This window comes from Strix aluco, chromosome Z, assembly GCF_031877795.1.
Source record: "Strix aluco isolate bStrAlu1 chromosome Z, bStrAlu1.hap1, whole genome shotgun sequence".
In the NCBI taxonomy this organism is placed as follows: domain Eukaryota; kingdom Metazoa; phylum Chordata; class Aves; order Strigiformes; family Strigidae; genus Strix; species Strix aluco.
In genome coordinates this window covers 59,699,675-59,843,853 of record NC_133971.1, presented here as the reverse complement: position 1 = coordinate 59,843,853, position 144,179 = coordinate 59,699,675, and the positions used below count along the sequence as shown (strand labels likewise).

General features: G+C 45.2%; 1 protein-coding gene across 2 annotated transcripts; it reads left to right on the top strand.

Moving 5' to 3' along the window:
• Window positions 1–51,681: 51,681 nt before the first annotated feature.
• On the top strand, window positions 51,682–136,495 carry LOC141918316 (metalloprotease TIKI1-like). 2 transcript variants are annotated; one of them, XM_074812627.1, is made up of 7 exons: window positions 51,682–52,317; window positions 60,587–61,147; window positions 107,290–107,436; window positions 109,599–109,773; window positions 123,513–123,603; window positions 131,766–132,029; window positions 135,492–136,495. In XM_074812627.1, exons 1-7 carry the CDS (start codon window positions 52,213–52,215, stop codon window positions 135,670–135,672), a joined length of 1,524 nt encoding a protein of 507 aa, XP_074668728.1. In that variant the 5' UTR covers window positions 51,682–52,212; the 3' UTR covers window positions 135,673–136,495. The 2 variants fall into 2 exon arrangements, with proteins under 2 accessions (XP_074668728.1, XP_074668727.1); XM_074812626.1 differs by having other exon boundaries at window positions 131,763–132,029.
• The last annotated feature ends 7,684 nt before the right edge of the window (window positions 136,496–144,179 follow it).

The following is a 144,179-nucleotide window of genomic DNA, read 5'->3' as shown; positions in this document are numbered from 1 at the left end:
TTCCCCTGTTTGTGCCAGTCCTTCTCAGTACATGGTGATACTAACAGAAGCATAAACACAGAATTTGTATTTAGCCACTTTCCTGTATCAAATAAAAGTCTGCCATGTTCTTCCTTCCAGCTCTCCTTTTTGGACTCTTTCTCCTTGAAGAGGCCTCCATTTCCAAAGTGGTCCTCTCACATTGTTAGGGATGCCTTCGAATAGAAGGGTGAAGGGAGATTGTGCCCTATGTGTTGTGTTAGGAATGGCTGGCACGGAGTAACAGAAATCTGAAAACTTCAGAGAGTGAAGTGGGAACTGTTGCTTGTACAAAGACACAAGGGAGAGACATGTAGCATGCTGAAAGTAGAATGTCTCTCTGGGCCTAAATTGTTCATCTTTGCACCAATATGTCGTTTGTGGCCTTTCAGCTGTCCTGGAAAGATGGAGATTCCGTGATGAAGCCTGAGGTTTGTAGAAATATGATGGACACAGCATGAGGCAGCTTGGAAAGAGAAGAACCAGGGACCCTATGTGTCAGCCCCTGCAGGTGAATCATCAGTAAGACTAAACATCTCTGATCTCTTCCTAGAATGTGGTATTCCCTTTTCTACCATTTAACCTCCAGTTTGCCCTGTGACATAAAACTAGCAGCCCAGGGTAGCAGTTAGTGGTCTGAGGTGCAGCACATTTGAGTCTGTTGGGAAAGATTGTGGACCACGAGAGCAGGGATACTTGTAGGGGTTCTAGCTCTTGGGGGTAAGGGAGATGAGGAGCAAGTGGGTCTCTGAGGAATGAAGGACACCTGGATATGGGATGTATATCCTTACCCAAAGTCCAATCTCAGGATTCAAAGTTTCTTGTGTAGAACCTGAAGCAATCCTGCCAAGCTCTGAGACCTATTAAACTTACATTACTGTAAGTATCTACACAGAATAATCAGCTCTGAGTCTTGCAAGAACCACTGAAAAGCACAGTTCCCTGCATCTTCTCCCTGGAGATTGGACTCAGAGGTGTTCTGGACACCACTATGACAGCCAAACAATATCAGGACCATAGTTTGGCCATCCGGGGGTCTGGTAAGTTCAAAGTGTTCTCTTATTTGAAGAGGCCTCAGGCAGGCAGGACAGCCATCTGAAGTGTTTAGGTGTATGGTGCAACTCAACACTGGATCCAAAAAACCCAGTCAAGATACTAACAAGCACCAAAGAGTGTGCTGCTCTGTAGAAAGTCTGTGAGCCTTCATTTGTGCATTGAGACATGGTGGTTTCCCCAGTCTGGTGGACTTGGAAGCTCTCGCTAACAGCCTATCAGCTGCTGTCATCTGTCCTAACACATACCTGCCAGGGAACTGGGTCTGCAGTGTGCCTTAAAGGTAGATATTGCTATTGCAAGTGCCTGGTTTGCTTCATGTGTATATAGGAAATAACCATGTGCAACGTTACCACGTAGGACAAGCTGAGGGCCAATCAGATGGAAAGCAGATTTGCAGAAAAAAGCCTGGTGATCCTGGTGGACACCAGGTTGAACATGAGCCATCGATGTGCCCTTGCCACAAACAAGGCTAATGGTGTCCCAGACTGCATTGAGAGGAGTGCTGCCAGCAGGTAGAGGGAGGGAATCCTTCCCCGCTGCTCAGCACTGGTGAGGTCACACCTGGAGTTCTGAGTTCAGTTCTGGGATCCCCAGTACAAGGGATCTCCCTTGTACATATTGGAGACAGTCCAGCAAAAGGCCACTAAGATGATTAAGGGACTTGGGCATTTCTTCTGTGAGGAAAGGCTGAGACATCTGGGACTCTTCAGCCTGAAGAAGAGAAGGCTTAGGGGAGAGGATCTCATCAATCTACATAAATACCTGAAGGGAGGGTGCAAAGACAACAGAGCCAGGCTCTTTTCAGTGGTGCCGAGCGACAGGACCAGAAGAAGTGGGCACAAACTGAAACACAAGATATTCCCTCTGAATAACAGGAAACATTTTTTACTGTGAGGGTGATTGAGCACTGGCACAGGTTGCCCAGAAAGATGGTGGAGTCTCCCTCCTTGGAGATATTCAAAAACCATCTGGACATGGTCCTGGGCAACCGGCTCTTGGTGGCCCTGCTTGAGGAGGGGAGTTGGGACAGATGACCTCTACAGGTCCCTTCCAACCTCAGCCAAACTGTGATTCTGCATGATTTAGTGTCACTGAAACCAGTGTTTGTCTTCTGGAAATATTTATTTGTTGATAACTCATATAATTATGTTATGGAAATGTTTTGCCTGAAAGGTTCAGGCTGCTGTAATATGAGCACATCACACATGTAACATGTTTATATAGGTTTGAAGCACATGCTGAATGTCGTCCCAAGGAAAGGACAGCACAGAAACCACTCTTGATATATGATGCTGTAAATAATTAGTGAAGACAAACTACTGTCCTTAAAATAGATGGAAAAAAACCCCAGCCATTGCCAATGTCTCTCTAAAGATATCTTTAGAAAAAAGTTAAGGGTTTTCTAGCATTAAATATTTATAGGCATATGGGAACACCAGTACTGCCCTTCATCAAGGTGGCTTTGAAGGAATTTATTTGAGATGACAAATCTAAAAGTTGGTGTGTATGATATGACAGAACTCAGGAAAATGAAATAACAAAATGAGGTGAAGCACATTTAAAATTATTGAAAGGATTTACTGTGGCATGTAATGGAGCTGCCAGGCAGACTAAGTCTCTCACTTGGTTGTTACTGTTGCCTCACTGCACTTTCATATGACAAGTCTCTGGTTTCTCTAAGATGACTGCTGCATTCCAGCCACAACTGGATTCTGTAACAAACATCTTTCCCCAATCCAAGAAACAGCTGGGCAGTGGCAGGGAAAATCTGAGTTTCAGTTAACTTGAAAGACCTACCTGACATGGATGAGACAGTTCAAATGATCCTGGCAACATAAGTAAATCTACAGCAACAAGATGATGGAGAAGGCTTCTGGTATAAGTAGAAAGACAGGCCCTTACTTTCCAAAACAATGTTTTTTATGGCTTGCTGAGATAATGATCTTGTTTAGCTGGCTAAGGCTGTAGGAAATGTCCAGATCATACTGCACAGAACATGAGCTCTCAGTCACCAAGCACCATCCAAAACATCATTTCTCCTAGTAGACATCTGTGACTAACCTACAAATGCTTCAGGACCAGAGGGCATGGAAGAAACAGAGGCTCAGGCCAGATGTCAGCTGTTGCAAAGGTGATCGATCAGTAGACTGCAGGGCTAATAACTAAAGGAAAGCCTTACATCTGGTAAGCCATTCACAGCACACAGACTTTGCTGGTCCTGCAGGACCCAAGGACTGTGCTGCTATGCCTTCTGGAGCTCCACACATCAGGATTATTTAGGTACATGGAAACAATGAGTATTCTTTTAACAATACTGTTTTTCACTGGTCTAGCCACCGAGTGGACTTTCTTGTACTGTAAAGTCATTGGATACAATGGGGCTAAGCATAGTATAAATGCCAAGACAGATTACAACAAAACAGTTTGGAAAGGGCTGGACCACAGCCAGGCAATGTGTAGATGTGCTGGGGAGCAGTGGGGCAAGACCCACAGCTCTTGGCTCTTTCTACACCTGTTAGTGCCGCAGGGTAGGGTGCGAGTGAATCCCTCCCCAGTGGAATCGCTGTGCTTTGCCTTTGTAGTGGTCTTCCACACCAGTGTGCTGGTAGTTTTCCACTGGGACAACACTGCACATAACTCAGTTGAGCCTTTCCCTGCGATTCAGCACAGAGCCAAGCATTCAGCCTTGCATCTGCAGAAATCGCCTGGCAGTCAATGCTGGAAGCCAGGCAGCAGCGGAATTTTTCATTCCCATAAGTATTCACACTTTCTTCCCCTGTCTTACTGTTGTTGTTTCTAAACATGTCAGACAATAATCAGAAAACAAAAGCATTTATGTTTTCTCTACAGGGAAAGTAGCACATTCACAACATCAAAGGTGGGCTTTAGCGATCATTAGTGCAATACTGCTCTTCAAGATGATCAAAGCAATCAGTGCCCAGACACAATAAAGAAGATGGAGCTCTGATTCATCTCCTCCATAAAAGGCAACAATAAAGAGATCTGGGGAGAGGGTAAGTATATGAGGTCATGTGGCTGAGATATCCTTTTACATCAAAACCAATTCTCATTTCATATCCAATTATACCTCTGAGCTGTCCAGCCCAACATCACTGTCATCTCTGGTTTTCAGTTGACATTGCAAATTGTTGAATAGAAAAGCTACCATAAAGCACGCCTCAGTTGAAATTCCTCCTGAAGTTGGTCACTGCAGATGGGTAGCTATTTGAGAGCTGGGATACTTGCTCTGACTTTATTGATGTTGCCAGCCAGCCTCATTCACATTTGGGTGAGGGACTTTTTAGCTACTGCCTAGTCAATGAAAATAGCCTTTTTGATTACCGTCTGAGCCAGGATAGAGAGCTCTGAGTGTAGGGACAATGGACTTTGCGCTGTTGGGTGTCCATAGCCAGGGAAATGAATGCCATTGAAGTCAAGCGTAGAGACGTCATTCACCAAGCCACAGTAAGGGACTGATCCTTTTGTCTCTCAGACTTGTGCAGCTCAGGCTACAAAAGTGCACCTAGAAAATCCCATAGGAAGCCCTTGCCTTCTGCCTGAGTGGGAGCACCTCTGAAACACCCAGCTTTGTCTTAAAATCCTTGAGACATACAGGCTCTTCTATATGGCAGGGGCATTGTCCAGTGACTGATTACAGCTGTTATATATTTGTGTGCTGTTCTCTGAATTCAGGTTCAAGCTTATTGATTTGTGGAGTATGTGTGGGAGGCTGGGAGAGCTTATGGTTTGGTGTTTGTGTGTGGGAGGGTCTTTTTGGAAGAGGTTGGATTAACAAGACCTCAGATTCGGGAAGTCTGGTCCCAAAGTACGTAGCCTGCAACTGCAACGGAGTCACTGTCTTCTCTTGTATAAGCTAAATTGCAAGAGCTTCTTAAGCCTTTTTCTGGAAGATGGATTTTCTACACTCCAAATGGCTTCTAAAGAAGATGTTCTAAAAAGTTTGTCAGGGGGAGAACACAAACAGAAGATCAGACCCAGTAAGAAGAAAGACATTCAGTGATACTTATCAGGGCAGTACACTTGTTTGGAAGCAGCAAAGCATCAAGAAATATTGGCATGTTGTGTAGACAGCAAATTAAATATGGCTTTGTCAACTGCTAAGGGAGTAAGAAAGGGAAGAAACTGAGTCATGTGTCTTGAAGAAAAGGAGTCATGGCAAGTCACAGAGGACACAGGACAAACCAGTAACAGAACAGGGATGTTCCTCAGGGGGAGAAAATTATTTTGCTGTGGTGGTTTAGTCCCTGCTGGGATCTGAGACCACGCGGCCGCTGCCCCTCCCCCACAAAGGGAGTGGAATGCAAAGCCCCGGGGCTGAGATAAAGAGAGGTTTAATACAACAGTGCAACAGCAACACAACAAACAACAACAATAACAGTAACAGTAAAACAATGAACAGAGCAAAGTATATACTGATGCAGTAGTGAGAGGAACAGCTGCACAAACCCACGTGCTCACTGATTCTTCCCGCGCTATCGGCACTGTCCGCATGGTATGTGAATAACCCGGCTAGAGCTTCCCCCCACTGCTGGGGAAACTTAACCTTATCATAGCTAAACCAGGACATTTGCTTAAAAAGATGAGATGGGTAATAAAATTTGAGGCAGAGAGGTGCTCATCTGTGTTGGCAGTGAGTGTAAACATACGGTTTCACTAACTCCCACAAAGCTTCAGTATACACAAGCAAGCAATGCAGTTTTTCATCTCTATCATGAAATGGCTTCAGTTGGGTAGCATTCCCATTTTGCTTAATAAATCACACCCCCTCTCTTCTGGGTAACAGAAGCATAAGCTGTTCTACCTACTGGAACCTCTTTAACTTCACCTACCTTCTATGTCAGAAGTAAAATGAGTTTTCTTTCCAAAAATCTCCAAAGTCACACAATGAGGGAGCATAGTGGCCTGTGGCTCTTCAGCACTGAGCCAAACACTCATGTAATTCCTGGAGAGAGCAGGGTACGAAGGTACAGGATCCTTGGGGCCTGGCATGCAGACTGGAAGGTGCAAACCAGCAAGCAAAGAACACTGGATAGAATTACACTCTGACCTGAAAGGTACTTGGGCACTTTTTGCTACTCTAATTTTCTGCTGTGAGTCCCGTCCCCCCTGCCAGTACTCTAAGTCCTTCCCTTTGGAAACAGAAAAAAGCAAACAGAAAAAAGCCTGTTTGTGATCTCCAGCCTGATGGGCAAAGCATTCTCTTGAGTGGCCCTGACTTGCACAGAGGAGGAGATGACCATGCTGAACAAGGCACTGCCAGGGGTTTTGGCCTCATCTTCAAATAACAGAGGTGACAAGTTTGGAAAATCATCTCTATCCCTCTCAGGGCTATTGACACCTGTGCACACCAGCGCCTGGCCACCCTGTGCAGTGCTGAGTAACTCAGGTTTATAGCTGTAGCCACTGCCAAGGCCAGTGGGATCTGCATCTGTGTACTCTGGCACCAAAGGCTGGAGGTGAGCATGTGGATCCAGCATGTGTAGCTTTCTGGAACCTCAGCTTCAAGGACTTGGGTGCCCCTGTCATCTTCAAATTGGGATTTTAGCTTTCCAAGTTCCTTGCAAATTCTGAAGAACATAGCCCAGGGTCTCCACTGGAGCAAACTGACACGACTCCTCTCACCCAGTGGGATCCTGGCCAAATACTGTCTTTCTCCATTACTCACTGCTCATCCCCCTTCCTGCTCTGCCCATAGCCAGCTCATCTATTCAGTGTGCTGTTGGAGGAGGGTAGTGGAGCGTTCTGATTTATAAGTGTAAAACACAGAAGTGCAGTTTTAAGTTGTTCTAGCTCTGCATAAAAGACAGTGTCTCCTTTTCACACCTTCCTGTGGAAAAGTACCCATCCCTCAGGATTTCTGCCTGCCAGTATTGGGGAAGTGTGCTGCAGGTCAGGTGGTGTGACCCTCCAGAAAATATTCTGCTTGTATTATTCACTAGGAATTGTCTGCTCCACTCTGCTCTCCTCTGCAGGAGATATGCAGTTAATATTTTTATATGATCACCTCAGATGGCCCTTCTGCATTTACAGTATGGTGGGATTGTGCCTAGGACTTCTTTTCTGTGCAAAACAGTAATATGTCCCCACCTTGATCAGCACTGTTGCCTTTTCTGCTCAGATCCTGCATCCAGGCAAAGGCTATTGAGGGAATATTGTTGCCTCTTTGCTGTGAGTGGGGAGGAACAGGTGGAACACTGGCACAGAGAGTGGCTCCTCTTCCTTCACAGCCAGGGTAGCAGAGCCCAAGTGCAGTGATTTTTTGTTGGATAACAATGAAGCAATACAACTAGTGAGAAAAGACCAGCTGTAACCCATTTTCCAGGAGATGGCTGTTTACCTGCTACTGTCTGTTTAGGACTATACCTAAAGCTACCTTCAAATTCAGACTTTCTGTGTAGTCTGATCTGTGCCCAGAGGAAATGCAGGAAGTTTCCCTTTCTGCTTTTTTGTGAATTTAACCACCATATGAGAAAAGATGGAGTAGCTATGGGACAGCTCATCCTTGCGAGCACCCTCATGGGCAGAGCTGACACTGTGACTCAGCTCTAAGTGCAGAGCTATAAGGCAGAAAAGGGCAGGTCCCATGCCTTCTCATGCTTTTCCATGTGCCTTTCTTTTGTCCAGCAGCTAGAGAAACTCCAATGCCCAAGCACCAGAGAAGGTGTTTGTCTGAAACAGTAGCATGTGCTGTTCGATGACCAAAGAAAAGGTTTGCAGACCTGGGGAGCAGAGGCAACAAGAGAGGATCCACTGAGTGCAATAGTGATGGAGGGTCTGTAGAATGACTTTGTAATTAGGAGCTGGGGAGGTAGGAACGTGGCTGGTCCCACCAGAGAGCTCAACTCTCCTCTCCTCAGAAGAGCCCCACAGGACCGTGCCCTGCCCTCAGAAGCGCCCTGCTCACAGTAAAGGTGACTGTGCACACAGGCTCACAGCTGACACAGAAGTGGTTTGCTCCCCATTTCACAGCACTCTTGGCCTGTCCTCTGGCCACCCTGGCTGCAGACTCATGCACTGGCCCTGGCGGTATGTCTGCCTCTCCTCTGGTGAAGATCTGGAGGGATCTGTCTGACCTTTGTATACTGAGTTGGAGTATGCAATGTGGTCGTGTGTAATCTCTGGGCGAACAGTGGGGAGAACGTCACAGGGAAGTGCACGGGGGATGCAAAGTGTGCTGATGTGCCAGGCAGCCCCATTGCAAGGTAGAGATGTGCACAAGCAGCACTGGTTCTGCTGGAGAAGGAGAATGCTTTCCCCACAGAAGAAACAGGCCCCAGCTGGAAATTCCTGGGACGCAGATGCACTGCAATGGGAGGGTGACACCACCAACTGCAATTGTGCATTATCCTTCAGAGCACTGGTTTATTTGAAACCTGTTTCCAATTGACCTGACATTCATTTCCAAGGCAACAACAGATGGCAGCAGACAGATGGCTCAGTAATTTCAAAGCCTCTCCAGAGAAAGGAAGTGTCACTATAAGCTTGCACTATCTTGACATTAGGAAAGAAAGGGATCTTAGCATCTGCATTAGCTGAAAACAGTGTTAGGAAGACATGGATTTTTGTAGTTATTCTCATGGTCTCCACTGACATAGCTCCATGATTCTCAAACCTTCTCCTTATCTCAAAATGGTACTTTGAGCCAACGTTTAAATTACTTATTTCATGACTGTAGATGTTTTCTCTGCATTTTCTTGGTGAAACCACATTGTTGCTTGATGCTTCAGTGTCTTGTCCGCAAGACATAGACAAAAATCTTCCGCATGGCTGGAACCTTGCCCCATGCAAGAAACAATTGTTGGAGGGCTGTATTCCTTTGTTACCAACTGAAGAGTAAGGGAACTTCAACTTAGACTACTTTTTGTTATCTTTGCCTTGCTTTATTATTTTTTTTTATTTATGCTGGTAAGGGTTTGCTTTTCTTTGCTGCAGTTTTACTGCTGCTTGTCCCCTCCGCAGATTGAATTGACTCTTTTGATAGTTTTTTTTCCATTTCCTCCTTCTTCTGGATATTTTGTTGCTGTAGCTTTTTGAAAGAATTAAGTTTGTCTTCCCCTCTGCATCCTCATCGCATGATAGAAGGCCCATCAAATGCCAGAGACAATAAATAAAACATTTCTTCGCTATACTAGAAGTGACCTCTTCTTACTGAAGCCAGGTTGCATTCATTCTCAGCTCTGACCTGTCCTCCAGAGTACATGTAACTTTCTCCTCTTTCTGACAAGGTAATCAAACATGATCAAAAGGAATCAAAGGACTGGCTCTGTCTTGTCATCTGGTGCATACCCATTAAGCAGAGTCCTGAGAGGGGAAGCCTGGGACACAGCATAAATTCCGTTTGGGATGAAATGGAGGGGTGAAGTCATGGGCATGGATAAGCATCTTATTTCTCTCACCTGGGGTAAATCACAGCTCAACCCAGTGGAGCTATATGCTTATGAAGTTTGTGTAACTGAAAGTACCATCAGACTGGTCTTCCTTTTTCCAGGAAGCCCCGTCCCTCTGTACCATCATGGATGTACTTCAGGTGTTAGAAAGCAGTTGGCTAACCTGAACTTTCCCTTCTCTGTTACTGAGCGCAAGCTTGGCCACTCAGAGCTGCTGGATTTACAGAGAAGATATGACTTCATCTGGTGGTGATGGGGCTGGGCTGACCTCAGGCCCAGAACTTCATTAGGGTTTCAAAAGTAAGAAGGGTAGGGGGTGATAGTGTGTGGGTACTCTGCAATCAGAGGTAAAAGTATAAAGGTATAGACAAATGGAGGTGAGAATATCCTGATTGTCACTGAGCAGAAAATTACATTGGACACAGAAGGAGAGAGCAAACAGTGTGAGGTTTATTGCCCTGTGGGAAGATGCAAATGGGGTGAGGAAAGAATCAGTCCTCAGTATGAAGTCAGTGAACAGTGACATAACCTGAACAAAGCAAGGGATGAGCTGACAAGCAAAAAACGGCAGTGTCCATTGAAATTAGCATGCAGAAAATGACCATGCTGAACTACAGCAGTTTCCACAGGGCTGTTCACTGATTAGAAAACCCTTGAGTGGATATTGCAATGCAGGCTCCTTGACACAAAAGCTCCCTGGACCACCCTGAAAAGGAGCATGACTATTGTCTGTATGTAAAGATGGGTTTGGGACTGCTGTGACACAAAGGGGCAGAGGTGCACCTGGATGAAAATGACGGACGACTGCAGGCCTCCCATAGTGTGGCAGGGGGTTATATCTGCCTTTTGAGATACACAGGTCTGGAAAAAACTCTGGCTCTGCTTGCCGTTGCAGAAGGGATATACAAACTTAGAAGGCAGGAGATGCTGGAGGCAATGCCATTTTGTCCCCAGCTTTTACCGAAGTGTTGTTACTGTCATCCTACCTCTCATCTTTACCCATCTGGGCTCAGCAGTAAGAACTATCCTGTTTACAGAATGTACCCTAAGATCAAGCAGGATCTGGGGACTAATGAATGTCATTATGTTCTCCTAGCAGAGAGCTGGGCTCAGGATGACTTTTGTTCATCCAAGTGACAGTTTTGATCCTGGACTAGTAGCTGGATGAGGTGGGCAGGCTTCCACTGAGAGCACTGGTGTCTCCTGTACAATAGAGTCTGCCTTGCCAGTTGAAGGAGGGACCTATATAAAGGTGTATGAGTAACCATTGGAGTTGACACAAGCTACTGTAGATGGAAAAGACACCAGTCCCTGGGTGGAGTTAAATCCAAACCCAGAAGGACAGGGACTGAAAAGCACTGTTTATGGACTGGAAGAAGGGCAAGGAGAAAAAGTACAGCAGCCTGACCCTCTGGGAAACCAGCACTGCGTAAATTGCAGTCTCAGCGCCAGGAAACATTCAGCTGCCTCCATGCAAGCCATGCAATTAGAGAATTAACTGCTTGATCCATCAGAGAGATTCAAACAGAGACATTCTGCAAATATTCAATAAAACCAAACGCAAGCTGTCAATGCAAATACAGCTTCCATCATCAGAAATAAAGCTGAGGAGCCCAGTAACTGCTCCAAAGACACTGGCAAAAATGATGCAGCTGAAGCCAGGTGTCGCAGATGAGAGTATTAACATGGTGATGATTTAACAGGAAATCCAGATTTATTAATAACTAACAACACTTGATCATTACAAAATAATTCAGAAAACATTATAAAAATAGTGACTTATCTACAGATTCTAAGATGACAAGATTCACACTAACTTGCTTTATGGTATCTTAGATCTATACACACATCTGTACATGTGCATACACAAACACAAAACGTACAAACACACACAGAGACAAAAGTATTCAGATCCAGTAGAATAAAGCATGTATCCACACACACCACTAAGCAGAGAAAGAGCGGGTGAAAGAGAAGCTAGCTCAAAGTAAAATTTCCCTCCTCTCAAATTTAGAGTAAATACTCACGATGCCTTGGCATTCCTCAACCGGCGATAATTGAGACTCAAGTGGGTTGACTTCTCCCTGGCCTTTGGTCAGCTCTGGCAGCAGACGACACCTTAAGGGTTTGGGTACCTGAGAGATGTCCCAGCTCAGGGGAGATGCTGGTCACAGGCCTGCTACAATCCAGGAGAGCTCAAAGGGTCTCCCTTGTGGTCGCCATTTATAGGGTCCAAGACTTTTGTCAGATACCTTTTACTCACACCCAGCTCAAAGTATTCTGGTGCCTTCCAGCAGTTGCACAAGAACTTGATGAATGTGCAACTCTGTTATTGTTCCCATCTGACTGCATCCCAGGCACAGGTGTGCCAGGCCCTTAGGAGATGATGGGCTGTTATAACCCTTTCAGAACAATCGGGAGGGGAGGAGCCAGGCTTGCTAAAGGGGCACCTTAACGTTCTAATTCACTACCATTAGCAGTCCTTATCTCTACAGATTGGTGTATAGCTCGGGGGAGGTGGGTGGAATCACACCTAGCACCAAGCAGCCCAACAAGGAGGGGTGAGAATTGCACCACCACATCAGGTTATGTTTTCTAACAAATGTTATTGGCTTGTTGTCCCCTGGAAATGAAATCTTTTGCCAGAAGTCTACCTCCAGCCAGGAGCCTTCCATCAGTGTACAAGGGAACAGGTGCTGGTCTCAGAAGGCACCTGGCTGTGAGGGTATTTGAATAGTACAGCAGAACAAGTTTGGGACTCACCAGCACTCTAGGGCTTTAAAATGAGATTAGACAGTTCTTTGAAAAAAATCAGCTGTATTCTAGCCTCTAAGGAAAATTGTATTGCTGGATGAAATTTTTCTGGATGTTTAACAGGCAAGCAAATAGAGCAAACACGTAGTCTCTGCTGCCGAGTGTGGTATTGGTAAGTGTTGACCATGTGATTGGAGGCCTGGTGATCACCACAGGTAGGAAAGGGAATTAATTCATGTCATATGCCACTAATGTTCTCCTATTAAACCTTCCTTAGAGAAGGCTTTAAAATTTCCAGCAAAATTTTTCCAGAGAAAGTCAGACAAGAGCTGGACTTGATAAGATACTCCTCTGTACTCACAGAAGTTATCAATGGTCCTGCACACCATCATATAAGATGTGAGCTCTTCCCACTTGTGAAAAGGCAAGTAACTCTCTTCGTCCCTAGTTGATGAAGGTGACTCGTTGGTAGAATGTTTTGTGCATATGTCCAGAACTTGGCATCAGCCTCACAAGTTTGCGTTTTATTTCTGATAAGCCAGGATCAGATAACTCACTGGAAGAGGAATTATCATGGTAGATGTTGGGGAATTTTTATGGTACCCCTTGAGATGAATTAAACACATGTTTGTGCTTAAATATAAAAGAAAAATTTAATGAATGATGTATTGGGCAAAGTCCTATGGCAACTAGTGGTTCTACATGGAGTCTGCAAATATGCATCACAAGCAGATTCCTTACATTCCTTATATTCCTTATTCCATGCACCAGCACCAATCCTGAGAGAAGTTGCATGGGGAACCTCAGCCCAGCTGTGGGTCTATCCCCCAGCCCAGCTCTGATGCCCAAAGATGGGCTCTGATGCCCTGATGCTCCCATTCCAGGATGGCTACAAGACAATTCTGAGGCTGTTTCTTATCTCATCACGAAGGGAAACTTCGCTGGTTTGCAAGGAGTCCTTCTCTCTCTGGCACTTCTGCTTCCAGCCAGTTTAACCCCTTGATGCCTTCTTGCCCACAGTGCCACCTCATTCTTTGGTCACAAATTACCACTGCTGAGCAGTTAAAATTAGATTTTTCCCTTCATAGATCAAAATGGCTGATGAAGTCAGACTCTTAAAAAATATTCCTGAGCGGCATTTTAAATAGGAGGACAGAGACTCTGAACTGGGTTTTGTGTCAATACAAGAGAAAATATATGCTTGTTTTGACCAGTACTGTTAAGGAGATGGGCTGCAGCCATTCACAATTTCAGGCCTGCTTTGGAAAAGGGAAGCCGAGGCCAGACTATTGCAATTGTTTGGTTGGCACTAGACACAGCATGTGCAAATCAACACAGACACAGACCAGCTGTGACATGTCATGTACCCCTGCCTCTGACCCCTGTGGTGTAAAATTGCATTGACATAAGCCTCAGAGAGGTTGTGTGCATTTCCCAAAGTCACACAGGATGTATGTCTGAGCTGGAAACGATGCCCTAGTCCTACCTTGGAAAACCACATCTCAACAATACTAGGCTTTCTGCTATGCTTAGCCTGGCTTTTCTCTGCTTAAACACTAGCACATGTTCCCATTACCCATGTAATTAATTAACAATAAATAATGTATTCTCTGAGAGAAAAAACATTTTTCTCAGCCTGCTGTGTGTTTAGACAACTGTTAGTCTCCTGAATAAATTGATACAATGGCTATGTTGAATTTTTAAATCCTTATGGAAAAAAAAACATTACAGTTTTCTTTTGTGTATGTGTGTCTATTAACTCAACACCTCCCCAAGGAAGCCGGGAGCTGTTAGCCCTCAATAAGCACTGGACTTCCAGGTGGTGAGAGGAAGGGCTGCTGGTGCCTTGCTGGCATCAAGCATTTTTCTACTGCATTGCAGGGGAGAAAATTCTGCTATGGAGCATGCTGTCTTGCAATGCCCAGGGCCGTAATCTCATTTTCCCATGTGCAGGGGCAATGCAGCCCATGGTGCCCCCAGGCAAGGAACTGATCTGCAAAGAGTGGGTTTGAAGAGCACAGGAGAGAGCCCTGCCCATGCAGCCATCCCTGTGGTACACAGAGACAGCTGCCCTTACATGCCATTATCTTCTTTATGGCTATGCTGTTTTAAAAGCTGGTGCATCTTCATTCTTTCAAAGGTGTGGTATCCCTATGTTGATCCAGGTTTGCTGTGCTCTCATGACAGTCTCCAGTAAAGACCAATTCTAGGACCACTAAGTTCTTGCTCTGCAGGCACAGTTCCCTGTGAGCTGCTGTTGCACAACCTACAAAAAATTCAGTGAAACGGGTGGTGCCATCTACTGGTAATCGAGATTTTCGCTTCTGTTTGATTGACAGACAAGACCATGGAATCTAATTTAATGCCGTCAGACTTCCTTCAGGCTTTATCTGGCATCTTTGCAGTAAGATGTTTATGGACAGGAGGCAAAAACCATTCGCACTTGCACCATTACAAGTCAGGATCTGAATTCAGTCTGCCTGCATAGAAATTTCTGTGGGGCTCTGGTGTGGCATCTCCCCACTGCAAATTACTGATGGAAGAGCACATGAAAGGACCAGGAAGAACTGCTCTTGACTTTTTGGCCTGGGGGGAGAAAATATTCATCCTGCTCTGGCAGAGTGGAGATTAAACACCCTGCAGCTGTGACAGACAGATGCAGGGTGTTATGGAGAGCTGATAGCAGGGGAAAGCATTGAGCTTGCAACAGAGCTTTTGGAGAGATTCTTTATTGTGTTTTTATCCAAGGTGTTTTCCAAAAAAGCTTGATAGAACATCTTTATGAAACAGTATAATTTTGTCACTAACCTTTGCCTCAGTGCCTAAAGGATCTGAGGATCAGGAAGTGTCCTGGTTTCAATCAGGATGGAGTTTCCTGAATTTCCATTGGAGTATTTCATACCATGTGATGTCAGGCCCAGGTGGGCCGTCTCAGTCTGGGGCTCACTCTCTCGTACGCAGTCTGCTCATCTGGTGGTATTGTTGCAGTGGGGGGGTGGTTGCCATGCTCAGTAAGCCACTGTTGTGTTTTACCCATTTTCTTTTTAGACTCACTATTGTTACTGTTGTTCTCTTGCTATATTTAGTAAATTCTTTCTTTTTACTCAACCCACGAATTCTCTTCTTTTGTCCCTCCCCTATGTTACCAGAAGGGGGAGGGGGAGGTGAATGGCCGGCCACGTGGCGTCTGGCTGTTGGCTGAGTTCAAACCTCCACAGTTTTTGGCGCCCAACATGGAGCACAGAGACTTTTCTTTTTGTTTGAGTTAACAACAAAACGGGTAAAATGTGGATTGCTTGGCTCCTTAAGATCTTATCACCTCATTTGCAATACATGTTTCCCATGCTGTTGCTCACCTTCAGTGAGAGTTGGGTTAAGGTTTTGTTTCTGTTGTACTATGTGATGTTCATCTATGATAGGGTGCAGTCATCGGTCCTGGGGCTATTTACAGCTGTGTTTGAGAAATTTGGGGAGTTCAAATATCTTTGGAATGTTGACAAAAACCTGTTTGCTGTGATGTTCGGAGTTAGTGTTTTCCTACATGTGGTTCAGGTTTTGTTTATGGTTAAGCTACTATTTAAGAGTAACCAAGTAGCAGAGACTGCAGCCACTACAAGCCCGAGGACGGGAGCTGCAGCTGAACAAGAGAGCAACCCACGACAGTGTCAGTTGCTCCCTTACAGAAGAAGAAATACACAAAAAAATCCCCTCGCAGTGTACAGGGTGATGATGAACAGGCCAATCACAAGAACCGGAGGAGGAGGCAGAACCAGTGATAGTCACCCGGTCCTTATCCCTGAGTGAGTTGTGAAACATGCAAAAAGATTTCAGCTGCCATCCAGGTGAGCAACTCGTTACCTGGCTGCTCTGGTGCTGGGATAGTGGGGCCAGTGGCATGGAACTAGAGGGGGGGAAAGCCAGGCAGCTGGGATCCCTGTCTAGGGAAGTGGGTATTGACAAAGCCATTGGAACGGAGACACAAAATCTCAGTCTCTGGAGGTAACTTCTGTCAAGTGTGAGGGAGATGTATCCCTTCAAGGATGACTTGACATGTCGACCAAGTAAGTGGACCACTATAGAAAGACGCATTCAATACTTGAGGGAGCTAGCTGTGCAGGAGACAGTTTGCTATGACCCAGATAATGCACAGCTACCCACAGATCCAGATGAAGTCTGATGCACCCAGCCCATGTGGAGGACTTTTGTACGGAGCACACTCTCATCATATGCTAAGGCATTAGCACTAATGGACTGGACAGACGAAGAGACGCCGACTACAACAATATGAAGAAAGTGTCTCTTCCCCCATCATCGCAGCTGTGAAACAATTATCTCAAGATGTCCAGCAACTTAAGGAGAACATGTTCTTCTCTCCACCTGCACGGACCAGAATCTCAGCTATTAGGAGCATTCGTTTCTCTACTCGCAAGAGCCGGTACACACCACGGGGGAAGCTGTGGCATTGCCTGTGTGACCATGGAGAAGACATGAAGAAATGGGATGGAAAACCTACCTACCTCCTAGAAAAGCGGGTATGTGAGCTAGAAGGAAGAACAAGTACAGAACATCGTCCTTTCAGGAGAAATGCTGCTCCGGTTTCCAGTAATCAAGATGAGGCTGAAACCCGTGCACACCACACTAACCCATTTGTCGTTAACGAGTATTATGATCAACATTAGTGGGGCCCTGCCTCCAGCCAGGTGGAGGACAGGGGCAATCGAGTTTACTGGACCATGTGGATTCAATGGCCTGGCACATCTGACCCCCAGTAGTATAAGGCTCTAGTGGACACTGGTGCACAATGCACCCTAATGCCATCAAATTTTAAAGGAGCAGAACCCATTTGTATTTCAGGAGTGACAGGAGGGTCTCAACAGTTGACTGTATTGGAAGCCGAGGTGAGCCTAAGTGGAAAAGAGTGCGAAAAACATCCCATTGTGACTGGCCCAGACGCTCCATGTACTCTTCCTATAGATTATCTCAGAAGAGGGTATTTTAAGGACCCAAAAGGGTATCGGTGGGCTTTTGGTATAGCTGCCTTGGAAACAGAAGGAATTAAACAACTGTGTTACCTGGTCTATGAGAAGATCCTTCTTTTGTGGGATCTCTGAGTGTCGAAGAACAATGGGTGCCAATTGCCACTACAACAGTGCAGCGACGGCAATACTGCACCAGTCAAGACGCTGTAATCGCTATCCATAAACTGATTCATCAGCTAGAGAGACAAGGAGTCATCAGCAAGATGTGCTCCCCCTTCAACAGCCCCATATAGCCAGTGCAAAAGTCTAATGGAGAGTGGAGATTGACAGTAGACTATCGTGGCCTGAATGAAGTCACACCACCACTGAGTGCTGCTGTGCCAGACATGCTAGAACTTCCGTATGAACTAGGGTCAAAGGCGGCCAAGTGGTACCCCACGATTGATATTGCCAACGTATTTTTCTCCATCCCTCTAGCAGCAGAATGCAGACCACAGTTTGCTTTTACCTGGAGGGGTGTCCAAGACACCTGGAATTGACTGCCTCAGGGGTGGAAACACAACTCCACCATTTGCCATGGACTGATCCAGACTGCACTGGAACAAGGTGAAGCCCCAGAATACTTACAGTACATTGATGACATCATTATATGGGGTAATAGAGCAGAAGAAGTTTTTGAGAAAGGGGAGAAAATAATCCAAAACCTTCTGAGAGCTGGTTTTGCCATAAAGCATGGTAAAGTCAAGGGACCTGCACAAGAGATCCAGTTTTTAGGAGTAAAATGGCAAGATGGACGTCGTCAGATTCCAATGGAGGTGATTAATAAAATAACAGCTATGTTCTTGGTTGTTGTGGGTTTCTGGAGACTGCACATTCCAAATTACAGTCAGATTGTAAGCCCTCTCTCTCTAGCAAGTGACCCAGAAAAAGAATTATTTTATATGGGGCCCGGAGCAATGACAAGCTTTTGAACAAATTAAACAGGAAATAGCTCATGCAGTAGCCCTCGGGACAGTTCATACAGGACAAGATGTTAAAAATGTGCTCTACACTGCAGCTGGGAAGAATGGCCCTACCTGGAGTCTCTGGCAGAGAGCACCAGGGGAGACTCGGGGTTGACCCTGGGGTTTTGGAGTCGGGGATACAGAGGATCCGAGGACCACTATACTCCAACCAAAAAGGAGATACTGGCAGCATATGAAGGGGTCTGTGCTGCTTCAGAGGTGATCAGGACTGAAGCACTGCTCCTCCTGGCTCCCCAACTGCCAGTGCTGGGCTGGATGTTCAAAGGGAGTGTCCCCTCTACACACCATGCAACTGATGCCACGTGGAGTAAATGGGTCGCATTAATCACACAACGGGCTCGAATAGGGAGCCCCAGCTGTCCGGGAATATTGGAAGCGATCACAAATTGGCCAGAAGGCAAAGATTTTGGTATGGCGCCAGAGGAAGAGGTAGCACATGCTGAAGAGTCCCCACCATATGGTAAAACATTGGATAATGAGAAGCGATATGCCCTGTTTACCGACGGGTCCTGTTGCATTGTGGGAAAATATCGAAGGTGGAAAGCAGCTGTATGGAGCCTCATACGATGAGTTACTGAAGCTGCTGAAGGAGAAGGTGAGTCGAGTCAGTTCACAGAGGTGAAAGCCGTCCAGTTGGCCTTGGATATTGCTGAGCGAGAGAAGTGGCCAGTGCTCTACCTCTATACTGACTCCTGGATGGTGGCAGATGCTCTGTGGGGGTGGTTACAGCAGTGGAAATGGAGCAACTGGCAGCGCAGAGGCAAACCCATCTGGGCTGCTGAATTATGGCAAGGTATTGCTGCTCGAGTAGAGAATCTTGTTGTGAAAGTACACCATGTAGATGCTCAAGTACCCAAGAACCGGGCCACTGAAGAACATCAGAACAACCAACAGGCACATCAGGCTGACAAGATTAAGGTGTCTCAAGTAGATCTGGACTGGCCACATAAGGGTGAACAATTTATGGCTCGCTGGGCCCATGACTCCTCAGGCCATCAGGGAAGAGATGCAACATATAGATGGGCTCATGACCAAGGGGTGGACTTAACCATGGATGTTATTGCACAGGTAATCCATGAATGTGAGACGTGTGCTACGATCAATCAAGCCAAACAGTTAAAGCCCATTTGGGATGGAGGACGATGGTCAAAATAAATATGGGGAGGCCTGGCAGATTGATTATATCATGCTCCCACAAACTCAGCATGGCAAACACTATGTGCTTACAATGGTGGAAGCAGCCACTGGTTGGTTGGAAACTTATGCCGTGTCCCATGCCACTGCCCAGAACACCATTTTAGGCCTTGAGGAGAAAGTCTTATGGCGGCATGGCATGCCAGAAAGAATTGAGTCAGATAATGGGACACATTTCCGAAACAACCTCATAGATGCCTGGGCCAAAGAACATGGTATTGAGTGGATATATCACATTCTCTACCATGCACCAGCCTCTGGGAAAATTAAGCGATACAATGGATGGCTAAAAACTACACTGAGAGCAATGGGTGGTGGAACACTGGGACGCGCATTTAGCAAAGGCCACCTGGTTAGTCAATACCAGAGGATCTGCCAAGCAAGCTGGCCCTGCTCAATGAAACCTCCTACTTACCGTGGATGGAGATAAAGCCCCCGTAGTGCGCATTAGGAATATGCTGGGGAAGACCATCTGGGTTACTCCTGCATTGGGTAAAGGTAAACCCATGGGTGGGATTACTTTTGCCCAAGGACCTGGGTGCACTTGGTGGGTGATGCAGAAGGATGGAGAGGTCCGATGTGTCCCTCAGGTAGATTTGATTTTAGGTGAGAATAGCCAATGAACCAAACTGTCAAATAACCCTGTTATTGCATTTAGTGCCTTGCAACATCCCCGTGCCACATCCAAAGCCTCCTGCTCCACCGACTGAGCCAACTCCACCTCACTCCTCAGCCTTATAGACTGTCATAACAGATGGAACCCGAAGTTATGGACTAAATTAACTCAGCAAACATTGTGGAAGGATGGCCCATAGACTAAGGGAATGATATCTGTGAGACCTGGGAAAAAAGAAGTGGTGATTCCTTAAGATGTATTTGGAACCTGAGCATAACGTCAATGGTATGGAATAAGGGGTGGAGACTGTCCTGGTTTCGACCAGGATGAAGTTAATTTCCATTGGAGTATTTCATACCATGTGATGTCATGTCCAAGTAGGCGGGCTCTCTTGCTTTCTCTCACACGCGCCGTCTGCCGTTGGGCCGTGTTGTTGCAGTGGGGGGGCGGTTGCCATGCTCGGTAAGCCACTGCTGCATTTTACCCATTTTCTTTTTGAACTTACTATTGTTACTGTTGTTCTCTTGTTATATTTAGTAAATTCTTTCTTTTTATTCAACCCATGAATTCTGTTCTTTTGTCCCTCCCCTATCTTACCAGAGGGGAAGGGGGAGGTGCACGGCCGGCCACGTGGTGCCTGGCCGCCAGCTGAGTTCAAACCTCCACAGGGAGCTCTGGAGCCTGGGGAGAAACCTTTTGGAGTCCCCCCATCCAAACACCTGGGACACTGGATGTGCCCATAGTTTTGGTTATGAAAGAGATTGGTTCAGACTGCTCAGCAGCCCCTGTGTCCTTCTGAGCTGCGATTTCTCTTTGCTGTTCAATAAGATAAATGTTTTTTAGTCCATAATACACATAGCCAAACACTGAGTCAGGCTTTGCTGCAGCACACTGCCATTTTGTCTGATCCTTATGTAGACAGAAACTTTAACAAACCATTTGCTGGTTTTGGCCTCAGTCTGTTCCCATTTAATTCAGTCGGAGTTTCATCTCTGATTTCTGTGGGAGAATTATGATGAATGCCTTAGAAAAAATCCCTTCTGAACTGTAACTTTCTCTCTTAGTAACATTTGGAGCCTCCCTCCCTGCCTCCATGTGTTGTTAACAGCTTTTGTCTCACAAGCAAGAAAGCAACTAATTCCTAATATTTTAAATGCTGTCTCCAGAAGCTATTTTAGATGAGCTATTTGCTGTATTAGAGCTTCATCCCTTTGTTTTGCTCTCTATAAAAAGTTGCAAATAAATCAGGTTGGCCTAGACACAGGAATTCATCAGGGACATATAAATGCTTAAATTCCCTGCCATATAGACCTGGAACATTTTTAGAAACACAGATTAATACATGGTTTAGATCTTGACTGGATCTGCAAGGCAGATGCAGCATGGAGGTATGAAGGTGCACTTCAAACCCTAGTCTAGCAAACTTCTGTTTAAGTGAAATGCAGTCCTTTCATGGAGAGACTTTCCAACATGCTCTTCTGTGAGCTGGGATGTGTGGGCTTCTTGCCACATTCAGTGTCCCTTCACCAGAACAGGACCTTGAAGCTGGATTTCCTCATCGGTGGACTCTTGTTTAAAGACGGACCATTCACCCTTCTGCTCTCTGTTTTGTGGGGATTGTTAGGCTTTTTTTCTTTTTTTTTTAATCTAGCTGTCTATCCTTGCTGCTCTTACATGTGACAGAAGTAGGTCTCTGATGTCGAAGAGGGTGTTTTGTCTGTGGGTAGCAAAAAGAAAATTAAAAATAACATTAAATTTCTTTGATTCCAAGAGGATTTTTTATTTCTCTCTGAGACAAGCTGTGCACATTCAAGAGCCCAGATAACTGAGCAACCTCCTGGTCTGCAAATCTTTCAGTCTTGCGACTTTTTTATGTATAGGTGGGAGCAAAGTCCTTTCAAAATTTCTTATCTTGAAATCCCATCCTGAAATACTACTGTTTCTGGAAGAAGCCAAAAGCATCTGTAGGAAAATTGCTTTTGGATCTCTTTTGCAATTGTTTGATGTAATGGCTGTTTAATGGGAAGAAGGCAATATTGTTCTGATTCCCATGCTGCCAGGCTGTTCTGAGAACTTTAGGACTTTTTATACCTAAGACTGGTTTTCCTCAAAAATGCTGAGACTTGTAGCCAATCTCTTAGGAATGCCCAAGTGCATACTCCCAGTGCATAAACCCCCTTGATGTTCTTCCCAATCTTAATCCTCAACTTTGAGAGTGTTTAAGTGCCCCCTTAAAAGGAAGATCTGGGAAAAATTCTTGATTTGGAGAAGAAATGTAACACTCCCAGCCTTAGGAAGCAGAAATATACTGCTCTTCTGAAAATCATGCATAAGAGGGGGAGGGGACAGGGGCAAGAGGAAGTCAAGGGGGTGAGAAGGCTGGAGAGGCCAAGTGGGGACGTGACACTTAAAATTATTTCCTGCTTAACCATGATGTCAGTCTGTGTGCCACAAAGACTCTTTAGATAGAATTTTAAGTTAAAACATATCTGAATAATTTGTGTGCTTTCTTTCAAGAGGATAAGTAGTCTCAGGAAAAAAAAGTATTTTTTCTGCTAGAAATGGAGTTTTTTTGAACTGTGAGGCCTGATGCCATTCTTGTTTACATAGCTTTCACATTCATGAACATAGTTTCACTGGCTCCAACAAAGTTGCTCTTGATTTGCACCAGTGGCCAGCACCCCACCCATACTCCGAATAAGAAGACTTAGAGGGGAGGAGTGGGAAGGAGCCCAGTGCCAAACAAGAATGTCCTCACAGGCATCAGAGCTGCATCTTAAAGCAATGTAAAGCATATGTCATATCCCTTGCCCTATGAGCCAGTGACCTCAGAAACTCTGGTTTATACACTTTCACCCTTCGTTTGCTAAAAGGAAAGGGAAAAGATCGTCATGGTACATTAACATGAAGGCTGTGTCTGCAAGTGGCTCCAGGAAGATCTGTAACTGTGGAGCTTTCTTTACAAATAGCCCTTGAAATAGTGCTTTGGGAGGGGAGAAGTCAAACTCTCCTCTAGTACCAGATGGAATAAGCAGCTGAGATTTTTTTTTTTCCTCTTTTTGTGATTCAAGGAGAGTAGAGCTGGACTTGACGCCTCACAGAGGCAGTGATAATACTTACCTGCTGACTTACCTGTTTGTTCCTATGTATCCCTGAAGGATTTGCTGGGGGCAGAGGGAATATTGCCTCCTTATTCCCCTCTGTGAGGAAAAACTTTTACTAACTGTTGCTGGAGGGGAGTGGATCAGCTCTGAAAAACATGGTATAGGGTATTAGGAGCAATGGAGACCTGTACTGGTTTCAAGTGCTTTTGGGCCAAAGACCTAATTCAGTCCAGTACAGGCTGAATTTTGCATGCGTGCTGAAGCCCTACCAGTGTGTCAGGCAACAGCGCTTTTCAGCAGCAGTCTGGATATAAGCACGTGCTAACAAAGCCCTTGTGCCCTCAAATGAATGACTAACTCTGTGTCTCTCTGGGCCATGCAGACCATATGCCTTTGCTGGCTAGTGCTGCCTGCTCTGGGTATTCATCTCCCTTACCTATCCTGACTTTGCCTGAGATGTGACTTTTGATGTTGTTTTCATGAAGGCTTTTGCTGAAGGTGGCCTCGTGGGAGAGTAAGCTCCTCTCTGCCATGCTTGGGGATCACCAGGAGCTGCTCACACATGCACAGGACAGGCTTTTTGCCATAGAAGCCTTCTCAGCTGGTGACACAAGGGGTATCAAGCAGAGACCTGAGTGAGTGCATGACTCTCTGTTTCAACACCATGCTTTGTCATGGCAAAGGATGGCACATGTTGCACACATCCTCCCACTGCTGACTTTGGGTGACACCTGTGCCCTCTCTGACAGACAGTGCTTCTCTGGGATCAGATCACTGCTGGCACCACTTTGGGGAAAACATCATGAAGAGGAAGTGCAACAACAACATAAATGCTATATTTGAATCACAGAAAAGGACACACAGAACTTGTGTCATCAAAGAAGCAGTAGGCTGACAGTAATATAATACACTCCTTGGAAGTGTTCCCCCTTCAGCTGGTGAGTAACTCTGGATACTGGATATGCTACCACAGAGGGGATGGGAGGCTGGTGACATCTATCTGTTTTTCTTCCCTAAGTACACTTTTCTAGAACCAGAAACACCACTCAGCAAGCCTACTTGAAGCTGTGTCAGACAAGCAATTCCATGCTGTACCTGTAAATCATGCTGTGCATTCTGGTAACTCTGCAGAGTAATAATTTGCATAATTTAAAGAAAAGTGGGGAGATCCCAGCCTAAAGTCTTGCCTGACCCTTCTTCTTCACATGACACCTTTTGGTGGAGCCCCATGCAGTCCTGCCCATTATCCAGCTGGCTATGCTCCGAGAACCCTGGAGACCCTGAGATGTGATTTCTGGCAGTGCTGGGTGAGCTGGGCACCTTGGAAATTAAAATTCAGGTTAGCAGCATCACAGGACCAATTTGTAAGTATTGTGTTCCAAGTGGCAAATAAGCCTTGTTTCAAATGCAGTGACTTATGGTCTCCTTTGGCTATGAAGATGCCTGGCTATGAAACTCCACCTTCATGTGAAGACTCTCTTCTTCTACTGAGTGCTTGGTCCTCTCTCCCTGTAGCTCCCCTCATGCACCAGTGTCTCCACCAACTCTCCCATCTCCATGCTCTCCAGTGTTGCTGGAATGAAGGGGGAGCTAGACACAGCTGTAAAGACACAGTAACTCTCCCTCATTACTGCAAAATTACTTCAAGCATCTTTCCAATCCTCCTTCTCCAGTAGTGAGGGCAGCACTACCTATCATTGCACACCCATTGTGTTGCCAGTGTGCTAATGGCACTGCTGAGGGCCCAGGCCCCTGACACATCCCATGCTTCCTTCCTGCAGCTGCTACTGTCTAAAGCACCTCTAACTTCTGGGAAAGATTTTCTCTGCACAGTCTGTGTCTTAAACAGGGCAAAACAGCTGCTTGCCCTTGTTCCCTTGGTGGTGTTTTCATTTCCTGCTCTGACATCATAGGTATGTGTGGAAACCAGGGGGACTAAGAAATGCCCTCCTGTTTTAAATCCCTTCCTATTTCACTCTGGTCCCATGTGCCTTCATTCCCTCATGTATTTTTTGTTATCTTTATCTCTGTGAGTACATTGTCACAGGATGGACCTGAAAAGGGGCCTCTAAATGGAAAACACTAAGCAATTGCATGAGGACCAAGTGGTGGAGACCTGGTTGCTCATCACCATGCATTGAGTATGCTCCATAAGGAAGGAGTTTGAGTGCTTTAGCTTGTCCTCTGGAGCATCTCTGTGATGAACAGGTGAAGTCTGATGGTCAATAAGTGTTCAAATGCTACTGAGCAGTCCAGAAAAAAAGAGATCAGATGACTTGTTCCTTGCTAAAGGAGATTATCCAACAGTTCCCTGAAATGGTTTAATTTCTACATGGTAGCATGAATGCAGGTTGTGCGGGGCTGAAGATTTGCTTCGCTTCAGCTGATGGTGGCCTTTGGCTATGCTCGGTTGATTCAGGAAGGGCAGGTTTGTCTTTGAGAGGTATCTGTCTGAAATGGATGTACTGCATGTTTGAAGACGAAAAGGCAAGATAGATCACTTCTCTGAATGACACACTGGCTATTTCAATGAAGACCAATGTTGCCTGGTTTTGACCCCTGAAAGCCAAGAAGGACAAGAATTGAATTTACATCTTTCTGAGTCTTCAATGTGAGTGTTGTGGGTGTGGGAAAGGCCAGCAGCTTACCACTCTGAGAGTGCAAATTGTGTATGAGGCATGGTGTTTGAGGCTCCCGAGACAGTTGCCATCCCTGCAGCTAGTGAGTATCACTGTTTCCTGTCATAGGCACATAGTTTTGATGAGGTTTTCCAGCCTTCAGAAGTTTTTTGGTGCAGGATTTGATAGCTCCCATGGAGGTAAATAGGACTTTGCACACTTAGTCTACATACTGTCTTCCCAAGCCGAGAGTCACATAGTTCTTGGTGACAACCACAGTTTTCATAAGCAGTCACTAATAACAGCTGTGATCATGAAGAAGAATGTGAAAAGTGGATTCATCAAGTACTCAGGAACATACAAAACAAATTCCACCTCTATTTATTTTTCTATCTGACATTTTCAGGCCTGTCCCATGATTTTTCAGGAACCAGAACTGATGGTGAAGAAATTGTCAATGCTAAGCTAAAGAGTTTAGTGCTTTTAGTACTGTGGCCAGGCTGGTGGTGTGTGTCACCCCAGGTGCAATCCTGAGTGTAGTTGTCCCTTGACTGCACAGCCCCCTTGGACATGCTCTCCAATGAGCTGGCTGAATCTCCCCACTGAATGAAGATGTCAGTTTAGCAGCTGTGACTTTGATTCCCTCAGTGCTGGCAATAGTCAAAGGTGCCTTTTGAACAGTTAAAACAAAGTTCCCAATGCTTCAAAAATGACTTCAGGGATCTTCCTTTCAAAGGAGAAACACCTACAATGCAGCCAACTGCAAAACCCCACCATCCCAGCTGAGAGTCCCACTTTGCTTTTCATGGGAGACTGTTGCTACAGCTGACCAAGAGCAAAAGGTAATAAATTTATTTGCAGTAGATGGAGCAATTTCTTTCTTTTTGCAACATCTGTAAATGATCAGTATCAGGATTCTGTCTGCTGGATAGCTGGCAAATCCAAGCTGAAACATCTGTGCATCAGATATGCATTGCTGCTGATCCATCTGCAAAACACATCAGATGTCAGCTGATTGACTTGCACTTGATTGGGCTGGGTAACCAACCAGTAGGAAAAGAGAAACTACATAGCACAGTGAGAGTTGTTCCCCCTAACCCCTCCTTCTTTTCAGCTCTATGTTTTTGTTCCTCTGTTCATGTTTTTGTAGTTTGTTTTCTTACATGGCGCAGTTACAGTGTTGAATATAGATAGGAGACTGAAAGCCCACATTTCAAAAAGGTGGGAACACAGCTGTCCCTGGCAAAATAATTGTATCTGTGATTACCATCACCAAAAGCATAAATGAAACATGTCATGAAATCTTCCAGAAACTGCTTTTGGATCTCAGCAGGAATACTGGGGAGGGTTTGGGGTGTGTTTCTGTAACAGAGATTTGAACACCTTTGGCTTTTAAATCACATTGAATCAAACACAGTTGTGATACTAGAGTTTGTTGTTTGAAGATGAAGTCATATTGATGAAATGCTAATCCCTGATTGCATTTATGCTGGTTACTCCCACTCCTCACTGCTTTCTACTGCCCACTTCTCTGGGTCACATGCACGTGCAGTGTTGGAGTCTTCATCAGAAATACTCCTGCTCTTCTGGCTGCTTCTTTAGTGACATCTGGAAATGCAGACATGGATGATGATGATGAAGAAGACTCTCATTATCTTTTTAATGTGATGTGCAAGGTGACACAGCCTGGCTTATGACTTTGTCTATCTGTCATAACAACCACTGTACCACTCAATACTAAAGTCAGGCTGGACCTGGGGCTTATCTCTGCCCTTAAAGCAATTAGTGAAGGATTCAGCCATTCTCACTTCAGTAGCAGGTCTCCTAACAGTGCTTGAGAGGACAAAATAAAAATATGTCTCACTCACCTCTACATTGCTTCTGCATCACCATGGGAAGTGCACCACATCTGGAGAGCTAGCAATGAAATCCTCTGCTGAGATCATGCCATGCTCTAGTTCCTTGCGCTGCTCTGAGAGCAATGAGAATGGTGTCTTTCTGCACAGACAGTATTTGTAAAACCCCAACACTTCTGAGACAGAGACAGAGGCTTGCTTTAACAGCCTTGTAGGACTCTGCGGCTATTATAGCTGACAGAGGGGATCTGCCACATAGTTTAAAATCAGAGCCATCACCCCTTTAATGATCTTCCCTCTGGAACTCAAGGATAGCTTGTTAGCACAGTAGTTCAAACTTCCCAGTATGACTGTGATGTCCGGGTAAGTGCTTTTCAGACTGCCTTTTAATCCTGGTAGGAGCAGAGCAGTCATTCAGCAGCTGGCTGGCCTAGCAGATGAATCCCCTCTTCTGTAGGCATCCCCTGCATGAGATCACAAATGCCTACATGGAAAAGGAAAACTCCTCATCAAAGGCTGTGGCCCAGGTAAGTGTGCATGACCTGTTTTATTTTTATCATGTCAGATTCAGGAAGAAATCTCCTTTGAAGGAAAGATATTTCTGCATCAAAAAACCTAACAGAAAAACACAAATGGGGAAAAAAATGTGGATCTCATCAATGTGTATAAATACCTGAATGAAAGGTGCAAATAAATTTGAGCTAGTCTCTTTTCAGTGGTGCCGAGTGACAGGACCAGAAGCAGTGGGCACAAACTGAAACACAGGAGACTCGCTCTGAACTTCAGGAAACATTTTTTCACTGTGAAGGCGATTGAGCAGGTTGCCCAGAGATGTGGTAGATGTCCATCCTTGGAGATATTCAAAAGCCATTTGGACATGGTCCTGGCAACTGGCTCTGAGTGGCTCTGCTGGATGAGGGGCATTGGACCAGATGACCTCCAGAGGTCCTTCCAACCTCAGCCAGTCTGTGATTCCATGACTGAGTGAGGGGATCTCTTCAGATCAGTCTGATGTGAGCATGCTCTTTACCCAGGTACTAGGAGCAGAGTCCACCACAGTGGATCATGGCACTGAAATGCCTTAGCCTGATACTGTGTTAGTAGTGGTGTTTACTCTTTTGCAGCTCCTCTCTTAGAGACATGAAAGCACATTAACAACTACCCACATTTAACAACCATGGAAAAATGAAGCACTGGAAAGTTGACACAGGTTCATCTAGACCTAAGACAGCTTCACAGGCCAATACACTAGCCAATACGACTTCATACATGAGGTGGTTTTGCAGTGCTGTCCTTGGGAACAAAGCAGCAATGCGTTACAGAATTTTCTCCCAGGAAAACTCTAAGACATCTTCCTTTTGCTTCTGCTCTTTATGCCTGGGGACAGTTTGACTGGTACCTAATAAAGGTGAGATTGCTGAAATCATGCCCCACTGGGATCTAACAAACCATGTAAAAGTAGAAGAGGAACAGAACTGGAAATGTCCCCAAACAATCAGCAGTAGTAACAACCTGTTACACTATTAAACTTGAAACACAAGCAAAGATTTGGTCGATTTTGTTTCAGAACTAAGTAACGCTGCGGTGTAAACCACAAGAAAAGCCAGCTTAAGTGTTTCCCTTCCACTATGTGGGGGAAATGTGCTCCAGATGGTCTATTGGTCTATTGGTAACAAACAGCAGTGTGATGGATGGGATGGATTTTGAAATGATGCCTCTAACTGATCTAAAAAATAAGTAATGATAAAATGTCCAGCAACTGTCTAGGTGGAAATAACAAATGGAACTTTATAATCCAGGCCTCAGAGATGACTGTGCATCATTTGGGGCAAATTTTTGGAGGCCAGAACCAAAACCAGCCCCTAATGTTGAATGATTCATTCCCTCAATGTACTGATAGACATAGCGGCAATATTCCAGTGCCTGTCTGGTCTAAATCCTACTCACTGTTTTGAGCACTCAGTAGTGGAAATGAAGAAGAGTAACATTACTGCAGATATAGTTTGCTGCCTGTGGAAGTCAACCTTGGCTCTGTAAGAGCTTTTGAGATGTTCTCCAGCAACAATAATCTACTCTTGAGGAAGAACACAGGCACTGAGAAGAACAGTGTAAAGCATCTAAAGACGTGGAGCTTCTGAAGCTGATCCAAAAGTGAATTTGGCCTCAGAGAACATGTTTCATGAGAAACCAATGCCATTTTGGAGGGGTCTTCTCCCTTCTGATGCCATTTCAGAGCTTGCTTGGAATTCCAGTGCCAGGGTCAACCTAGCTGGTGCATAACCAATTGCATGGCAAGACCCTATCTGAGTTTCTGTGTTCTCACTGTTGGTATTTACAGACTACTTTTAAGATAACCATGCCCCAGAGTTAGCAGAGGCTTTATGGCTAGAAGACATGGAGCGGTGTGGTGACTTTGGCTGAAGAAAAGCCCTCTTACTGCTGAGCTGACCACTGCAGTATGGATGTCCCATGTCTCCAGTGGTTTCTGTGATGACTGACCTCTGCTGCACTCATCTGAGTTATTCCTGCTTGTGGAGGTGCAGTGATAGTTTTTAGCAAGGTGAGAAACTTTTTGGTACTATAGCTATCACCTACTGATTTTGCTGTTAAAAAATGTTGGTTCCCCTGGGGGAATGCTGGAAAGACACACTTAGTGACATAAGGCACACACTTAGTGACATAAGGCAAAGTTTGTCTTGCCTAGCGTTTGCCAACGGACAGTCAATCTTCTCACGTGAGCTACTGTTAGCCTCTGGGCTTCTTTGTACACAGCACAGAGATAGTGACAGAAGATGATTCCTCTCAGCCAAAGACTTACTCCTGAAAACAGAGGAATTACTTCTCAGTCCTTGTCCTGGGCATTACTAGCCCCAGTGAAAACTGTGTGAGCTCCAACAGGCCTGCCATCTCCTCTTGCTAGCTAGGTTTGCTTGAAGAACTGCTTAGATTAGGGCAGAGAGTTTTCTCATATAGGTGGGAAGGAAGTTTCAGGCTGTCTCGGGGGCAGGGGGGGTGGGGCACGGAAATAATGGTCTGATTTTACTGTAAGAATATGTTCTCTGAATTGGGACCAGTGATGGTAAAAGGTTCTCTGCTCAGTAGTGAAATCCAGCTTCAGAGAAAGTGAACATGCAATCTGCAAGCAGCTCTGCACAATGCCTCACCTGAATGAAAAAGCATCCAGAATCCACAATGATTTTTTTAAAACAATTGTCACAGAAAGAGAGTGGTAGGCAGAGACAAGCAGCCTTCTGCCCTCAAGGACTTTGAAAGCAGCAGTTTTCTTCAGTTCCTTTGGAAAAAGACTCAGGAAAACTGGAGACATGCAGGGATCCACCTGCCTTCCACTACTCCAGTGCACAATGTGCTATGAACAGCTGAGAAAGTGCAATTGCCATTAGATTTCCAATAGCATTGGCCCATCTTCTTGCAGTGTGAAGGATGTGCCTTTAGAGGCAGGAACTAAATCACCTGGCAAACAAGGCATAACACAGTCAGATACCGAATGTAGCAGAATTTCTGTATGAAGGAACAGAAGTGTGTTCAAGACAGACTAAATTGATTTACTTTCCTGGATTTACTCTTGTTTTAAGCCAAGCAAAAACAGCTTTCTAAGACTGAATTGTCCTCATGTTTTTGTGTAATCGGTTTAAGAGGACATCTTAATGTAAGCTGAAGTTAGTCTGTTTGTGAGAAAAACATCAATATAGATTTGGATCAGGCAGTAATTCAGCAAAGATGATTTCAAGTGCAATATTTGCAGACAGAAGTGATCTATCACATCTTCTGAAACAGCTAGGGTAAAAGGCAAATGTTTAGGTGTGTAGGCCTTCGAGGCAGTTAGATGAATAAACATAGCCTGTTTACTGGAACATAAGAGGAAACTAGTACAGAGAGTTTCTGCATATTTCTTACTATCAGCTGTAACCAAAACATTTTCTCTCTTGTTGATATTGCAGTGAGTTTACTGTAGAAATAGTAAGCTATCATATAAACAGAGACAGGTCTTGGATCTAATCCTAAAGCTCCAAGGAAACTTTCCTATTCTTTCTGTCAGACTCCCCAGTTTTGAGGGCAGCTTGTCTCTGTTAGGTCCGTAAGAAAGTCTTAGTCCTAAACTCTTGCTTCTGCTTTCACCAAAACCGAATAATGCTTGTGACAGTGGTGGCTGACATAGATGTATCAGCATTCTTAATTGCAACACTTTACCTTGGGGCACTTTTCATCCTCACTCAGCATGGCTCCATAACCCTGGCCACCAAACCAGAGCATGGATCACAGAAACAGGTCCAGAAGTAGCATAGCTGCTTCAGCACAGTGCCACATGGACACACCACACAACCTGGTCTCTGCATATGCTGCAGTATTGAGCTTTGCAGCACTACCAGCCTTTGAACTAACTTTGTTATCTCAACACAACACTACATGTAATGGAATATTCTTACCACAGTGTATCAAGGACCCTAAACCCCTCTATCTTTCAAGCAAACTTGAACACCAGTGTGTCAAGCTGCATCCCTCAACTTTTCTGAAAACACAAACTGTAAAAATATGTTCTGATTTCTTTCACAGGATGTACTCTGTTGGTTAGAGCAAGGTGACCAGTCCCAAAAGGTGGTTAGACTGGACACATCAGGCAGTTTTCAAATAGTCATTGCATCGGCTTTTCACTACCTGCAATAAGACCTGCCTTTAGAAGCCAGAATAGGTAATAGGTATGTGAGGACAGACAGATGGGCTAAGTTATTGTGAAAATATTTCTGGAGACCAGACCCTGCTCTGGGGTGTGTGCAGGCACTGCCTTACTATTAGGAGACAAGGGGCAAACCCACACTGATTCTCCAACCCTACATTGCAAATTTTCTTGAAGGGGATCAGATGGAGCAGACCCATGGAAATTTGCTTGAGTCTGGCAAGAAAATAACCTCAGAATAGGTGCTGGGGAGTGAGAAGGGTGCATTAAATCCAGGAAAACTTGACCCCCCAGGCAGGAAGTGACAAGGGGTAACTGTGTCACCAGGAGTTATGGGGAGAATCCCAGGAAGCGGGGTGTAAAGTATCCGATTTCCTCTGCTAGGGTTTGGCCAAGGATTAACACCCCTCTTTGCTTAGGAAACATCCTGTGGTGCTTTTAATACCTGACAGGGCCCATGCTGCTGCTGTCTCATGCAAATGCTCCGAAAGAGCATTTCTAAGCAAGCAGCATGAATCAACACAGGCCCAGGCTCCACAGGAAAAACAAATAGCCAGCCCTCCAGCCTTTACTAAGTGTGTCTCTGTAATTTATGGGGGCCCAGGGGCACCTTCATGAGGAAGTTTGATCTCCTCCCTGTGTTTAGAGTTACAGCCTGCAGGCCATTTTTAGAACCGGTTGGAAGTTTGTCCTGTGCCAGCACCGGAAGAACATGTCCTGGCAAAACAGCCTCATCGCGGTCTCCATTACAGGAATATTAGCTGCACCTGATGAATGAGTGGTGATGAGTTTCCCTGCAGGATGGTTTTTAGCACAGCCCTGGAATTGTTACCGCTGAGTTAGCCCTTGTGTTTCTAACATCATCAACTTGCAGATGAATTTATCATGGGGGATGTGGGGGCACACAGTCATCTTTTGCTATTCTGACACGCCTAGGACTCACCATCAAAACCAGAGTAGTGGCATCTTCTCTACTCCCCTCCCAAGGCACTGGTCTCACTCTCTGTGCCCTACCTGCCACCCCCCATCAGAACTCTATCCTTTAAGTGATGATGTTTTTTAAAACTATCTTTTATGGAAAGGTTGACTTGATGTAAGCATATGGTAAGGAAAACCCCTCCCATAAATAACTGATGCTCCAGTATCCACTGTGTTTTAGTCAGTCTGCTGCTAAATCCTACCAGTGAGTAGTCACTTCAGGGGGCCCCACACAGCCACCCTGGGACTACAAGTGATTTTTCTGTGTGTGCAAGGCACTGAGCCCAAATTCACAAGTCCTGCCAGGCCTGAGTTGGCATTCTGGCAGTGCTGCCAGGCAGGACGAAGGAGCAAAGGTTGCGAGAAAGAAGTCCTTATTAGCAGAGCATCTTGGGGATGTGTTAAGTGCAAACAGGCAGAAAACTTCTTCTGTGCCAGACAGATCCAGGAAACCAATTGTGGGTGATGCAAAAGATAACAAGGCAAATGCAAAGACTGGCGGCACAGCAGATGCAACAAGGCTGCTGAACTGGTGTGCATAGCAGTCATGGGGTAAAACAAAGTCAAAAAACCCCAAAAAAGATGAACAAAGCCATGTTCTGGTGCCACAGATTTTGTGACATGCAGAAAAACTCTTGCACCTTAGTCCCAAACTGCAGGATGGGTATGTTGGACTGTTGTCCCTTTCCTCATCAGGAACTGAAATTCTGCTAGGGTGCATCCGCCTGCATTCTCATTCAGACAAAAGCTGTACACAGGCTGGAGTAGGGAACCATTCAGGCTGGTTCTCTACTCCAGCCTCTATATGGCTTTTAGAGGCCCAACTTTGCAGGACAGGTAATGAAAATGTTCAATATTAATGAGTTATTCACAGTCAAACATTTGGATAAACAGTGCAACCTCTTCCTGCCCTTACTTCCCCATCTATCTGATATTCTGACTTGAGAATGACCAGGATATATTCTACATTCAGCTGAAAATATTTTATTAAATTTTTAGATGGTTAGGGAATGTTATTGTCTTTGACGCCATTTCTTTCAAAACTCTTGCTATCTTTAGAACACAGGTTCTATATTGTTGATATTAAAACATTTTCTGTCTGCTTCAGTTGCCTGAATGCCACTCCATCTTGTTGCTGTATCTGTCCAGAGACAGCTATCTCATCTAGATCCTGATCATTCTTGCTTTGCTTTCATATTCCTTGACAATGGAAAGAGCCACAATCAAGAAGAGAGAAAAGGAAAGAAACATTCTCTAACTAGATTTGAAATGTTATCTGTAACTTTTCTTAATGCTCTATACTGAACTGTCTGGCATTTATAAATCAGTCATATAGGACCAGGAAGTTAGAGTCCAGAAAAAAAAATAGTACCTCCCTTATTCCTTCTAGTAGAACTGGGCAAGATTGCTTCCTGTGCTGAACCCAACTGGTTTTATTTGAGCATATGGCCTTCCTGCCTTTGTGCAGACCTTTGAGAGCTGGCTTACCATGGCACTGAATGCTTGGTACCAGTCTGCATGCTTTGCATGGAGTCTGCTATTGTCCTGTGATGTTGGCAGTTATTGAGCAGGAGCACCCAGGGGCAGACAGTTCATAATGTCTAATGATATTTGGGCACCTAGTGAGGCCTGAAGCCTGTTAAAGTGGTCTGAATCTCATGAACATGAATAAAGGGGTAAGAGACCAGCCTAGGAAAAGTACTGTCCTATCCTTTAGGATGTACCCAGAGAAATTATGATGCCATCTTCTGGTCAGTGTCTCTATGGATCAGAAGAGGAGGATGAGCAAAGAACAAAACATCCCAAGTCCCTTTATCTGCAGAGAAAGAAGACTGAAGTCAATGTTGAGTGCTCTTTAAAATCCACTTCAGTATCTTTTGCAGATCTTGTCTGTGCATGGGTATGAGCTTGGGCTGCAATCCTCTGCAGTCTGAGTCAGGAAAGTAGCTCTGACCCTTTGTGTGCAGTTTCAGGAAAGCAGATGAGGTAAGCCTGTGGGTGGGCTTCTGTCACTGATAAAAGCCAACCCAGTGGCCTGGGGACAATAAGGGAGTAGCAGCCAGCTTGACTACTTCTCAGCTGTGGAGATGAAGAGGCCTGGGATATTCATGGAATTCCTGCTTTGCACCTTACATTTTCCATCTATGGGATAAGTGTTCTGCTTCTGCCTCACATGTTAGAATTTGGCTTTTCCATCCAGAATCTCACCATGAAGTGTGAAAGCTCATGGCTCATCCTAGCAAATGCCTCTGAGGATTAGGAAATGAGGCTTTGGTTAAAAGTAGACATGTCACCTAGGTAGGAGCCCTGTCCAACATTGCAAGGAAGAGAAACAAGGTGGAGTAGCTTTAGTGTATGGGCCTGGGGTCCAGGGAAGAATGGGCCAGATTGCTGGTGGTTTGATACCAGGTCCTTGCTTGCTAATGGCATAGTACAGGTGGCTCAGTACCAGGTTTTTCACCATCACATGATGGGGAGATATCCTTTGGGAAGAACTGTCTCCTGAGGAACTTCCCTCCTAAATGGTTTTACACATATTGAGTATTAACCACAGAACAATGGAGAGTTCAGCTTCCTTTGATTGTTTTGGTTTGGGTTTACTTTCTGCACAACAGAGCATTTGACTAGACCTCAGCCTCAAAGGGGAGATCTGGGTCAGCTGTGGCACTGTCCATCTGCTTCAAGTTAAGCATGCATCCAAGAACTCTCCTGGTCTGAAGCTTGAACATGCTCCTGCTATTTTTATGTCCATGGCAACTCACTTACTTGATAGACACCACAATGATGAAAATATTTGTTTTATGTCATCATAGTGAGCACAGAGGAGGTAATTGGGCCTCTGTAGCACATCTTTAACACAGGATTTAGGGAGTAATCCTGTGATCACTGAAGTACTGGACTTCACTTTCCACTCTCAGTGGAAACAGTACAAATCAGATCCAGACTGTCTAAGAAAGTTACACAGCATTTCCAGCAGAAATGGTCACCCTACCTGATAAGGGTTGGACATTCTTCCAGCTCCTTGAGATTACTGATTCTGCAAAGCTAGGTACAATAGTCATGGCTAAAGGGCAGTTATTAGCCCCCCTCCCCACCCCAAAGTGCTGTTTCAGCAAAGAAATTCAGCATTAAAAATTGTCAAGCTAGAGTTGTGCCATTTCTTGGGACAAGCAGAAAGCACTTGATAAGAATCTTGATATCTTGATAATCTTGATAAGAAACTCCAGTAATTTTCCTTGATATTTTCCTCAAGAAAATTCCCAGTTGACTGAAAGCCAGGCAAGTGCCAACTAAAACAATATTACCAATGAAAAGAGAGTTAGAATAGAAACTTAATTTCAGCTCTTCTACACTGATGGGCTGACAAGAAAGAAGAATCTCTACAGTGGAGTAAAGCATGATCACTGACAGGCTCATATCCAGCTATGTGGTCTCTTGAGAGAGCATAAGGCTAATCCAAAATTGTATGAAACATTTTCAGTATGCTGTTTCTTTAATTTTCCTGGGACATTTTGCAGTGAGTGAAGCAAACTGTCTATGTAAATCATCGCAGGATCTGAGCTTTAAATGCCTTGAGACAGGGATGGTCATTTGCTGTGCACATCTGTATAGCAAATAACCCAGCAGGATAACCAGTGGATTGCTGCTGTGCAAGGACACATTCAAGTGCTTCTCAGAAGTCAGGTCTGAATGGGTTGGTACATGCACAGCAGTTCTGTGGTGCCACAAATGCCTGACCTGAATTCCACCATCCTGAGCAAAAATTATGTCCCACCAAAGTCAGAATCAAAACTATGCGGTTTCCCTTGTGCTGGGGCTTCACTTTCATGATGCACTCTGTGGGTCTGTTTCTGCCTTAGTAACTTCAGGAAGATGTTCACCACGTATTTATCTGTTTTTACAAAAAAAGGCACTGTTAAGACAACATTTGGTAAGAAGTTAGACTGTTGCCTACACTGTCTTAAACCGACAGCTTTGCTAATGATTTTTTAGAACTAGATAGAGAACTTGGACAAAATAGGTGTTTTCTCTTGGAAAATTCATCCCCTCTTGATTGAAATCTTTAATTACAGCTGCTAAAAAATCAGGATAGCTTTTCTCCCCCAAAGACGTCCTGAAAAAAAACATGCCAATTTAATGGATAAGCTGAATTCAATGCATTTCTACCTGTTTGAGATTTTCTTCAGTTGTTCCCCAGTGAAGTTGTCCTGATATTTCCTGGAGGACATCAGAAATCTACCTGTGTAAACTGAAGGTTTTATACATTGTGGATCCCCCCTGGGTGGCTCAGACTTTCCATCTGCTTCCCAGATGGATGCCTATGTGCACAGGACCAGAACGAACCTGAGTTTCCAGAACTGATTGCTTCTACATCTTTCCTCCAACCCAGTGAAGGGCTTGAGAAGGAAGTAGGAAGAGAAGAGGGACTGTTACATCCCTCCTTCCCAATGCCTAAGCAGCTGTTCTTCAGCCAGTGGGGTTGAGGGCCATGTATAGGTTAGCAATGGGGCTACAGTTCCCAGAGGGAGAGAAGAACTAGCCTTCAGGGACCTCCATTTCCTTTCCAGCCCTGCAGAGCAGGTTTGGCCAACGTGCTTACTGTCCAGCATGTGATTTCATGACACAGCCACGCTCAATGGAGAGGAGCACCAAAGCATCAGGTGAGAGGGTGAGCCATGGCTGATCAGGATGGAACATCCCTTTTGGTGGAGAAAATCAGCTAATTTCACTCAGACTACTTGAGCTTTCACCATGGACCTGTGGTCTGTTTCTGCTTCTCCAGTTGCAGTATGATGACAATGCAAAAACACCTCAAAATACAATATTTTCTATCTGCATAAGACATGGGGTCCCTATTTACTGAATTTAATAAAATAATGTTAATTGTATTTATTCTGAGAAATTTGACATTTTTTCCTCCTAACATTATGAATTAATAGCTGAAAAATTCACACTATTTTTACTATTTTGTTTATTCTCACCTTTTAAACGGTTTGGGATTTGATTGCACTTTTATAAAAAATACTTTCAGATTGGAGAAAGTTTGTAAGATCACAGAATCACAGAATCATCTAGGTTGGAAAAGACCTTGAAGATCATCCAGTCCAACCATTAACCTAACACTGACAGTTCCCAACTACACCATATCCCTAAGTGCTATGTCAACCCGACTTTTAAATACCTCCGGGGATGGGGACTCCACCACCTCCCTGGGCAGCCCATTCCAACGTCTAACAACTGTTCTGTAAAGAAATGCTTCTTAATATCTAGTCTAAACCTTCCCTGGTGCAATTTGAGGCCATTACCTCTTGTCCTATGGCTTGTTACTTCGTTAAAGAGACTCATCCCCAGCTCTCTGCAACCTCCTTTCAGGTAGTTGTAGAGGGCGATGAGGTGTCCCCTCAGCCTCCTCTTCTCCACACTAAACAACCCCAGTTCCCTCAGCCGCTCCTCATACGACATGTGCTCCAGACCCTTCACCAGCTTCGTTGCCCTTCTCTGGACACGCTCGAGTCATTCAATGTCCTTTTTGTAGTGAGGGGCCCAAAACTGAACACAGTCATCGAGGTGCGGCCTCACCAGTGCCGAGTACAGGGGCAAGATCCCTTCCCTGTCCCTGCTGGCCACGCTATTTCTGATACAAGCCAGGATGCCATTGGCCTTCTTGGCCACCTGGGCACACTGCTGGCTCATGTTCAGCCAGCTGTCAATCAACACCCCCAGGTCCCTGTCTGACTGGCAGCTCTCCAGCCACTCCTCCCCAAGCCTGTAGTGCTGCTGGGGGTTGTTGTGGCCCAAGTGCAGCACCCGGCATTTGGCCTTATTGAAACTCCTACAGTTGGCCTTAGCCCATCACTCCAGCCTGTCCAGGTCTCTCTGCAGAGCCTCCCTACCCTCGAGCAGATCAACACTCCCACCCAACTTGGTGTCATCTGCAAACTTACTGAGGGTACACTCAATCCCCTCGTCTAGGTCATCAATAAAGATGTTAAACAGGAGTGGCCCCAAAACCGAGCCCTGGGGGACACCACTCGTGACCGGCCGCCAGTTGGATTTAACTCCGTTCACCACAACTCTTTGGGCCCGGCCATCCAGCCAGTTTTTTAGACAGCGAAGCTTGTGCCCATCCAAGCCGCAAGCAGTCAGTTTTGCCAGGAGAATGCTGTGGGAAACGGTGTCAAAGGCCTTACTGAAGTCAAGGTAAACGACATCCACAGCCTTTCCCTCATCCAATAAGCAGGTTACCCTGTTGTAGAAGGAGATCAGGTTTGTCAAGCGGGACCTGCCTCTCATAAACCCATGATGATTAGGCCTGATCATCTGGTTGTTGTGCTAGTTTAGTCCCTGCCGGGGTCTGAGACCACATGGCCGCTGCCCATCCCCCACAAAGAGAATGAAATACAAAGCCCCAGGGCTGAGATAAGGAGAGGTTTAATACAACAGCGACAAAACAAACAACAACAAGAATAACAGTAATAACAATGAACAGAGCAAAATATCTACCAATATAGCAGTGAGAGCAGAGGAATCACTTAACACACGCGATAACCGACTCTCCCGTGCTGCCGCTCTATGGCGCCAGGACATGACATCAGCATGGTATATGAATAACCCAATTAGAGCTTTCCCCCCACTGCTGGGGAAACTTAATCCTATCCTAGCTGAACCAGGACATAATCCACCCCTTTATTCTATACCATCTGCGTCACGTCCAGCTGCCACTTAGCAATTACCAATAACAAAGAAAAATTAATAAAAACACAGTATAATTCACGGTGTGTTTTCACCCAAAATCAAGTCCCCTTGTGGTACGCATCGGACCTCTCCATCCTTCTGCATCACCCACCAGGTACACCCAGGTCCTTGAGAAAAAGCAATCCTGTGGATGGGTTTGCCTTTGCCCAGCGCAGCACTAACCCAGACCATTTTTCCCAGCACATCCCTCATGCACACCACAGGGACTTTATCCCCGTCTACAACACGTGGAAGTTTTGACTGAGCTGGGCCAGCTCAATTGGCAGATCCTCTTGTGTTCACTAACCAAGTGGCCTTTGTCAGATGTGTGTCCCAGTGTTTGAAGGTTCCACCCCCCATTGCTCTCAATGTAGTTTTTAACAGTCCATTGTAGCGCTCGATCTTCCCAGAGGCTGGTGCGTGGTAGGGGATGTGGTAGACCCACTCGATGCCGTGTTCTTCTGCCCAGGCATCTATGAGGTTATTTCGGAAGTGAGTCCCATTGTCCAACTCAATCATCTCTGGGGTGCCATGTCGCCACAGAACTCCGTCTTCAAGGCCCAGGATGGTATTCCAGGTGGTGGCGAGTGACACTGGATAAGTTTCGAGACATCCAGTGGTTGCTTCCACTATTGTGAGCACGTGGCGCTTGCCTTGGCGGGTCTGTGGCAGTGTGATGTAGTCGATCTGCCAGGCCTCTACATATTTATATTTCAGCCATCGATCTTCATTCCGCTGGGGCTTCACCCATTTAGCTTGTTTGATTGCAGCACACGTCTCACATCTGTGGATGATCTCTGCGATGGCGTCAATGGTGAGGTCCACCCCTCAATCTCAAGCCCACCTGTATGTTGCATCTCTGCCTCGGTGGCCCAAGGTCTTATGGGCCCACCGGGCTATGAACAGTTCACCTTTACGCTGCCAGTCCAAGTCCACCTGAGCCACTTCGATCTTAGCAGCCTGGTCCGCCTGCTGGTTGTGTTGATGTTCATCAGTGGCCCGACTCTTGGGTATATGGGCGTCCACATGGTGCACCTTCACAACGAGATTCTCCACTTGGTCTGCCATACTTCAGTGGCCCAGACAGGTCTGCCCTTGCGTTGCCAGTTCCTCTGTTTCCATTGCTGCAACCACATCCACAGGGCACTTGCCACCACCCACAAGTCAGTGTAGAGATAGAGCCTTGGGCACTTTTCTCGCTCAGCAGTCTCCAAGGCCAATTGGGTGGCTTTCACCTCTGTGAACTGGCTCAATTCACCTTGTCCTTCAACAGTTTCAGTGGTTTGTCGTGTGGGATACCACACATCAGCATTCCATGTTTCCCCACAATGAGACAAGACCCATCAGTGAACAGGGCATACCACTTCTCCTCCTCTGGCAGCTCGTTATATGGTGGGGCCTCCTCAGCACGTTTCACCTCCTGTTCTGGTGACATCCCAGAATCTTTTCTCTCTGGCCAGTTTATGATCACTTCCACTAATCCTGGGCGGTGGAGGTTCCCTATTCGAGCCCGTTGTGTTATCAACGCAACCCATTTACTCCACGTGGCATCTGTTGCATGATGTGTAGAGGGAGCCTTTCCTTTGAACATCCATCCCAGCACCGACAGTCGGGGTGCCAGGAGGAGCTGTGTCTCAGTGCCGACCACTTCTGAGGCAGCTCGAATTCCTTCGTACGCTGCCAGTATCTCCTTCTCAGTCAGTGTATAGTTAGCTTCAGAGCCTTTGTATTCCCGGCTCCAAAAGCCTAGAGGTTGGCTTCGGGCTTCCCCAGGTGCTCTGCCAAAGGCTCCAGGAAGGGCCGTTGTCCCCAGCTGCGGTGTAGAGCACGTTCTTAATCTCCTGCCCTGTCTGGACCGGCCCGAGGGCCACTGCCTGGGTAATCTCCTGCTTAATTTGTTCAAAGGCTTGCTGTTGCTCTGGGCCCCATTTAAAATCATTCTTCTTGCGGGTTACATGGTAGAGAGGGCTCACAATCAGGCTGTAGTTTGGGATGTGCATCCTCCAGAACCCCACAGCGTCCAGGAAAGACTGAGTCTCCTTTTTAGTGGTTGGTGGGGCCATGGCTGTTATCTTGTTTATTACCTCCATTGGGATGTGGTGACGCCCATCTTGCCATTTTATTCCTAGGAACTGAATCTCCCTTCCCGGCCCCTTAACTGTCTGTCACTTGATGGCAAAACCAGCCTTCAGGAGGATTTCAATTATCTTCTTTCCTTTCTCAAAGACTTCCTCAGCTGTGTCCCCCCATACAATGATATCATCAATGAACTACAGGTGTTCTGGAGCCCCACCTTTCTCCAGTGCAGTATGGACCAGTCTATGGCAAATGGTGGAGCTGTGTTTCCACCCCTGGGGCAATCGATTCCAGGTGTACTGGATCCCCCTCCAAGTGAATGCAAACTGTGGCCTGCACTCTGGTGCTATTGGGATGGAGAAGAACGCATTAGTGATGTCAGTTGTGGCATACCACTTGGCTGCCTTCGACTCCAGCTCATTCTGGAGCTCTAGCATGTCCGGCAATGCAGCACTCATCGCTGGCGTAACTTCATTCAGGCCACGGTAGTCCACGGTCAGTCTCCATTCGCCATTAGACTTTCTCACTGGCCATATAGGGCTGTTGAAAGGTGAGTGAGTGAGTCTTGCTGATCACCTTCTGGCTTTCTAGTCGACGGATCAGCTGATGGATGGGGACCAGGGAATCTCGGTTAGTGCAGTACTGCTGCCGGTGCACCGTCTTGGTAGCAATTGGCACTCGCTGCTATTCAACCTTAAGCGACCCCACCACTGAGGGGTCCTCTGAGAGGCCAGGTGAGGTGGACAATTGCTCAACCTCCTCCAGGGCAGCTATACCAAAGTCCCACCGGTACCCTCTTCGGTCTTTAAAGTACCCTCTCCTGAGGTAATCTATACCTAGGATGCACGGGGCATCCGGGCCAGTCACAATGGGGTGCTTATGCCAGTCCTTCCCAGTTAAGCTTACTTCAGCTTCTAAGAGGGTCAGCTGTTGGGATCCCCCTGTCACTCCAGAGATGCAGATGGGTTTGACCCCACTGTGGCTTGATGGCATCAGGGTGCACTGTGCGCCAGTGTCTACCAAAGCCTTATATTCTTGTGGGTCTGATGTGCCAGGCCATCGGATCCACACCGTCCAGTAAATCCGATTATCCCTTTCCTCCACCCGGCTGGAGGCAGGGCCCATCTAATCCTGCTCACCATCACTCGCTTGATCTAAGAATGACTCCTGCAAGAATGACTTCCTGGTCCCTTCAAGAGGGTCAAGCATAGCGTTGGCCATTCTATTCTGTCTGGGGGATTTCCAACTGGACACTGGATCTGTGTCTCTCTTGGAAGACTCCCCTTTCATGGTGGACTTCCCTTTCAGCTGCTGTACTCGTGCAGCTAGGGCGGAAGTGGGCTGTCCATGACACGTCCTCATGTTTTCCCCATGGTCGCTGAGGAAGAATCACAGGGTGCCCCGTGTTGTGTACCTTCTACTACCCTTCTCTTGGGTGGGGAAGCGCTTGCTTCTAATAGCTGAGACATCGGCCCATGCAGGTGGAACGTAGGACATGTCCTCTTCCATTTTCTGGAGCCTCTGAGACAGTTCCTCTACAGCTGAAACCCAGGCATGTTGGGAGGAAGGGAGATTTCCCTCATATTGACGGAGCTGGATAATCACTTCATCCACTGTCTGAGTCTGGGTGTCTCGCCACCAGGATGCTACTGCTAATGCTTTGGAATGTGCCTCTGGTCCACTTTGCAGGAACTTCCGCCACATCAACGGTGTGCAAGGGCCTGATCTGGATCCATTGGTGATCGCTCTTCATTCAGATCACCATAGACCATTTCTAACACAGCCAATTCCCTGAGGTTTTGAATGCCTTTCTCCATGTTGGTCCACTTGCCTAACTGACATAGAACATCATCCTTGTAGGGGTACCTCTCCCTCACAGTGAGCAGGAGTCGCCTCCAAAGGCTGAGGGTTTGAGCCTGTTTCCCTATTGCCTTGTCAATACCAGCCTGCCTGTCTAAAGGTCCCACCTGCTTGGCCTCTCTTCCCTCTAATTGAAAACCAGCATCAGAGTAACCAGGTGCAAATTTACTCGCCTGGAATGCGGCTGAAATCCTTCCGCATATCTTGCAACTCTCTGAGGGATAGAGATTGGATGATTACCTCCGGCTCTTCCTCCTGCTCTCGCAATGGGCCTGGTTCATCATCACCCTGTACACTGCGAGGGGATTTTTTGGTATATTTGGTTTTCCGTATCGGGGCAACTGATATTGGTACTGCTTGTCCCTCTGGCCCAGCTGCTGTGCTGGTGGAGGCGACTGGTACTGGCACTGCCTGTCCCCCTGGCCCAGCTGCTGTACCAGTAAGCTCACATTCAGATCCTGCAGCCCCTTCTCCCCCTTGAGGGCAGTGAACAGTGTTAAAGATGACACGGTAGGCATGGGCAAGCCCCCAGCACATCGCAGCAAGTTGTGTCTCCCGGGGTTTTTCAGATTGGCAACACACCTTTTCCAAATACTCCACCAGTTTATCAGGACTCTGCACTTGTTCGGGAGTGAAATCCCAAAGCATTGGGGGTGACCACTGACTCAGGCACTTGCCCATCTTTTCCCACACACCTTGCCATTTATAACTCTCTGCCCTCAGGGCAGGTTTCCAGGTGGTGCCATTATTGGAGAAATACCGCATGGCCCAAAACAAGATCTGGCAGACATTTAGAAAGCACAGTGCTACAAGCACACTGCCCAGGATGCTCCAGGGATAGCTGAAACTCTCAAAAACCGAGAGGATCTCTTCCCCTGGCTCACCCATAGAGGGGGTGAGACCCCTAACAAAAGCCCAGGCAGCAAACAGGTACTGGTTCACCCCCACAAGCAGTGATGCAAGCCCATTATAAGCAGTCAGTAGCCAGTACAGCAAAACAAGACCCTTGACACATTTTCCATCAAGAACAAACACCAGCACCAGGAACACACAGTGGATATAAGGATTAATCCAGCCCCACCACGCAAGCAAATTGGCCAGCATTGCAAACATTTCTTATCAAGCAATACAAATAAGAACAGAAAAAAAAAATTACACCTAATACACCTTCTCCTTTTGTCCTTATTTCAGCCCTCTCGTTGCCCCACATTGGGCGCCAAAAGTTGTGGTGGTTTAGTCCCCGCTGGGGTCTGAGACGACGCGGCCTCTGCCCCTCCCCCACAAAGGGAGTGAAATACAAAGCCCCGGGGCTGAGATAAGGAGAGGTTTAATACAACAGTGCAACAGCAACACAGCAAACAACAACAATAACAATAAGAATAACAGTAATAACAATGAACAGAGCAAAATATCTACCAATATAGCAGTGAGAGCAGAGGAATCACTTAACACACGCGATAACTGCCTGTCCCATGCTGCCACGCTTTGGTGCCAGGACGTGACGTCAGCATGGTATTGAATAACCCGACTAGAGCTTCCCCCCCACTGCTGGGGAAACTTAACCCTATCCTAGCTGAACCAGGACAGTTGTCCATTATATGACTTGTAATGGCACTCGAGATGACCTGCTCCATGACCTTCCCTGGCACTGAGTTCAGACCAAGGTCTATAATTTCCTGTATCCTCCTTTCTGCCTCTCTTGTAGATGGGTGTCACATTTGCCACCCTCCAGTCCAGTGGGACCTCCCCAGTTAGCCATGACTTCAGGTAGATCACGGAAAGCAGCTTGGTGAGCACATCTGCCAACTCTTTCAGCACCCTTGGGTGTAACCCATCTGGTCCCACAGACTTGTGTGCATCCAAGTGGTGTAGCAGGTTTCTGACCACCTCCTCTTCAATTGTGCTGTCCTCAATCTACTTCCCCTCCCCATCTCCCAGCTCATGAGGCTGGGTGTCCAGGGATCAGCCAGTTCCACTGCTAAAGGCTGAGGCAAAGTAGGCATTGAGCACCTCAGCCTTTTCCTCATCCTTAGTTACAATGTTTCCCTCTGCATCTAGTAGGGGAGGGAGATTTTCCCTAATCCTCCTTTTACTGTTAATGAATTTACAGAAACATTTTTTATTATCCTTAATAGCTGTAGCCAGGTTGAGCTCTAGCTGCGCTTTGGCTCTCCTAATGCTCTCCCTGCATAACTTCACTACATCTTTATAGTCTTCATGAGAGACCTGCCCCCTCTTCCAAAGGTCATAGATTCTCCTTTTGTTCTTGAGATCCAGCCAAAGGTCCCTGTTTAGCCAGGCCGGTCTCCTTCCCCGCCTGCTTATTTTTCGGCACACGGGAACAGCCTGCTCCTGTGCCTTTAAGACTTCTCTCTTGAAGTATGTCCAGCCTTCCTGGACTCCCATATTGTTCAAGGCAGATCTCCCAAGGGATTTTGTCAATCAGTCTTTTGAACAGGTCAAAGTTAGCCCTCCAAAAGTCTAAGGTGGCAGTTTTACTAACCCCTCTCTTTGTTTCTCGAAGGATCGAAAACTCAATCATCTGACGATCACTGCACCCTAGACAGCCTCCAACCTTTACTTCCCACACAAGCTCTTCCCTGTTCACAAGAAGCAGGTCCAGGAGGGCACATTCCCTGGTCGGCTCACTCACCAGCTGTGTGAGGAAGTTATCCTCCACACATTCCAGGAACCTCCTGGATTGTTCCCTCTCTGCTGTGTTGTGATCCCAGCAGATACCCGGGAGGTTAAAGTCCCCCACAAGAACAACGGCAAGTGACCATGAGATTTCTCCCAACTGTTTATATAAGGCTTCATCCACCTCACTGCTTTGGTTGGGAGGTCTATAGCAGACTCCAACAGCAAGATCTGCTTTATTGGCCCTTAACCTAATCCAAACACTCTCAACCCCGTTATCACTATACTTGATTTCTGAGCTCTCACAGCATTCTCTAACATACAGGGCCACTCCACCACCTCTCCTTCCCTGTCTATCCCTCCTGAAGAGCTTGTAGCCATCGATTGCAGCACTCCAGTCGTGTGAGGCATCCCACCACCTTTCTGTTATAGCTACTATGTCATAGTTCTCGTGCTGCATCATGGTTTCAAGCTCCCCCTGTTTGTTGCTCATACTGCGTGCATTGGTATAGATGCACTTGAGATGAGCTAATGAATCCAACACCTTGTTGTTAGTGTGGGCCCCATTCCCTACCAGACCCTTCTCAGGTGCTTCCACAGTCCCTAAACATCTTTCCCTTCTCCCAAATTAAGTGGCAGAGGGAGAACCCTCACCAGTCCACCATCCTTCAAGCTTTGGCATGCTTCCCTTGAGCTTATTCCTGACAGGCCCAGTTATCTTCCCAACCCCTCATATCTAGTTTAAAGCCCTGTCAATAAGCCCTGCCAACTTCTGCCCCAGAATCCTTTCCCCCCTCTGGGACAGCTGCATCCCAACTGTCTCATTTGTCACCAGCAGACCAGGTGCCTTAAAAACCTTGCCATGAGCAAAGAACCCAAAATTCCAACGGTGGCACCAGTCTCTGAGCCGTGTGTTAATCAGATATGTTTTCCACCCTCTCTCAGTGGTTTTCCCTTCCACTTGTGAGATTGATGAAAACACAGCCTGAGCTCCCGAGCCTTCAATTAGCCACCCCAGTGCCTTGAAGTCCTTTTTGAGTCACTTAAGACTTCTACCACCTCATCATTACCTGCCTGGATAACCAACAAGGGGTAGCAATCAGAGGGCCACACCAGAGCAGTGACCTTCCTTTTAATATCTCTGACCCTAGCACCAGGGAGGCATCAGACCTCTCTAAGGTATGGGTCTGGTCAACATATGGGCCCCTCCGTACCCCTCAGAACAGAGTCACCCACTACAATTACTCTCCTTTTCTTCTTACTTGAAGAAGTCGCAAGTCTTGGGGCTGAGGGACAAGCTGTGGATGACTCACTAGATGGGTCCTCGTTTCCATCTTCATTCGGCTGGCCGTCTAATTCCAAAGCCTCATACCTATTGTATAATGACAGCTGGGAAGGTGAGGGGGGTTGAGAAGGTTTTCGCTTGCCTTTCCGAGGAACGACCTGACTCCATTCCCCCCTGTCCCCCACATCCCCTCCTTCTGCCTGGTGAGAGGAGGGGAGGGAGTCAAGACGTCCTTTAACTCTTTCCAGCCTGTCTTCAAATGAAAAAAAAGTGCTGGGGCCTAGTGCAATTCAGAGCTCCTGTTCTGGTCATGTACTTTCTCTTTACCTCCTTTCAATGACTAAGAGATTTATTTTTGTTTAGCTTTCTCTCTCCATTCAAATTGAGATTACTGTTATTAAGACATATTTAGAGAACAGAATTCCACTCTTTATTTTTGGCTTCTGGCTGACTGTGCTTGATAACTACATGTAACCACTTAACTTTGTAATATATTCCCCATATTTCCCTTTCAGTTGACCTAACACTTTCATACAGTAACACACTACAAAGTTCACTAACCTTTTTTATCTAGAGGCTTAATTGGGCCTCTGTGTTCCTGAATCTCTGAAGTCTACATAAATCCTTCTAAGCAAACTTCCTTTCAAATGCAGATAAAGTTCAGTACTTTTTCTCAACTTGATGAAGAAAGCTTCTTTGCCTCCTTTATTATCTGCTTTATGATATCTGTTTTATAATTTTAAATGGTAAGAAATCCTCATACTTAATTTGCATGGTGTTTAAAATCTATGTTGAATTCAAAACCAGCCGAATCATGTTCAACAGTGGATGAATCACAGCTGACCTGCCTCTTAACAGAGCGTGAATATAATTCTGTCCTGAAGTCTGTGCAAATCTCCTTTGTGGCAGCTTCTTTCACTCAAGTCTCACTGTGTTTGGCTGTATGAGGTGGCTTTCCTTCCCATTGTAGGATAATGTTCGATAGCAAAGGCATATGCAAAAGCTGGAGGTCTGTCAGGAGTGCGTGCACTGTATGCGCACTGCACTACATGTACACATGGATGCATGCCATCTAAATTAATGAGTGCAGGAGTTTTAGACTGTGATCTTCTGCAGATCTGTCAGCAGTTACACCCACTTGAGGAGACTTATGCCTCTGACAGCCTCTCAGCTATTTAAATATAACTGCTCCTATGGCTTGGGAAACTGACTCAAGTTAAACATCAGCTGAGAAAAAAAAAAAAAGTAGCTCCTTTTACACACAGCCCAGGTCACTACTTGGCCCCCACCTATAGGCACACCTAAAAGCGTGGGACTTGAGTGTGAGCAACTGCCTGTGCATGACAACTTTTTAAACTAGCTGCTTAAACTCTGCTGTTGTAAGAGACGTGGCTTTGGAGACTGCCCCCTCAGTTATGTTGAATTAACTTCCAACCAGATAACTCAGGTCACAGACTCTCTGCAGTCTAAGGCCCTGATTCAGAAAAGCATTTAAGTGTGTGCTTCAGTTTACCCATTCTGTGCAATATACACAAGCACATGCTTAGCCTTAAGCACATGTTGAAGTCTTATTGAAATAATTTTGCAAGGGACTGGGACTGGGATAAACAAATCCCAGTTACTCTACAGAGAGAACTTTATTAAATAAAAATGTTGGTTTCATCTCTTAGGTTTCTGTTAATAGGTCTAATAGTCTAAGATGTGGCTTTCTACTGAACTGTTGTGGTGAAAGTATAAATTACTTTGAAAGTCTCTATAAAGCATTCCCTTTATCTGTCCTTGTTCCCTATTTTCCATTAGCAATTCACCACAAAGAATGCATTTCGCACCAATTCAAAAATAAAGCCAAGCAGCATTCATTGCCTGTATGTCTGTAAGCTGCATGTTTCAGAATGTATTTTTTTACTTAAGAACAAAAAGCAACTAAAAATGGTCCCACAGAATGTGCCTAATCAGTCTGGCAGCACACCTCTGTGCCATGAAAGATTTATTCTTATTCTCTGTAGCTTGATCTAGGTATTGTATGAATGCTATTTGGCTTCCATGCCCAGAAATACATATCATCAAATGTGGGTCTGGTTTACTGCATTCCAGGGCAGAAAAATGTTGTTGCTATGTTTTACACCTGGTTGCTAAGAGTGATGTTTGTTTGGATAAGCTGCTTAACTGTCTCTGACTGGTGAGCAAACTCACTATTTGAAATGTCAGTGACAAATCAGGGATTTTTTTAAAAAGATGATAAGGAAAGATGTCCCATCCTCACTTCTTGCTCTGGTAGGTATAGGAATATCTGGAGTGCTGGCAGATTACACGTAGTATTTTCCCCTTCTGTAAAAAAAGGAATAATAACTAAAATAGCTAGGGAGTATAATTTCTATATATTGGATAAATGCCATATTCCTTGTCAGATAATGCTTTTTGTTCTAAATGGTTGGCATAACCTCACAAAAGAAAATGCATTTCATATATTACCAGTATCATTCTCCTCATTAAAATCCACAGTACTCAGAAACATAGTAGTGTACATACAGAAGGCAAGACAATGAAGGTTTTTGGCTCTGTCTACCTTCTTCTTCAGGCAGTTACTTTGCACCACAAAACTAAGCTCTCCCAGCAAAAATAAAGAATGGCACCTTTGCTTTCTCCGAGTTGGTGGGAAGTTGCCATTGACTCTAAACCAGAATTTAACCTTAGGGACAGAGATTTGGATCTCTGGGATTGAAAAAGATTCAATTAAAAGTAAGGATAGGGTAAAGCTAAAGAAACAATGAGTCTGCAAAGAGCCCAAAACAGTTGGTCTGCAGCTTGTCTGTTGCTTTGTGCATGGTATTTTTCACACACACAGTTTCAGAAGGAATGGTTAACATTACAAAGAAATTATAGTAGTCTTTTAAGACTATCATTGTGCAGCCAGTGGGTAGGTCAGGTCCACTAGCTATTAAAAAAAAAAAAAAGACAGAGGCATCCCCATTCATCCCCACAGGACAGTGAGCATAACTGGGACTACTGAAGTAGAAATGGTAAAAATACTATTATTGACTGCTGAGAAAAGATGGAGATACATTCATTGTGGAGAAAGGTCTGCGTTAAGAGCAACACCTTATTCTGCTGGTGAAACAAATTCATAGAGTGGTGTAACTTTTTCTCCTTCATTTGACCTCTGTTGTCTTTTTATTTATGGCCTCAACAGATTTGGCTTCTTCTGTGTTTGGAAGTCCTTAATCAAAACAACTGGGGATGGTGCAGGAGGGAATGTACCATACAATAGCACCATACACCATGGTGGGCAGTGGAGAGTTACTATTCTAACTTTTAAGGTTTTAACTCAAGCTCTAAAAGTGCTAAAAGTTTTGCTATATGTGAATTGAACATGCCATATTAAAACTATCAGGAAGATCCTATTATGAAAATTTTGAGCTATGAAATTTCATTCTTTTAATTTGCACCAGACTGGCTTTGCTCAATATTTTTAAGACTGTGATTACAGCAGTAGGTACTTTTGTGATGTTTGAAATACGTCTTCTCAGCAAATACGGCTGAATTTTACAATTAAAGATGGTGATACATTCTTCAGTGCATTTTTGATCTTAAAATTGTTTGTGCAAAGTACACTGGACACACAGTTTTGGCACAGGCGTCCATAAAGAATAGAACGAGTCAAAATTGTTCCTTAGTCTGAAGTTGACGGACCATGGACTTTCGAAGAATCACAATATTGAATTTTATATTCACTTGATGTTCACTTCAGGAGAGCAGCAGGCTGGGCAGAGACCGGTAGGCAGGGCAGGGGGCAGGCATGAGCAGGGAAGCAGAGGCAGGCGGCGCAGGGCCGGGGCAGCGGCGCTCCCTCCGGGCCCCGGGCGCGGCGAGGGTCGCCGCCACCCCAACTCCCCGGGGCCAGGCCGAGGTCTCATCGCTATGCGCGGCGCCCGCCGGTCCCGCCGCTGTCTGCCTCAGCCAGGCGGCGGCGGGGCCCGGGACCCCCCCGCTGCCGCCCCATCGCCCGCCCCCGGTGCGGTGGGCCCCACGCCCTCCCCTTCCTCCACCCGCGCCCCCCTCCACCGTCCGGCACAGGACCCTTTAAGAGGAGGGGGCAGCGGCTGGAGGGCTTGGCCAAGCGACGGGGCCGCTCCTGCGAGGGCTCTAGGATTGGGTCGACCAGCCGAAAAAAAAAAAAAAAAAAAAGAAAAAAAAAAAAAGGAAATGAGGGAATTAGAAAAGAAAAATAGAGAGGGAGGTGTGGAAGCAACAGAAGAGAAAGGAAAATAAAAGAAAAGGGAAGCCGTCCCCAAATTGTGCCAAGTCCGGGAGCGAACAGGGATGGTGCTCGCCAGCTGGCTTTTTCTGCTGCAGGGCTCCCTCCTCCTGCTGGCCAGAGCGCGGCAGAGCCGCAGCCTCATCGGTGCCTGCCCGCTCCACGGAAAGGTAAGCGCCGGGCGAGGGTCTGTGCCACCGGCCGCCGGGGACAGTAGCGCGGGGGCTGCGGCGACCCCGCCGGGGCTGCGCGGGGCGGGAGGGAGGGCTCGGCGCAGCTGTCTGTTTCCCTCGGGGGGCGGTGGCGAGAGGGTGCGCGGAGCCGCCGTGGGCGCGGGGTGCGGACCTTGGGCAGCGGTCGCGCGTGACTGCCGGGAGCGGAGCAAGGGAGCGGGGCGGGTGGAGGAGGGCGGTTTCTTGGGGCAATGCGCCAGGTGGACGACCACCGCTGGGTGCCGACGGAGGAGCGTTACGGAGGACGAAGACCCCGGGATGAACCCGGGCAGATCCTTTTCCCCGCGCCGTGCAGGATGAGCTACGCCGCTTGCAACAGGACAGGCTCGCCTGGGGTGACTTGCTGCCAGCATACCTCGCAGGGGGCGGCCTCTTACCTCGCTGCTGAACGCCGAGCGTGGTGGAGCAGGTTCGGAACAGAAAAATGGCCGTGCCCCTGAAGTGCGAGTTAGGGGTGATATTCTGGCCACTGTGAAGCTTGCGAGCAGGGTGTCATTTCCATTAGAAATCAAACTGAGAAAAAGCAGTTCTCACTGAAGTTTCTGAGATAAAAGTACCAAGAATCATGCAGGAAAAGCCTTCCTGAACTTTGTGTTAATGCATCTGTTAGTGTTAACAGACCATCCATGCTGTCTGTAGGCATCTGCTTGGACCTGGAAGCAGCCTGACCAGAGGTGCTGTGCACCCAAGACACTCCTTGGGACATGTGTCTCACCATTTGTGTTCATCTCCTGCCCCAGGCAGGGTTACCTCCTCCAGCACAGCTGTTAAGGGCCTGAGCTGGAAGACCTTAGAAGTGCGTGCAGACTCGCTGCATTGGGAAGGTGCCAAAGTCACAGTGGGTTTGCTGCAGGGTAGGTGTACCAGGGTAGGTGTGAGAAAGCTTTGCAACTATGAAGAAGGTGTTGTGGATGATTGTTTTATGATCTTGCCAATTTGTCGCAGATCCTGATATATGATCACTTAAAGCGACTTAGAGTTCGATGACAAGGGTCACTCTATTACTTACTACCTGGAGAAAAGATACAAAGGAAAATCGAGCTAAAATCTATTTAGAATGATTTACACAGAGATTGGAGGTGCAAAAAGGTAAGGGAGATCCTCCCATTGAGTGACAAGGTTCAGAGTGAATCCCCTAAACTCCTAATGGAGCCTAGGTGTGGCTGGATCCAGACTTTGTCACAGACTTGGTCAGTGGTTTCTGGCTAAAGGATTGTATGTGCACACCCAATTCTTAATATCACTTGGCTGAGATTTCAAAGTTTCATCATTCTTATTCCCAATTCAGTTACCTTCTGTCTGGGCATCCGGTGTTAGTTTGCTCCGAAGTTCAAACCATTCAGTCTGAGCATCTGGTGGTAGTTTACTCCAAAGTCTGAGGGTTTTCCAGAACAGACTGAGGCATCAGATTTTATTAAAATAAATAATTTAATAAACTGGTAAAGCAGCAGGGTCACGTCGAGCTGGGTGCCTCCGGAGAGGGGGGACTCAAACAAAGAAATCCCTGGGCAATTATTACCCTTACAGACTATTCACCCACCCATCACACTTTCACACTCCTTCCACGCACCCTTTGGACCAATAGTGATTCTGGCCTGAGCTCTTCTGACATCTTCTGAGATCTTATCAGATTCCTTCAGTGTCTTCGGACAGGCCGTTTGTTATATTGTTGAGTTGCAGTTGCTGTTGATGGTTGTAGCCTTGAAGCCTCCTATCTTATGATTTACACTGGCTGTGGAGACCCCTGTTTTGAGTAAGTAGGTACACATTCAGTAAATCAAAGTGAAAATTTTCAGCTTGCAGCCTGAGGTTTCAGCAAGTCTAGCAACTCATGCTAAGTAAGTAAGGCTAAGCAAACAGCACACTAATATCTCTTAACATTGAGAAGCATCCCTGGTCAAGGGGAGAGTTGCCTGGCATGCAGTCCAATTGCTGTTCAGGGAGAACTCAAATTGGGCTTATCCACTGATCTGTCACTGGTAAAAGATCTCTCTGCCTTGAGAAGCGACCTTGAAAGGTGTCCCAGCTCAAGGGGAGATCACCACCGTGCAGCCACATTGCCTAGCAGGGAGAGCTCAAAAAAGGCTCACTCAGGCTGTCATATTTATGGGATAAAGTGGCTGGCTGGTAGTCAAATTGCATACAGTGGGAGAGGTATGTGCAAGACTTTGTGTTGCTCTGCTCCTTTGTGGGTTTCCTATTGGAGTTCTTGGCCTGGCTACGGCTCAGGACTTTATCTTCTGTGGACCCTGTACCAAACTGGTGCTGGTTTGGATTAAGCAGGGGGCAGGTTGAGTGCATCTGTCACAGAAGGTCTGCTCTGTGACCTTTCTTCTCTTTCTCAGCTGCACATGCACATGTAGCCCCTGGTCTAGGGGCCTTGCTGCATCCAGCTGAGCATGGCAGCCCCACTGCAGCTGTAGAGGCTGAGATGTCTCCTAGGCTTTAGGGCACTGCTGATTCAACCATATGCTAAACTACATGTGCGTCACTAGAGGTGTCTGCCTGAGCTTGGAATTGACAGAGCTTAACTCTACTTTGGGGGACAGTACCTTACCAATTTCCTTGTGCCTGGAACCAGTTTGTCAACTGGATTTGTAGGCAGCCAGCTGTGACACTGCCATAAAGCCAGGTAAAGTCTCACCCCGTTCCCCTTGAGGGCATGAAGTGCAAAAGCTGTGGGCTGGCCTTAATCTACTGCAAGGAGCTAGTGAGAGCAAGAAGGAAGGGGACAGCCCCTGAGAGTGTGAGCAGAAGTCGAACTTGTGGAAATTGGGTAATTCACTGATTTGGTGGGACCCAGGGAGTTTTTCTCAGGAGGCATTGACTGGACTTCTGCCAGATATCAGCAAAACTGGAGGTGAAATGTGTTAATGGTATCTCATTATCTGGTGATTACTCTGTCATTAAAATGTGAGACCACTTGTAGTTCTGGTATTGGCAGGCTGTTTCCTAGGGTCCTTAGGACAGTGGTGATAACCACACTGTCTAGGAATGGTGTCTGCCTTATTTGCAAAGCTGTTGAGTGTATCCTTATGAATATTTACACTGACCGCTTGGGAAAAATTATTCCTCCTTGTCACTGCATCAAGGCTTTTTGTTTATCTTAATTCTTTATGTGATCTCTTTTCTTACCTCTCTAGATGACAGGTATACCTTTCTTCTTTTTGACCAATTGCCTAAAGCTTCTGTTGTGAAAGAAATATATGCATCAGTACCTGAAAGAGAGAAGCTGCTATTTCAAGGAATGAACATACAATACTTTAGAGGGCTCTCTCATCATCACTCCTAATTATAGCTGCAACCAATAATGTGCCCCATCATTCTTTTTTTTAATAGGAAGAACAAAAGACTTTGAAAACAGTTAATCTAAAATAAAGTATGCTGGAATCCTTTGGGTTATATACCATTTACTAAGTAATGTGGTCTGGTGGTGCTTTCTTTTTGCTTAACATTGAACTGTATTGGTAAATTTAAAGCCAGAATCCATGGATTAATAGCAGAATGCTTGTGGTTGTAGCTGTTTAGTATTTTATGTATATATTGTATATATATGTATATATTATGCTAGTTAGTATTTCCTGATAGGGGGCCAATTCATTTAAATGGCTACCTTTCCCCATATATGCACTTCAGCAGAGCAAGTAATCTGCTCTCAACCCTTGGCTTTTTAGTTAAAAATTTGATTTTTTTTTTTTTTTTTTTAAATTTCTGACAAATGGAGACTGAATGTATGTTCTTTTAATAGTTGTAGCCAGTGCAGTGTTTATCCCCAGGTGAATTCTGCTTACAATCTTAAGCTGAGTTTGAGATGTCAGTAATTCAGGTGGGCAAAAGCTCAAGGAATGACTACTAAAAATGTGCCTAGCATTTCTGTGTGCATTACCATAGATGCCTGGGGCACTTTACGTGGTGAGTAAAGGCACAGTACCTCAATTAGGTATAAATGAACATGACAAGGTACAACACCAGGATAGATAAGAGGAAGGGAGAAAGCCATATAGGGAGGGTTATAGGCTGCCTGCCTGGGTGAAATACTGCATGCCACATGCTCTGGATTCCGTAGCAAGCAAAAAATTTTAAGAGAATTTGTGGATTGAGAAACAGTGCAATCCTGAGCTGAGGTTTGGAAGATGTGGCTGTGGGGCCAAGTGGTGAGTATGATGGTTAGGGGTCCTGAAAGACACTGAAGCCACAGGGGGCACCTAGATTGCATAGGAAGTTATACACTTTGTGCTGCAAAATACATAGTCTACATAGATGAGACTGACAAGATGGAAGGAAGCAGAGTGATGTAGAAGGAAGCAGACTGGGGTAGGTTTCCCATGTTTGGAGTTCACATCCGGTTCCTCAGTCTTTGGACAGCAGTTTTCCTTCCCCTCTGAGTCTCCGTTCCCCATATTGTAACTGATTGTTACTGATTTGTTATTAATTTGAGTTGATGATTTCTGGTGATTTTGATATGGAAAGATTAGGACTAATCAGTTAAATGGAATTTCACAGGAATATCGGTTTTTATAGAAGATAGTGGTGTAATGTTTTAAGTAGTCATAGAGATATTGTATTTAGTTTAAAGTAACCATACAACCAGTTACGCTGCTGGACGAGGTACCATTGTTTTTAGACTGTTTGGTAAGAATGATTTGTTGCCCTGTAGACCAGGTGTTTTAAAAGTTGCTTTGTGAAAGGGCCTTGAAGCATGTTTAAATCACAATGTGAGCCAAAGTCCTTGAGTCAAGGGCATTGGAGGGTGTTTCTTTTAGGTCAGTAGTCTGTGGTGGTCACAAAAGCAGCCCCCCGACTCATTTCAGGACTCAAGTGCACATGACCGGAAAGAGGTGGGAATAAGAAAATGAGTTATGGGAATGATCATGTTTATGTATGAGAACTTGTTTATTATGTATTACTGTATCCTATATAATCAGCATGTTACACGAGTTAGGTGTGCGTTGTTGGTGAGACAACTCCTCTGTGTACCCGGCCGTTAATAAAGGACTGTCTGCTTATCTGCATCACATTGGTGTCGATAGGTTCTTCTATCCCATTTTGGTGACAATATCACTACAACATTCTCTAATTTTTTTGGTTTTTAAACTCCCATGCTCTTCTAGATGTTCAGAGTGCTGCCACTAGACGCATTCTTTGTTCCTCCTGTTATTTGCTGCATTATTTTCTGGATGTTTACCATAATTTTACTCTTGACAGCCAGTAAGTCATTTGGCCCAATTTGAGCTAGTTTCTCAGAAGAAAGACAACACTTTCTCTGATCCTCTTTGGCACCACTCTTCCAGCAGAATAATTTCTGCCTCACCTGAAATGATGCATGATGTCTGACAAATGTGGTAGTATTTGTGTATTTGAAGACTACAGGTTGCAGCCTATGTTGGACCTATAAATACTGCTGGAAAAGCAAGCTGCTGTGGGTAGTTGAAATTAATAGAATCTGAGGCTTGTTTCTTTTTTTAATCTTAAAAGAAGAAACCAATTGGAAGGATAAAGAAAATGCCTCGCAGTCAGAGTCTGTGTTCTGCTGAAGCAAATAGAAGGAAGGCAGGAGATCATGGGAGTTCCCAGTGCCAGCTGTGGACAGCCAGCTGTGTGAATAGAGCGGAGATGTTGGGAAATGGGACTAGCACGCTCCGGTTTCACCTATGATCTGTGATACATCACTTTACTCTCCCTTTCTTCAAGGTTTTTTTGTTCTTGCATAGACCCACCTGAATGGTGCTTGGGGTGGGTTGCCAAGTTCATGACTGCTCCCATTGGCGTGGAAGTGCCAGCAAGAGTGCTCAGCCACTTTGCTTTATAAGGTCTCAATCTCCAGGACTGGGTGAGAAGTTTTGTTAGGTTTCAGCCTGCTTTATTCTGCCTGCAGGCTCTTTAAAGGAAGTCTTTATTTACTCTATGCCTGATGGCCTGTGTGATTTCCTCAGTGGTACCACTAATAACTGGCAGTATTACTCTGCTTTCAGTATCCGATTGTGAAAGCTGGGGGGATTTTCAGAGTGAAAAAAGTGAGAGTGCAGACCCAAACACCTTTCTGGCTAGGCTGTGTGCAGTAGTCTGGAGCAGTGCCGATGATCCATGTTAAAGCCTGGTACCATCTTTCTGGGATTGAGCCTTCTGAGTGGGTTTATTCAGGGGCTGAATTGAAGTTTTAAGCTGGCTGATGACCACTTGTTCCTTATGATTCCTTGCAGCTGTGTGTGTTCTTGTGCACTGCCATGTACATGATCAGACTTGTGTTAAGTAAAGGAGTGTTGACCTCCTGACCTTGTGCCTGTCCTAGGTGCTTCTTCTGTCCTTTTGCTTGCTTGTAGATAGAAGACAGCAGTTCTGGTCCTTCCTCCTTGCTCTCTGATGACTATTTCTCCTTCACTTCTCACCTCAGTGGTGTGTCCTTTCATTTTTCTCTCCTGTCATTTGTCACGAGGGAACCCTGTCTTATTTTCCTTCTTGTTTTACTTTGTGTATTCATTTTCCTATGTTCTTCCTGGGTCTGTGTCAGATTCGCACTCACCTGTTGCCCTGTATCTTCTTTACCTCTAAGTGCTGCAGCGTGTTTGTTGTCCATTCTTACTGTGGTCTTTAGAAGAGTTTTTATGGTCTGTAATTCAGGAGTGCATTCTGGGACTGTCCTATAGGATCTGGAGTTGTAGCATGGCATTACCAAGGTCTGAGGTATCCTTCAGACTCTTGACATGCTGCAGAATTATCTGAAAAGCTCTTTGGAGTATATGCGGTTTGTTGGTCTGTGCTGGTAAGCTGGACTAGTGGTAGCACTTTGCTGAAGTGTTGCTTGATCTGTGGCCTGGGTTTGATGTAGAGAGCTGCTGGAGAAGGTTGTTCGGGATGAGCCATTGCAGAGCAGTCTTTAAGATTAACCTTTCTGACACTGGGTCTTTAGTGTCAGAAATTTATAGGCCATGTGGTTCCAACAAATTCCTTCAAGTAGCATGTTCTACATTTGGCAGTCAGGCAGGCTTCTTGGATCAGCGTACATGCACACTTTGCCTCAGAGCTGAGGTTAGAGTTATCTGCTGGCTGAAAGCTGACCAGATGTTTGAGTGCATCTGGAAGCCTGTCCTCTTACTTAGACATACAAGGACTACTTCTTCCTGTCTGTGCAGACAGATAGAAACTGTTTGTGTCCATTGCTCTAGTAAGGACCAGTGTAGCAGTGGGGTACATGCTGTTGGTGATGGAGGTCATGCCTGCTGCTGGTGTAAAGTGACTTGGCAGGATCCAAGCAGGATCCATTTTGCCCCATCTGCTCTCCTGTCCTCTGGGATTGCTTAGGGCTTGAGCACAGCCCTGTACTCAGGTATTCCTGAGGATGCTGCGAGGCGCATTTTGCAGCAGAACAAACTTAAAGTCTGATTCTGACTTCCTGATGACTGTGTTTTTTGAGAGATTTAAAAAAACTAATTTAAAAAAAGAAGGTTTTTGCTCCTCTGTGTTTAAAAGAGCATGCCCTGGAACCACAGGCCAAGTTTGGCCTGCAGAATTTCCTCCCTTATTTTCCAAAGTATTGCATGCGCTTCTCTGCTCCTTAAGAAGAGGGAGAACTGGGCTGTGAGGGGTCTTGACTGTGTGTCTGTCTGCTGTCTGCTACATCCATATAGAACTGTATTTCTGCCTGCTCCAGGAAGTCTGCCAGCTGTGTTTTATGTTACTTTTTCGGTGTCTCGCTCAGAGGGGAAAGTTCTCACAAGATGCTGCAGTACCATCTGACTAAGTGTCACAGCAGTTTCTTTGACAAAAGGTGCCTTGTTGTGCTGAAGTGAGAGGCATCAAGGTGAAGGTGATTGAGACCCTGCTGTCTTGCTTTGCTTCAGAAAAGTGATGCCAGCTTTTGACTTGATAAAAGGTGAAAGCTAGATAAAGTGTCTTACATGCACCATGGCCTCCTTGGGCTGTGGTTTTGGCAGAAGACCCAGTGTTGCCTTTCAGGAGGAGAAAGCCAAGACCAATCTTCTTGTGCTTTTAATCAAATCTTTTTTAACTGAATTTTGACCTCAAGACCTGAGAAAAAGGATGGTCAAAGAGGACTCTGTGTGCAAAGCCACTTTAGGAAAAGTCTATGCTGGCAAGCTGCTGAGCCAGGTGACCTGATGGCTTGGCACCATATTTTTCTTAAGCCCTGTACTGCAGTGGCCTGGTGTAAATGTTTGTGCTTACTCAGCTGTGTCTCCCTCTCCCCCAGCAAAGTGAGCTGAACTCTTTCCTGTGGACCATCAAGAGAGATCCCCCGTCTTACTTCTTTGGCACCATCCATGTCCCATACACACGTGTCTGGGATTTCATCCCAGAGAACTCCAAGAAGGCCTTCCAGCAGAGCCACATCGTGTACTTCGAGCTGGACCTCACTGACCCCTACACCATCTCCGCTCTCACCAGCTGCCAGCTCCTGCCACAGGGAGAGAACCTCCAGGACGTGCTGCCCCACGACATCTACCGCCGGCTTAAGCGACACTTGGAGTACGTTAAGCTCATGATGCCGTCCTGGATGACACCAGACCAGCGGGGCAAAGGGCTGTACGCAGACTACCTCTTCAATGCCATTGCTGGCAACTGGGAGCGGAAGAGGCCAGTGTGGGTGATGCTGATGGTGAACTCTCTGACAGAGGTAGACATCAAGTCGCGAGGCGTCCCCGTTCTGGATCTGTACCTGGCCCAGGAAGCAGAGCGGCTGAAGAAGCAAACAGGTGCTGTGGAGAAAGTGGAGGAGCAGTGCCACCCGCTCAATGGTCTGAACTTTTCCCAGGTGAGATGGAGTGGTGTGCAGGGTGCCAGGCTGGCTGCTTGGGTAGATATCACAGCAGCAAGACCATGGGCTGGGGCCTGGGGTAAATGCTGTCTACCCAGAGTCTCGTGTTTGCTCCCTGCAGCCCATGCTTTGTGTGTGCCCTCAGGAAGGTTTGCTAGCTGTAGTTCAAGCCATGTCTTAAATTCCTTTAGACCTGGCCTGGGGAGACCCCTGTCCTCTTCCATGGTCAGCCTTGAGCAGGCTCCACCCTAAGAGACACTGGACCTTTGGATGGCTGCTCTCTTACCCTGGCTGGACTGCCCTGCAGAAGCCCAAGGCAGGCTGGGGCTCGATGTCTAAACTTGCTTTTGTAATAGCTAGTTAAGAAGAAAGGTGTGATCACTGGGGGGAAGCAGGGGCGCTGTGAGTAAAGCTGTGAAGTAAGCACTGGTTGGAAAAGTATCCCAGTGGACCTCTCAGTGCCCTCAGAAATAGGGTCCTATCCTCTGCATTGAGAGAAGTGTTTTTTTGGTTTGGATTTTTTTTTTTTTCCCCCTCTTCCTTTGAGACCTGGTGCAGGTCAGCACAGCACAGCTTCCTGCAGGGAGCTCCACAGGCTAGTGCAGGCTCTTGTGTGAGTGTCTTTGTGTTTGCAAACCAGCCGGAGTTTAGCACAGTTGTTCATGCGGTGTCACACCAGACAAGTAGAACAACCTCTGTGTTGTCCATGTGTTGGGTGGGGCAGTCATGGGCTCTACTCTCTGAACTAAATACACCAGGGAGCAGCATCTGTGGCTGTCTCTGCCTGCCTTGTGGGATCACAAGCAGGCATAAGCTTGCTCTCGGTGTGGGGTACCTTTGCTGAAGGGAGGTGCTAGTTTGAGGTGAGGAAGTGGTGTTTGTTTAGGAATAGGTGAGACCTGCTGATGCAGCATTTGCTGGTAGCCCAAGATGGGAGGACTTGGTCATGAGGATGGGGAGTTTTGACTGATGTCTGACCCTTTCCCCTGCATCCTGAAGCCTGCCCTGTCACTGATGCAGAGTTTACACTGCAGAAGGGGAGGTGCAGCCCAGCAAGGGCAGGGACAGCAGTTCAGGGCAGATGTCAGAAGTGCTGCTACCCCAGCCAATCTCGGTGGAGGACCACAGTGTGGGGAATAGCACATCAGCCCAGGGTGCAGTCCTTAACTGCAGGCAGGGCATCTGTGTGCCTCTCTTCCCTTGTTTGGAGCTGGGCAGCCTCATTTGTATCTCCAGGCTTTTGCTTGACTGTGCTTTGAATCCTTGTGCTATTGCTGTTTGCTTGCAGCCTCCCTAGGAATGGGCTAGGAAGTCCCACCTCCTCCATCTCTTACCTGGTTGAGGCTTTATTAACATTATTGCCCATGTTTTTCTTTTGCTGATTCTGCCCCTCTGGTTTAGCATGATAGAAGGCAGGGGCATGGGGGAGGGCACGTGCTTTCTCCACTGCCCTGTGAGAAAGTGGTAGGGAGACTGAGAAATATATGTTGCAAATCATGTTCCTGTTAAGCTCATGCAACTGTTGACACTTACTTTAGGCCTTCACACAGCTTTCTTCAAAGAGCGGTTGTTGCTGTGCTGTTTTGCAGGTGGAATAAATACCATATAAGCCAGGAAGCTGCATGAGGTGGGGACACAGAGCTGCAACATCCAGAGTTGCCCAGCCTGGTGACATTTATTGTGAGCCCAGCTGAGGGGGTCAGGGTAACCAGAACTGCAGGAGAAATTTAGCTCTAGTCAGGAAAATCGCAGCCCTTGGTTACCCCACGGTGGGTGGGGATGTGCGTGTGCATCATGTGTGCTGTGGCGCTTCCCATGCCTGATCACTTCCAGGCGAAGAGAGCACACTGTCCCTTGTGGGAAGAGGTCTAGAGCAGCTACTGCACCACAAATTGACACCCTCACTTCTGCCCACTACTAGATTTCCAATACAGGCAGCTTGAGGAAAAGGAGAACCAGAGGCAGATGATTTTTATGTTTCTAAGCCAATTTGATGGTTGTTTCAGAATCTGACTTGTGAAATCTCATGGTTGACAATTCTGTAAATCTTTGATTTCAGAGCTTTCTTCTCAGTTTGTTCAGGCATTTGCGTTAGTTATATTTTTAATATAAACCAAACAAAGACTTTAAAATAGTCTCTCTGAAAATTATTTCCTTTGGTATTGTGCTGCTGTCTGGGAACCCCCCAGTATCAGACCACTTCTGTGTCTGCCTTTCAAGAGAGCAAACACACAGGGATGATTTAAAAACTTCTGCTGGGAAAAATGGGGACACAAAACCATGAATGTTCTAATCCTGTGCAAGAAATGCTTTTTTTGATGCAGCAGAGTTGCAGAGAGATGATTTATGTGGCACAGAAGCAAGTTTAGTGCTCTCAGTTTATGTTTCTGCATAGGGTTTGCTCTTTCTTTCACTTAGGACATGGTTGTACTACCTGATGAGGGGGACTTCCAGGCTACTTACAAGCAATACATTGTTATTAGTTAGGTCTCTCTTTTGATCCATACTATTGGACAAGGCCTGGTTGGTGTTGAGTATGTTAATGCAGGAGAAGATCTGGAACAGTTTATCACTGATTGTCTCCATGGAGTCGCACAATGCTCAGTAACTGTAAAGTGCAGACAAACCCAAGCTAGGGACTTACTTCTTCTCCTGTGAGGAGAAAATAAAATAAGCAACCCCCACCCACACATACAGCAGCTAACACTGCCTGTCATGGGGCTCTGTATTTGACTGTATTTGCTCCAGTTTCCTCTTCATCTTTTGTTTTATGACTCTCTCATTTTACCTGCCAAATCTCTCTGTTCTTGCTCAACTCAGGCTGGCTGCCCACATCGCCAGGCCATAAAAGTATCATTTCTATATGATACACAATGGTGTGTACATGATCTGTGAAATACTTTAATGCCTCCACAATCACCCTCTCTTGTTCCAAGGTCTGTGCAACATTAGGGAGTATGGAAAGATTAGTCTGTCTCCATACCAGGGCCATGGTGTTTCTTTTCCTGTTTCATGCTGTTTCTGTCCTAGTTTGTCTTAAAGACTTTTTTCTCACACCCCACCTTCTTTCACAGGTAGTGCCTCTCTTATTGCAGTATATATCCTATAAGGATGCACGTCTCATTCCTAGCAGCATCTGGTCTTCTAGAAGATAAAAGGCTTTGTTGCTATACACAATCTGACTTCCAGCACTGGAGTCAGTCCTTCAAATCGTTCCTTTGAAGTTATGCATGTGCTTACATGTTTGCTGGATTAGAGGCATTAGTGCTCTGGCCTAAAGCCCATGCAGCTTTGCTGTTGACTCTAGCGGTGGTGTCATGAACATCAGTTTGTTATTGGCTCAGAATATGAGCTGGCCTTGGCCTGTACCATACCATGCACTTGTAAACGGACTGTGCTTTGTCACACTTCCATGGTGTCCAGGTTGTGTTTCTCACAGACTGGTTTGAGCTTGAACACAAGAAGTTTGGACTTGTGTCCACCCTCTGCAGGGGACCGAGCCTTAAGTGTATAATCACTGTCCAGCCATCACCACTTCCTAGCCAAGGCCCTGGCCAGTTTGGCTTCTCCAAGCCTGGGACACTTCATGGAAGACTTTACTGTTAGCTGTTCTTGATTTGAGAATTGTTTTACCCACATACCTTTCCTGTGTCCAGACCTTGCCACAGCACTCTGTTCCTATCTGAGCATCTGAATATATGGCTACATCTTCAAAAGTAATCTTTAAAGCTGCTTGGTGGCAGTAGAAAGCAGGGAGCCACTAAGAACTGACTGCTCCTGAAATCCTGGCTCCAGCTCTGGGACTGAGCACTTGGAAATCATGTCTTTTGCATCTATCAACAACTTCCTCATACAGTTAGTTGCAGATAGAAAATGAAGCAAAGGCTTCTAGAATTGATCGTTTTCTGTTAATTTGGATATGAATTGTTCATGGTTCTCAAAGAGCAACCTCTGCAAACAACAAAGCACTGAGAGATTCTGCTTGACAGGATCCCTTGGGAGATGATCCTGAAGGGTATAGAGGTCCAGGAAGGCTGGGCACTCTTTAAGAAGAAAGTCTTAATGGCACAGGAGCAGGCTGTCCCCAGGTGCTGTAGGAGAAGCCAGCAACAGAGAAGACCACCCTGGCTGAACAGGGAGCTTTGAATGCAACTCAGGGAGAAAAGGAGAGTTTGCGGCCTTTGGAAGAAGGGGCTAGCGACTCACAGTGATTACAAAGATGCTGTGAGGCTATGCAGGGCAGAAATCAGGAGGTCTGAAGCCCAGCTAGAAATTAATCTGGTTTCAGCACTCAAGGATAACAAGAAATGTTTCTATAAGTATGTCAACAGCAAAAGAAAGACCAGGGAGAGCCTCCATCCCCTGCTATACGCAGGAGGAAACATGGTAACAAGTGATGAGGAAAAGGCTGAGGTGCTTAATGCCTTCTTTGCCTCAGTCTTTAATAACAAGACTAGTTGTATTGAGGGAATCCAGCCTCCTCAGCCACAAGACAGAGACTGGGAGAACGATCCCCCCGCATTCCAGGAGGAGATAGTCAGTGACCTACTGCATCACATAGACATACACAAGTCTATGGGACCGGATGGGATACACCCGAGGGTGCTGAAGGAGCTTGCTGGGGTGCTCACCAAGATGCTTTCCATCATTTACCAGCAGTCCTGGCTGACCGGGGAGGTCCCAACAGATTGGAAACTGGCCAATGTGATGCCCATCTATAAGAAGGGACAGAAGGATGATCTGGGAAATTACAGGTCTGTCAGATTGACTTCGGTGCCCGGGAAACTGATGGAGCAGCTCATCCTGAGTACTATCACACAACACATGCGGGACAACCAGATGATCAGGCCCAGTCAGCATGGGTTTATGAAAGGCAGGTCCTGCTTGACAAACCTGATCTCCTTCTACAACAGGGCGACCTGCTTATTGGATGAGGGAAAGGCTGTGGATGTTGTTTACCTTGACTTTAGTAAGGCCTTTGACACCGTTTCCCACAACATTCTCCTGGCAAAACTGGCTGCTCAAGGCTTGGATGATCGCACGCTTTGCTGGTTAAAAAACTGGCTGCATGGCCGGGCCCAAAGAGTTGTGGTGAATGGAGTTAAATCCAACTGGCGGCCGGTCACGAGTGGTGTCCCCCAGGGCTCGGTTTTGGGGCCACTCCTGTTTAACATCTTTAGTGATGATCTAGAAGAGGGGATCGAGTGCACCCTCAGTAAGTTTGGAGATGACCAAGTTGGGTGGGAGTGTTGATGTGCTCGAGGGTAGGGAGGCTCTGCAGAGAGATCTGGACAGGCTGAAGTGATGGGCTAAGGCCAACTGGAGGAGTTTCAATAAGGCCAAATGCCGGGTGCTGCACTTCAGCCACAACAACCCCCAGCTGCACTACAGGCTTGGGGAGGAGTGGCTGGAGAGCTGCCAGTCAGAGAGGGACCTGGGGGTGTTGATTGACAGCTGGCTGAACATGAGCCAGCAGTGTGCCCAGGTGGCCAAGAAGGCCAATGGCATCCTGGCTTGCATCAGAAATAGCGTGGCCAGCAGGGACAGGGAAGTGATCTTACCCCTGTACTCAGCACTGGTGAGGCTGCACCTCGATGACTGTGTTCAGTTTTGGGCCCCTCACTACAAAAAGGACATTGAATGACTCGAGCGTGTCCAAAGAAGGGCAACGAAGCTGGTGAAGGGTCTGGAGCACATGTCGTACGAGGAGCGGCTGAGGGAACTGGGGTTGTTTAGTGTGGAGAAGGGGAGGCTGAGGGGAGACCTCATCGCCCTCTACAACTACCTGAAAGGAGGTTGCAGAGAGCTGGGAATGAGTCTCTTTAACGAAGTGACAAGCCATAGGACAAGAGGTAATGGCCTCAAATTGCACCAGGGAAGGTTTAGACTGGATATTAGGAAGCATTTCTTTACAGAACGGGTTGTTAGGCGTTGGAATGGGCTGCCGAGGGCAGTGGTGGAGTCCCCATCCCTGGAGGTGATTAAGAGTTGGGTTGACATAGCTCTTAGGGATATGGTGTAGTTGGGATCTGTCAATGTTAGGTTAATTGTTGGACTAGATGATTTCAAGATCTTTTCCAACCTAGATGATTCTGTGATTCCTGCTTTTCACTAAAGTGTTCCCAGTTCTTCCAAGTTCTGGACCATTAATACAACTCTGAGAGGTGTAGAGTCCTGCTTAGCAAATTCTACCTTCCTGACGTAACAGCAATATCATTTTTCTTGCTTCATCGGTGTACCCGATTGGGTGAAAGGGCCACCCTTGATAGCCCCTGGTAAAACTATTATTTAGGAGCAGTCGACATCTGTGGGGAAATTAGGAAGTCAATACACCACTGCCTTGTTATGTGTGGAGGTGTTATAAAATGATAAAAGAGAAAAAAATTGGCAAAAGACAAAAAAGCAATGTTTCTCATATGATCTGCAGCTCAGAATCTAAGTTTTGCTTTGTAACCAGGGTCACTATTGCTATAAACAAATTTATGGTTGCCTTGTTCTAGGGTAGAACTATTGTATTGTTAAGATTTATGACCAACAACAGCATGGTGATCTGAAACCATGCTGTGGAAAGTACCTATTTATGTGTCCTTTAGGTGAACTTAGCTCATTATAATATGAAAACTACACCTCTGTAGCTTAAGTTATCCACCTTCATGAAACCCCTCACTCTTTGAACATGGATATATTAACAGGTAGATACTGTGACTTTAAATGAAAGAGAGGAATAAAAGTAGCCAATAGATGATAGTGTGATGAAATGCTAACCAATTGTATTGTATATGTGCACTTGTGTGTTCAGAATCAAATAAATATGGTGTGTGTTTGTAATTCAGTGTGCTGGCTAGTTTGGATGCCTAGCACCCTTTCCTGCACAGAACTGTAATAAATACAAATATCTTGACTATGTGTGTTAATTGGCTCTTTGCACACTGGGTGAAGAACCCTGGTTTTGGGACAATACGGTGGGGGGTGGTGGTGTTGGTTGATTTGTTGTTTTCCTCTTCTAAGGGAGTTAGAGAAACAACAGTGATGGCTTGAAATTAGGCCCAAAAGATATGATATGAAATTGGAGAGAATTGTGCTAGTCTCCTCATTTCAAATAAAGGGCTTTTTTGATATATTGCAATGATCAATTATAATGTTTGTCTTTAATTGCCCGGGTGATGAAGTCAGATCTGTCAGTGTTTCCATTCATGACACCCCAGTTCAGCTTCACCTTTGACAACAGCAATAACAGAGAACCTCGGAGAAAGAAAGAGCAAGGAAGGGCACATGGTGGGAGCTTTTCAAAGAGTAGTTCGGAACCAAACTTGGAACAAAGTGAAAAGCAGCTGCTTGATGAAAGAGCTGACAGAGAAGCAGAGCACTCACTGCTGAACAAGTTGGACGGGACACTACTTGCGGTAACCTGGTTGCGTCTTCTGCCCCAAGGGTGTAACTTCAGGAACAGCCCTCCCTCTTCAGGTGATGGGAACATCAGGGTTTTCTGCACATGAACTGGAGCTGAAACAACTGAATTGATCCTATTTGCATCTTTGGCTGCTGGAGTCTGTGACCTAGATTTGGGTTTGTTTTCAGTTTGTGTGTAGACACACCTGCAGCCTCCACATCTATACATCAGGGATGAGGAATGGCCTGGCTGGTGGGAACTAAAATAGCTAAGGCTTCGCATTTCTATTGTCATAATTAGAGTTTAATTAAGATCTTATTAACTACCTGGGGAGTTCTTCCCTCAGTGAGAGTAGAAGGGAAATTCAGCTGTTGATCTGCTGTCTGTGTGGAGTGTGGAGACTTTGTTTCAAACAGCCTGGACTCTGCAGTAGGGCTTTGAAATGGTGGATTTTTCTGTGGCACTGGTTTGTACTGGTCATATATGCCATTATAAGCTCCTATACTCTGCACACCTATCAACTAGCTGGATTTTTCCATTAAAAATGTCCTTTGCTTGGCATATTACACAGCAGAAACAGAAGACATCAGGTGATAAATGTGTCTTGGTCTCTCCTTGCAGCTTCCATGGGCAGCCCCTTACCTGTGGCTGGCTCCCAGTGTTACAATGTGATCATGACAATACACTTTCCTCTTTTCCCAGTTCGTGAGGGGTGGGCAATGAGTTGTGTACAATGTTCTGAGAGTGCTCATGACTAGGTTATCCCACTCCATTCTGGCAAGTCAGTACTAGGCTGGTGGACTGGTTGACACACTTTGTGACACTTGAGATCCTCTAGTTTTGGGTGAGAGTACTGTTCCTGCAGAGGAGCATAGCCCTGTCAGCAGGCTGAGAACGGTCCTGGGCATCAGAGGCCCCTCAAGGAAGCGCACAGAAGCTCTGGGTTGGATGCTTTTTGAGGCAACTCAACCAACAGTGAAGAGTGTGGTTCAGGGAGGGGATGTGAGCTCAGCTCATTCAGCTGTTCAGGCAGTTGGGTGCCTTCCTGCTAAGCTTTGGTGTCATGGTTTGAAATTGGCCAGTAGCCAATCACCACATGGCCAGTCTTTTACTTCCCACCCCCCACCCCCCCCCACCCCACCCCCCGGTGAATTACGGGAGGGACAAAAAAGAAATTCGTAGGTTGAATAAAAAAGAATTTAGTAATAGTAACAAAACAACAGTAACATTAGTAAGTCCAAACGGGTAAAAATACAGCAGTGGCTCACTGACCAGCAATCGGTATGCAGCCCACCCCCAGCAGCGATCCTGACTGCACCAGAAATCCTGCCATGCCGACCAGGAAACCGAAACCAAAAAAGGGTGTGAGAGAGCACGTGTCTACCTATATACTGAGCATGACGTCACATGATATGGAATACTCCAATGACCAGTCCGGGCCTGGGCCTCTAGCTGTGCTCCTTCTCAGCTCAAGGAAAGTTAACTCTATCCTGGCCGAAACCAGGACATTTGGTCTGCACATTCTCAGATCTTGGTGCAGGTGATCGGTCACAGTGGCCTGATGCTGTGGCTCCATCTGATGCCTGATTCTGAGGGCCTGCTATGTCTTGCCCAATACTAAACCCAAAGTGCGAGACTTTTCCCTTAGACAGCAAAGTTGCAACTGCTCTGGACAGTGCCTGCAGAGTTGTAGAAGACAACTTCCTTTCCAGTCTAAGAACTGGACTGCACAGCTGTCACCTTCCTGTCTAGCAGCTGTAGAACAGTTACTTTTCGGCCCAGGCTGGATTGCCAGGTCCATGGGGACCCCACTTGGCTCTTGTGTCTTGGTGACAGGATTTCTGTTCCATGGCAGTGGTTCCAAAGACTAATTTTTAGTTTTCTTCAACAAACCCAGACACATTCAGACTGAGAATATAGCCTAGCTTCAGCTTTCAACTGCTGATTTTGTGAGGGTTTGTATTCCACCAAAGAGCCTCTGCTGTCAACTTTCTCTACCTAGTGTGTGTACTACAACTGTAATCAGTTTGTCCTTTAATTTTTTTTTGTTAAATGAAGCTAAAGGAACCTGTTGAACCTTTCCCAGTGGGGCACGTTTTCTACATGTTAACTATTCCTTCAGCTCTTCCCAGGCTTAACAGCATCTGTCTTATATTGTGGCAGTCATGTGCATGCTTGGTGCAGTGGTATTGTCACTGTCCTCATCTTTCTGAGTTTGTCAGTGGTTCTTTCAGGCACATCAGTTTTCTGAGTGCTTATGCTTGGGGGATTCAAAGTCCTTTTTACTCTCACTGCTTCCAGGAAAGAGAGAGCGCTACCTTGTTGTTGTGATGCAGTCCCTGTCTGCTTTGTGGTCAAGACGAACTGCAAGCCAGCAGACAATACTTGTTTTAACAAGAGATCCAGATTACACAGCACCTGTGCTCTCTTTCCTTAATTATTTTGCTCCTCTGACCTTTGTTTTATCTGCAAAATGCATTAATGATAGAGTTGGGGTTTGTTGGGGTTTTTTTGCTCTCTGGGTTGTTGACATGTATGTTGAATACTGTATGGCAAAGAACTCCCCTGCAGAGATCTTCAGTAACTTACACAGTTGTTTCTCATCTACGTTCACATTTGCAGGTCTACTAACTACCTTTCCCATGTCTTCAGTACGTGATGTGTTGGTTTTGTATTTCTCTAATTTCCTACTGCCATACACTGTATTCAGAAGTCTGTTCACTGATGCTATTGTCTTTACCAAGTAAACTTGAAAGCTCACAAAAAGTGATGAGGATTTTTGGAAAGGGTATGATTTCCATTATCCTTGTTGACTTGCAATTTTCTATAATCCTATAATTATTTCCTGTAATCTTCATGAAGGTTTTTATTAGCTAGTTAGAAAAGTTGATTGTAAGTAGGATGAGGGGGCTAAAACACAATTTTAAGATGTCTATTGCTTTATCTGGCCTAATGCAGAAAGGGAGCAGCAGGAACAATTCATTGTTTTTGAGAACAGAGGAAAGATTGAGTCTCTCAATAAATTTATTATCAGGCAGCAGGCTTAGCAGGTAAATAGACATCCACACAAGATATCATTCATTTCCAGCATGCCTGGATGAAGGATGCTTGGACATCAAGACGTGTGAACAGTTTCAAAGGGATTAGACAGATGGATGAAGGATAACTATCCAGGCAATCTCATACATGTCCCAAGTGCCACCTTTGGCTCAAGATATCCCTCAGCCCCTGACAGCTTGACTTGAGGGCAGGTGCCAGGGGAAGAACCGCTCTGTAGGTGCTCTGCTGTCGTTGGAGATAGGGTGCTGCGTTTCTGCTCCACTGGGCAGGTGTGGGAAGGTCTTTCCTAAAACTTAGCTGAGGCTGCATGCTTGGAGACTCAACCTGAGACAAGCAATAATAAAAGTTGATGCGTAGACACAACGGCTTTCAAGATTTATTGGCTCACTGGGAACAGGACGGAGGTGGGCTTGGAAGTTGATAAGGAACAGGTCAGCCAACCTACACCTGGCAGTGCCCCTGCTGGAGCACTCAGATGTCCACATTTGCCTCCTTTCCATGAGGCTTATCTTTTTTGAGCATGCAGAGGTCAAATGTGAACAAACAAGTGTGGGGAGCAGTTGACTGTGAAGTCTGAAACCAGGGAGAAGTTTAATGAAGGGATCCATCCATGCTACTGAAGAACAGTCCTGTCAATTAAAACCAGTAACAGTAACAATAACAGTGTAACACTCTTTAGTCTGCAATATAGCGTGATCACAATTCTGTCATATAACTGTAAGGGAAGATTCAGGTAGCGAGTTTTGTGCATTTCTGAGTCTCTTTACTCTGCTCTAACAAGATTAGCAGGATTGCTAGTTTTGGCCAGAACTCAAATTAATCTTTGGCAGAAAAAGATACACTGTTTCAAGACTTGACTTACCTGAAGCATCTGGTAAATGCATTACAAGAACATTCTAATGATTTTTTTTTTCTTTTTAATGTCAGCTTTTATGTGTTTTTGTGTTGACCTGTTTTGCTTTCTGAGCATGTTCTTTCTGCACAGAGGCTGCATCATCAGTAGACTCAGTGCTAGAGTCTGATTTTCGTCTTATTTACTCAAACCCTTAATTTCTGTGTGGATTACTTATAATTTAACAGTGGGTCTCAATCCCCTCGTGTCCCCCAAACAGTACCATGTGAGAAAAATATTTGTACATCTTTATGGACCATCAGGCTGTCAAAGCTCAAATCAACTGGGTTTACAGCAGTGCATAAAATCTGGCTGATTTTGCTGCAGATAAATTGGAGCTACCAAGTGCTACTTGATCCAAACAGTAAGCATCATCCCATGGATGTTCCTGTCTCCCAAAGGTAAAAGCTGAGGAGCTAGCTGCCTTTGCTGGGTATGTCTGGTGGTCAAGTATCCCCATGTTGGCCACCTGCAGTAGCTGTAGTGAGAGACCCCTCTGACATGCATGGCTCATGGGGAGAGCATTGTGCCTTGTCACTGTCTTGATAACATCACAAGTACAGTTAGCCCTCTCCACCTCTCAGAAGTGGCAGTTGTTGGCTGGGATGTCACACAGGACAAGCCATCCTACCCCCACCAAGGAGATGGGTTTCATGGTGTGCTCCACTTGGCTGAGCAAGGACCCTACTCCAAGCATGGCTCAAGTCTATTTTAACTCATGCTTGACGCAAGGCAGTACAGGACTGCATCACTACAACTCCCTGGCTTTGCTTTTCTGGCACTTGGTAGCATTTTGAAGAGCTTCTTGCAAGCTCAGAGGAAGTGTTTGGACTTCTTGTGGGAACCAATTATATAAATAACACCAGAATCTCTAAACCAGCAGGAGAGCTGAAGCCCTGCAGTAATGTGCTGCTGGTTGTGTCCCAGCACAGGGTGCTGTCAAGGACCCTCCTGCTGATGCTACAGCCCTGGATTCCTGTGGGTTCACTCTGTAGGCCAAATTTTCAGTTGCTTCCTGTAAAAGCTTTACCTTTGCTGGGGGTCTTGGATTAACTGCTTAAAGATTTTAACTGCTGAAAAAATTTGAACTTTGATCTGGACATTGTCCTAAGCATCTTCCTGCCTCTACCTGCAAACCTTTCATCAGACCATTGAGTTCTGGCTCACCTGAAGAAACAGGTGAAAAGCAGGTTCTGTTATTGCTTTGGGATTCTCTTCTACTTGTTTTGCAGTGGGAAGCTGTCTAAATCACTCAGGTGCTTAAAATCCACTGGTCTCTTCCCACAATTTTACCCCTCTGCTGTGCCCCCAGAAGGACAGGTAAGTTATGTCAGAATCCAATAGTAAAGAAGGCTAAAACAGCTTAGCTTTCCATAATTGCGCAGGATCAGCACAAAACTAACTCTCCTAGGTCTTTCACTACACATTTGAGGGCTGTGCAGCTTCGGGAAGGCTTGACACTGTGATTGCTAGCCCTCTTGACCAGGGCTGCCCCAGCAGGGAAGACATGCCCTTAGCCAGCACTAGACAGAGCTTTGCTGTTGATGTTCTGAGGTCAGTTCTGAAGCTCTTACCTTATTCTGACTAAAGCAACCCATTCTGCTGAGAATATTCAGCACTTTGACCACCTGTGTGTATTGATTAACCTCAACTTTGTGATATCCCATGCCTATAATCACAAAAGAACTCCGCCCAACTTCCATGCATGCCTGGGGAAATTCCTGCTCATGGAGTGTCAGGGTATGCCTGAAAGTGCAAACAGACCAAATTCCTCTGTAGCTATTTGAGAGAGGAACTGAAGTCCTGTCACTGTTGGTATGTCTGGTAAAATGGTCTCTGGGGATTTTTAGGGCTGAGATTTCTGTACTCAAGCAGTTGCAGACATCCTGAGGTGAGGGATATCTATGCTTGACGTCATGGTGGGTACCTGGTAGTGGTGTACCTTTTAGTCTTGCATTGGTGACAGATGACTAAGCAGACCCATTCCTCCCAGTCTGGCTGCTTGTTTCCAGCATCTCACCAGTCCGTGCTCTGTGACTGAGTTTCAACAAATTGCTCTGGGCACTGCATTTGCAGTCTCCCAAGTGAATTTCCAGTTTCTCAAATGCCTGTAAAAAGGCTTGACCCTGCAAAATGCAGGCATGTAAGGAGTGGTTGGGAGCTGCTCATGAAGGCATTACTGCTAAAATGATTCATACAGTACGGCCTAAATCTGGACTCCTGGACAGTCTGTGCTGCTCAGCCAGTGTACAGTTACGTGTTAGGCTAGGGTAATGTGATCACAATTCTCATCCCTGTATGAATCCCTGTTTATTAAGATAAATGGGCTATTGTTACAGCTGGAGTCTGGTGGCATGAGTTGTGTGTTTGGAATGTTTAAAAAAGTAGCTACAGTCATGCTTTCTAGGAGAGATGAAATGGAGAAAGAAGAGAGGGTGACACCACATATCTTTTTATTTACTGTGAAACTGTTGGTAAGTCAAAAGAAGAGGACATGGAAAGCTCCAGGTTGTAGCTGACAAACAGCACCACAAGAGATGGAAGTACTTATTACCAGTATTACACAATGCCTGGGTGAACAGCTCCTTGAAACTCTGCTAGAGGAGAAGAAAGAGGGAAATACTTCCATTTAGGTATTTCAGGTGTGTTTTTGCAGCACTGGAAGAAACCTGTTCCCCTAAAACACATAGGTGTATAACTCTGTATCTAGAAGGTATGGCATCACAGCTGGCTTGGAGTAATGCAATTTCAGCCCTATCCAGGTTAATAAAAATGAATTACTGAACTGAAAAGGATGTTTGTGTAAGTACAAGTAATTGTGGCTGAACTTAATTTGCTATGTGAAAAGGGAATACATAGTCTCAACTGATAATATGTATGATTGGTGCTTTAAGGGAGCCCAATTTCCTCAAACTGAAAATAATTATAGGCCAAATAAAGTGGGAGGAAGAATTTAAGCATAAAAATGTGAATGATAATTGGGAGTTGTTCAAGAATCCTATGTTAGGTCGCTGAGAAACCACAACTCTGCATTTGGAAAGATGAATTCTTTAGTTAAAAGAAGCTGTTTTGGTTAACAGAGGAGATGAAAGCAGCAATAAAAAACCCAAAATAGAACAAGTGGAAAAATAGAGGAAGCGATGTGGACAAGTAATCTGCAAGGAAACACAGACAATTGATGAGAGAACTCAAGGGTACCAATGAAGAGCCTTTGGGCAGTGGGTTTGGAAAAATAAGAAGGGATTCTTAAAATGTATCAGGGATTCATGAAATCCTAGCAGTGGTACAGGCTCCATACTGAACAGAGTTGCAAAATTGTTGCTTATGAAAAAGAAAAGGCAGAAATAACCAGTAACTATTTCTTGGTGTTTGGAAAGGAGAAGACTGTATATTCATAGCTTGGTCATAAGGGAGTATTTTCTGCTCCAGTAAGAAATTACTTCCAGTAATTAGGAAAAATGTTAAATGTCAGTGTTTTTAAATGTACAAAACATTAACAATGGTTAACTTACAATCCAGAATATTTAGAGACTAAGCCAAGGAGAAATTTGAATCATTAGTGTAGGCACTTGAAAAACTTCAGGGGAATGGAAAAAACCTACTGTATCAGCATTATTCTGGGACAATGAGTGAGTAGCTTGTTAGACTACACAAACTTCAGTTTGCTTAAAGCATAAAAAGGCTGATAGGCTCTGCAGCTGGTAAAGAGCTGAGAGAAGACAGGATGATGCTAGCCAAGTTCCCTTGAATGGAAAACTGGCCTTGTCAGACAGACATGATCCCACTTCTTGATAAGAGTATGATCTTTGGTGATAAAAGTCATTATGTTGACATAATTGTATATAGATCTAAAGCCTTCTGACTTTGTTCCTGGTGATACTCTGATATAGGAGTACACACTAGACAAAATCAAGTGGCTTATTGTAAGCAGCCCCAGGAAGTGATCATTCTCATAAAATGGTTGCAGATGCAGAGTCATCCTCCACTAGGGAGGAGGGAAGCTAGAAGATGCTTGTAAAGAAGTAACTGAAGGTATCTGTTCCTGGCCCTGCATTACCCAGTGGCTTTCTCAGTGATGTAAATACCAAATATTTGTTTGAACAAACATGGAGATCCTGCAGATGGAGGGGAGATAAACAGTGGGTCAGTTGTGGGAGCACAGCTGAGTCACCTGGAAAGCTGGGCTCGTCTAGTACTATTAACTGCAAGGCTGTACATATAGGACCAAAGCATGAGGTCAAGCTAGCACAGCTGGAGGCCTTATCTGGAATGCATTGGTGGTGCAGAGAGCTTGGAAGATAATTAGCTAACATGACTGCCAAGGCCAGTACTGCAGTTGAGAGAGAGCTTGCAGTCCTTGGTTGAGTGGTAGGAGCAGGAGAGAAATGTGCTGGGGAGTCCACTGCAAGTACACTGCTTGGTTCTGGTGTCAGCACTTCAGAGGGCATTGAAGAATTGGAGCAAAGTTGTACAAGAGCTACAGAATTAATGTGGGACGTGAAGACCATGCCTGTACAACAGGAGAGTAAAGAAACTTGATACACAAAGCTGTAGAGAAACTGACAAGTCATTTCATGAGCATGCTCAGGTATCTGTCAGAGAAAGAGGGACAATACAGCAAAAGCCCCAAATCCAGTGGCCTCGCTGCTGAGGATACACACTATCAGAGTCAATATAATTGGTCTCTAGTGAAGGCAATCAGCCAGTTGAACAAATTTCCTTAGGACCTGGTGGAATTGCCATCATTCAGGCTTTAAATTGCTGCCAAATAGCTCTCTGAAACAGAAAAGATTGCTAGGTAGTGTTCAAGGGCTGCTGATTCATGCATGGAATCAATGTACATTTTGTTCTGTCTTATAAAAAACCAATTTGGGGCATTTAGACATCTACAATTAAAGCTAGACAAGCAGTTACAAGCAGCTTCCAGATGTATTTTTTTTTATCTTTTCCGTAGATCATGTTGAAGCTTCATAAGTTTGTTCTCAGTGCCAGTGTGACTTTCTTTAGAATTTAATTCTTTCAGATTAGCATTGAAAACAGACTTTTTTTTTTTTTTTTTTGACAGTTAGACGTAGGACAAGAATTTATTCTAAAACAGAGGTACTGTGACTTTAGCAGGGGGGCAGGCAGGAGGTGGTGGGACAACTGCAGGTGAAAGCTGCGTGGTTTCTGCTGCACATCCTCTGCAAACGGGCTGAGCTTTTAGGAGCCGTGAAACACCAGCACCAAGCGGAGGCTTCTATTGTGTGCTTGAGGTACTGGAGGCCTTTGCTAGCCAGTTCCAAATGTCCTCAGGCATCAGCCAAATGTGTGTGTACATGTGAGAGGGACAAAAAGACTTGTAGGGCTGCATTCAGTACCTGCAGAGGAAGATCCCTAAGGAGCAGGCACCAGCTCTTCTGGGCTCCGGCTTAACAAGGAGTGAAGTGGGACCATAAAGCCATAATGCTGCCTGGAAGCCACATTCCTGCTCAGGCTAGTCAGGGGTGAGTAGAGTTCAATGCCTTCTTCATTTCACTAAGCCCTGGTCTTAACCTTTGTGGTTTATGTCTGTTCCAGGAGACTGTAAAGGGCAGGGGCTGCTGTCCCTGCCTGGTGCAGGACAGGGGATGGTCCCCAGGCTGTGGCTGCTGTGGGGATGCATGGTAGATGGGCACTGAGCTCCCTGCCGTGCAAGTTTACAGTGTGGCAGTTGCCATACCCTGTGCTGTCAAGTGAAGGGCTGGGATTTTGGTAAGTGACGGCAGCCCTTGCTGTTGGCTCCATTGGCTTGCCATTGTTTTGTGGCACTGAGCACAAGGAGCACCAGTCAGATGAACAACCATTTAAAAAGCACTTGTGTTGCCAGGTCCCTTTAGTCCGAGGCTATCCTGGAATGCAAGACACTTTTCTGGGTGTTCCTGTGAAGATGGGTTGAGTTGGTCACCAGAGCAGTGTTTTGCAGTAGTTACTGGGACAGCAATGGTGGCAGGGAGCCTGTGATGCATACAGGTGGGAAACTGAGGCATCAGTGATGCTGGTAAGTAGAAGTTGCTCCTCTTGTTCATACTGTCTGGGAAAGCTACAACATGTCTGCACAGTAGCATTGTAATGAATACTCTGGGAATAATCTAGTTTCCTTTGCCTAAAATTTGGATGTTATTTTAGGCTAGTCCAGTCTGACATTAAGAGCTAAAATTTCCAGTCTTCACTAAATCCTGGCCAGCTGGCCAAAGCAAGAGTTGGACTTCATTACCACTATTGCAAAACTGTTTCCAAAATGTCATTTTGGTGCCACTGTTAGAGATAACATCATGGATAGGTGGCATTCTGTCATCCGCATATTCAGTGAGATTGGGAACCTGGCTAAATGCATCACCTTGCTCAGGCAATTTTCAGGCTGGTAGAATTTCAAGGCCATTAACAGTGTTTTGCAGACCTGTCTTGAATGTATCCATTTCCTGTCATGCTGGATTAGGGAAGCTGGGTCACCTGCATAGCAGCTCATTTTCTGTGGCTGCTGGAGTGTAATGTTTTTGTAACTTCCAGAAGTCATAGGCTTGCTGGGGAAAGTCCTTGAGAGAAGGCACTGTTTTTCCAGTGCCATCATGTGTGGTTGTGCATATGTAGTAGTAGCTAAGCAGACATCTAAAATTTAGAGGAATTGCATCCAGGAACCTAAGTGAATCAGAGGCTGTGTGACTGTGAGACAGGAGAAACAGAGGTGATTCCAAACACGGTTGTCCTTAAGAGGTGCTCTGGTCCATAATTCCAGATGTCTTTCTGGAAGAAGCCACCATGCAGGCTCTTTGAGCTCAGTGCTGGTGGCCGTGGTTTGGAAGGGGGTGTGCAGGTCTGTATGCTGGCATAAAGCAGGTTCCCAGGCAATATAGTGGAGTGATGTTGGTGACTCGATGGTGTCTGCCTAGCCTACACAGTTGTGATCCCATGTGCCGCATGCTTTTCTGTTCTTGCTCTTAAGAGCAAGGTGCTGGAGATCTCTTGAGAGGCTGTTTGTCCATGTCTGTGGAAACTGATCAAGTGGCTGTAGAGCTGCTGCATGGTGATAGATCTCCCTAAACAAGGGGATTTGCCATGTGGTGGATCTGCCAGAGTGGTGGATCCAGAATATGTCCCCCATGCTGCAATAGGCGTGGCTTAGGAAAGACTGTGAAAAAGGAGACCTGCAGCTCTCGGGGCATCCTTGGAGGGTCCTGTGTAGCCAGACAGAAGGTGAGCTGCTTCAGATCTATTCTAAATTTTGCAGAGAAGCTGCCCTAGTCTGTTGTACCATTTTCCTTTTCCTCTGTGACTATCCTTGGTGAAGCTCAGAGCCTGGCAAAGAGCTCCCTCTGCATGCAGACCAAGTTGGCCAAGGGTGGAGCAGGTAGACCATGGAAATTGGAAAGGTAGTGATAGTCTTGTCTTAATGGATTTTGTGAAAAATCAGCTGCTGTTTCTTGATGCAAAGCTTGTGTAAGTCAAGAAAGGATCTGCAGACATCAACGGTTTTCTGCTTCAGTCCTAAGGTCCTAAAGGAAGAAATGGGAAAAGTCCTAGGAATAAATTCTGATGTTAGATCTCTGTATGGGACCCATTTGCCTCATGGAGATTACCTCTCTCTGGAAAACACTGCAGGAGTACACTGAGTTTACAGCTGCTCCTCTGTGCAAGTGGTGGGGTTGACCTTCACTTTTTCTCCCTCCTTGCACACGGCCTTCCAGACATGTGTCCCAGCCAGGGAAAGCACTAATTCCCTGTATCAAGCATGTTACACACATTTATGTAGTGTAACATTGCAGGGTATTAGTTCTGTGGTCACATGCTTTAGTCACACAGGCTTACATCAAGAAAACTGCCTACTTGTTCAAATGCTCAGGGGTTGCAAATCAGCCCAGAATCATTGACTTTATTAGAAATATAGAAGTTTTTCATAGTCATCTCTCTCTTTTCAGTCTTTATATGGGTGCGCATGCATGCAGTGCCTGAGTTTTGAAGGGGGACTGAATGACTGTGTTACATGGGCTATAATCATCCCAAATCATCTCAGCTCATTAGGAAACTTGCAAGTGACCCTTCTGGCTTCCTGTTGTTTCAATCAGCCTTTCCCTGCTGTCCCTAAAACTGCACTCCTTCTCCAGTTTATGTGGTCAAGACCCTTAGACACAGTGTTAAGAAAAATGCTCTACACTCAGTTCTACTTCCCCTTGGCTTGCGTTTTCTTCTCCTTTCTCTCACCCTATCTTAATATAAATGTGGTCTAGGGCAGACTTTGCTGCTAATGCAGAAGCTAAATGAAACGTTACTTTGCACTCACATGGTCGTATGCACAGCAGCAGCCCCCAAGGTGTGTGTGCAGCAGAAGAAGGGGAGAGGCAAAGGGATGGGGAATTGAGTTACTCCCAGTCTCTGCCTCAGGCTGTCATTCTGTCCTTTGTGCCACATCCAGCGTTTGGTTTTCTAGAAACTCGCAAGTCAGGTCCGGCTTGCCTGACACCCTGGTACTGTGGCACTGTGTACAATTCTGCTGCTGTAGCTTTTCCCGCTGCCTCTGAACTCCACAGGCATTGGGAAATTCAGTCCTATGCCCCTTCATGGTGAACAGACCTTTTTTTTTCTCCCCCCACCCCCCCCCCCCCCAAATATTGAGCTCATGCCCTTTTCTGGAGTATGCACAAAGGGGCAGAGCTAGAACTGGGTTTTAACTGCATTCTTGACTGACTCCTTTTTCCAGTTTAGTATCAACACATGGCCAGAATTTTGGATTTTTTTCCTTTTATTTCTTTTTTCTTGTAATACACAAACATGTTTATTCCCAAGACACTTAGACAGGTCTAATGCAAACATGAGGAGGAGTACGTGAGGACTGACTGTAAGCAAACAATCACTTTGGCCTCCACCAGGATTCATGTTTAAAACCAAAAGCAACCATTAAACAAACTTTGCTGGACCTGGGGATGACAGGCATCAGCTCTGCCAGAAGCATCGGTACTCAGACCAACATGCTTCAGCTCTTGTGCTGAAGCACTGCAGGCCTCCGGGGAGTCGGGTGTGTGTTGGAGGTTTCCTCCTCCAGCATTGGGTGCAAGCATGTGTGATGTCACGGCAGATGTGTGCAGAGCTGGGGGCAGGCAGGTCTCCCTGCTATACTCCTGCCCTCAGCGTGCATGCACCTGATGGTGGTCCTAGCTGCCAGGAGATGACCAAGAGCAGATTCCTGCCAGTCCAACTACCTGTCTCCCATGATCTTGTTACATGCTTCATCGAAAATGCCCTCCGGGCAGGAGTGTGTTCCTGACTGACTTCATATATCTGCATACTCTGCAGATTGCACAGCCAGAGCTGCAGGGAGGCATCAAGAGGATGAGGGTAAGGGCAGGATAAGGCTTAGGTTTCCACTCACTGACCCTCCCCTTGCTCTTTTCTCCAACTGGGAAACAGGACAGAGCATGAGCAGGTGAAACGGGTTCAGCAGGGCATGTGCTGTACATAGACAATGCCATCCCACAGAGGGTTAAAGATTTTCCCAGGCTCTGTGGTGTGGGAGCTGCACAGATAACTTCCACCTAGGAGAGAGAGCAAAAACATAATTTGTTGCGAGGCTGGCAACAAGGCAGTTGCTCTGGTGCTGCTGCATTTCCTCTGCATTTCCTCCCCAGCTCAGTTTTCTGGTTTCTGTTCCCACCTGCCTTTCTCAAGGATTTCCACAATGAACCAGAGGTGGTCCACATTGCCTTTTTGTCGCCGGGGACAATGCAGTGCTTCTGTTCAGAGCCTGTCTGTAAGCACTTTCCTTCTTGTGTCACCCATGGCAGGCAGAGGTGCAGTACTGCTGAATTAGGAGGAACATCTGCTTCAAAGCTGGGATTCCACACCTGATTGAGAAAGATTTTCTTCAGCCCCAGCTTCTCTGCTTGCAAATGCCTGCCCCTACAGTGCCAGAGCATGAGTGTGTGCTTCAGCACTGCTGGTCTGCTTGAACTCTCGTTTGTTTTCTGTTCCCACTGCTTCTTAATCCACCCTGGCTCCCCTAGAAGCTAGTCAATTTATCATCCAGGTCATGTAATGGAAACCTGGAGACCCACCAATGTATGAGTCTTCACCTTAGGTATTATAAGTATTATGTGGGGCTTTCAAACATCCTGTAGATAACTGACTCTGTTTGTAATTGCATTTGCCTGGGCCAAGATGTTTTCCTCCGTCCACTTCAGTCTCTAGAGGAGGGTAATGACAGATTAGTTAGCTGATAACGAGAACTTTGTCTTGGCCACAGAAGGTTCCAGCAGAGGATTTTATTGATGGGCTTTCAGCAATGAGATTTGATGCTGTTGGGAAAGCATATTTCTGAAAACTGTGCTGCATTTACTTTTAGTGAGGGCAGAAACTGTACTTGCTTCAGACTGATTTGGGTAGAAGCATAGTAGAAGCTATGATTTCTAATACGAGTGGCAGGGGAAATTAAGGTACTATCTTGTTGCTAAGAGTCACAGGAATGAAAATTGGGTAAAGTCTCAAGGTCTCAGATAGTGGTGTCTGAAGCCAATCCATTTCTCAGCCTTAGCTCCTACTAGGATGATGATCTTATTTTCAGTCAATGCCATCTTATTGTTGAGGAGTGGCAGAACTGTGGTAGGAAACAGCTCTTTCCCAGCATGAGACAAACAGCAAAGGGATTGTTGGGTTAGTCTTCAAAACTGCACAGCATGAGCAGCCATGGGAAGATGGGTTATGAAATGGTTGGTGCAGGAGTGGAGAAGCGATGCCCGGAAACAAACTCCACGACTCGGATAGAGTTATAAAGCAGGTATGTTTATTCTGGGCGGGGTGCAAGGGGATTTCTCCACAAAGCTTGCACACCATCTCTGGCAAATAGCCAAATATTTATTACACCAAAGCATACACATTCATTAGGAAAGGCCGGGTTATTATAATTAGTTTGGGGAATAGGCGTGGTTATTATAATTATTTCTCGGAACTCATTTGCATAGCCCGAGAATGCGTAGTAGAAATAGGGTGAGGGTCTTTGGTGGTCAAGGGGAGAAGTACGTAGTCCTCTTCACGGTTTCTAGGGCATGTGCTGTGAAGCAAAGTCCAGGTGTCTTCTTCCTAAATCAGCGAGATCATCCTCCCTAGATAGCATCTCTGAGTCGTTTTGTTCAAGTTTAAGTTTGCCTATGTACCCATTGAGGGCTTTGAGTCTGCTATCAGTGAGTTATCCTTTTAATTCATACCCCAGGGCTACCTGCTACTTTCTTACCATAGCCAATCCCCAAACTATCTGGTAAGCTACACTGAATCCACAGAACAGTCTGGGCAAGCGGGATTCTTAGGCAATGTTCAGAAATCATCATATGTTGCTATAAGTAATTTGCAAGGGAAGTGGTCATTTCTCTGTATCAGAAGGCCGAAGTCAAATTTCTCAAGGACCGAGACTACTAAGCCTCAGAGATATTGCAGAGTCATTAAGTGAGAGAGTATACAGGGAAAATAGCACAAGAGATCAGCTCCTAATTTTGGCATCACCTCTTTCCCCTCTACCTCTCCAGGCTATGCCAGTGGCAGTCATTTAGCATGTCCTGTAGATGTCCAGTTGCTCTTAAGTGTTTACATTTTGTGCATGTCTACTCATACTGATTTTATCAGATTCTCAAGCAATGTGTAACCTTGCAGAATTTGGCTCCGAGGTTTTTCAAGGTGGCTGGTCTGGGCTTACACCAGGCTCTGACACTGAAATGTTGTAGAGGTGACTCACTTGTGATGCATCATCTGCCCAATGGGGTGAAAACTAGAGAAAGTAATGCCTAACTGCAGAATTAAAGACACAGGGTACAGCTTATGAGATGATAGGTGCTTGATGTTCTCCATCACTCTTCATATATCCCTTAAGGTTTCAAATATCCAAGTATTTTGAGGGCCCCCATGGAGATCCTCACAACTTGTCCTAGTGACACAGTGAGACATGGCTTTGCTAGCCAATGGCTCCCTATACTAATTTGTAGGTAGGCAGGGCTTTATAGATTCAGTGCAGCAAGAGAGGTGTGTGTTGTGAAGAACCAGTCTGGGAGTGGTGTTGAGAGATGGGGATGGAGCATACTTCAAAAACAGACACAAGGTTGTAGCCCATTATGGTTTGTATTTGAGTGCAAGCTTATAATGCTGTACAGCAAGCTGGCTGGAAAGGTGTGCCAAAGATTGCCTAGTGTTTCATCAATAATTATTAGTGGTGTCGCCTATGACAGCAGAGAGTCCTCTTACTGTGCGGTTGGCAGAAGTCTCTCTCACCTTTTCAAGTCTCCTGTTTTGTGCTGAAACAACTCGTTTGGCTGTCACTGATTTGTAGCCTGCTACTCTGTGGACTCAGCTGAATGTAAGATATAGTCCACTCAGTTCCCTTCTTCTGGGCTAGGACTGTTTGCAACTGCAAATTGTGCAACAATACAAATTTTATTCACCTACATTCTTTCCAGTGAGCAGTGAAACATGAAATTTCTGGTCAGAGAGTGAACATAGCAGTTTCCACTGTCCCAGCTCGGCTGGACTCTTTAATGACAGCTTTACATTCACTGCTTAACTATAAAAATTAGGAGTCATGGTTTCAGCTAGATTTCACCCACAGGGTATTTAGGGAATGCTGAACATCTAGCTTAACTGTTCACATATAATCTAGGCTGGCCTGGGCCCTGCACTGCAGTGTAGCATGTCCTACTTATGCAAAATGCATCTTCCCTTGAAAAGAAGAGCATAGGGCACCTGTGCTGTTGTAGGAGTGGGGTATGTGAAGTGGGGGAGGAGTCTATCAGATGCTCCAAACACATACTCTAGGTGTCAGGACATCCAGTTGCGTGGCCTCTTCTCCCTTACCTTTCTCTGTGTTTGTCTCCTCAGAGTGAGTAGTTCTCACACACACCAGAGAGTTGTCACCAGATAAAAATGAAAGGAGGCTGACCCCAGAGTACGTGTACAAGGACGTCAAGCAGAGCTTGCAAGTGGTGGCTGGAGTTTCTGCTGCAAGAAACTACTGCAAGTTTATGCAAACAGGTCCTGTGGGCTAGAGGGGAAGCAGATGCTGTTGTGCTCCTGTGACCTTCCATATATCTTGTTCAGGATGACAATGTGGTGTGGTGCCCTCCACATCTCACCCATGCCTGTTTTCTAAGCCAGCTCTGTGGCAGCACTATAATTCCTCATTGGCAGTTCTGTAGAGGACGTTGACTAGGTTTGCTCTGAGGATTTGAGGTGGACTGTTTTCTACCAAAAGCTTTGTCAAAAGGTCAGGGAGTCTTCAGTTTGAAAAAAACCCCATCAAATATATTCTTGATGATGGTTTGAAAGAGAGAGTTTCTAGGACTGTTATTTGGGGTTTTTTGGCAAAAGCATTCTTTTCATTTGAAGGATGCCATGGCATGGTATGTGGTGGAAAAAGAGCCTGGTGTCTCCAGGCTTAAATCTTACAATAGGAAGACCTGGCTTTAATTCCCAGCCCTGTCACAGCCTTCCTGCCTCTTCTGTGTCTTTTGCTCCTTGTATAACATCAGGATTAACAGTACTGTGCAGAGCTGTTATGAAGATGTTGCAGTGTTACAGTACTTCGAAACAGCAGTAGCAAAAGAGTTCACAGGAAGCGGGGGTGGTAGCACACTGCTGCTGCTGTTCGCTTTCCAAAACGGGATAGCCTGTTGACATGCTTTAGTCACACTCTTAAATTCAGTTTTTTAAGGAATCCTGAGAAGCCGATCCTTTCCTAGTTTGAGAATCCAATTTCCTGAGTAGTAACGAGCCATTTCAGTAGCTGTTTAGAGAGGTGGAAGTGGGGTTGTGACAGCAAAGCAAGCTGAGGAGAGGTGAGGTAGTCTGAGTACTTTGAATGAAGGTGGATTTAACCACTCAATAAGTCTACATTTTTCACATGCATTGAAGCTATGTTAATAAAATAATTTCAAATCTTTTCTTTCAGGTGCTAAGAATGTCTTTTTGGAATGGCGAAAAGTAGAAAACATGCATCAGAATTACAAGAGAGGTGCTTTCGTGAATGGATACAAAATCTGTTGTGTAAACAACAACCAAATCAATTGCCTAGGAGAAAAGGAAATACCAGGATAGGGTTGTTTTTCTTACTCTTTCCACTATGCTGTTAATGTGCCTGTCAACTTCAGGTGATGTTGCTCTTGCTTGTGATGTTTCTATTTTAAAAAATATTTTCCTGTTAAATGGTTTAGTGAAGGTGGATTTTATTAATTTCTGATTGTTAAATTTTGGAAAGATTTTATTAACAGTGACCCAACATTGCAGAGAGCCAGCTATAGCATGTATTTGTTGTGGTTTGCCTCTTAATATATTGCTGTTCCTCTAGCAGGAATTAGATTGTCACGTTTGAGGGGATTATCTTCTAAAACATAATTACTTGAGAGCACAGAGTGCACCAGAGTGATTCTCTGCATACTTTGGGAAGGGGGGAGGGTAGGTGATATCTCAGCATTTCTCTATTTTCAGGGCTCTGATCAGCGTGAATTGAATTATTTTGGAGACTGGAACTGAGACTGGCTCTGCGGCCTTTCCTGCCAGTCCTCTCTAGCAGGAGCCTTTCTTCCTTCAGCCTGATGGTTGCTGCTGACAGCATCAAGCTTCTGGCCACCAAGCTTGTGTGTGGGAGCTGGCTTTGTGGCAGCATGGCAAAACGTGGGCAAACTGCTGGTTACCATTATTTCTTCTGCTGTTCAACCTGCTGCCCAGGTTCCACGGCACATGAAAGCACTGGCATCCAGGTGCTTGTGTGGTGTACACATTCTCATCCTGCTTTTTAGCTGTCTCCAAGTAAAAACCTCAGGCAGCCCTTTTTCTAGGGATGCAGCTTCAGATGCTGCTGATGCTGCTGCAGTTGTGGCTTTTTGTATGTGTGCCTGTAAGTGTAAGCTTGCTAGTGTGGGTGAAGTCTTTGCAGCTGCTGTTCTGCCTCAGCAGCATTAGGACTGGCTATCAGTGCTGGGTGTGTTGCCTACCATGTCTGAGTCTCAGTGGGAAGGTGAATGCACTATGTCCGTATCTGTTGGAGCTGTCCTGTGCTGGGGAGCAGCTTCAGCTGCTCCGTGACACTGCTCTGAAATGGCATTCAGACTTCCCTTGGTGGTACATGTTCAAGTGGAGTGTATGTGTGCACACCAGCATGCTAAGGTGAAGCAGGTGTACGATGGCAGGTCAGATGTGTGAAGAGGAGCTGAGAAAGACACAGAATTGAGGGGCAGGGTTTGGCAGAGAGGTGATTTGTCAGGAGGAGTTGGAGTACTGGGAAACCGAAAATTTTCTTGTGAGACTTGTGGGGTTTTTTTTTTTTTTTTTTTCCCTCTGCCATAAAGACTTGTGGATGGGACCCATGTGTGGCAGAGACCGATGCAGTCTTTTGGCTGCAGTCACACTTTCAGCAACCTTCTGTCACTTTTTTTCACAGACCTTCTGTCTGTGCTAAGGGAACAAGTCAAGTGGCCTGTGAGCTCTGTGGTTATGCATGAATGGTTTCTGTTCAGTAACTAAATTAATTTTTAAAAAGTTAAGCTATTTTAGCAATGACACTTGGTATGTTAAGTAAGTTTACAAATAAACTGTTTTATTTAATTTATATATATATTAATTAAATAATATAAAAAAATGAAATTGAAAGACCAATTAACTGCCTGCAGTTAGCAGTTACTAAAATTCCTGGCTGAGTTGGTTTGCAGACCACTTCTGTGGGTACTGAACTCATATGATATGGATGATTTTATTGTCATCAGGTGTCATGATCCAGAGAAAATGCTAACTACCACTATATAGAAAATCTCCAAGATGAAATTACTGTGTTATGTAACAAACAGAAACATTTCAGATCTTGTGGGTTTACCACGTTCAACAAATTTACCAGGGAAGATATGCTTTTTCATAGCCTGTCTTCTTGGAAATTAATTTTTGGGAAGATGACCTTATTATTTTGAACTGACATTATTTTGAACTGACTTCCTCTTTGCATACATTTATTTCTCCCATTCTAGATGGCTCTTAATTAATTATTGTGCATGCAATATTATGTTCTTTAGTCAAATTCAGTTTCATATTACAGCAGCATCTGGAACTGTTTAAATAGACACAAATATACAGGAAGGACTAGAGATTGGAGCAACCCGTCAATGAATACTGACTGTTGGCTTCATTTCAGTGCTCAGTTTTCCAGTGCTGGAAAGATCCAATATTCTGGTATCACTGGCAACAAGAAAGTTCTGGGCAAAGTAGCTAGGCCTAGAAGTGGGGGAACGTTGCAGAGGTAACTGGGAAAATAAAGCAACAAACGTTTTAAAAAGAGATCCTCAAGTATTATGTCAGTTCAAAATGGAGATGGACTTCAACAATTCAATTGATACTACTATAGTAGGAAATGTCAGTTTAAGGGACCTTGCTTGTTTTTGTCTGTGCTTTCTAACACGGTTTATAAAAACAGAGCTTGCTTCCTTTTTGCCTTTATTTGGCTGGACACAGGCAGTACCTAGTATTTTACTTACTTTACTGTCTGAAATAAGCCATTTTTTAAGCATCCTTTCCTTAAGAATATAGCCTGAGGAGGATGGTAAGCATATGATGGTTTAGGTGTCAAAGGCTGAAGAACTATTACACATGCTCTGTGACACAGAAATGTACAGTAGAAAACATTAGCAGGCCACATCAAAGCATCCCATTTGTACCGGGTCCTAAAGACAGGAGATAGCCAGGACCCTTAACCTCATGGCTATCAGGGAAACCATTCAAGTGGTTCACAGGGAGCTACAAAGTGTGGTGGGAACTCTGTGGCAGGAGGACCAGGTGTGTTCTGCATCCGGACTCTGCTGAGCACACTCAGCCTTTCCTAACAGCAGTGTGTCTCTCTGTCTCCAGTTATTGTCTTCTTACCTGAAGAAGCAGTTACTTGTAGTGCATGAGCATTTGGTTATGACAGCTAAAAAGACTTGCTGAAGCTGTGGAAACCTAATTCATCTTCTTGTTCCAAGGCAGGAGAAGTACACCAAAATGATGCCTGGGAAATGAGACTAAAAGTGTCTTAAATCCAGTGGTGGAGACTGTACAGTGACCCTGGAGAATCCATCCCTGCTTCATTCCGTCCCATCTTAGCTTCTCCTTGTACCTAAAACACTTGCTGTTGCAAGCTGAACTGATGTCTTCCTGTCATCCCCAAGCTGTGGACCACAGCTTGATGGCCTTTTCCTTTGTTAACTGCCTTTTGTAGGCAGGGTGAACCGTGGTGATACCTGTCTCCTTCCTTGGGCTTCTCTTTTCTGAATTCATTAAGCCAGTTTCTTCATCCTTTCCTGTAGCATATGTTTCCAAACCTCTAAACTTCCTTTTCTTCTCTGGACTCTTAATTTGTTTCTGTCTCAGCAGTCCAAAACTGGTTGCAAGAGTCTGGCAGAGGCCTCAACAGGGCTGAATCGGACAGGTTAATTACTTCCCAATTACATATTACACTCTTGGAAACTGCCTTTTTGCAAAAGCATCATGTTGTTGACTCATAAATTTTCTGGTGCCTTGCCACCCACAGATCCTGTGTGACAGTATGGCTACCTTCCCAATAGTTCCTCACGTTTGTGTATCAATTTTGCTTTTTTCCTCCCATATTTTCATTTCATCTATCTGAGATTATCCTTTCATTTTACCATAATGCTTGTGAAATACTGCTCTGTTTCCGAAGAAGTTCTGAGGACATTTTTGACCTTGGAATTAAAAACAACCACCACAAAACCAAAAAAAGTATTTGCCATAATAAATCTCCGTGCACTAAGACAGAGAGTTAGGAGTTCACAATCCATTTTGTTATTTTGAGCTCCTTAGCCTGTTACAGAAATGCACATTCGGTTTGCAGTGAGAGCCCCTGTCCTGGGAAGACTTAATGAATTAACTTGCTTAAGTTTTTGATTTCAGTACCCTTTTGGTTTGGAAGCTCAAGAGATGTGGCAGACTTGAGACCCATATTTGTCAGAAATGTTCCAAATGAATTGTAATTACCCATTCATTCCCTTAATGTAGTAAATCCCAGATGCTTTTGCTGGATAAGTAATACTCATTAAACAGTGTTAGAACATATCAAGAATAAAACAAAATGTGGAAGGTTATGACATTTTAGTGCACTCAGCTGTACTAGTTTGTGCAGTCAGCCTGGACACAGAGTGCTTGGATGACGGCATCTGACTTTTTGCAGTGCTGCTCAGGTGACAAGCCATGCATGACTACAGAGTCCCCAGGCAGCATTACAGCCATGCCTAATAGCACATGGTGGTATGTGTGCTCCAGGTAAAGTCCATGTTTGGTGTGCGTTGCTATATGTAAAGAGGAGCGGCAAATGTTTTGGGAGCTCTGTCTGAAACAGCTGTAGTGGTGTGTCTGACTTCATGGTATTTCTCATCTGCAGAGGAGGAGGAGGACCTTTGCAGTTAGAAGTGTTAGTGCCAGCAGCCAACCCATAGTCAAAGTTTCTGGTAGTTCCTGGTGAGCTGTTTCAGCAGGCTTAGTGCATCTGTCTGGTCACTCTTTGTGAAAAGGGAACCTGATGGTAGCATTTGGGCTGTTTGTGTTTTTTTCCCCTCCAGAGTGTGTGCTTTCTGCAAAGGCTTGTGTGTTAGCTGTAATGCTTGCCAACACCTTTGAAAGACACCCCCTTCTCCATTATGGGATTTTAAAGGAGAACAGGACTGAAGATGAAGGCCCTCTTGACAAAAGCAGCGGTATTTTCTTGTCTCAGCAGTTAGGAATTTAAGACTAAAAAAATTTTGCAGAAGCAAACTTCCCTTCTACTGCCCCCTTCCGCCCACCTCGAGTAGCCTGTCTAGCTGCCACTCAAAACCATGGAAAAGTTTCAGAGGACTTTCTGGGTTTAACCATCACAGTTATTGCTGCAGCTGATGCTTTGTTGCTTATGTTCCCTTCCAAATGAAGAAAATGGACTGTACAGATTTATTCTCATTTAAATCCAGCACTTGTTATTTGACTTGTTAAATGAAGAATTTGCTTCTAGGGTAGATAAAGCCATGTAGTCTAGTTAGTGTAATAAGAAAATGGAGTTGGCAGAAGCAAGAAGTATTTCAAAATGGATTTTCTGGTGGCCAGATTTTTTGAGAACTCTCCACCATCGAATCATCACTGGTACAAAGTCTCTTGTGATGCAGAAATATTCATTGCACCATTTTGCAGCAGAGGAGCAAGAGCTGTGGAGGTAGGAAAGGAAAATAAAAAGAGAGAAGCTCTTGAAAGAACAGCTTTGGAGTATCTGAGGATGGCAGAAAGGCTGAAGCAAGCAAATATTTTAGTTAAAAACCAGTGCTGTTATGGACCATCAAGAGAAGAATAGAACTGATGTTGGTTTAGCCAGCAAGTTAGTGATGAAGGGATGTTGAGAAAATACCTGGTAAAACTAACCATTTCAAAACAAGCAGGACCAGATGACACACAGCCCAGGCTTCTAGAGGAACTAGCACAGGCTACCATGAACTGCTCACCAGCATTTTTGAACATTCATGGAGAACAAGTGAGATCCAAGGAAACTGGACTAGGAAAGTGTAGTAACAGCCTTTAACAAGATAAAAGCATGTCTTTGGGAACTGTTAAGAAGAAAGTTTGAATTAAAACCATTTTGAAATGTAACAAAACGTCAAACATGACAGCACTTCTATCAAACAGTATTTTTAAGCTATTTTAAATTGAAACTGAATTAGCCCTTTCTGATGGTGGAGAATTGTTGCAATGATTCCATCAGCAGAGAAAAATTATGCTAGGCTTAAAGTGTTAATTATTTTTATTTCATGATTGCTTGGGTCTGGTTTTTGATGATGGCTTTTTAATGTGCAATCATTTCATGGACCATCATCTGATGTCCTTGGATGACTGGTCTGTCTGACCACAATTTAAATAAACACCGAGCTGCACCAAATACATCCTTGACATAATGTACTGAGGGCTGGCCCAGTGGCTTTTGAGTATCATGAGGTCATTCAAGATAAAAGATTGTGCTGACAAAACTTTGACAGCCTCTGGAGCAGAATTATGTGATCGCTGAGTAAACTGAAAACATGGGGCTGGATTAACTGGACCGTAAGTAAAATTGTATTTTCCTGCCTGGATGCGAAGTAAAGGTGCTAATAATATTATTTAAGGGCTTCTGCAGAGGGGTCATATAGTCCCACCAGAGGCTGGCTATCTCCAGCAGACAGACTCAGAAAGAAATTATGATTTGGATTGACATTTATTTGATTATCTTTCTTGCAAAAAGATACTTTGTGAGAATTTCAGTGTCCCAGAGCTGGATGCCTTGTCAGTTTCCGTAGCCAAGGATACATAATGAGGGAGTTATTTGCCAAGGTCTACAGCCTTCAAGTTTTGTTTTACTTGGTTTGAAACATTTAAGAATGTATATGCAATTGGACATACTAGCTGTATGACTCAGGTTTGCACCTCTTAACCAGTGGTGCTGCTATTTTTACATTTGTAAACACACTTTACTGGTGTGCACATTAGACAGGGAGGACACTTGTCACATAGCAGTGCTGTCTGCTTCATTTAAAGGTCTCCTGGAAGGGAATGTACAAGGGGGTTGCAGTAGAAGCTGGAAAGGGTTCTGGGTTTTGGTACTATGCTTTGATGCTGACCAGAGGACATACCAAGGGAGTGAGTTGTCTCCCTTGGATCTCACTCTCAGCATTTAAGGTTGGGTTTGGAGGCACTTCCTTCCTCAGTGCTTCTTGTCACCTGGCAGAGCATCAATACTGTTGCAACTCAAATTTGATACTGAAACATTGACACCTCTTGCCGTTGATTCTGGAAGGTACAGACAGCCTGATTATAAAAAGCAAATATGATGTCAGTTAGTATGTGAGGTTGAGCACTGAGCATGTGACCGTCAGGAATGGACGCTAGCCTTCTCTTCCCTACCTTTGAAGCAGCAAAAAACTGGGAGCATTGAAATGAGTGAGCTTGTCAGGTCTCCAGCCCACCAAGGACACTTTCACTGACTCAGGGGCTTATTTGGAAAGGCATGCAATGAAGTTGAATGTCAGCAGGTCACACAAAAAGAAGCAGAAAGGGAAGACTTAAGTCTGGAAGAGGGGGCTTGGAATGGTAAATGAAGGGAATTAATACAGTGCTCAGGTTTGTGCAATAGGAAGAGGGGCTTCAGCCAATGTATCAGAACCAGCTCAGTGTGCTCACATAGTATGAAATCCTATTTCTGAGTGCAAGAAGGACAGTAGAAAAAATGAAGTGAGACCTGAGCAAGAGTGTTGTATTTAATTTGCAGCATTGCTCAGCTGGGATACTGTAGCTGGTTACGACTGAATTTTTTGGACAGTAGTGTGCATGCACATGACAAAAGGCTTTTATGTCCTCTATCCTTGGAATTTATAGATCTCCACTGGATCATGGGAGTTTGATGTGCAAAACTTCCAGGGGCTTCTGAATCCTCTTGGGAAACCTAAATTTCTTTTTTGCATTAATTCCAAATTGCTCAGCAGTTTCTGGAGTTTTGACCCCATTTCAGATTTTTTTGATTTATACAAGAGTTTGAAATGCTGTTCAGAGGGATGGTTATTTCAGTTCTTGTTTTATCTGTCATGAACAGATGTTCTATGTAAGGTTCCCTAATTAAATGTTTGTTTGATGTGAATTTACTTTTCAACACCAAGTGTGTTTAACAACATAGTAAACATAACATGTTCTGAACAGGAAATCTCTGTTGTCCTGGCAGGTTTGTGTTTAGTTGAATTTAATCATGAATGGGCAGAGCCTGAAAAACTGGCATCATTGAGAACAACTCATGTCTGGTATTGGTTGGTGAGGGGGTTTGGATGAATGTTCTTAGGACAATGTCTAGGAAGATTCCTACACCAGCAGGGCTCTTGTGGGCTTTTCTTCCAAGCTGAAATATTGCTGTGTCTGGAAAAATTAGGGAAGAGGTAATATTGACATTTCTCTGTCTTCAGTGAGTTCCCTGTCCTGCTCATGTGTAAGGAGGCAAAAAAACCCAAAGATGAGCTTCAGTAAAAAAGCAAACTAATGCCCCTGGGAAAACAGTAGCTACTAGAAAGGAAGGCAAGGTTTGGAGCTAGGATTGCTTTGAAGGGCAAATGAGCACCAATTTGGAAACAGAATCCTGATAGAGTGTGGTGGAAAAACACACCAACATAGGGACACATTGTGTATTGTGGCATACTGGTGTGTGTAGTCTTTGAGAAGAGCTGGGTTGAGCTACCATTGAGCTGCAATAGGAGCCAGTCCAGTGAGGTCTGTCACTGTTAATGACTGTGGTAAAAGAGTGTTGCCTCCCTATTTGGGGATCACACATGACAGGGTAGCAAATACCAGATGTCCTGTTCTAAAAGAGACAACTTTTTCTCAAGAAGTGTTTCTAGTTAGAAAGATTAAAGATGGGAGACTGAATCAGAAATACTGACAAGGCAACATTTTTCCCAAGATAATAAATGAGGAATTTATAGGAGTTCATGAACATAAGAGATTGTTTCTTCTGTCTGCTGGATTTTGGCACAAGTTTCTCAATGCTAACTTTATTTTCCATGTATATGAGTTTGGGGGTAGTGTTTTAATCCCTTCATGTGTATAAATATTTTTTTAAAAACCTGTAGTAGCTTGATGGGAGGATATGTAGTATATTTGAAGGGATGGATAGCTGCTCTTTGTTATCTATTCTGTGTTACCATCCAGAAAGAGGTGATCTCTGAACTCTTTTATTCTAATCCATTGTCACAGCACTTCATAGACACAAGGCTTGTGGACCTGCATCTCAGATTTTAACTGAAGAGATGTGAGCATAAGGAGTTCCAGTAGATGTTGCCTGACATAGAGAATATGCACATTAGTAATGATGTATAAATATGTAATTATGTAAGAGGGAGGCAGCCTTCTGCAGATATTTGGTGTGGATAGTAGTAATGCAGCTTAACCCAAGACTTTGTATATGGTGTGCTCTCATTCAAACTTAGACTTTTTGGAGTGCAAGCCTCATGCCTATGCTGTACAACTTTCTTGAGTGTTTCTGGTCAAAAAAAATGGAATTAAATCACTTGGGAGTCCCTGGGAAAGATCCCATTAGTCTAAAAGTACAGCTTGTCAGAATTTACCCAGCTTCAGGAGGATGAACAGTTCAGACACTTGAATTTTGTTGCCTTGAATGCCTGCTTATTGTTTTGTTTCTGTCACAGTTTTAGCAGATATTCACCAAGCAACTGCTGTTGTACAATATTGTTTGTCTATTATTTACAAAATTGGATTTGGAGAATGATGATTCACATCCCATTATGCCTTTAAATTTGCACAGTTCTGAGTGCACCAGAGATTTTTGCTTTGGTTATGAAAGTAACAGACCTTAAGTCAATATATTCTTGCATTTTTCCATACATGGAGTTGCTGGCTGAGTTGCTACCAGCTGCGTTGCAGCTTTTCCACATAACTTCTGAAAAAGCATTTCCCTCCCTAGCCCAGGAAAACTACTCGTGTTCCCTTTCAAGGCCAAAGTATAACATGCCTATAAGACAATTCTTGCCATGCTTTGTTCTTGTTTTACCACCACATTTCATGACACCACAGAGCCTTCCTGCTTATCTTAGGCCATTTTAATCTTAACAGCCAGATTTTTGTAATCCTAGTGACTCTGTGAAAATGATGAGCTCTTGGCAGATGCCTCCACTTTTCTCAGGGATCCTTGAGTAAATGTTTATCCATGACATTTACCCTGATAGTGAGTGTGTGTGACGATGTGCTGGAACTGCTGTGGGGAAGGTGACCTGCCCTGGCCTTTAACAAAATGATTTGACTATCTAGACCTCAAAAGTGCTAAAGAAGATTGGGTTAGCTCATTGTTGGGACTGCTATCTACCCTGTTGTAGTGTTTTAAGCCCAGAGGGCAACTGAGGACCACACAACCACTCAGGCATGGAAAGGAGAAAATAAAACAAAAGGCTCAGGAATAAGGAGATAAGGACAGGAGAGGGATAACTCACCCGTTATGGTCAATAGATGGTTAGGGGAAGAAAAAAGAACATGAATTTAATTTAAATGTCACCACCACCACTTAATTTTCTAATCAAATAGAGCAGGACAGTGAGAAATAAAACCACATTTTAAAAACACCTTCACCCCCACCCCTCCTTTCTTCCTGGGCTCAGCTTTGCTCCTGATTTCTCTACCTCCTCCCCTCCAGCAGCACAGGGTAGCAGGGGATGGGGGTTGCAGTCAGTTCATCACCTGTTGTCTCTGCTGCTCCTTCCTCCTCAGGGGGAGGACTCCTCATACTCATCCCCTGCTCCAGTGTGGGGTCCCTCTCAGGGTAGACAGTCCTCCATGAACTTTCTGCAACATGAGTCCTTCCCACAGACTGTGGCTCTTTACGAACTGCTCCAACATGGGTCCCTCCCACTGGCTGTAGCTCTTGCTGAACTGCTCCAATGTGGGTCCCCCGATGTGTTGCAATCTTCCCAACAATGAACTGCTCCAGAGTGGGCTTTCCTCAGTCCCAGCCTTCCTTGGGCACAGCCACCTGCTCTGGTGTGAAGTTCTCCATGGGCTGCAGGTGGGCATCTGCTCCACCATAGACCTCCATGGGCTGCAGGGGGACAGCCTGCCCTCTCATCACCACGGGCTGCAGGGGAGCCTCTGCTCCAGTGCACTTCCCCCCCTGCTCCTTCTCCTTTCTTCTGCTGACCTTGATGTTTGCATAGGTATCTCCCTCACAACTCCTCCTCCTCTTGAGTTCCTCTTATTAAATATGTTATCACAGAGGCACGGCCACCATCAACAGTTGACTCAGCCTTGGCCAGAGGCAGGTCTGGATTGGAGCTAGGGGAACTTCAAGAATCTTCTTACAGGGGCCAGCACTGTAGCCCTCTCCTCTGCTACCAAAAACCCCACCACACACAAACCCAACACATTCTACCCCTGCCTCTGTGAATCACATATTTATCATTGAAATCCACATTCATCCCACAGTATTCACAAACTTCACTCACATCAACCAAAAAAAGCTTCCCCACACCAAAATAAAAATAACATTATCACACTACCGAATGCAGGTACATGGTGCCCCATGTGAGGAACAAACTCACAACCTTCAGATTATGAGATAATATTGCTGAGATGACTAAGAAATCTCTATTCAGTTGATATGAAATGTGTGAGTTCAGAGATACTCCATGACTTTCTTGCCTGACAAAATCTTCAGATAATTTTTCTGTGACGCTTTTTCTTCCAATCCATTCCAAGTGGCAGTGTTGGTAGATGCCTGTTGCAAAGCTACTGTGATCCAATTTGAACTAACATCCTTCTGTCTTCATATTTTGTTGGACTGCACTTACTTTTTGCTGATTTAACAATTTAATGTCTTTTTTATTTTTTTTTTAATATAGTCAGTAGGGGAAGGAAAGTAATAAAGGCCTGCTGTACAGTGGATAAGTGTTGCAGTTAGCAGGGGAAATAAGAATCCTTTCTTCTGGCTTTGGATGCTGTGAAACGGCACAGAAGTCCACAGGTTAAAATCTTTCATGCTTTGAGAGCAATAGCTTACTTGATCTGTGAGATCTCTTGCAAAACAGTTGAACTTAGACAGTAACTTAAAATTCCTGAGGGGTTCTTGTTGGCATGCAGCAATCTCTTTCAAGAACAAAACTGAAAGAGAAAAACAGAACAAAAAACCCAGATACTTTTTAACAATAAGTAGCCTGTCTTTCAGAAGTGCCAAATGCCCAGCAGTTCCCTGATTGCATTGGCAGCAGGTGGGTTTTCACGGGTCTGAAAATCAGAGTATTTTAGATTTTTCCACAAAGGCAGCTTGGTGTGTTGGCCAAAGTGGTCCCACTGGTCATGTCCTAATGTGGACAGCCAGGGAGGTGAGGGGAGGTGCCATCTGGCAGTGGAGCCAGCTGGCTCGTTCCAATAACATCCTCTGAGGGGCTTCTCACAGCATAGCTGGTGGCTTGTAAATTCCCACTCTACCTTGGGATACACTAATTCTTCTATGTATGTGACTGAGCTCACTGTTACTATGAAGAGCACAGCTTTAGGCCTGTATTTCACTATGTGTAAATTTTGCGAGCTATTCCTCTTGGAAAGCTTTTGCACTGAGAACCAGTCAGCCTCTGATCTGTCTGAAACCATCTAGGGACCATTTCAGCAGTTCTTGTTTGAGGTTTTTCTTGGCAAGTCTACCACTAGTATAAACTCTTCCTTTTACTCCTGTACCTTGAAAAGGTCATCTTACTCTGCTGTGCTCCATTTGGAAGCCAGAAGCTTCTCTTAAATATGCTCCAAGTTGCTTTTGACATTACCACTGGTTCAAAGTTGTTCTGTTTGGAACAGCAGCCAGAGTCCTGGCCTAATTGTTCTTTTGAGTGGAAAAATATTTCATCAGTGCTGAGTGTTTTATATGGAACATGCTTTCCCAGCTGGCAGAACTTCAAGAAAATCCAAAGCATTTCCTTGCATGGTTACCAGAAGGCATACGATAACTGTCTGAGCTTGTTCATCACATTGCAAGGCTAGATTGTTTACTCCACTAACCTTACAGTCTTGCTTTGCTCATGTTTACATGAATTATGCAAGTAATTCATGCAAGAAAGAGGGGGAAGTACTCAAGCCAATGATAAGTTTATTTTCTGAATTCTTCCATTGCACCAAAAAGCTGCACAAGAACTGGTGAGAGTTGTTTCAAAATTCAGTATTCTGCATTTCTAAGACATGCTACTTCTAGCAGTCTTCTAAACTGCTGTCAAGCTTAGTCCTAAGCTATTCATAGCCTGTGAAAGGACAAGCAAAAAAATAGTCAGTGCGGGCAAGAGGGGACCTGTAAGACTTTTTCTTTCATCTAACAGCACTCCGAAGAGCATCTGTGGTTGAGTAAAAGAAAACTGAAGGCCAAATCCCAGGTCATCAGTACCAAGTTTGTTTAGTTTCAGTGACTGCATTTTAGGAAGATAAAAAGTACTGCTAAATGTTGTCCTTGAAGGTGTGGAGATAGGTTGGGCTTTGACTGTGTAACTAGTTTACTCCTTACAGTAGCAGGCACAGTGATGGCTTCATGATTTCTACATTTTTTACATCATTTCTACAGTTTAGAAAGCCAAATTGTTTCCTTTCTAAGGGAATTTTCCTGTAAAGTTGTTTAAAAAAGTTTTTTTTTTTAAAAGAAGACATTTGCTTTTTTAATCTCAGTGTTTCCATTTTGCTTCCACTACATTTAAGAGTATCCAGTGGAAAAGAAGAAAAGAGGAGATGGACTAAAGCAACTCGTTTTAGTAGAAGGATTTAAAAAAACCAAACCAAACCAAACCAAACCAAAACCAAAAACCAAAACCAAATAAAACATTAATTGCAGGTCCTGAATTTTAAAAGTATAGCCAGTCTCAGCCCAAGGAATCCTAGTTTCAGATTTTTCACTTTGCCATTCTGTTGTTCTTTTGATACAATTTTGGGATGGCTGTGTTAAGTGTCTTGTAAAATAAATAACTACAAAGGAAAGAAACCCTTACTACTAGCATAGTGGTTAGACATTGCTGTAAATTCAAAAGTGGGCATACCCTAAGAGAAATGTGGATTGCTAGTAATTCTTTTTCATTTGGTTAATTGTTCCCAAGTCTGATCTTGACCTGAGTTTAGGAGCTGTGTGGCAATGCTAATCCGAAACAAGCTGGATAGCTAACAAGAAATGCTGAGTAGGAGACAGGCAGGACTTTTAACTGTAATGTTTAAAAGTCCATCTTTTTGCTTTGAGTTTTGGTTCAGGACAGTTGCAACTTGAAAATTGTATAAAGGGCTAGTCCCTACTACTGTTTGATGAGGTAAAAATGTATCTGACGGAGGTCTGATTTGTGAAGGTTTTAAAAACCAAACTGCTAATGTTTACAAAATCCTTAACAAAGATGGAATTAAAAAAAAAAAAAAAAAGTTTAATTCAACTCTGGTAGCGTGCAAACACGCATCACCAGTTCATTTCTAGCAGAGAGCAAAGATTTTCTGCACAAGGATGAACTTCACAAAAGCTGCAGCACGAGGAGGAACGCCACTGAGCACTTAGATGGAGAGCTCTCAGGTATGATGTGCAGCAGCAGGTTCATAGCCATCCTATTAGCCCTGTAGAAAGATGGGAGCAAGTCTCAGCAAGGTCATGGAGGTATCAAGCTGTGAACTGCAAGCTAACCTGTGAAATGAGAACTATCTATTCCCCTGCTAGTCTTATTCCACATTCAGCATGTAGTGGGGTGTTTATTTCTCCTGCTGTCAGTGGAAACATAAAAGCCTGTAAATCAATGTAAATTACTCAGACAAAAGGCTATGTATTAATATGGTCTGTTACAAGTAAATGAGTTGCATTTCTTCCAGCAGTGCTGTAAGCAGTGTTCCTCTGATTCAGCATTATCTACCATCCTCCTGCATCAAGAGGAGGATGATAAATTCATTCACTGCTTCAAAAATGCCTGATAAATTATTGGTTTTTATAGCTCCTAGTTGGAGAAGGGGTGGCTTGTGTGTTCCTGTATAAATCTCAGATAACAACCAAAAACTTTAGAGTGTCTTTTTGATCAGTTCTGAAAAGACACACTGCAAGAATCTGGCACCAGATGTGCCAGGGTGAGTTTGTTGGCAGCAGACCAAAGATCTAATTCTTCACTGCCATTACCTCTGTCGGCATATGTGTATCTGATTTGAGGCAAACAGAGCCATCTAAATGCCTTGGTTGATTGTGCTAGAGAAGAGGTGCTATCTCTGCTTGTCATGTTGGCTTTTAAGAAAAAAAGCCATAAATAAAACCAAGCCCATGGGAAACTTGTAGCTCATAGGTAACCTAGAATAGTTTCCATTTCCTTTTGTTTCAGTGACTTGTACTGTTCGTCTCTTGTCCTCAGGGTGAGTCTGTCTCCTGACTCCTAGTCACCTTAATCCAATCTTTCTCACAAAAGTGGTCCAAGTTTGGGAAGTTGTTTCCTTTTCCTCTCTTCTTTGCAAAAGCTTGTTGCAGAGGCCGCAGGTAGCATCTCATCTGGTGCGACATCCTTGAAAGTGACTTAGGCTCCTCTGAAGGCTGCAGATGATGGGTTAAATCTCCTATTGGTATCCTCAGCCTCTGCCAAAATCAGTCTTCTGCCTGTGTGCACAGGCTGGTGTTTGCAGGGCTCCTCATGACAGGTGGTTTCAGGCTTCCAGGCTCTAAGAATGCCAGTCCCAACTTTCTGCCTCAAAGGCAGCTTGAGGTGTGGGCACCAGACATCTAAGGAGCTAAGTCACATTGGAGTGAGAAATCCAGCTTTCTTCTCAGCACTTGGCCTGCTGGACCATTACCATTACAAAAGAGGATTAGTGATTTTCATAGTCACAATGCCTTTGATTTGAGGCTCGCTTTGATTTGAGGCAGTAGTGTTCACTGGCCCAGAGAAGTAGTGGCCTCCTCCAGGTGAAGAACAAGGAGAGAAACATGCTTTTGAGGAGGAAGAGGGAAAGAATTGGCTGAAGAGGCTGAATGGAAGCTGTAATGGATGTAGTTAGTCGCTGGGAAGGGCCCAAAGCAGCCCATGATTCCTTAAGACAATTAAAAGCAAATTGTCCAGCTGAGCGATCCCAGAGCAAGGAAGATGCTCCCCCAGACTATAATTCAAGGGGCTGAATGGCCCTCAAAAACTGAGAGCAGATTGAAAAAAGACAGAAGATGAGGCAAATGATGGAACAGATGTGAGCGCTTTTGTTGGGAAGACTTGGAGGCTAGTGGGATGGCAATAGGCTAATTTGAGGAGCATAATGCCAGGTTCTTTTCATATGCAGAATAACACTTTGATCCAATGTGGATGAAAGTGCTGAAAAGTGGAGAGGATGGCAGGGGGTCTTTTGTCTTTGACAAAAAAGGCATCTGTCAGGCTCTAACCCCCTTTTCCCCACCCCCTTGGCCTGGCAGGCCACTCCAACAATGCTAGCAAAGGGGACAAGTGTCTCCTGACTGCTGAAGAAATCTCCAGGAGGAGAATGAGGCTTGCAGCAATACGTATACCAGAGAGCTTAACTGATTTTCTCCACAGTACAAAAAGAGAAGAGGGTTGGGGGAAGACAGAGAGATCACAGTGGAAATGGGAGGTAGGAGGAAAAAAATCCCTTTCTAATAAACTTCTAACTTTTGTTCTCCGAATACATCTTTTCAGGAGATGCTTTGATGCTAGTATGATTACACATACTGGAGCAGAGTAGAGTAGAGTTGCTGGTGGGGGGGAAGGTATGAAGTAAGAAAGAATAGTTTTGCAAGGAGGATGAATATGGAGTGATTTTTGTGGATTCCAACACAGGAAAGATTCTGGAATTAATAAACCAGTGCAATGCAAGAGATACCTGGAAGACAGATGTGTACTTTCTGTACCACCTGTTGGAGGAGCTCAGCTCAGCTCAGCACAAATTCTTGGTTTTGATTTCTAAGAAAAATTGACAATTTCTCTTCAACCTTTTCTTCTTTTCTGTTGTCTTCTTAGCTCCTTGGACTTGCTAGAAATGAAAGGACTGCAGGATTGAATGGAGCGCTAGGAAGATGAGCATTATTTGTGCCAAGCAAATAAAGCAGTTGTAGATCAGTTGCTGATCTGGTCGTTGCTTCTCGTGCTCTGTTGACTTTCTTCAGCTTTTCACATCTGGTAAACAAGACTTGGGTCTGATCTGTAGAGTTTGATGGCTGTGATCTTCCTTAAGTACCTCTTTGCACCTAGTCTGTTTTCTTTGAGAAATAATGACAGATAAGAGTTATCAACCTCTGAGTGAGACCCACCTTGGCAAATTAAATCCTTTAATAACAATAGGTTTAGGAATCTTCCTTCTCTTGAGATCCTAACAGTGTTTGTCCATTACTATTTACTGAAGATAACCTCACCAGGGCACAGCTTTAAGCAACACCTGGTACTGCAAACAGCTCCTTCCTCTTTACCCCCACACCCCTTCTCTTTCTGCCAGGGAGTTACAATTCCCCCAAGAAGGTATGAGTGATATAGAAATGGAGAGAAGCTATCCCATTCCTTTGAGAGTCTCTACACATACACTGACACCGAATCATAATCCTGTGTAGTTGTTAAGTAGGTGTGCCATGATTCCTCTCCAGCAGATGCCACTGTTCTGTTCAGACCAACTGATGTAGAGAGTATTTTTGGCAAAAGCATCTCCTGCCCTCCAGTGGTGCAAAACCTGATTAAATGAGTTACCATAATTCATATTAGGGAGGGCTGATTGTCAAGGACATTGATGCTCTTTTGATTTCTGCCCATTTGTCATATCTTGACTTTTCTTGCTCTCAGTGCTTGGATTGTGATTGAGAATGGTGCAGAAGGACTTGAGCTGCTACTGCTGTCATCAAAGGAGCTGAGACCACCTCTGTCCTTCACAACACCAACACGAAAGTTCCTTCTCTTGGTGGGCTTCAGTTGGTTCTTGTGTGACTTCTCTCTCAGGTGCTATGCACAGTGATAGGATGCAGGTCTAGATGCAAATGGGGAAAGATGTTGCTCATGGGGGAGTCTGACCTGGCAGAGAACATCCCTCTGTAGTCCTTCATGCCAAAGAAAAACAGCCCATTCAGTGCCACACAAACCCATTGACCAGGCTGTGGGGTCCATGGCAGCCTGCTGGAATCTCTGTCTGCAGGCAGTCATGGTCAGGATGGTGTGTAGGAGTCTTGGGCAGTGAGCCTGGACACTTTGTTATTTGAGGTGCAACATGAATCACCTCATTGTGAAAGGTCTTTTGTGCTTCTCCAGCTGGGCAGACAAGCCCTTCAGCTGCTCCCATCCTGAGATTTCTCAACATGTCCCACCTCCACACCAGGAAGAGGTACTCTTAGCTAAGACCAGAGAGCTGCCAAAGCTGCCTCACCAGGGCAGCTTTGTGTCATGCCAGCAGTAAGGTTAGAGATGTGAAGGTAGGGGGGGTGAGTTGCCTCTTTTCCTATGTAAACATGTGCGGTATTTCCCCATAACTGCAGGTACTCATTGTGGTTTTAAACTGTGGTCTTGAGACAGATTTGTTTAGCCATTGGCAGTTACTGTTTGCTAGTTTCCTATGGCCAGTGGGTAGGCACGAGGAAGGAAGATGCCTCTGTGGCTTGACCTGGCTGCTACGGTCCATGGCAGGTCTTTTTGGAGAAGCGACTGGATCTGTTTCACCTGAAGTACACTGCAAGGGAGGAGGAAAGAGATGTGCATGGAGAACAGGGTAGCGTGCAGAGCAAGTGACAGCAGGAGTGCAGGTTGTGTGAGAGAGGAAGGTTTGCTTTGTTGTCATGTCTCGCCCAGCAGGCTGGTGTTTTCTCCACAGAAGTCAGTTGCCTTCCACTAGTTTGTGTTCGGATAAAAATCAAATGGTTAAGAGTGCAAAGCGTCTTTGATGTGCTTACTCTACACTGAAGCAGAGCTCAGCTGGCAGACCAGCTCAGGAGACAGTCACAGGTCTTACCCCTGCTCTGTGGTCAGGGACTGTCTGGCCATTGTTTCAGAGTCTGGAGACTCTAGAAAGGGCCATACTGCTTTAATGATAAATTGTCCAAGTGAATGCTGGTATGGTAGTCAAATAACTTACAAAATAAGCCATTCCCATGGAAGTGCTTTTGGCTGTACTGGTTGCACATACAAGATTTTCCTGGCATAATGTAGCAGTCCTGGCTGTAGAAGTCCTTCATTCTCAGCATTCATTTGGCTTGTTTCTCAGTGAATATGGTCTGGTCATTAACAGCCATTAGGGATTCTCTGTGTGGGAAGTGAATCCAAACAAATGGAAAATGATGTCTTCAGAATGCAGTAAACCCCAGTCTGCATGCAAACTTCTGTTCAGATTTAAAGTGGTTTCAATTTGGTTTTGTTTAATTTACTTCCAAATTAAACAGAGGTCCTTTGCAAGGTGGCCACTGGTTAGTTTGATGTAACTTTCCTGAGTGTTTAGCTGCAGGTATTCTTTTAATCAGGTGCAGTTTGTACCAACAAAGTGAATTCTTGCCCTTTTTAAAAACATGAGGTGGGAGTGAATGTTGCTAGTCATTAACACCCTTCCAGAACTAATGCTAAGTTATGTGCTTTCATATTCGGTTAAAAACAGAGTGGTTTGGATACAGACAGGCAGCTCTAATTGTAGTGGGGACAGTGTGATTTCAAGTTTGGTGGGACCTGCACCTTTCTGTAGGAGACGGATTGTTGTGCTGGGGAGGGAAAATTGCACCTGTTCATTCCCAGATCTGCTCTGTTCTGTAGATTCGTTTCACATAATCTCAGTGCATTAGGAATATGCTTACTCATGTGTGCGTTTCATAGTGTTGGTGAATACCTCCAGTTCCAGACTGCTTTTGATGGTGTTCGAGGCAAATATCCAGGAGGAGTTAATTACACAGAGCCCTCATCAGTCTGCAGAGTCACCAGAGCTTGGAAAATAACCCTTCCAAGAGTAAATTTTGAAATGTGTTTCAAGACCTCAGCAATATCTCTCACTTTACTTCCTTTAGACATAAAAAAAAGATAAGCCAGCAGATAGTAGGAAGGCTTGTTACAGTTGTCTAGTCTTGCTGTGCAAACCAGCAGTAGCTTGAGTAAGTGCTGTGTTCAGGAGAGATGGCAGTATTTTTCTTGCCACATGCTGATGGAGTGCTGCTGTCTGCGCAGGCGAGTAGCCAGCTCCACACTCCACCAGCGTGCCCACTGGCTTCCCATGCTCAGCTTGGGGAGTTTCTCCCCCAAGTCCTCCTTCCTTGGCTCCCTGCCTCTCAGGGGCTCAGTGGCTGCCTGCTGCAGTGGTTGGACCAGTGAGGGAGAGGTACAGAGGTGCTACATCATCTATTTCGCTTCAGAGGCCCCTGCCAATTGTTGCTCCAAACTACTCTCTTGTGCCTTTTAAGTGGTGACCATCCTCATGGGTTGTGCGTTGCCATAGGCAGGCGGCAGCTGGAGTGGCAGCTCTCTCTGGGTCAGGTGCTGAGGCCGCAGCCCTGGGAGAGCCATACTGTGCTGGAGGTGGGGAAGCAGCAACAGCTGGAGGAGACCTCTGCTGATCTTCTCCCTTTCCAGTCAAGGGAGAAGCTCCCTGGAGATAAAGCTGTGGCAGACACATTGGTTCAGCTTGAGGTGAAGGGAATGGGAGTGTTTGCATTCCCAGGTGAACACCAAGGAGGAGGAGGGAGCATGGGCAGTGGCAGCCCCCATGCCTGCAGAGGCAGTCAGCCAGGGTAGAGTGCAGGGCCACTGCTCTCAGACTTTGCCTGCGGAGGGGGTGGCTTCTTGAGTCCCCTGACAGCTACCATCCTTCCCTGGCCTGCTCCAGAGAACCATTCCTGCCTGAAGTAAACGGGGTGCGTGGGAGAATGAAACAACAGCATCAATGTTCCTTGTGGATGAGGAAGAAAGGGCAAACAAGGAGAAGCCATGCTTCATTTAAGTAGGTAGCTGAGGAGTTGTGGGGAGAGGAGCCTGTCAGGCCCTAGGGCTCTGTGGTGGTCAGGCAGACTGTTGTTAGGGGAAAAAGATTGCCCCTATTTCAGTCTGCCCCTTTGTATCTTCTGTATTAATCACATTGTGGGCAAAACCTCCTGGAGTTATGTGTGGTGAGTCAGTTCCCTATGAGCAGGCCCATGGGACCTGATGTGTGTGTATCTGCAGACCTGGAGGAGGCGCGGGTTGGCAATGCATGTACTGGCACGCTCAGAGCAGGAGCACCTTCAGAGGGCCCTTGGCAGGCAGCTGTATGTCAGTGACCTTCTCAAGGGGCGAGACGAGAACTCACCAGGAACTCTGTCTTTTCCTTCCTTTCCCCCTCCCTCAGGTGGTCTTTGCTTTGAATCAGACTCTCTTGCAGCAGGAGAGCCTCCGAGCAGGCAGTTTCCAGATTCCCTATACGACAGAAGACCTTATCAAGCATTACAACTGTGGGGACCTCAGCTCCATCATCTTCAACCATGACACTTCTCAAGTGAGTCTTGCCACCGCAGCCCTTGTACTATGCACATGTCCCTGTAGCACTAACCCCAGTCTCACTCATGCTCATCTCTCCTCGGGCAGGCCCTTTGCAGGTGAGGGCCAAGGGCACCTTGGTGGCTCCCTGGCGTGTCCTCTTTCCTGTGCCTCCTGTCCCAGGAGTCTGAACCACCTCAGCCCCGTCTTGCTGCACGCAAGCAGTGCAGGTGCACCTGGCTTTCCCTTTTTGACGAATGTCATGTTTGCTTTAGCATTTAATCCTTTGTTTTCTTAAAGATGCTGTTACACTAGCTTGGGTATGAGTGAACTTAGTGCCAACAGAGAGCAGCAGCAGGCTCTTTTGTGCAAATAGTGACAGAAATGCACATGTGACTTGGACACTTATTGTAAGGCTGGGCAAGTTGCAAGCTTTTTAATGTCCCCCATCAGTATGATTGTGTACTGTGGGCAAGGCCCAAAGAAGAGAAATGGAGTGAAACAAAGAAAAGATAAATTTAGACTGAATGTTAAGGAAAAGAAAATCTTCTGAGGCCTCACAGACTTGGTTTATGTAGATGGTTTCCTAAGCGGCACAGTGGAATGCAATGCTCTGATCTTTAAACCACAACAAAATGCCCATCAGGGACCAATTTGGCCTGTTTGGGCTGTTAGATTAGCCAACTTCGGACTGAGACATCAGGCCTCATGATTCTTGTCCATGAGGTACTGCCTGGCAGTCATGCACATCTATGAAAACATGGGCTCTAGCCTCACAGTGCTGAACAAGTGGGTGCTGGTACCAGGGCTTTCTTTCCCTGATGAATAACCATTTTCCTATGGCCTTTTGATATATACAGTGCAGTGCTGCGGAGCTGGAAATACTGTATACTAACCCTTGCTTCTCTGGCACTAAGCTTTGGGTGTGTGTTGTTACCTTCTTGTCCTACACACCCTTCAGCCTGCAGGTGCAGACAACCTGGTCATTAACACTGCTTAACTCTTACACAGTGCACTTCATTCATAGATTTCAAAGGAGGCCAGCACTGTAAGAGCATACAGATACTGCATCACTATTCTGCTAAGGTGTTACAGACTGCAGACAGCTGGCATTGCCTTGAGGTCCTTGAAGAGAACAGCTCTTGCTGAGACATGCATGTCTCCAAGGGAGCAACTGCCCTTTATTTACATGAGGGGCTCCACTGCAGGGCACTCTCCCTTACAGCAGAGCTGAGTAGTAATAGTCTGGAACACTATCAGTTTATGTTTTTAAGCAGAACTTCTCTGTAAATTGTATTTGACCCCATTTTTGCCCAGTAGATGACCCACTGTGGGCTAAGAACCCTTTGGAAACAGTCGGTAATAATCTCTGAGTGGCTCCAGAGCCTCTTCACCTGCTACAGCCTTGCAAGAGAAATCACCTGACTTAGTGGCTCTGCTCCCCAGAACCACCACTTGCAGGCCCCTTCTTTAGCACTCCCTGTTGCTGCAGTGCCCGAAGCTACTTGTCAAGAAGCCAGAATAGTTGCAACTCCAGACCCGCGTTTCTCTCTGCTAGCAAGAGGTCATGGTGCTGTGCAGCCACAGCTGTCCTGGGGGCCCCAGGGGAGGAAGCCATTATTTTAAAAGATACCTTGAGGACAGGGGAACTGGAGGTGGTAATACCTTCTTTCCTGGCAAAATCTGGCCCTCTTTCTTTTGGAAAGTTTGGGGACATTTTTGTTAACTAGTTCAAATCACACAGTTGACAGCCTGAGGGCTCTGATACCAGTCAAACTCTCTTAGAAGAGTGTAATTCACATTACAGTTATGTCATACCTATGGCAATTTAAGGAAGAGGTATGTAGCTAAAGATAGCCAGGAGCAAATATTTACATTTTTCAGATGAGCAATCAGTATTTGGGATCTACAGTGTGGCAAACTGAGAGTATTTGTTGACTTTGCATCAAAAAAAGATGAGCTAGCTGGCTTATGAAATGATATGTTGAGAGAAATGAAGCACTATGCATATAGAAGTTTGCTGAGTCATTTTTTAGCTTTCTTTGTGTTTTGTTCTACTGGATGTGCCTTGAGAGACAAGGCAATTGCCACATTCAATGATGGAGCAAAATGCCCGTGCATGATGGATGCTTGTGAAATAAATGCCCCTTTCCTGAAGACTTTTTTTTTTCCCTACCTTAGGTCCCAAATTTTGTTAATGCTACGCTTCCAGCCCATGAACGCATTACTGCCCAAGAGATAGACAGCTACTTCCGTCAGGAGCTCATCTACAAGCGAAATGAGCGAATGGGCAGAAGGGTGAAGAACCTGCTGGAAGAGTACCCAGACAAGACTTTCTTCTTTGCATTTGGAGCTGGTATGTGATTGAGGTGCCCTTCAACCTGAACATATTCTTCCCACATCTGTTAGAAGCTTTTTACAAATGCTTGCCGCAGTTAAAAGAAGGATCAGTACTTTTACCATGGTGGACACAGAACACAGCTTTGCCCTGATAGTTGTACCCTAGTGGGTAAACTTTTTCAGTGTAGAAGTCTGTGTTTCTTCAGTATGCAAAGAGCTCATGGTGTATGCACTGATTGCAATATTTATTAGTTACAGACTCATTTGTTATATGCATAGCCAAAGATACTGAACCAACATTTTGTACAAACACAAAATGAACAGCTCTTAGACATACATGTTTATGGCCAACCAAGGCAGAAGGGTAGGAGAAATAGGGAGCTGAGATGAAAGGTAGCAAGTCGGAGGTTGCACCAGTGCTTGAATAACCTTTCAAGAACACATCCAGAAGAATAATATGCCAAATCGTGTGAATCTAAGGGGCTCAATAAATGCAAGGGAAGAGGCAAGGCACACTTTCATCATTCTATTCCTCCTGCAGCTCCTTACCTCTTTTACTGCACTTCTATGACTATAAGGAAATTGTGTCTGCCACTATTTTGGAGCAGAGCATTGGGCCCAGCTGGGGAAAACCTACTCCATTTACTGCCTCTTAGCGGCCAGCAGGAATCTATATGCACATCCAGCAGCACATCCAACCCAGTGAGGTTAACACCCACACTTCAGACTAGGGCTGCGTGAAGGGTGTAAACAGGATTGGTTTGCCATGACTCCTGTCCTTCCTCTAGCTCCAAGGAAGGGAACAAGTGAGTCGTGGTTGAAAAGTCAGGTTCTAATTACCAGAGAAGTATCACATTCCCTCCACCATGAACCATATCGGCCTTGAGAAATGGAGAGAACTGAAACTGGTGTCAGAATCTATGTGATGTTTTCTGGTCTCATTGGCTACTGCTTTAGTGAGGATGGAAGATCTAGACAAGACAAGGAAAATATTTATTTAAACACTCTAAAAGCATTGGTATTTGAAGTCTGTGAGGATCTCCTCACTTGCAGCAGGGAGTTGTGGTTACAAACTTAACAGGGGTCCTGTGTGTGAGGGCAGGGAGATAACAAAAGGTGGCTGCTAATGTTAATGCTAATGCTAATTCAGGCATACATGAAGATTGTAACATGCTATCCTCCTACAGTATCACTGCTCTGTGAAACTCCCTGTCGTGAAGGACAGTGAAGCAAATGCAGGTTATGTAGATTTGGTCATGTCTGTCTGTAAGATAAGACCAGGCCTTTGTTGTACTCTGCTGCTGGTGTTCTGATTGCACTTGTCCCCACTGGACTGATGTTCCTGACCAGCGCATATGTCAGCCCTGAGTGCCAATTTTGTCAGTTGCAGGTAGCTAGTCTTCTATCAGGAGACTAGTCGCAGATATTGGGCCTCCAGTAACTGGGTCACAACCGAACGATGAGCAGCCCGTGCAAATGGACAGATGTGGGTGCAAGTGTCACTCTGAGTCTGCCCTGTTCCAGGAGCAGGATTCTTTGAGAGAAGAGAGCCTCTTCCCCTTCTTGCACACACACCCTGCATCCTAGCAGCTGCGCTGGACAAATCACATGTCTTTAAGATGCTTTTGTGTCATTTGTCTCCCCTCCCATCAACTTCCTTCTCTTCCCACTTTTCTGCCCCAGACCGTCTTCATTGTCATTGGTGTGCACAGCTCTGCCCCACAACCCAGAAGCACTGCAGGATCAGGGCAGATCCCTGTCCTTTCCAGTCTCTCTTGTTTTCAACCTTCATGACAGTCCTAAAACTCTTCCCAGGGTTTTTGGATTCTTGCTTTCCTCCTTCCTCTCATTTTCCTTTTCCCAGTTGCTCCCTTCTTTTTCCCAATTGCCTCTTCCAATAGAGCAGAGTTAGGATTCACCCAGCACCACTATACTGCAGCACTGCCTGGAGTGTTGGGCTTGTGTGAACACCCTTGATCTGTATGTTATATGCACACGGCTTGATATCCAAGCACCAGACGTGCTCTTCTCATTCTTTTCCATCATACTTTTGAATCCAGATAGGTTCCCTGTCTTCTCTGGCGACTCTAGATCAACTTCAAAATTGTCTCTAATTACACTCTGGCTTTGATACCAGTCCAGCATCTGTTCTCATCTGCTCTTCCAAAAGAGCTCTATTCAAAGGACAGTGCCAGCCTCGCACTTCTATCAGCACAATTCCTCATTATCCCCTTGTTTGACTGCATGGGGATTTCCTTTTTTAAAATTTGTTTCATATTAATTGTCTAAATGAGAAGTAACATCACAGGATATCATACAGAAAACAGATCGATTTCTACACAGTTCTGAGGTTTTCTGAGTGCACATTACAAATATGAGTGCAGGCTTTTATCATTTCGCAGCAAGCTAATTTAACCTTTTGTGTATCCAGATTACTGTATGTGATAGATGATTATGTGGAAGATTTATTTCTATGCCAGCAAGCAGTGAAGATGAACAAATGTCCTGTATTCAGTTTTGAGCATTGATTGAGTATTGTACTGCTGTTAATTACTGAAAAATGTTTCCAGGAAAGTGCTTGCACAAGGCAGGTTAGAATGAGCTGTAGAAGAAGAGAAAAAGAAAGGCTATAGGAATGGGACTAAATAATCACTTGTGGTTTTCCCTCTTCTGGCCATCAGTGACAAAAGTATCTCCCGGCTGTGGCTGATAAACTGCAGCATAAGGTTGTGTTAAAATGGTAGTAGGATATTGGAGGTTCTGCAGGTTAGAAGGGGGAGAAGACTTTTAGTTGTTCCATTCCAGATTTTTTCACCCTGTATTTTTAAATTTTAAAAGCACTAGGTTTTTTGTAAAGAAAGTTCCATTTTTCCCATTAACCTAACACCACTGAAAAAACACTTTTATCACCAGTTATAACCAAACAAAGTCATGGTTTGTGGGTGACTGCAGTATTACAAATACTCCCTCTTGCTATTTAAACTATTCTTTGTATTTTTATTTTAAGTGGGAGAAAATCAGAAAAGGTTGTTGATTTGTTTTTTATTCCAAGTAGATTGATGTGGTTTAGAGATGTGTAATTCTGCAAAAAAAAGCTCCTATCCAGGTCTTAATACAGCTGCAGGACTATAGAAGTTGATTTCTTACATGGAACTACAAGTGTTGATTTGGTCTGTAATATATTTGATCATTAGATCCAGCGTATGTTACGCTTTTACTGCATTTTAACAGATCAGACAAACTCCCCCTATATTCTGTGGAACATAGTTTCACAGTCAGAGCTCATTTCTGGATCTATTTTTGTTTGGAAGTAATTTAAGCTTGCACAAAAGTGGAGAGCCAAAAAATAACAGATTTTTCTGAAATTATCCAAAAAGCTTTGCTTCTGACCGAAGTGCAAATATGGAAAGTTTCAAGCCAAAATAACTCTATTTGAGGGAGAGGAAGGTACAGAAAAGGAAGAGATGGTAATGCCAGCAGCATTCCAGTAGATTCAGTAAGGATTTTGTCCTAATAGTGGACAGGCCTTTTTGTATGGTGGCACTAGAGTTACAAGCCAGACATGCTTCCTGTAGCCAGTGAAAGAACTTGTGAAACAAAGCCAGCTATAATCTTTCACAAGCAGTCTTCTTTCTATATGCATTTTTAATTTCTGTGAACGGTAAGTGGAGAGTTCAGGATCTGAATTGTAAGCCAAAGTAAGTGATGGCGCATGTGATTCCATAGACAGCCAGCTAGATAACACTATAGGTTTCTGGTTTATCTAAGAGGTATACATTGACATAAAGAGGGCTGCATTGTCCTACTGTGCTGTGGAGAGTTTTACCACTTGTACAGGTCTTACAAAGGTGCTGCCTGCTCACTAAACCTTCACAGAATCATGGGAAAGTTGAGGCTGACAGGCACCTCTGGAGACCTGCTCAGAGCAGGATCATATAGAACAGTTTTCCTAGGACTGAGTCTGGTCAGGTTCTGAGCATCTGCAAGGATGGAGACTTCATCCCTCTCTGGGCAACCTATTCTAGTGTTTAACCACTCTCACAGTAAAGAAGCTTTTTCTTATGTTTAAGTGGGATTTCCTGTATATCAATTTGTGATCATTGCTTCTTGTCCTTTCATATGTCACCACTGATAAAAATTCTGCTCCATCTACTTTACAGCCTCTTAGCAGGTATTTATACATCGATTATACTCCCCTGAGCTTTCTCTTCTCCAGGCTGAACACTCCTAGCCCTCTCAGCCTCTCCTCTTACAACAGATGTTTTAATTGTTCATGACCTTTGTGGCCCTTTGCTGGACTCCCTCCAGTATGTCCACACCTCTTTTGATCTGGGGAGCCCAGAGCTAGACACTGGACCCCGATGTATGTCACCAGGACTGAAGAGTAGGGAAGGATCACCTCCCTCAGTCTGCTGGCAGTGTTGTTCCTAATGCAGCCGAAGAGGTCATTGCCCTTCTTTGCCACAAGGGCGCGTTGTTGGCTCAAGGTCAACTGGATGATCACCAGGATACCACATCCTGTTCTGCCATGCTGCTTTTCAGCCAGTAGGTGCCCAGTCTGTCCTAGTGCCTGGAGCTGTTCCAGCCCAGGTGCAGGACTTGGTTTGCTGAACTTTATAAGCCAAGATTGCCTCATCATAAATCCATACTGACCACTCCAAATAATCTGCTTATCCCTAACACATTTAGAAATGGTTTGCAGGATAATTTGCTCCATTGCCTTCCCCAGGAATAGAGATGTGGCTGACCAGTTTGTAGTTCCCCAGATCCTTCTTATGCCCTTTCTTGAAGATAGGAGTGATACTTGTTTTCTTCCAGTCCTCAGGGACTGTCCCCAGTTGCCATGACCTTTTAAAGATAAACGAGAGTGGCCTTGCAGCGACATTGGCAAACTCCCACAGTTCCTCTCGGTGTATCCTCTTGGAACTTGTACATGTCTGGTCTGTTTGAATGTTCCTTAACCTGAGCCTTCTCCACCTAGGGTGAACCTTCTTTGCCCTGGACTTTCCCTCCAGTCACAGGAACATGAGATTCCTGAAGGCTGGTTATACCAGTAAAGAAAGTGACAATGGCACTAAGTACCTTGTCCTTTCCCATATTCTTTGTCATCAGGTCTCCTGCCCTCTTCAGCACTGGGATGACATCTATCTAGTCTATGTTTTACTGCTGAGGTATCAGTAGAAGCATTCCGTGTTTTCCTTGATGTTTCTCACCAGATTCAACTCTAGGTGGGCTTTGCTGCATGGTCACTTTTATTCCAGGATGAGCATGGCTTGTTTGCTTTAGCTTACACTACAGTTTCTGTTGAAGGGGCTAAAGAATAAGAGAGGGAAAAAAGAGTGGTTGAGGGGTTTTTTTTATGCAGGAGGAAGCATACTTAGTGGCATGAGATCCTGACTTTATTATGACAGGCAAGGCCTCAGGTGAAGACAGAGTTTTTAAGAGCCATGTTTAGACTCCTTCCAGGCTCTCCTGCCTCTTTGAACAGCTGAGAAACTCCAGAAGTTCCAGCTCATGAATAAGAAGTACAGGGGGATCTAAGGTGCCTTATATCCCCGTGGATGAAATGATTGACTTCACTGAGAGATGCTGACTGATGTGACAACTTCAGAAGTTGGCCCTCTTAATCTTGTGAGCACTGGCAAATCCCTTTTTCTGTCAGAGCTCTTTTTTCTTTGCTGCTCCTGAAAAAAGCATCATTCTGAGGCTTTAAAATATAGTGGATGTTGGCAAGCCACCATTAGCACCAAGAAAAGAAGGATGATGGTGAAAACTTCTTCAGCTACCATTTCTTCTAATTACTAAAGGAAATAATGAATGTGTTTATGTAGCATTACTCAGACTGTATGGATTCAGACCTCCAGGGACTCGCTGTTTGTTTCCCAGTCTTTACTCACCCATACCCCCAAGACCCCTCAGAAAGAAGAATTGTTATGAGCAGACTGATGAACCAATATCCAAATTAGCAATCCAGCTAAGAGCTCCAGATCTTAGTTATCTTCCTCCCAGCAGCTGAGTCAACTGATATCGCTCAACTAAAATTAACTCTTGGATGGTTGATGCGTGATCCAAAAACATGCAGAAGAAGGATTTGGACATTGTAGAAGTGTAATTGACCCTGTCTAAGCTAAAGATGGGTGTGTAGCCTATCATTTTAGCCACCTGGACAAGGAAAAGAGAGAACACACTACAACCTATGGTTACCCCAGAGTCTGCCACAGTCCACCAAATGGTTTCCTCCAACTTCTCTAGATTTTGAGGCAGGGATGTGGGGCACTGATCAGTTGTGTCAGGTGCCAAGTGCATTGGATTCACAGGCATGTCTGATGCCTTTTCCCTTGCCCCTTATGTCATAAAAAGAAAAAAAAAAGAACAGATTTCCAGGGGAAACTGGAATTGTGCTGAGTCTCTGTCATGAATGCTGTGTTAGGTGGTGTTGTTTCCATGCAGAGCTGTTCACTGTTGCTTCTTGAAATCTGCTGTTCCATCTGGCATTTTTGGATGGGAAATTATGCAAGAGGAACAAGTTTTATTGTCTCTGGAAAAGAAAAGATTGGAGAAAGGACCTGTCACCAGTGTTTGTAAAAATAATCAACAGTGCTAATCCCAGGATGTCTCTGTCCATTTTGTGTAGGTGTTTATACCTGTAAAACAAAATCAAACAAAAACCTGCCATGGGAATATGAAAGTTACGCAGGTAAATGGGATAACAATTTGCCCTTGAAATTCAGCAGGAATTCAGAACCTAGCTTGGAAACTCTGAACCTGCCATCAGCACAGCTGGGACTGGAGGTGTGGGTGTTACAGGGAATGTAAATTTATCTATGTCTTATATAAAGGATTTGAAATGTGTAATGAGGAAGCTTATGAAAAATCCACAAGCAGCTGAATCTGGGCAGATCCTGGAAGAGGACAAAAAGGCAGGGGGGAGGGGCAGGAAGATAACATAATGATAAAACAGATTAAATGAGTCATGTGGGGCCACCTCAGTTCTCCCTGGGCACAGAGGACTTGCTTCTTCTGTCTTTGGAATGCAGCATCATTTTAGCCTTTTTGGGTGGGAGGAAGGACTGAGTTCCTGAAGGTGTGCCTGTACCTCTGTAATCTGAGAGTGCCAGATACAACCCAGCAGCTTTGAGACTGTTTTCCTTAATAGCCTCTCTGAGTCTGCAGAATGCTAATGACACAGTTTATCAGAACAAGAACCCCCAAAGGGGATAGATAATGTTGTGTGGAGGCAGGACCAACATCCAGAGCCCTAGGGTTCACATGAAGGGCACTCCTTCTGACATCTCTGGCACATGAAATGAGGAAAGCTTTGCATTTCTGCTTTAGAGGCAGAAAACTTTGTACCAGTGTATTAGTGCAACTGTCAAAAATCAGCCAGGTCAGACAACTGTGTGCCATTTCTGTTCAGGTACTGACAGTCTGGTGACCATCAGCTTCTCATCAGCGCTGGGGTTTACCCATTGTTACCTTTATTGGGCAGCTACAGTAAGAAAACTTTCATCTGATAATGTATGTTTTAAGCTAGTGAGATTTCAAGTCCTTGATGCCTTTTTTTTCTGGAAAGGAAGCCAGTGGTGTGGAATGGGAGCAGGTCCAGCAGCAGAGGTGGCTGTGAATACTGCAGCTCAGACATAAGACTGGTATTTCCTTCCCTTAGCAGTAAAATAATACTGGCTGCTAGCATAGGCACCTATGTGAGGGACTCCTTGCCTAATGAGCCTAGGGCTTCAACAATGGAAAACTCTCAGTAAATGGCAGGGAAGATGAAGCCCCAGTGGCTGAGACTGCCTGAACAGAAGCTGTTTCTTTTAACTCAGTTTTTACAAAATAAGTGATATGATGTTGTAAACCTTTTCCTTTTGTTAAATTTGCTATAAATTTGGCCTTATAATCAGTGGAAAACCTTTTTCTAGCTTCAATTTGTGTAGTTATCAGGAGGTTTGACTTTGCCCAAAGGTAAAAATGGGAACCCCGGGACCAAAAATACTGAGGTCATACATTTAAGAGACCAAGTTTTTGGCAGAACCTGGTAAATAAATGTCTTGTTATCTTTTGCAAAAAAAAATGCCTTCATTTTGGCTCATGCAAATTGTAACTTCATATGGTTCTTTTCTGTGGTATTAGGCAATTTTTCCCATGTTGTGCAAGGCCTTCATCATCAACTATTTTGAGAAGGATTTAATGTTTACATGATTCTGTTACAAACAAAAGTGGAAAATGAATCCTAGTAATTCCATATAGGTGAGTTAATTAGCAAAGCACACCATTTCTAAAGAAATGGAAGGTCATTTTTTGTTTCCTCCTGAGTGAATGCAGGTTTGAGGCACTTTCTTTGAGTGTCTCCATGTCTAGTGAAAATATTTTCTTGGGCACAGAGAATGCCACTGTTCCACAGTCTTGCCCACCAGATTTTCCCCATTGGTTTGAGAGTGGTGAAGTATGATCCACTAAGATTTTATATGAAAAAAGAGATTTGAAGGTAATAATGTTTTTTGAAGACAAACATTTATCCTGGCCTCAGTGGAGTAAAACCTCAAGTTCAATGTTTATGGAGTAATATTTCATTAATATTTCATCTTACAGGTAATCACAGGAAGAAGTACATTTGGAAGTGTGCAGTCTCAAAAAGATTGGAGGGCATGGGAAAGCTGCTTGCAGGGAATTTGACCTACATGCATGCAGAAGTACTGTAATGCAACATTGTTATACCCCTGCACATAACGTGAATTCGGGGGATCTTTAGGCTGTTTTACAATACTCCTAGGGCTGCTCCCATCCCCTTCAATTTTTGTAATTTCCTTCTTCTGGCAGCATTAAATCTGTGAGACTATCATGCTCTTGGTCCTTTGGTTTGTGTTCTGATACCTGAGCTTTTCCTGACTTGGAAATACTGTTAGAAGCAAGAAGATTTTATTAGATTTAGTGTTACATGTTTTCTGTTTGAGAAGCTGTTTTAATTTAGGTGTCAAATAGGGAATCCCAACTACTTTATCAATGACACCTGTTTTCCATCTTTGGATTATTTAGTGTAATTGCACAGGACCTCCTCCCTCTGATTCTGGGAGAAGTGAAGTGCAAGCTCACTGCACCTGGGTGCACAGTGCTCGTGCTTGAAAGCAGCGTGTTCCTCTTGAACATTGTATACAGAAAACATGCATCTAAAGGACACTAATCTGTAATTCAGGTGATCACATCACCTGCTTTCCTTGTTTTGCTTTGGATCATATTAAATATTTTGTCTGGCTTTTTTTCCTCTATAATTTTACTGAGTTAAAATGACTCCATGTTCTGCATCCCAAAATGTACTGAAAAGTATAACCATGTGTACACATGAGGCAAACTCATGAAATTTGCCCCTGGATTTCTGAGCACCAAGTACAGATTTCTTCAGGGGTGATCAGCTGGGAATGTTTGCCACTGCTGGTGTTCTCAGCCCAGATAAAAAGTCCCCTGCAGTTTTGCAGAGGATCTTTTGCAAACAAAGTTTGGTAGCAAGTTTGTTACACAAAGCTGAAGGTCTCTCAGTGCTTGCTATGGTATGACTGCCTCCAATATGGCTTGCCAAGCTCTGCAAGTAAGACATGGTTACGGTTATCTTTCTCTGCTCACTTAGTACTATATTGGGGCAGGGCAAGGTCATTTTGTGATATATGTGAAAAATGGACTTTGCCTGTTACTCACAGACCATGGGCTGTCCCTTGTCCTTGTGCCAAAAGGTTAACTAAGTAGAGATTTGGGGATAGGGAGGAGCATCCTTTTCTTTCCAGAGGTTGCTTCTGTTTCACTCATTTCAGCTCCTTTCAGGGAATAACAGACCATGGAGTGGGATGAAGAAAATTCCTCTGTAAGGGTTCTTGCCTGTGGGGACACACTGTGGGTCAGGGTACCACACGAGTTCTTTCTGTGTCTCCATTCTTAGTCATTGTGTCCTAAGAACTGTGCTTTCTGGGAACTCAATTTAGCTTCATCAGGTACCTGATGTCAGTGAGGATCACTTTGTCCACTTCATGGAGTGATGAACTCTCAGGTGATCTGGAACTGTAGGAGGAGTAGGATATCTGTTTTGCAGTTTGGCTTCCATCCAGTGAAATGATTTAAGACAGTACTCTGCATTCTGTAGGTCATTGACTGGATCTGCCACACACTGAACTTTCAGCTCTTCTGAAAGATACCTGTGGGACTGACTTGCGCCATGCATGTCCCTGCTCTCCAGGCCATAAGGAATTCTCCTTTGCTTGTGTTTGCATCCTTTGAGGGAGCACTGGCAGTTTTGAACCCTTCTTCATGGGTTTATTGGCTCACAAACTGCTATTGGAGGATACTTGGATTATTGAAAGGGTAGGAGAAGAACCCTGCCATGGGAAGCACATAGAGGGGTATGAGCTGTCCTTTGTGCCTCACTGTTAAGTGATAATTTTTGCTGAAGTTTTTATTTTTTGTTCATGGGTAGTATAGTCAGCAGCCTCATGTCATGCCTTTTTTATAGGCCAGTAACTCTAATCCAGTCACCTACAGGTGTCCTGTTCACCCTTCTGGGACATGTTATATGATTTTATCTATATAATTCTTGGAAACAGTCTAGGAAGAATGATAGCAGGTGATCATTGCCATGGGCATTTCCAGAATGTTTTTAAATAATTGTAAGACCTGTACCTCTTGGTACATTCTTGAAAATATTTGTTTCAGTGACCCATAGAGTCCAAACCAAAAGTCCATCTGAGCACTCCCAGCCCAGTTAGGAATAAACATCCTGCTTTATCATGTCCCCAGTGGCTTGAATCATCTGGGCTATTTTGTGGTTGAACTGTTATGATCGTGTACTGTAGCTGTTCCCATCACTTCTTGGAGGTCAGCAGTCCAGATCTGGTTTCCTAACGAACAGTTTTGTTTCTTTACATGTACATCCAGTGATTCATTATCTTGGGATATTTGTAGATGGTAAGGTCCTGGTATGTTTCCGGGGGAGATGGAAAGTGCCATTTTTCTACTAAGGAAAACACAGCAGACATAAAAAATTATATGGGCTTGGGGGTTTCCTTTTACATGACCCTAAGAGAGGGTCAAGGAAATTTGTGTATCAGCTTGGAATCATGGATTTTGTTGAAATTCAGAGAGAAACATCTTTCTTCAGTCTTACAATCTTGCTTTATATGAAAAATAAAAATTCAGGACAAGAAACAGAACTTCTCTTGTGCAGTATATCCTTGTTCATTTTGCTAGATGCAGAAAATTTTCAGCCTTGCAATGGCTTAAATTTGAGTTCAGGAGCTTTTGCTGAAACCCACAGTCCTAGCACAATTACCTAGATGAAAACACCTCTGTGTGCACTGGCAGTAAAAGCTGCAAACAGGAGACATGGATTTCATGGCAATAGTAGTAGCCTGCGTTCTGCAAGATTGGGTATTGCTGCTGAGGAAGGTCAAGAGTACTCAACGCACGTCCGAGTCTGTGGACTAGTCTGCAAGTGCACGAGTCAAACAGCATTGTTGTTTGAGCATACAGCCTGTTGCAGTCCCTGCACACCATCTCCTTTCAGTGCAGATTAAAGGCTGGGGTCTTATTTACTCTCCAGTAGAGTGCTTGGCTGGTGCACACAACAGCTTCTTAGTTTCTCTTTGAGCTTGAACACAGAAGAATAGAGATTCATGGGTCCCTACCCCCTGCCAGAGTAAACTGACCTCTCAGAGGCATCTGTTCACCTAGTGGTGTGAGGATAATGCAGGACTGTGTACAGAAAGAAAAGAACAGGCTTTCTGATGGGACAGGGCCCAGGGCTTTTCTTTTGGAGGGCATTCAAGTGTATTAGACTAAAATAGAAAACAGGTGAAAGCGGCCTGCTCCCTGTCATGTGACTTTGGGCTAAGCCGCCCTTGCAGTATAGCTGCTTGATCATAAACCTTGGAGAGTGAATCTTTCTCATGTTTCTTACAGTGGCTTTTCGTGATCAGGTCTCTCGCATACCACCAAGCTCTTTCTGTGACAGTTCTCAGAAAAGAGGCAAAAGGGCTACAGGACTCTGGCTCCTGGTGAGGTCCTGTACCTCAAACCTTCACCCTTCTGTCTGTTTTTTCATTTTGCACCTAGCTCAGGTTGAGCCTGTAGGTCGTCTGGGCCCCAGGCTATCTCTGTCTCATGAAGCATGTGTGGCCTGCCTTTTGGATAGCAAAACACTGACATCTTTATGTACCTAGCATGAGCAGCTTCTGATTGATCACGTCTTGTGAACAATCTAATATCACATGCCTGTTTGTATTGGTATGCATCTGTTTCACACATATCTATTCATTTGGTCTGTTCTCTCTTCCACAATATTAGCACACCGTTTTTCTTTCACATGCAGACATAATTCACTGCATTGGCCACGGGGAGAAAAGGCTCCCTGTGAAGGCCTGTACGTGAGACTGTGATATAAAAAATATTCTTATCTCTTCATCAAATTAAAAAGAAGATTAAGGCCTAGCTTCAGGAAATCACTCAAGCAGGTTGACTGATTGAAATGGGATTCATCCATGTGCTACAGTAGTTTCCTGCATATGTCTAAATCTCAGCTCTGAGCAAGGGTAACTGAAGATTGATGGGGAATAGTGTGTTTGGTTCTGTGATGTGAGCAGCTATTCAGTAGCTCACTCTTGAAATGTGTGAGACTCTAAGCTCTTAACTGGCACAAAGAAAACTATTTTAACAGTGTAGATTGCCCTGTAGATTGCTTATCTTTATGTCTTCTCTCTTTCCTCCTGAAGGATGTGGATTAGGAAAATATGAGGTCAGAGCCTTGGCACTGCTTTTCAGAAAACAGTTTTTCTGAAGTTATTTATCAGTTTTAGCACTGCTGACATCTACAGAGGCAAGTCATTTGCTCTAATAAGTCATTTGCTCAAGCCTAATTTTAATTCACGTAGGCTGTTAAATAAACAAATGTTTTCAAGAAAGCTAGATCTATGAGTGACTGTGCAAGGCCTCTGTTCATCTGCTTCTCAGCAGCCTTGTCTGATGAGGTGTTAGAGTGATGGTGGAAGTCAGTCAGCGTGCAGAGCCTACAGTCCTTCAGGAATAACTCCTGCACCCTTTAAGTAGTCATTTATTCACCGTGATGCCAAATTGTGGGCTGACCAGCCACCACATCTGTTTGAAAATGGAGTGGAGACATAAATCACAGAATTAGGGCAGAGCTCTCTAAGTCCTTTTGAAACTTTTCAACACCACTGAAGTGGAGTCTCTGTCCCTAGTGACTTATACTGAAGGAATGAAAGAGATTGATCTGAGTCATTTGCTTTCAGAGCTACTTTCCATTCTCTGCAGTTGCATGATTCTTAATCATTTAAAATCAGTGCTTTCATGATGCCAGAAGATGTTAAAATGATGTACACACTGCAGTCAGATTCTGACCTAGTTTGTACCACCAGGACTTGTAGACTCGGTGGTGCTCCTGAACATACTCCCAACTTCATCTCTTATTGCCCCAAGAAATCCACAGTGGCCTGATAATGCAACAAGCTGCAGAACCAGAGTAATTTCAGTCACATCTGCATTTTAGAAAGGTAGAATGTGGTAATTGAAGTGACCTTGGGAAAGTGGAGCAATCATTTGTTGGAGATCCTATGTTTCTGGTGCATGCTGGTAGGGTGTCATAAAGCACTGACTGCCCTGAATATGGCATGCTTCCTGTGATGAGGAAGGACTTTGTTGTTCTTCTCTCTCTTTCCCTGTGCTCATTGAGTTCTGATGTAATTTTTCTCTTAACTGCAGGTCACTTCATGGGCAACAACACAGTGATTGATGTTTTGAGGAGAGAAGGGTACGAGGTAGAACATACTCCAGCTGGACAAGCCATCAACAAGTAATGCATGCTTTTATCTAGCTGAGCAGCCATTAGGAGGGTTGGTCATAAACAATCATGAAGAGGCAGTGGCAGCTAGAACTATACCTAACAATGAGCCAGTTTGGAAACAGGATTTTATTTGGTTTAGGTTTGTTTTTTCGGTGTTTTGTTTGGGGGGTTTTTTTGTTGATTAGTTTTTGTTCTGTTTAATAAAATAAAAATATATCCGCCCCTGTAAGTTTTAACTCTTAAACTAACAGCCATAGAGTACGCATGCTTGGTTCATCAGATCTGCATGCTGTCTCATACCACACAGGTTTTCAGGCTCCTTCCTCCCTTTTAGATGTTTGACTGCCCTGCCTTTTAACACTCTCCTTCTCTTACACTGCTATTTTTGATTCCTTCTGAGTACTCTCTCTCAGCCAGGAATCTGACTGCCCAGAATCCACCCAGCCTCTTTGCAAGCTGTCCCCATGACTGATTGCTCTCATGTCCCCTGCTCTCTTCAGCATTTTTAAGACAAGGTACTTGCTGTTCTGGTTCATCTTGCAGCTGTCCTTCGGGACATACCCTTATTGCCTCTTTCTATCTCCACTGGATGCCTTTGTCCATCTCTGTGGTTTCAGTAACTACAGAATGCCAAATAATCTCCTCCTCTACACTCTGCTGAGAATTATATGTGCTCTTGACACTTCCTGGACTTCTTGCCACCAGCTTAGGGTATACAATCCTCGTCTCCCCCTTCTTCAGACTCTTGCCAAACACGTGCTCTTGTGTCTTCTCGGATATCCCGACTCTTCCTTATATTCACTGCTAAAAGACCACAGTGGAAAAAAGGTTTGATCCTAATTATCACAGAATCACAGAATCATCTAGGTTGGAAAGGACCTTGAAGATCATCTAGTCCAACCATTAACCTAACACTGACAGTTCCAAACTACACCATATCCCTAAGCGCTATGTTGACCCTACTGTTAAACACCTCCAGGGATGGGGACTCCACCACCTCCCTGGGCAGCCCATTCCAATGCCTAACAACCCATTCTGTAAAGAAATGCTTCCTAATATCCAGTCTAAACCTTCCCTGGTGCAGCTTGAGGCCATTACCTCTTGTCCTGTTGCTTGTTACTTGGTTAAAGAGACTCATCCCCAGCTCTCTGCAACCTCCTTTCAGGTAGCTGTAGAGGGCAATGAGGTCTCCCCTCAGCCTCCTCTTCTCCAGACTAAACAACCCCAGTTCCCTCAGCCGCTCCTCGTACGACATGTGCTCCAGAACCTTCACCTGCTTCGTTGCCCTTCTCTGGACACGCTCGAGTAATTCAATGTCCTTTTTGTAGTGAGGGGCCCAAAACTGAACACAGTCATCGAGGTGCGGCCTCACCAGTGCCGAGTACAGGGGCAAGATCCCTTCCCTGTCCCTGCTGGCCACGCTATTTCTGATGCAAGCCAGGATGCCATTGGCCTTCTTGGCCACCTGGGCACACTGCTGGCTCATGTTCAGACGGCTGTCAATCAACACCCCCAGGTCCCTCTCTGACTGGCAGCTCTCCAGCCACTCCTCCCCAAGCCTGTAGCGCTGCTGGGGGTTGTTGTGGCCCAAGTGCAGCACCCGGCATTTGGCCTTATTGAAACTCCTACAGTTGGCTTTAGCCCATCACTCCAGCCTGTCCAGGTCTCTCTGCAGAGCTTCCCTACCCTCGAGCAGATCAACACTCCCACCCAACTTGGTGTCATCTGCAAACTTACTGAGGGTGCACTCGATCCCCTCGTCTAGATCATCAATAAAGATGTTAAACAGGAGTGGCCCCAAAACCGAGCCCTGGGGACACCACTCGTGACTGGTCGCCAACTGGATTTAACTCCGTTCACCACAACTCTTTGGGCCCGGCCATCCAGACAGTTTTTTACCCAGGAAAGCGTGCAATCATCATTATGGTAGTTTCTCTTTATCCTCTGTGCCAGGCACGCTGTCCCTCATTGCTTACATCTCTGTTCTTCTTCCCCTACATTTCTGATATGGGGCTTTCAGGCAGGACGATCAGCTTTTGCAGGGGGCACAGTGCAGAGTCTTAGTCTGTGCCAGGGGCTTCACAGATGTGGTGCAAAATAATAACAGATGTTTTTCTCATACTCTAGTTGCTTCACCTTTCTCTTTGTACTAGTTTTGATGCCTTTTTCAGACCATGAAATTAAAATTGTAGGTCATGCTTTTGCTATGATCCTTTACATGAACATACATCATTAACTCTACATGCACTGAAACAGAGCCAAGACTTATCCCCATGGGTACATGAATGCAACCCCTAATCCTGTTGCCACCAATGGGCAGGTGGTCTGACATGGAGAAGCCCCCTGTGCTTAAGCACAAGACTTAATGATCCTGTAACACTTAAGTCATGATAGACAATCCAGTGTATCAGTGTTTACAGTAAGAATCAAAAACCTGCCTGCACTGATATTTTGGGGGGGAGTGGTGTTTCCCCCCCCCAGAACATTCTTAGTTTAGGTATTCCTAAAAATGGCTACAGCAGCTTCTTAATGTTTAAAGAAAGAGAGCTTAATATGTACTTGAGAATAAACAAAATCTGATACTGCTATGTAAAGATGTAGCTGTATGGAAATCAAGGGCAGACAAATGTGCAAAGAAGGGATAGATCTTCACCCATCAGGAAGGTAGGTATCAGTGATACTCAGGGTAGCTGCATACAGTCCAGTCAGTACCCATGGACTATTTCACAGGACAAAATTGAGAGAGAATAAAAACGGCAAGTGGTTGAACCAAGAGTGTTCAAATGGCTGTTCTACTGTCAGGTACAGTAGGGGATATTAGCTGAGTGGTCCTAAAACAAGAGGATGAGGAAGTCTGCAATTGTCTCCCTTCCCTGCAACATAACACTGTGCAGCAGCAGCACAGTCTGCTGCTTCCTGTGCTCTGGCTAACAGAAAGTCCCTTATGAGGTATCTTGTAGGTATCTGTGTGTAGGAACACAGAAAAATGTGGGATCATTATGCATGTTTTCTTGTAACCGGCAAACTGCTGGGTGCCGTCACACAATTTCATCTGCAGAAAGGGCTGCCTGAGGTGTCCTGCCCATCTGCAGGGGGATGAATTCCTGTAGTGGAGTGTGGAGGCAGGAGGGCTCCTTATTAGTGGTGTTGCCAAAGCAAGGAAGTCAAAAGAGGTGCTCCAACCATTCAGCAGCACAAAGGACATTTTATAAATAGTGCCACAAGTTCAATCAAGTTCCTACTGTCTTATTTTGGACTTAACCATTTCTGATTTTAGAATGCATATATATATATATTATAAAATATTCATCACATAATCACAGCTGTAATTAAGGTGCTTCCTGACTCCTCCTTTAGCTCCTGTGCTGGGAGGGAACTGGCCTTGAGGAAGAAGGATGACTTTTTGCATCTGTGTGCTTTTTCCTGTGGTTGCTCAGCCAGTCCCTGGAAGAATTACCTGTAGATAGTGTTGCAAAGGAGGTTATGTATATGAGTGTCTGTTGTTAGTAGTGTCCTGAGGCTGCAGGTATCAGAATTAAATGGCTGGCCACGCACGATGGAGGTCATCCTGGCTGTGCCTGTAGCAGTGCTGAGCTCCAGCATGGTATTGTCATGGGTTTGGTAGGGGAGGCTGCAGGGAGCAATGCACTCTAATCTACCAGGGAGGACTGGTGCTCACTCTGTGACTTTCACAGTTAAGGAACAGACACAGTGAAGAATAATTGGGGCAAAGGGAACCATAAGCAGAGGACCTTCAGAGAGATCAAATCTGGTCACTGGAGACAACTGGGGGGGGGGGGGTGTCACTCTGTAAAGTGGAGTTAAAGCATGGGTGATGCGAAGATGTTGTGGAGGAGAGCTGAAGGATTGTGACACTTCAGAGGTGATAAAGTGAGAGTTTGACAATCGCAAGGATTTTGAAAGAGATCAATAGCCCAAGATCCATCCCGCACCAGTCTCTGTCACATAAAGTTCACCACATGATCAGTCTGATTTTCCTTGCAGGAAATAAGATCACATTCTCTTCATTTTCCATCTACTTCCTCCCTTGTGTTCCAGTCAACAGCTTCATTTCTTCTTCTCCAGGATAGACCCCCTTTATTATCCATCAGAGAGATGTGCCCACAGTGATGGGCTAGCTTGAAAACTGCACCCACACTGAAAGACATCTTCTTCTGGACCCCCTCCTTTTGATGCCATTGCAAGGCACAAAGGAAACACACTATAGTTCTGGGAAGATTTCACTGATTGAAGCCAGGTTTCTGCACAGTGGTCTGTGGTCTTCTGTTACCTTTCTGAATTTCAGCACAAGCCAGTCTCCAGTTTTGTTTTGTTACAGAAGACTACTTCATCTCTTCTCTAGGAAGTAGCCATAAAGATTAGTCAGATATTTGTGTTGTGCTCTGTGTATCCAGCGTGGATTGATTTTGTGAGTTTGTCCAAGATGCTCATGAACAAGTAAAGAGAGGGTATTGCTTTGTTCCAAACAATGAGAAGTGTGGGCCAGCAAAGGGTGGATAGGAAACAGCAGACTGCCTGTCTTGGACACAGATGAGATGTTGCTTGCTCTAAGTATAATGAAACAGAGCTTGAGTAATCAGGGTGGAGCTGATTGTTTCTTCAGTATATCACCTTTGCATGAAGCTGGGTAAGCATAGCCCTTAGAGCTTTTTCTGGAGTATTGACTGAGTGGTCCTTTGGACTTCCAAGATTTGCCTTGTGAGAGAGTTTGTGCATGCACACAGTCTCACTGCAGTATCTCACTTGCTGGAGCCACTCTGAAATTCCAGATAATGCTGCCAGCCTAATACAGGATCCGTGCAGCCAGAAAGCTGAAGACCTGACTCCTGCTCTCTCATTACTTGCTATAAATGTGTGCAAAGCTCACTTCCGTGTTGTGAGAGAGGTGCAATTGCTCAGCCTCCTTCCCTCTATGTGGACTTCCATACTTGTCTGATACAACCCTTTAAAACCACCATTTCATGCTCCTTGGTGTGCTTCTCTGAGTGGCAGGACAGAATTATCTCCTGTTGCAGATCAGGATGGAGACAGTAAATGCTTACACTAGAAGTCAATGCTACAATAGTGAGTTGAGCTCTGGTCTCTTATGTGTCAGACATGTCACAGAATCACAGAATAATTCAGGTTGGAAAAGACCCTTGGGAACATCGAGTCCAACCATCAGCCCTACTCTACAAAGCTCTCCCCTACACCATATCCCCCAACATCTCATCCAAACGACCCTTAAACACATCCAGGGATGGTGACTCCACCCCCTCCCTGGGCAGCCTATTCCACTGTCTGACCACTCTTTCTGTGAAAAATTTTTTCCTAATGTCCAGTCTAAACCTCCCCTCTTGGAGTTTAAAGTCATTCCCTCTTGTTCTATCCCTAATTACCTGTGAGAAGAGACCAGCACCAACCTCTCTAAATGTCCTTTCAGGTAGCTGTAGAGAGTGATGAGGTCTCCCCTTAGCCTTCTCCTCCTCAAACTGGAGTCCCAGCTCCTTCAATCACTCATAGGATTTGTTCTCCAGGCCCTTCACCAGTGTCGTTGCCTTCCTCTGCACTCGCTCCAGCACCTCGATATCTCTCTCGTATTGAGGTGCCCAAAACTGGACACAATACTCCAGGTGTGGCCTCACCAGTGCAGAGTACAGGGGGACTATCACCTCCCTACTTCTGCTGGTCACACTATTTCTAATACAAGCCAGGATGCCATTGGCTTTCTTGGCCACCTGGGCACACTGCTGGCTCATGTTCAGCTGCTTGTCAATTAGAACCCCCAGATCCTTTTCTTTCAGACAGCTCTCCAGCCACACCTCCCCAAGCCTGTAGCGCTGCTGGGGGTTGTTGTGGCCCAAGTGCAGGACCTGGCACTTGGCCTTGTTGAAGCTCGTTCCATTAACGTTGGCCCACCAATCCAATTATCCAAGTCTCTCTGTAGAGCCTCCCTATCCTCATGCAGATCAACACTCCCACTTAACTTGGTGTCATCTGCGAATTTACTGATGATACACTCTATGTCCTTATCAAGATCATCAATAAAGATGTTGAACAGAAATGGTCCCAACACCGAGCCCTGAGGAACACCACTTGTGACTGGCCACCAGCTGGATTTAGCTCCATTGACCAACACTCTCTGGGACCGTCCATCCAGCCAGTGCTTGACCCAGCAGACCGTACGCTCACCCAGGCCATGAGCAGCCAGTTTTTCTATGAGAATTCTATGGGGAACTGTGTCGAATGCTTTTCGAAAATCCAGGTAGACAATATCCACAGCTTTTCCCTCATCCAATAATCGGATCATCTTGTCATAGAAGGAGATCAGGTTTGTCAGGCAGGACCTGCCTTTCATAAACCCATGCTGACTAGGCCTGATCCCCCGGTCGTCCATTATATGACTTGTAATGGCACTCAAGGTGATCTGCTCCATGACCTTCCCTGATACTGAGGTCATACTGACAGGTCTATAGTTTCCCGGATCCTCCTTTCTGCCTCTCTTGTAGATGGGTGTCACATTTGCCACCCTCCAGTCCAATGGGACCTCCCCAGTTAGCCATGACTTCAGGTGAATCATGGAAAGCGGCTTGGCGAGCACATCTGCCAACTCTTTCAGCACCCTTGGGTGTATCTCATTGTCCTGGTTTAGCTACCACAGACTTGTGTGCATCCAAGTGGTGTAGCAGGTCTCTGACCGCTTCCTCTTTAATTGTGCTGACCTCATTCTGCTTCCCCTCCCCATCTCCCAGCTCATGAGGCTGGGTGTCCAGGGAACAGCCAGTTCCACTGCTAAAGGCTGAGGCAAAACAGGTGTTGAGCACCTCAGCCTTTTCCTCATCCTTAGTTACCATGTTTCCCTCTGCATCTAGTAGGGGAGGGAGATTTTCCCTAATCCTCCTTTTATTGTTAATGAATTTATAGAAACATTTTGTATTATCTTTAACAGCTGTAGCCAGGTTGAGCTCTAGCTGTACTTTGGCTCTCTTAATGTTCTCCCTGCATAGCTTCACTACATCTTTATAGTCTTCATGAGAGACCTGCCCCCTCTTCCAAAGGTCATAGATTCTCCTTTTGTTCTTGAGATCCAGCCAAAGGTCCCTGTTTAGCCAGGCTGGTCTCCTTCCCCACCTGCTTGTTTTTCGGCACACAGGAACAGCCTGCTCCTGTGCCTTTAAGACTTCTCTCTTGAAGTATGTCCAGCCTTCCTGGACTCCCATATTGTTCAAGGCAGATCTCCCAAGGGATTTTGTCAATCAGTCTTTTGAACAGGTCAAAGTTTGCCCTCCGGAAGTCTAAGGTGGCAGTTTTACTAACCCCTCTCTTTGTTTCTCGAAGGATCGAAAACTCAATCATCTCACTATCACTGCACCCAAGATGGCCTCCAACCTTTTCTTCCCTCACTAGCTCTCCCCTGTTCACAAGCAGGTCCCCTGACCTGATATTTTATAAAGGCTATGTTTTCACTGCTCTGTACCATCGGGCTTCATGGAGGAGCAAATGTTATGAGTGAACTTGGCACTGCCATAGCTAGTCTGCTTTCAGTTGCCGCAGACTAGATGGCCCAAAGGATTGCTTAATGATGCATTGAGCCATTGCCTTCAAAGACGATAATTTGCAAGATACTTCTCCAGCCATGACCATAGTCTGTGGCCCAGCTCATGGACTGACCTTCTCCACCAGTGAGAGCTGTTGATCTAGGACTGGCTCCTTCAGCTAGAGTGTCTTAGTTTTCACGTCCCTTCCTCCTGCCCCCAAGTTAGTTGGCTCTGGGCAGTAATTGCTGAAAGGAATGGTCTGGTCTGTGTTCTGCAGTACATCAGACTAGAGGAGTGTGGTTTGACCTCCTCTGACTTTGAGGGTGATTCCTTTTTTGCCTCTTTCTAGGTATGCAAGGTTATTCCCAAGAGTTATTCCACCATGAGCCACACTGCATTCTTTCCTCAGTTCCAGATTACCTCTTTTCCAAAGCTTTTTCCATTAAAGAGAACTATTTTGATCAGAATATTGACTTATGGAAGAGGGGGCAGGAACACAAGCAAAGAAATAAGCATCCAGCCAATATGTTAGGGAGAAACACCTGTTTTATACGTGCCTTGATGGTGTCTCTACCAGGATTTTGCCTCAAAGCCCTTTCAAATATTGTTTGTGTTCCCTCCTCCTTCCAGAAGGAAACCCCCGAAAACCTTGTTAGCCTTTTCATCATCATCACTGGCACAGAGCCCCTATGTTGCATCCCAGGAGCTCCGACTGCCGTTGCACCACCGAAAGGAGGAAGAGGAGGAGGAGGAAGAGCTCTTGCCTCACCTGCTGCTCCCTGACAGCATCGACATGCTGGAGAAGGTAGACAGGAAGTACAAAAAGAAGACGAAGAAGCAGCAGAAGAAGCAAAGACTTCGACAGTTTAACGACCTCTGGGTTCGCCTTGAGCAAAGGTACCTAACAGCTGGGGAGGAAGGAGGGTTTGTCATGCAAACTGGACTTTAACTTAGACTGATCAATCCAGTGCACCAGACTTCTACAGGGGCTAGTAGATGCTGAGGGAAGGATCTGACCTTCTCCCTCACCGTGATTCTCATGAAACATTTACTTAAGGCTGTTTGTGCTTTTAGTGCAAAATAGCTTCTTCTGCATGGTTTAGGTTTGTGGAAAATTAGGCATAAAACAAGTGGAAGTCTTGTATAGACCATTTTGCATTTGGGCTTGAGGGACTGTGAACATATGGTAGTCCTCTTTATCACAGAAGGCTGGGTCCGGTGGTAGATGGTATAGTCTCTGTATTCTTCTAATCTTAAAAAGCATGTGAGCCCCATGTCATTACTGGAAATCTGGAAAGGGGGATGACAACCTAATGGATGATGGAGTTAATATAAGAAATAGAGTGTGTTGTGGGGCAAAGATTCACACATAACCCATGGTTTTCATCCAGAAGAGCTTACTCACCTACAAGAACTACAGCAGCCTGCAAAGAAAGAGCCAGCTTCTCCCTCATGAGCTGTACTTAGGCCTGTAGCTGGATGTGTACCTTAATGTTTCCCTCCTGTCAGATAACACACAGACCTGAGTCTGCTCTCTTTTTGTACTTTGTGTCTCTGTTTGTATCTCTGCCATACTCAGGTTGAAAGCATTGTATTTACTGTAACTAACCAGACAGGTCAGGATGATGGAGAAAAGCCTGCAGTTCTTGAAATGAAGCCTCCACATTTTACTTTTGGGTTTTTTTCTGAAAAATTATCTCTTCCTGCTTCCCAAGGTACTGGGTATATCAGGGTTCTCCTATGCCTTCCTTATCAAATCCCTGTGTCCCAGCTCTACCACTGCTTTGAGTAATACATTGCTCAGGCTGTCTGCACGCAAGTGCAGCAGCTGTTGTTCTGTGCCAAGCATTCAGCCATTGTTACACTTTTTAGACCAGACTCCTTTTCCTCTTTTCTAGAGTTGTTCTGTGCCCTCTTTCTGCTCTTCCTTCCAACCTAAATGTTAGCAGTTTGGAGAGAAAGGGAGACAAATGCATGTGGAGGTTTGCATGCCCACTGACAGAGCTACACACAGTCCAAGATTCACCAGTACAACAAATCTTTATCCTGATCACATTTGATTTTGTCTTTTAGTGTATCATTTACTTTCTATTAATGTAGTTGATACCAGCTGTTTGTGAATGGGGTTTTGGAGCTTCTGTTGACAGTCTGTTCAGTTGAAATACTAAGGAATGATTTGGTGTCTTTATGATCTCAAGCTCCTGCCCTGCCTGCACACTGACACATTCAGTTTTTCACATGCAGCTATTCCCATGAAGTTCAGGGAAGTCAGTGGGTGCCCTGGTGTGGGATACGCATGCACTTGCAGCATCCGGCGCCTTCAGAAGAAGAGGGGAGGTGGAAGGATGTGCTGCTGTGACTAAATTGGAGGTACTTTAGGACTACATACTGGATTGCAAGTACTGCAAGGCAATAGTGAGGTAAAACCAAACCTAATGATGACAGATTAGGAAACTACTGCATAAATGTGGGAGCAGGAAATCCCAGAAACTTTGCCAGGTGCTAGGTGACAAATTCTTTTTAGGGGTGAGTCCTTAATAGCAGAGAGCTTGAACATCTGGAGATGGACCTGTTGCATAACAGTACTAGGAAAGACAAGTGATGCTTATTGCTGCCTGGGAGATTGCTGCGCCCTTGCTGCAGAGGAAGAGTCGCGAGTGTCATAGAGGCAGCTGTCATTCACACACATTTCCCATCCGTGCTCTGGGTTTACCCTTTGTAAAGAAGGAGGAATCACCACCTCTCTGCCCCAACACCCGTATGTGTAAGCAGTCTGTGCCACTGTGCATTGCCCAGGCAGGTGTGGGTTGAGCTGACAGCCTCACCCCGTGGTCCAGCTGCGATGTGTCCCCATGGAAATTCAGTTCCTCTGGGCTCTAGCTCACTCGTGTGCAGGGCAGTCTCAGCCCTTGCTATAAGCATTCCCCAGGGTGCCCAGGCACGGGTAAAGCTGTCAGGTTTCTTATGTGTGGGCCATTCACAGCTCTTCTTCTGTGAGCCTGGAAATGTGAAAGGCACAGCTCAAGTGTTTTAATACAGTTTTGTAGTGGGCTTGGCAGAATTGCTTTGGTTTGTGCTCCTGCATGCATCAGCTGTCAGCTGTATTTCTTTGAAGTGCTGCCAGCTGGCTTCTCTCCATTTACTGTTCAAACCTTCTGTGGGGACCTTTGGGTATGGAAGGGTGTTTTTAAAAAGGATGATATTTGCCTTCGGTTTCCCAAAGCGTTTTTGCTTAATGCAGCTGGCCAAAATAAGACAAGAATGGTGCACAGCAGCTGGGGGTTGGGTGCAGGAGAAATGACTCTGCTTTTGTACTTGGCAGGTAGACTTGCTTTTAATTTTGTCTGAATTTGTCTTCTGGTTCCACACAGCACCATGAGGCCCTGGGTGTATGTCAGTCTTACAGCTGTGGGGGCAAACATGGCTTTCAATCCAATGCCAAAGAGAACACCACCTGTGTAATATCTGACCCTTCTGACTCTTGACCTGCCATGATGTGGGAGCTACCCCAGTGCAGGACAACTGGTGTTAGCAGCCTGGAGCACACAAATTTCTCTTCTCCATCATGTGTTGCTATAATGGGGGTTCAGCATCCTGTAGGCTCTGACTCACTTCTTGTTCATCACCACCTCAGAGTTCTCACTACCACTGGGAGATACTCTTGGATGTGGAGATCTTTTCCCAGTGACTCTAGGATGTGTTTCTGGAAGTGGCTGCTCTTCTCCTTAAAGCATGTCATGTAAACCCTTTTTAATTCCTGACCTGTGGAAGGGAACATGCAGTACAGGAACAAGTTTGGTCCACACTAAGATGCATGTACAGAAGCATGGCTGGGGAAGATGGATTCATCTGAAAACAGGTGCCTCGCTCCTGCTGTGCTCAGCAAGTGGTGCTGCAGTGACACTCCTATGCAACAAAGCTTGTTTTGTTCTTCTTACATATTTTTCGTTTAGCTGAAAGGTGCTAGGAATATGGTCATCTTATCCACCTGACTGACTGTGTGGGAGCAACGGGCAGGCTGGCTGGGTAGATCCAAGTACAGGGCAGGTGTTTTGGTGCTGTCTCCACCCTTCTCAATCTCTTTCCTGTTTCCCCTCGAGACTGCTTCACTGTTCAGCTGGGCAGTGCCTTCAGCCCTCTGGGCTGGCATAGGGCCTGTCCACACCTGTGAGGATGGGATGAGGCAGCATTCTGCCATTAGGAGACACATGCCTGTGTTGAGCGTGGAACCTGTACAAGAAAGCATTCCCAGGAACTCAGAAACTGACAGTGGGGCACAGAGGCTGATCACCTCCTGCTCTGTGGGCATCAGGCAGTTCTGGGTTGGGTCTGGACTGACATTTTTCTCTTGCCTTGCAGTGCTACTGATCCTCCTCCCCGGATCCGCATCATTAATGGCTACATCACAGTTGAACCCCAGCCCCAAGGCCATGGACGGTCTAGTCATGCTCACACAGACACTGGCAGCACTCACCAGCTTTCCCATTCTCTCTTCCTCCCACTACTGACTCTGACTTTGCATACGATAAGGCTGCACTGAAACACAGGGGAAGCCAAGCTGTAGGGCTCTCACCTTGAAAATCCAAAAAGAAACTTATATGAAAAAACAAAAATAGAAGACTCTGAGTGGGAAAGCTGTTCTTTGGGGTGTTCTTAAACTGCCTTCTTTTCCTGAGTCTGGATCATTAACACTATTAACTGGTTTGACCTGCCCAATACAGGAGAAGGTATTTTCATGAAAGTGTTATTTATCCTTCTCTTGCAGAAGAATGATTTCATGTTATCCCATAATACTTTGGGGAGATTATAATGTCGCTATAACACAGCTGTTGTTTAGCTGTATGAGCCCAACTAAATTACATTTTTTTTCACCTTCAGTGCCTTGTAAGAAGATTTACAAACCACTAACTTATTAGAACAGAATATTTTGGTCATATGAACACAGCTGGGAAAGAGAGGTTGGTATTTTATGTCTCTACTGGTAATGCTTTTAATTCTTGCATGTTAGGGCACCAGATTACATAAAAAGGTAAAGGTTCATGATAACACCATGTACAACAGAATAAAATAGTAAAGACCTGTAAACAGAATGTTTCTGCTGTCTCTTTGGTCCTGTTGTAGGATGAGTACACCTGAACCTCTAATGGCCAGACAAGTCTCATAAGCACAAACTAATGTACATTTAATTAAAACAAACAAAAAAAAAAAGCATGGGTAGCTTCATAATTGTACTGTTGGACACTTCCAAAATAAGTTTTCAGGAACTGATTTGAGAAGCTCAGAGGCAGTTTTTCCCTCTTTCTAAATCACACATATATTGTTATTTTATAGGTGGATTCGCTTTTGGGGAGAAAGGGCTTTCTTCTCCTTTTCTGCACAGTTAAGACTTCACTCCAGGAAATCCTTGCAAGCTTTCTACCAGTTTCAGTGGAAATTCTCAGACTTTCCAAATTGTTTTAACTCCTTCACTGTCTACTTAAAATAGACATTACTGTCTACTTAAAATTGGATGTATGAAGTTTGGAAGTGGAGATGAATGGTTTTCTGTGTTTGTACAGGACATTCTCTTCTGATCACACTGACTCATTTTGTGAGCAATATATCCCTGCCTCCTCTTCGGAGGGTTTCGTTGCCTAGAAAGGTCTCATAAGATTCATGCATGGGAGGGCTTGGAGCCAATATGATGAGCTGGTACACTAGAAGCACAGCAGTCACCTGCCCCAGTGAGACAACAAACCCTCAGGTTTCCCTTCCTATGCAGGTACCTGTGCTTTGCTACTTTTTTCATTGCCTATAGAAAGTACCTCTTTTTCTCATCCTCCTACTGCACACTGGAGGAGGAGGAGGAGCAAATGGTTCCCACTTTCCTAACAGACTTTTCATCTCTTGATCTCAAGCTTCAGTCCCCCTTCAGAAGGACCAAACCTGAACAAAGTCTCAGTTTGCTGAGGAAAACAGAGAAAGGAAAAGCTAAATATTGCAATTTGCAGCAGCACTGTGGGGAACAAAATACACAAAATACATCTGGGCCAGGGTAGAAGACAGCACCATCTCATTGCATATTCCTTCTCATAGGGAATGCTACAAGACCTCAGGGTCCTGAATACACAGCTTTACACAGCAGCCAATCTGGTGATGTGCTCTCCCATCTCTCTCTCTGGTTGGTCTTTCACTGGTGTAAACTGTCATAGAGGGGGTGGGTCTGGAGCTGTTTTCCTTGACCTGAATATGACCTGAGGGGAGCAGATCAAATGGGGAATAGCTTAGTTACAAAGATGCACTGCAGGCCTGACAAAATGAGCACATGCTTGTGTGTTTACCAGTGCATCTGAGGGGGCCACCAAAAACTTTACATCAGAGCGTGTTCTGCCACTTGCTAGCCTATGCATTGGTATTGTTTCTCCTACCCCTGTCCTCTGTCCTTCAGAAGTTCACGATGAGGTGTGACACAGGTCCAAAGGGCTCTAAAGCACTGGGAGAAGGGGCTGAGGCAGATCGTCCGTTTCGTTCCTCCATTACAAGACAAAGGCTGCTGTGTAAACTAGCCCTGGGCTGACTTTTCAGTTTGTTCCCTCCTCCATGGTTGCTCAGGAGCTTTGCCTCTGTGAGGGGGAGTCAAGTGGAACAGCCACCAATGTTTTTCTCAGGCTGCATGAGGAAATAATAGTTAAAAACACTCAGGAATAAGAGAGACCTGAAGTGGCACTACAGATAATTCAGTTCTAGAGGTGTAATTCATTCTGTTCCCAAGTGCCTGACTGTGTCAGCGAAATAGAAATGTCCTTAAACTGTGATGGCTTGTGTGCCTACAGAGGCTGAATCCTGTGAGTCTTTCTGCAAAGTAATCAAATTCCTTCAAGATATTTTTCAGGGTTTCATGGGCTTGAGTTGAAACCTGTGAACTATACTAGTGGTTCCTACCTGTCACTTTTCTTCCAGACCAGTCCCATTGTCATGGGACACCAAAATCTTGAAACGGTGACTGATATGGAAAGCAGAGCCTGACTGCAATTGCACATGCTACTCAGCTGCTTACAGTGACCACTGGGAAGTGCTAGGTTTCACAGAATCATCTAGGTTGGAAAAGACCTTGAAGATCACCTAGTCCAACCATTAACCTAACATTGACAGATGCCAACTACACCATATCCTTCAGCGCTATGTCAATCCAACTCTTAATCACCTCCAGGGATGAGGAGTCCACCACCTCCCTGGGCAGCCCATTCCAACGCCTAACAACCCGTTCTGTAAAGAAATGCTTCCTAACATCCAGTCTAAACCTTCCCTGGTGCAATTTGAGGCCATTACCTCTTCTCCTGTCACTTGTTACTTGGTTAAAGAGACTCATCCCCAGCTCTCTGCAACCTCCTTTCAGGTAGTTGTAGAGGGCAATGAGGTCTCCCCTCAGCCTCCTCTTCTCCACACTAAACAACCCCAGTTCCCTCACCCGCTCCTCGTACGACATGTGCTCCAGAACCTTCACCAGCTTTGTTGCCCTTCTCTGGACACGCTCGAGTAATTCAATGTCCTTTTTGTAGTGAGGGGCCCAAAACTGAACACAGTCATCGAGGTGCGGCCTCACCAGTACCAAGTACAGGGGCAAGATCCCTTCCCTGTCCCTGCTGGCCACGCTATTTCTGATGCAAGCCAGGATGCCATTGGCCTTCTTGGCCACCTGGGCACACTGCTGGCTCATGTTCAGACGGCTGTCAATCAACACCCCCAGGTCCCTCTCTGACTGGCAGCTCTCCAGCCACTCCTCCCCAAGCCTGTAGCCCTTCTGGGGGTTGTTGTGGCTGAAGTGCGGAACTCGGCATTTGGCCTTATTGAAACTCATGCAGTTGGCCTTAGCCCATCACTCCAGCCTGTCCAGATCTCTCTGCAGAGCCTCCCTACCCTCGAGCAGATCAACACTCCCACCCAACTTGGTGTCATCTGCAAACTTACTGAGGGTGCACTCGATCCCCTCGTCTAGGTCATCAATAAAGATGTTAAACAGGAGTGGCCCTAACACCAAACCTTGGGGGACACCACTCGTGACCACCGCCAACCTGATCTAATTCCATTCACCACAACTTTTTGGGCCTGGCCATCGAGCCAGTTTTTTACCCATCGAAGTATGTGCCCATCCAAGCCGCGAGCAGCCACTTTTGCCAGGAGAATGCTGTGGGAAACGGTGTCAAAGGCCTTACTAAACTCAAGGTAAACAACATCCACAGCCTTTCCCTCATCCAATAAGCAGGTCGCCCTGTTGTAGGAGATCAGGTTTGTCAGGCAGGACCTGCCTTTCATAAACCCATGCTGACTATGGCTCTGCAGAGAGATCTGGACAGGCTGGAGTGATGGGCCAAGGCCAACTGTATGAAGTTCAATAAGGCCAAATGCCGGGTGCTGCACTTGGGTCACAACAACCCCCAGCAGCGCTACAGGCTTGGGGAGGAGTGGCTGGAGAGCTGCCAGTCAGAGAGGGACCTGGGGGTGTTGATTGACAGCCGTCTGAACATGAGCCAGCAGTGTGCCCAGGTGGCCAAGAAGGCCAATGGCATCCTGGCTTGCATCAGAAATAGCGTGGCCAGCAGAGACAGGGAAGTGATCTTACCCCTGTACTCAGCACTGGTGAGGCCGCACCTCGATGACTGTGTTCAGTTTTGGGCCCCTCACTACAAAAAGGACATTGAAGTACTCGAGCGTGTCCAGAGAAGGGCAACGAAGCTGATGAAGGGTCTTGAGCACAGGTCGTATGAGGAGCGGCTGAGGGAACTGGGGTTGTTTAGTGTGGAGAAGAGGAGGCTGAGGGGAGACCTCATCGCCCTCTACAACTACCTGAAAGGAGGTTGCAGGGAGCTGGGGATGAGTCTCTTTAACCAAGTAACATGTGATAGGACAAGAGGGCATGGCCTCAAGTTGCGCCAGGGAAGGTTTAGACTAGATGTCAGGAAGTATTTCTTTACAGAACGGGTTATTAGGCAGTGGAATGGATTGCCCAGGGAGGTGGTGGAATCCCCATCCCTGGAGGTGTTTAAGAGTAGGGTCGATATAGCGCTGAGAGATATGGTGTAGATGGGAACTGGCGGTGCTAGGTTAATGGTTGGACTAGATGATCTTCAAGGTCCTTTTCAACCTAGTTGATTCTGTGATTCTGTGATTCTGTGAATAGTAGACATTATTCAGAAAAGACTGTGAAGGTGCAGGTACTTCCTTCTTTGGTGCAGGGGCTGAAATCTCCTGTTGTCTCCTAAGCTAGGTGCCTCCATGTCCTCCAAGTGCTGTAACAAAGTGTTCCTTGTTGTATCTGAATATCTTGGTCTCCCTTTTCCATTCTTTTTCCTTTGTACTTACTAATTAGCCTGTGCACTTTGCTGTTCCCCTCCTTGTTTAAATTATTTTCATAAATCGTCTCACCAGTGTTCTGTGAACAGATCTATTTTGAGGTGATTTGGACCCTTGCCATGGGTTCCTTGTGGTCAAGATTTCTCTTTCTCTGTTGGGAGGCTAATATCTATGAAGTTACTAGCACAAATTAAAACCTCCTCACTTCAAAATGTACCGGTTTGATAATTCCACACATGCCCTGGATTAAATTGTAATGTTGGAGAATATAAGTTATAACCATCACTGACATTCAGCAGTGTATTGTGAATTCTTGTGAATATCTGTTGCTTGACTAAGCTTGGCTAATGGACTACTGTGTTGTGACATAGGTGCTTTTTAACTGTTATAAAACTTCACATTTATGTATATAACTACAAAAAAAAAAAAAAAAAAAAAAGGCAGACTGACATCCTCCTTGGGAAAAGGGCTTGCTTATAAATTCTCATTTTCTGAGATAGTCAGCACTTGCTCTTTTATTTCTACTTGCTGATGAAATGCATCAGGCATTAGACACCATTTATTTTGAACGTCATTGACCTCTCAACAACTATCTCCTGCAATTTCACAGCTTCTCCTTTCTGCTGCTGGTTGCTTTTAACACATTGAAGCTTTATTTTCTGATATGATATTTGGTTAGCAACTGGGATTTTTTGCGAAGCATTGCAGGAGGCATGACTTAACTTAGTGCGTTTTCATACACAGTAATGTGCTTTTATCTGACACAGCTTTTCTGTGAACTGTGAATGCCCCTTAGTGAGCTGGCAATATAGTGCTGGTTTACTTTCAAACCCTTTCACATTAGGATGTGAAAAATAAAATTACGGAAAGAAAAAAAAAAAAAGGTCGTGTTCTTCAGATAGGGTCTAAAAATATACACATCCATCCTAAGCAATAATTGTAACAGTGTGAGAGGGGATGTATAAACTGTGATGATTACCTCACTCTAACTTCTGAAACAGCTTAAGGACCTTGCATGGTTTTGTTATTTTAAAGCTGCCGTAGCATAAAAGAATATGGAGTAATGCAAAAAACCTTGCTAAGTGATTCACATTTCTTTCTTTTCACTTTAAAACTTCAGAAAGGGGGCATTTTCTCTATTTTTAATTATTCGTATAGCAAACTTATACTTCTAAAACAGATTAGAGGGGAAAAGTGCAGGACTTACAGAAGGCACGTAAATAAATAGAAGTGAAGAAATCTAAGAATTTTGACTATTTTTTCTCTGTGGTCCTTTTGTACCCTCTGCAACAAGCTTCAGGGGAAAAGTGCTGAAAAAAAGTACAGTGCTCTTCAACTGGGGAAAAAAGAGCTAGGCACTGGTAGAACAGAGGCCTCTCTTCAAACACCAGGATAGTCTTGTGGTTGGTCTGTTCTATTCCCAGAAGAATTGAAGCTACAGTTACTTTAAAAGCAAGAAAACAAGCTGGTATAGTTCAGTGGGTTGTTGTGGCCCCTTTTGCGACAGTGTGTAGGAATCAGGCTGAAATCTCTTAATTAAATAACCAAGGAATGTGCTTTAGAAGATGTATTTCTCCAGTGGCTTGCTGTCTAGAAAATCACAGAATCACAGAATCATTCAGGTTGAAAAAGACCCTTGGGATCATCGATTCCAACCATCAGCCCTACTCTACAAAGCTCTCCCCTACACCATATCCCCCAACATCTCATCTAAACCACCCTTAAACACATCCAGGGATGGTGACTCCACCACCTCCCTGGGCAGCCTATTCCACTGTCTGACCACTCTTTCTGTGAAAAATTTTTTCCTAATGTCCAGTCTAAACCTCCCCTCTTGGAGTTTAAAGTCATTCCCTCTTGTTCTATCCCTAATTACCTGTGAGAAGAGACCAGCACCAACCTCTCTAAATGTCCTTTCAGGTAGCTGTAGAGAGTGATGAGGTCTCCCCTTAGCCTTCTCCTCCTCAAACTAGAGTCCCAGCTCCTTCAATCACTCATAGGATTTGTTCTCCAGGCCCTTCACCAGTGTCGTTGCCTTCCTCTGCACTCGCTCCAGCACCTCGATATCTCTCTCGTATTGAGGTGCCCAAAACTGGACACAATACTCCAGGTGTGGCCTCACCAGTGCAGAGTACAGGGGGACTATCACCTCCCTACTTCTGCTGGTCACACTATTTCTAATACAAGCCAGGATGCCGTTGGCTTTCTTGGCCACCTGGGCACACTGCTGGCTCATGTTCAGCTGCTTGTCAATTAGAGCCCCCAGATCCTTCTCTTCCAGACAGCTCTCCAGCCACACCTCCCCAAGCCTGTAGCGATGCATGGGGTTGTTGTGGCCCAAGTGCAGGACCTGGCACTTGGCCTTGTTGAAGCTCATCCCATTAACGTTGGCCCACCGATCCAATCTATCCAAGTCTCTCTGTAGAGCCTCCCTATCCTCATGCAGATCGACACTCCCACTTAACTTGGTGTCATCTGCGAATTTACTGATGATACACTCTATGTCCTTATCAAGATCATCAATAAAGATGTTGAACAGAAATGGTCCCAACACCGAGCCCTGAGGAACACCACTTGTGACTGGCCACCAGCTGAATTTAGTTCCATTGACCACCACTCTCTGGGACCGTCCAACCAGCCAGTGCATGACCAGCAGACCGTACGCTCACCCAGGCCATGAGCAGCCAGTTTTTCTATGAGAATTCTATGGGGAACTGTGTCGAATGCTTTTCGAAAATCCAGGTAGACAATATCCACAGCTTTTCCCTCGTCCAATAATCGGATCATCTTGTCATAGAAGGAGATCAGGTTTGTCAGGCAGGACCTGCCTTTCATAAACCCATGCTGACTAGGCCTGATCCCCCGGTCGTCCATTATATGACTTGTAATGGCACTCAAGGTGATCTGCTCCATGACCTTCCCTGATACTGAGGTCATACTGACAGGTCTATAGTTTCCCGGATCCTCCTTTCTGCCTCTCTTGTAGATGGGTGTCACATTTGCCACCCTCCAGTCCAATGGGACCTCCCCAGTTAGCCATGACTTCAGGTAAACCATGGAAAGCAGCTTGGCGAGCACATCTGCCAACTCTTTCAGCACCCTTGGGTGTAACCCATCCAGTCCCACAGACTTGTGTGCATCCAAGTGGTGTAGCAGGTCTCTGACCACTTCCTCTTTAATTGTGATGATCTCATTCTGCTTCCCCTCCCAATCTCCCAGCTCATGAGGCTGGGTGTCCAGGGAACAGCCAGTTCTACTGCTAAAGACTGAGGTAAAACAGGTGTTGAGCATCTCAGCCTTTTCTTCATCCTTAGTTACCATGTTTCCCTCTGCATCTAATAAAGGAGGGAGATTTTTCCTAATCCTCCTTTTGTTGTTAATGAATTTATAGAAACATTTTGTATTATCTTTAACAGCTGCAGCCAAGTTGAGCTCTAGCTGTACTTTGGCTCTCCTAATATTCTCCCTGCATATCTTCACTACATCTTTACAGTCTTCATGAGAGACCTGCCCCCTCTTCCAAAGGCAATAGATTCTCCTTTTGTTCTTGAGATCCAGCCAAAGGTCCCTGTTTAGCCAGGCCGGTCTCCTTCCCCACCTGCTTGTTTTTCGGCACACGGGAACAGCCTGCTCCTGTGCCTTTAAGACTTCTCTCTTGAAGTATGTCCAGCCTTCTTGGACTCCCATATCCTTCAGGGCAGCCTCCCAAGGGATTTT

Bases quoted from the DNA above. Each gene is read 5' to 3' on its own strand.
- LOC141918316 (XM_074812626.1), top strand. From the start codon at position 52,213: ATGGTGCTCGCCAGCTGGCTTTTTCTGCTGCAGGGCTCCCTCCTCCTG. The intron at 52,318-60,586 runs GTAAGCGCCGGG...CCTCTCCCCCAG, and splicing joins CCTGCCCGCTCCACGGAAAG to CAAAGTGAGCTGAACTCTTT. The intron at 123,604-131,762 runs GTAATGCATGCT...TCCTCCTTCCAG, and splicing joins GCTGGACAAGCCATCAACAA to AAGGAAACCCCCGAAAACCT.